Raw genomic sequence first — 144179 nt, 5'->3', positions numbered from 1 at the left:
ATTTAATATTTTAAATCAATCTTACTTAATACTATGGGTATTACCACCTACCATCTAGGTATCCTTGAATAATACTCCTAATCTCTTTGCATTTCAGTGTGTTTATCTGTAAAGTGGGAAGAAGGGCAATAACAAAACAATAATCCACCTCAAATGAGAGGACCAAGAAAGTGAATGGATATAAAATGGTTCTTTCAGCTCTATGATGATAGTACAAATGTGAACTAATTCTACTATCTGCTGTGTCTATTTCAGCTCAGACTGCAATCCTGGAGGTAAATCTACCACCATGCAGCTGAAGTTGATAGTGGCAGAGATTCTCTCCCCCAAATTCTGTGGCACGCTACTTCTGGCCCTTAGAAATGGAAACGAAAACAGAAATATGGTAAGTGAAGCTGCAAGTGCTGGCATCCTACCTGAGATAATGTGCCTGTGACCACAGACACCATCAAAGGAGCACATGGGCCACACCAGCTTTCCATATCTGCACTGACCCTAAAGATCATCAAGGGTCACAAAACCCTCATGAGTTGAGATAAAACCCTGGTTCTGAGTTTCAAAAACTTCAGATGAATTCTAAAGCAATGTGGACTGATCAGAAAGGTATGAAACCCTTACAAATACAGTATGGATAAGCAATTGTTTACCTTCAGTTGAATGACTTAATGGGAGGGGGAACATTGTGTACTCACTGTTTCCCTAAGACACACATCTGAAGGTTAAGAGGAGGGTCCAGCATCTGTAAGCAGTTGCCTTTTCCCTGTGGTCACGGCTTCGCTCAAACCTAGACAGCCACACTCTAAGCTGGTTCCCTTCACAGCAGGAATGTTGAGACCACCGTTCCCCAAATTCACTCCTCTTTTATTCCTGGTAATAACAGATGCCTAGTTAACAAGTTTTAGCAGAATCCATAGCCACAGAGGTAGAAGGAAAATCTCCCAAGCACCCTTGCAGCGAGGTTTGGCCATATGACTGCATTGGTGCTAAAGGAACTGGAGTGCTGTTTTCCTAAAAGAAGTGGACTCGCCATGGACTTCCTCTCCCTCCTCCTTCTTTCTCACCCAAATGTGAATAGAGTGGTGTTGCTCTAGCTTTGATCATGTGAACAAAAGCACCACAACAGAAACTCAGAGCAAAAAGAGAGAAGGGACCTGGATGCCCTCCTAGCTCAGCACTTCTAACCTAGACCCTCCATCTATTTCTAGATTATGACATAAGAAAGACACAAGCTCCTATGCTATTGAAGCTACAGTATTTGCAGATATTTTTGTTAGGGCAGCTGAGCCTGACTGACACACCCATACTTTTGTGGAAAGAGCGGCCAAAACATAATGTGACTCCAACAACAACAACAGAAAGCACTAATTGATCAGCTCTTACAGATATTAGACCTGTGACCAGGACATTGAACATCCAAGGGCAAAATGAATAATGAAGAATTCAAAGATCATGTGCTGCATTTTCAAGTCCTCACAGCTTACAAGAAATATTGGACCACTAGGTATATGGAAAAGACCTTTCATGGTGGGGGATGTGGAAGAAGGCTGAGGAAGGAAGGGCTGAATATAAATAATCATTTACCAAAGACCACACCCCACACTTTTCATCTGCCAACAGTAGGAGGTAGATATTACCCCTCATCCTCACTCCCCCTCTCCAGCCCATCTTAGATGAGGAAACAGGCCCAGAAAGGCTTAATTTGCCCAATATCAGCAAATGCCAGAGCCAGAATTTGACCCCCCAGCCTACAAGCATCAAAGCTGCTTCTCAAGAATGAAGAATCAATAAAAACAAAAATAGATTGCCACCTTATGAAAATGATGACTCTTAAAATTACGAGCACTTCATACTCCTCTTAAAGCTCTGCTAAGATCAAGGGAGGGGCCAAAATCTGGAAGCAGACTCACTTATGACACAAGGACTAGGAGGCTAAACCACACACAGGTGCTGGGGTTCTAGACAGTCCTGACTCCCCCCAAGCTGTTATTCTAGCAGGGAGAGACTGATAACAAACATCCATAAATGCACTGAAAACATTCAGGCAAGTAAGAGTGTTGGGGGACAGGAGGTGCTCCATTCCATCGGGAGGTGAGGAAAGTCTTCTCTGAGGAGGACGGCCTTTGAGACTCATCTGAGAGAAACAGGAAGTGAGTCACACAGGTGGGGGGGTGGTGGATTGAGGATGAGAAATTCCAAGTCCAAGAGCATCTGAGGTAAAAGTGTGCCATTTGAGTATCACCCGGAAGCCCAGCATAGCAGGAGGGTTCAAAGATGAGTCGCTCGACTCCCTGCCCCAGGCTGTCCTCCTCCGGAGCCCACAGTCCCCGTGGGGACTGAACTGGCTGCGCCTTCCAGCACAGACTGGAAAATTCAGGCTCCGTTCCCTGAACTGAGAGAGACCGGGTCCCTGCGCTGGTCACCAAGACAGGCCTGAGGCCGTGACGCCAACAGCAGATGTGAGCGCAGGGCAGGGACAGTCTCAGAGCCAGGCGTCACCAGCTGATAGGAATGGGGCATGAGCTGGACAGACAGCTGAGGTCTGGGTGCGGAATCCTGAGGAAGGAGGGGGAGGGCGCGCCTGTCCCCTGCTCCCGCAGCCCCACGCGGGCTGCCGCTCACTCCTCAGTCTTCTTTCCTACACCCCCTCTTGTTTCCTCCATTCTAGGCACACCTGCCACCTGGCCCAGCATACACCTGCTTCCAATTCTTTGAACTGTTCCTTCCATCCTTCTGATACCCTCAGGACTACATTCCCTCACCAACTTCAAGCTTTGCACAAATATCACCTTCCAGGGAGGCCCACCCTGCCTACCCTCTTGCAAATTGTAAACCCAAGGCCAAGGACAGAAACCAAATGTCACAGCCCTTTAGGTGTCAGTCTGGCTACTATGGGTTCTAGATGTCAGCTGATCCTGGCACCTAATACTCTCTTTTTGGTGCCTCGAGAGATTTGGGGGCTCAAAATTAAAACTCTGGCACTCATGGATACACTGCTAATCCTTGAGTCTGGGTGCAAGAATTTTTGAAAGTAAAAAAAGAGTGTTTGGGAGGAGAATATAGGCAATAAATTTACAAGATTCAAAATTCAAAACTTACAAAAGGGTATCCAGTGAAAAACTTCCCTGCCGCTCTTGCCATTCAACCCCCTGCTCCCTCCACTGAAAGCCACAGATGCGATCGGTGTCTGGTCTCTTTCCAGAGATATTTTATAGATATCCTATCAAGTATGTTGCTTCCCTGGTGGCTGAGTGGTAGAGAATATGCCTGCCAATGCAGGAGTTACAGGAGATGCAGGTTCAATCCCCTGGGTCAGGAAGATCCCTTGGAGTAGGAAATGGCAACCCACTCCAATATTCTTGCCTGGAATATGCCTGGACAGAGGAGCCTGGTGGGCTACAGTCCATGGGGTCACAAAGAGTTGGACACGACTAAGTGACTGAACATGCACAGTAAGTATGATTACAGTCCCATCTTTTACCCAAATGGTAACCTACCATACATATGCTCTTTGACTTTTTTTTCAGTTAAATGTCTTAAAGATATTTTCACTTTAGTTTCTTCAAGTTACAGCTGCTTAATAACCTCTTAGAATGCACTATCGTGTTCTATTAAAGCAATCCCTTTTGATGAGTGTGGGGCTATTTCTAACACTTTGTTGTTGAAAACAGTACTGCAGAGAATACCCTTGTGCCCAGGTCACCTCCCAATTCTAGTTGGGATTGCAGTACTCAGGGTACAAGCATCCTCAGGTTTGATAGACAATCCTGCCTGATGGAGACCCTCTGTCAGCACGTGTATATCACTTCATCTTAGCCCCCTCAGGCAGAGAAGGTAAGACTGCTAACATATGACTTCTTCATCACAAAAACCACCGCCCCAGTACCCAGGGCCTGTTACATAGTTGGAACTCAAAAAATGATTGTTAGGACTGTCCTGGTGGTCCCGTGGTAAAGACTCTGCCTGTCAATGGGAAGATTTCACATGGTACAGGGCAGCTAAGCCCATGCACCACAACTACTGAAGCCCACGCTCTAGAGTCCATGCTCTGCAACAAGAGAAGCCACTGCAAAGAGAAGTCCATGCACCACAGCTAGAGAGTAGCTCCCATTTTCTGCAGCCAGAGAAAGCCCGTGCACAGCAACAGAGACCCAGTGCAGCCGAAAATTAACTAACTCATTAAAAAATGATTGCTTGAAGCCTACAGCAAACATTATTCTCAATACTGAAAAACTGAAAGCATTCCCCCTAAGATCAGGATCAAGACAAGGGTGTCCACTTTTACCACTATTATTCAAACAGATTTCTGGAAGTCCTAGCTACAGCAATCAGAGAAGAAAAAGAAATAAAAGGAAGCCAGATTGGAAAAGGAGAAGTAAACCTCTCCCTGTTTGCAGATGACATGATACTGTACATAGAAAACCCTAAGGACAGTATCAGAAAATTACTAGAGCTAACCAGTGAATTTAGCAAGGTTTCAGGGTACAAAATCAATACACAGAAATCACTTGCATTTCTATATACTAACTGAAAAATCAGAAAGAAAAATTAAGGAATCAATCCCATTCACCACTGCAATGAAAAGAATTAAATATCTAGAAATAAACTTACCTAAGGAGACAAAGTGTGTGTGATTACTGGAGTGGGTAGCCTTTCCCTTCTCCAGGGGTGCTTCCCAACCCAGGGACTGAACCCAGGTCTCCCACATTGCAGGCAGATTCTTTACCAGCTGGGCCACAAGAGAAGCCCAAAACACAAGTGTGTGTATGAATACTGGAGTGGGAAGTGTTGGAGAAGACGCTTGAGAATCCCTTGGACTGCGAGGAGATCCAACCAGTCCATCCTAAAGGAAATCAATCCTGAATATTCACTGGAAGGACTGATGCTGAAGCTGAAATTCCAATACTTTGGCCACCTAATGTGAAGAACCAACTCATCTGAAAAGACCCTGATACTGGGAAAGATTGAAGGTGGGAGGAGAAGGGGACGACAGAGGATGAGATGATTGGATGGCATCACCAACACGATGGACGTGAGTTTGAGTAGGCTCTGGGAGTTGGTAATGGACAGGGAAGCCTGGTGTGCTGAAGTTCATGGGGTCACAGAGAGTTGGACATGACTGAACTGAACTGAAGGAGACAAAAGAACTGTACACAGAAAATTATAAGACACTGAAAAAAGAAATAAAAGATAATGTAAACAGATGAAGAGATATTCCATGTTCCTGGGTAGGGAGATCAATATTGTGAAAATGACTATACTACCAAATGCAATCTACAGATTCAATATGATCCCTATCAAATTACCAATGGCATTTTTCACAGAACTAGAACAAAAAATTTCACAGTTCATACAGAAACACAAAAGACCCTGAATAGCCAAAGCAGTCTTGAGGAAGAAGAATGGAACTGCACGAATCAACCTTCCTGACTTCAGACTATACTACAAAGCTACAGTCATCAAAACAGTATGGTACTGACACAAAAACAGAAATATAGACCAATGGAACAAGACAGAAAGCCTAGAAATAAACCCATGCACCTATGGGTGCCTTATTTTTGACAAAGGAGGCAAGAATATACAATGAGGCAAAGACAGCCTCTTCAATATATGGTGCTAGGAAAACTGGACAGCTACATGTAAAAGAATGAAATTAAAACACTTCCTAACACCATACACAAAGATAAACTCAAAATGGATTAAAGACCTAAATGTGAGACCAGAAACTATAAAACTCTTAGAGGAACACATAGGCAGAACTCTCGATGACGTAAATCAAAGCAAGATCCTCTATGACCCACCTCCTAGAGAAATAAAAACAAAAGTAAACAAGTGGGACCTGATTAAACTTGAAAGCTTTTGCACAGCAAAGGAAACTGTAAGCAAGGTGAAAAGACAGCCCTCAGAATGAGAGAAAATAATAGCAAATGAAACAACTGACAAAGGATTAATTTCCAAAATATACGAGCAGCTCATTCAACTTAATGCTAGAAAAACAAGCCTAACCAAAAAGTGAGAAAAATACCTAAACAGACATTTCTCCAAAGAAGACATACAGATGGCTAACAAACACATGAAAAGATGCTCAACGTCACTCATTATTAGAGAAATACAAATCAAAACCACAATGAGATATCACCTCACACCCGTCAGAGTGGCCATCACCAACAAGTCTACAAACAATAAATGCTGGAGAGGGTATGGAGAAAAGGGAACACTCTTGCGCAGTTGGTGGGAAGGTAAATTGATACAGCCACTGTGGAAGGTGGTATGGAGATTCCTAAAAAAACTAGGAATAAAATCACCATATGACCCAGCAGTCCCACTCCTAGACATATACCCTGAGGAAACCAAATTTGAAAAAGACACATGTATCCCATTGTTCATTGCAGCACTGTTTACAATAGCTAGAACATGGAAGCAACCTAGATGTCCATCGACAGATGAATGGATAAAGAAGCTGTGGTACGTATACAGAATGGAATATTACTCAGCCATTAAAAGGAAAGCATTTGAGTCAGTTCTGATGAGGCATATTAACCTAGAACCTATTATACAGAGTGAAGTGAGTCAGAAAGAGAAGGATAAATATTGTATTCTAATGTACATATACGGAACATAGAAAATGGTACTGAAGAATTTATTTTCAGGGCAGCAATGGAGAAACAGACATAGAGCATAGACTTATGGACATGAGGAGAGGGGAGAAGAGGGTGAGAGGTATGGAAAGAGTAACCTGGAAACTTACATTACCATATGTAAAACAGATAGCCGACGGGAATTTGCTGTGTGGCTCAGGAAACTCAAACAGGGGCCCTGTATCAACCTAGAGGGGTGGGATGGGAGGGAGATGGAAGGGAGGTTCAAAAGGGAGGGGATATATGTATACCTATGGCTGATTCATGTTGAGGTTTGATAGAAAACAACAAAAGTCTGTAAAGCAATTATCCTTCAATTAAAAAATATATTTTAAAAAAGATTGTTCAATAAGTGTATGGGAGGATAAGTGTATGGGAGGATGGAGAGATGGGTATATAAACAAACCAATGATGAAATTCAAAAGAGATTTAGTACAGCCTCCTTCCAGAAGTTCTCTTTGAAAACTCCGGTCTATACTTAACTCCTTCCTCTCCCTTTTGCTGCCAGGACCACAGAGTTTAAGATTTCATTGTTCTCTGCTTCATATGTGTTCCTTTTGAGTCCTCAAATGAAGGGTAAATTCCTAACGGGCTGAGAACACAAAGAACAGCAGTAAAGGTCAAGACGTAAAGTGAAAGTCACTCAGTCAAGTCTGACTCTTGGCGACCCCATGGACTCTAGAGTCCATGGAATTCTCCCCCTGGAGTGGGTAGCTGTTCCCTTCTCCAGGGGATCTTCCCCACCCAGGGACTGAACTCAGGTCTCCCACATTGCAGGCCGATTCTTTACCAGCTGTGCCAACAGGGAAGCCCAAGAATACTGGAGTGGGTAGCCTACCCCTTCTCCAAGGGATCTTCCTGACCCAGGAATCGAACTGGGGTCTCCTGCATTGCAGGTGGATTTTTTACGAGCTGAGCTACCAGGGAATTTCAAAGAGCATAGCAGAGGGAATCCCAACTCCACGTTTAACAGTCTAGGACTCTGGCAAGTTACTAAATAGACCTGGTACCAGTTGCCTTGTACATCAAACGGAGATGATCACATTTGTACTTTACCCACCTTCCTCGAAGGCGGTATTTAGAGAATTGAACATGCTAATGCCTGTAATGAACTTAGAACATGCTTGGCCAATAGCAAATCTTCAGGAATGAACTTACAGCTTGCCTGGCCAATCACAATCATCCTTACAACTGTGCTTTTGTTGTATCTCCTCCCTTGCCTTGAATAAGGGTGGGCACACAAGAAGCATTCCACTAATATATCACCACTGATTCCATATACTCTAAAAATAGTTAGAAGTTACCATTCCTACTGAACGTGTCAGACTTCATCTGCCTAGCTCAGGTCAAGTAACCTTTGAGCAAGTCTGCATTAACTTATTCCATGAATATTTAATTTTCATGTGCTATGAGCCCAGATTACAGCAGTGAACAGGATAGCAAATCTTTGCCTTCATAAAGGCTTTATTTTAGCTCACAGAGCTAAGTAAAAGAGGCAGCCACTCTGGGGAGTTCACGGCATAACATCCCTCTGATTTGGAAGGTGCAGAGGCAAAATTTTGCAAATTGTCTGTCGACATCTCCCCATCTTACCTGGCTATTTGTTCATTTATTTTAGCCATGAAGGTTTACCTAAATGCTCTGAATTTCTTCTTCCTTGAATATCCCTTTAATGAGATCCCTTCTTCTGCTCACCTCCTTGATCCTGCTTCTCAAATAGAGTTGCTAATGATGTGTGCATGTGCCAGACTTGCACAAATGTTGAGCTGCAAAACTGCTCTGTGTCTGTTAATTTCACCCTCCACTTGGGCGGGGATCCTTGAGTTAGAGCAGATGCTGCTTCCCCGGGGCTTTCGCGCCCATGGATCAGCTTTGTTGATGAAGGAGGGAAGGAAAGTTTCCTCCATGACTGCCGTTTGAATATAATTTACTGTGTTCTGAAAGAAAAGAGGCAAGATGAAAAGGTCCTGATGGGCGATAGCACAAATGAATGGTGATGGATGACACTCAGATTTCTGTTGCAGAGGAACATGCTTGGAAGCCAAGAAATGATTGCAATGGCGAGGTGAAATTCCCCACAGCTCTGCTAGATGGGCTTCTTCTAAATGGCTACGGTGTCTGTGGAAGTCCCATGGGGAATCCAGACTGATTAATAAAGAAAATGATAAAATTATCACATAGCATTTAAGAGCAAGGACACTATAAACAGATGGCATGGATTTGAAACCCAGCTCCACCCTTGGGGCAAGTTACTTAACATTTCCTCCTGTGTAAACAAGAATAATAGTAATTCCTTACTCAAGGGTGGGGAAGAGAACTAAATGAGCTACCATATAGAAAGTGATTAGAATAATGCCTGGTACTTATGAAGCTCCAAATCGATATCTGCTCTGCTTGCTGTCATTTATGGTGAATTTTGCTCTCTGCCAGGTCCCAACCTAAGCTTACCTGTCCACAGCTTCACTCTTGTTCTCACCACCACCACCCTCAGACACCGTGATTGCCCTCAGTCTTTAAAGGAGGGAATGGCCACATACTTGCCTTCCAAATCCACTAGAATTTCTGACTCTGCCCTTCCCACTACTTAGGTTTTATATGAGTGTCTCCTGTTTGTTTATTCATTTGCATTTCCAGTTATGTCTAGAAAAATATGTATAAGAATGGAAATAAATTCTCCAAAAGTATTCATAGGATTATAAGGGTCTACTTTTCTTCCTTCTATTTTTCAGTATTTTACAACTTAAAAAAAAAAACCAACAACTACAAAGGTCCTATTGTATAGCACAGGGAATTATATTCAATGTCCTATGATAAACCATAATGGAAAAGTAATCTATATAAAAGAGAATATGTATATATATGCATAACTGAATAAGCCTGCTGTACAGGGGAAATTAACACAACACTCTAAGTCAACACTGTGTAAATAATTAAAAAAAAATTTTTTTTAAATAATTGTGGAGTGCTGCCCCTGCTGTGACCAACATGGAGATTTTGTACCAAGTCCAGACCTTAGTGTCTGAGTGGCCCAACCTGAAGCTGAAGAAGCACAACCCTGGGTATACATGCCATTGACCATGATGGTGTGCGTTTTGGCGATGGTGTCTCACTTCCTCACCACCAGAGAAGCAGCTTACGATGTAACTGTCAAAGTTCAAGTGCTGGCTTTGTGACTGGTGAGCCTGGGCAGCAGGCTCACAGCTTTCTTGGTCTATGAAATAAATGGACGATATATTGGGAAGGACACACATCCAGCTTCCTGTCTGCAATGGGAGGTTTGGGTTTCATAATCTTCGACTGATCCAAGGCACCAAACATTCCAAAACTCAATAGACTTCTTCTTGTATTCACTGGATTCATCTGTGTCCTATGGAGTGTTTTCATAGCTAGAGTATTCATGAGAATAAAACTGCTGGACTAGCTGATGGGTGAGAGTGCCTTTTGAGAAGAAATCAGTGGATACTGGATTTGCTCCTATTAAAAGAGCTTTAAAGGCCGTACCAACCCTCTGATTTAGAATATGGAAAAGGATGGATGAAAAGCAGCAGAAAAGAAGCTCTAGTAAAAACATAGGAGGCATATTAAAAGTCTGGGCTAGACTTCTTGGTGTCAAGGTGACAAGCTCACAACAGTATCTTTTCTGCTGCCATAAACACTATGTACCAATAATGTTACACGGCATTTTCTTCCTAGTTTTTTACTACGTAAAGAAAATGTACTCCATTTCTACAGCTATCATATTGAATGAAGTAAGTATTTTTTACAACCCCCTTATAGCATTTTTCTGGAGACGACATTTTTGACTTTCAGAAATTAACGTAAAATCAGGAAGGGAGATCCCATGAGATGAGAGCCCTGGGCAGCCGAGCAGCTTTCCCTGTGGTGCTTTGCCTTTAAACAGAGTGTGAGATGGTACATTGTCTCAGATATGTATGTAAGACTGTTTCCTGAAAAACATGATGTGTGAAAGGAGCAGAAATACTTTTTCTAATTAAAAATAATGATAATAATTTTATGCTATTTTTACAATGAAACATAGACAATGAATGTTTAAGAAACAGAAGAACAGCAGATTTAGTCCATTCACCCTTTTCCTCAAATAGGGTAAATCCTCCTCATCAGAGCAAATAAATAAGAAATCAAGAACTCAGTGCTATACAGAGGACAAGACTGGTGGATGCTCTTCTTGCTGTTTGCTGAAGGGTGGCTGCTGTCTGGGAACTTGCTTGACCTGTGAGATACCTGAGCCCATTGATGACATAATTCCACAGAAGGAATCTGTCATATACATACTGTGCTGAGAAATACTGCATCTGAATGAAGGTACCTAAACCAGTTAAAATTAGAATGAAAATAAATAACAGCAGCAGCACCTCCGCAACGAAAGGATGAATTTCTTAAATGTTAGGTGGTTTTGTTAGTTTCTTGTGAATTGGGCACTTCTATTTGCAGGGTCCTACCCTGATTCTGAGGTTAATTAGATGGCACTTGGAGCTGTAGAGACCATTTCTCTTTTAACAATACCACTCCAACTTTCATTTATCTTTTCCTGTTTCCTGCTCACTTGAAAGTCTGTTGAGAAGAGATTGTAGGCTTGATAGATTTGATAAAAAAGGAAAAAATTAAATAAAGGCAGTACTACCTCATACTCACCCCACTGAAGAAAGAAGCATGAAAACTCTAAGGTGGATTTTCCAACTGCAAGCACTCAATGGGGATTTGAAATACTTCTCAGTCAGTCTGCAGTCTCCACCAATCCTTGGCCTCCATGAAAGATGGGTGATAGCAATGGAAGCAAAGCATATGTCATCTCTATACCCTCCCATACCAATATTAGTTTATTGTGACAATAGAAACTCAGGAGGAAAAATTAAAATTATGCAAAGTGTCAAAAAGTGATAGAACTTTATATCAGTTATATATTACCAAAATAATGCTATTCAATAAATCACCCTACAGCTAGTGGCTTAAAATAGCAACCGTGGTGTAGGGAAAAAGCAACTGGCCAGGATGGCGGCGGTCAGACTCTCTTACCCCATGTCCTGCCGCTCTCACCCTACGTTTTGTAAATACTGATGTAACAGCTGAGATCATTTATAGCACTGCGCACACACCACCTGAAAAGCTCATGCAATTGCCTTGCGTTGTGTTGCCTTGCATTGCGTCAATGATTAGAGAATAAAGAATGTCTGCCTTGCTGCTGCGAATAAAGAATGTCTGCAGTTCCTACAGCTCTTCGCGTCTTCCAGCTTCTTCCTATCTGCTTCCAAGTTCATGCCTTTTCTACCTGGGTTCAGCGATCAGCCAAACACTTGGGGAATTCCTTGGTGGTCCAGTGGTTAGGACTCCACGCTTCCACTTCAGGGATTACAGATGCGATCCCTGGTTCAGAAACTAAGATCCTGCACGCCCTGTGGCCAAATAAAGCAACAGTAATAATAAATGAAGTCTACCATCTCGACTAATAAAAATAAATAAATAAAAACCTTAAATAACAACCATGTATGAGTTCTCAGCTGAGCAGTCCCATTCATCTTGACTGGGCTCAGCCCCACATCTGTGGTCATCTGGAGGCCGGCTGGGGGCTGGGCCTTTGCTGGGCTGACTTGGCCCTCATTCACACAGTCTCTCTCTGATCCTTGAGTAGGCTAGCACAGGCTACAGTAGATGTGCACACAATCTGAGTCCTAAACTCAGTACTGACACACCCTCACATCTGCTTCATCCCGTTAGCCAAAGCATAACATGAGTCCAGCCCAGATTCCAGGGCTGGGGACAGAGATCCTGTCTCTTAATGGGAACGGCTGCAAAGTTCCACTGCAAAGGTTGTGGATACAAGGAAGGGTAAAAAAATTGGGGGCGACATTTGCAATCAACCTACAAGCTTAAAATATGGTGGGGTGTGAAATAAGCGACAGCAATTGTGAAAAATATTTCACTGTTGAAATCGCTTTGAGACAGTATAAATCACAGGATTTTCATCATAAGAAACAAAAGTGTTCAAACTTTCAATCAAGGACCACCTGAGAAGACATCTACCACCACCACATCAGATCCTGCCCCTGAACAGATTTTCCAGAGGATTTTCCTCCCCACAAGGTCTCCTGATCTCAGGGCTTTTCTAACACAATCAAGTTCTGACATAACTTGAGCAATTATTCTTTTAAATACAACTCCAAAAATTCATATTTAAAATTGCATACATATTCTGGTTGCTGTCATGGAAAGCTGTGTATGTGAAAGGATAAAAATGGACTAAGAATACAAAAAACAGAAAATGATTATATTCAGATGAGGAGATAGTTATATTTTTCTCATTTTTCAAAAGTCTTTAATGCTGAGGTCACACTATCTAACAATAAAAAAGGAAGAGATGTAAATAAGTTGAAAGCAAAGATTAACGAGTATTTATTTTCAACAGTCTACACATTGTACAGCAGCAAAAACTCAGTGTTGTCTTTTCATGTTATCATCCTCGGGGCCGACAGTGAAATATTGAAATGCCAAGAAACACAAAAGCAGTTAAGAATTATACTTGAGGAAGAGCTATGTGACTCTACTATCATTACTTAATTCATACAAAGTGCCTTATGTAAGTGGTTTTATCTTCATCTTCTGATTTTTTTTTTTAGTAGACTTCTATGTTGGTGTCTAATGATGACAAGCCAGCAGGGCCCACATGCTGAAGCATATCTAACAGTGCAATCACAGTAGTTTGAAAAAAGATAACAAAAGAATAATCATGGTTATATATTCTCTTGGTGGTTTTGAATACAAATGCAAAAATGTGGGTAAATGTCACAATTAATGTATCTGAAGCCAAAAAGAAAGACCTGGCTCAGTAGGAAACATTTTAACTCAGAGCATCAAATAATCAAGTTAATATAATAGCAAAGGAAACATGTTCCATATTTTGTTTTCCAGAGTTTAGCATAAAGCTTTTAATCAGAAACTTGATAAAACAATGCAGCATTGTCTGAATCAGAAAAGTAGTTTTTGCTCTTAAAATTATTTTTGTATCTTGTGAGAGGTGAATTGATGATTCTGTCCTAGTCTTAGATCCCACCCTTGCCTAGTACTTCCCTACCAAGACCAAAAATAACCACATGAAGAACATTTTATATCCATGCCAGTGGATTAACTAGCACAGAAATTAACATCCCCATTTTACTAATGAAGACACCAAGACACATAGAAATGTAAATAACTCGTTCAAGGACATATAATGGGTAAGAGGCAGGGCTGGTTAGGATCACCTTTATGAGCAGCAAGAAAGAAGGGCTCTGGGAAATGATGTCTACTACTAAGAAAAATATATAATATTACACACTTGTTAGAAATCAAAACTTCAAAAGCAAAAAATCTTTCAAAATGCCTGTAATTACGTGGGAGAGTGAAAAGGCTGGCTTAAAACTCAGTATTCAAAAAACTAAGATCGCGGTATCCAGTCCCATCACTTCATGGCAAATAAATGGGGAAAAAATGGAAACAGTGACAGACTTTACTTTCCTGGGCTCCAAAATCACTGTAGATGCTGACTGCAGCCATGGAATAAAAAGACACTTGCCCCTTGGAAGGAAAGCTATGACAAGCCTAAACAGCATATTAAAAAGCAGAGACATCAGTTTGCCGACAAAGGTCCAGCTAGTCAAAGTTATGGTTTTTCCAGTAGTCATACACAGATGTGAGAGTTGGACTATAAAGAAGGCTGAGCACAGAATTGATAACTTTTGAACTGTGATGCTGGAGAAGACTCTTGAGAGTTCCTTGGACAACCACCAGTCAATCCTAAAGGAAATCAACCCTGAATATTGACTGGAAGGACTGATGCTGAAGCTGAAGCTCCAATACTCTGACCACCTGATGTGAAGAGCCGACTCATTGGAAAAGACCGTGATGCTGGGAAAGATTGAGGAGAAGGGGATGACAGAGGATGAGATGGTTGGATGGCATCACTGATTCAATGGACATGAGTTTGAACAAACTCCAGGAGATGATGAAGGACAGACGTGCTACTGCCCATGGGGTCACAAAGAATTGGACATGACTTAGCAACTGGACAACAATTCCACCTTTCAGAGAAAAACACGTGTAGCACGTTGAAGTAACTCCTTCCAGATGAAACAATCTTTGCTTCACATTTTACCAAGAAAGTAGAAGCAGTAAGAAGAAAACGTCTACATCCTTCCCCACATATGTGCCCACATGCTCTGCCCTGCCTGCTGCAAAGGAGGAACTGTCTGTTCCCAGCACTGCAGCCTGCACTCTGCACTCCACCAACTTCCTTTCGCCTGCTGGAAGATTCACTCTGCAACTTGCTTCCTCTCTATTGTCCCCCACACGGCAGGTCGCTTCTATCAGGGAAACAAACTACTGTAATCTCTCCCATCTGGAAAAAGCCAAATAAAGGACAAACCTGTGTCCCCTATATATCCTTCTCCCATTCTGGCCCCATTTCTCTGCTCCCCTTTATAGCACACCATCTTTAAAGAGTTGTTTAGACTCTGGCTCCTACTATCTCTTGAACACATTGTATATAAATTCATACTCCTCTACAACATTATTTTTAATGACTACCTAAGATTTCATTGTATAGGCTATTACTTATGTAACCAACCCAGCATTGTCTAATATTTAGATTTCCATTTTTTTCCACCCTTATAACTTCTAGGCTAGGTTTATTTGAAGGTTTAAGTCTGATTTCAGTATATAGCCACCAGCTACATGCAGCTATTGGGCATTTAACATGTGGTTAGTTAGACTGAGATATTCTGTAAAAGTAAGATACACATCAGATTGTTGAGGCTTAGAACCCAGAAAAGAAATGTAAATATCTTATTAATAATTTATTATATATTAAATGTTAATATTTGGGGTATATTGGGTTAAATAACATGTTAAAATTAATTTCACAGGTCTATTTTTTCCTACTAGTAGATTTAAAATTACATATGTGGCTCGTATTTGCATCTCATTATATTCCTGTTGGATAGCACTAGTCTAGACTTTTAAAAAATGTTTTCATAGGAGGATAATTGCTCTACAATAGAGTGGACACTGAAATTCTATTAATTATTCATTCTTTGAGCTAACCAGCCCTTCTTTCCGAAATCAACACAATCCAAGGCTCCCATCCTTTCATTTACAGTCTTAATTTGTTTGACTTGATGCTTCTTTTCAAATAACTTAGGGGAATAAGAATTTCTATGTTGTTATATATAAATTAACCTTTGCATTTTATGTGCCTATTCTGATATTGCTTGTTTTCTATTGGCGCTTCTAATCTACAGTCTCGTGGTCCTTTCTGAAAGAGGTAGGTCCTGATGTATTGATCATGCAAGAGGTAGGTGGGTAGGTGAAACTTAGAATGTGGGCCTAGGCAGGCAAATGGGGTAACCCTTACATTTCTCATTTGTGAAAACAGTCTGCTATCAGAGACTTTTATATGTGCCTCCTGCCCATGACCAAAGTTAAAGAAATAGGCTTTTCTTTAAAGGAGACAGAGCTGAGTGAGAATAAGTTAAAAATTTACAGGCTGGCTCATATTATGTATTTACCCACTTTCAGTTTCCATTTCCTTGTCTCCTTAGAGTATTAAAACAAAGTTGTAAAGATAAAATGATAGCTATAAATGTACTGATACATTTTCAAATATATATTGATGTATATCCAGATGTATATATAGTTATGTATCTGGCATATATAAAATGGTATTTATATTTATCTATAGATATAGATAGATAAATTGATATCTATTTATTAGATACAGATATCAATAAATATCTGTTCATATGTCTCATAGATATATAAAGTTCTCAGTCCACAGATTCTTCACAAATGCTAGCCAATCACACACACACGCACAGACTCCTAATCACTCGCCTTTTTTCACACTTAAAATAAGAACCAGCTGATTTAAATTATAATCCTCCGCCAGTGCTCACGTGTGAAGAATTGGTACTTTCAGACCCTGGGAAGCCTCCTCGCCGGCTGGGAGACAGACTCAGCAGTGTGAGGTTTTCCCAGGCACTCGGTTTGCATCAAGCAGATGCCCACAAACCTTTCATTCATAGAGCGCCCAAGCCTGGGCTGGGGCAGCAGCGCAGACGGGACATAACCGGGTCTTTCATGCACTTAGACACTGAATAGAATTTCTGGGGGTTTTCCCTCTCTTTGGGAAGGCTGCTCTTGACTTTGCAGCAATAAACAAATTTTGTAAATGTGGACATCAATTTAGAAAATATATGCATGGTACCCAGGTTTAATCAATGGATACCAAAATTGGCCTCACTAACTATAGTTTAGAAATGATGCTACTCATGAGGCATCCAGGCACAGCAGCTAGGACAGCTGATTTTCTCAGACTGGCACCCCCATTTCAAACACACTATCTCAGATCCGAGTAGCGGCTCCCAGAAAGGAAGTGGAGGTTGGAGTGGAGGGCCATCTGACTAAAGGGGTCAGTATATGGTAACACACGGAAACTACATTTTTGGTGGTGAGCATGCAGGGCATACAGAAATAGAAATACAATGTTGTACACATGAAACTCATATAAAGTTATAAACCAATGTTACAAACCAATGTTACCTCAATAAAAAAATAAATGTAAACACACACACACAAATACTTGGTCCTATCAGATCCCCTATTTCAAATATTCTGTGAGGCTGTGTGTGTTGTCAGGCTGTGTCCTGGTTTGGGTCTTTGAAAATACGGTCACCAGTTAGAGACAGAGGAAAAAGTAGGACATCCTTTTCTTCTCAAACTTAAAAGAAAATTATTTATTACAAAAACAACATCCTAGCAAGCAACATGGCCAGAAATTTTACTAAAAGAAAAATTCACCCCTAAACCAAACATACCGAGAAATCAAAATGTTTTATTTTTTGGATGTGCCCTTTGCCATCCCTAATTTGTGAAATATTTGTGATCAAGCATTAAAAAAAAAAACAAACCACCAGGCAATGCCAAGGCTATGTGAGCTCCCAGACCTGCCCTCTCCCACCCTTTCGCCTGGCTCTTCTACCAGACACATAGATGCAAACCATGGGACGCCATCCCCTCCTCCCCAGCCCACCTGCAGATGGTCCAAGTGAACACCCCCAATTCCCCATCAATCAATGTTTCAAAACATCACCTACTGCGTGTTCAGTGCTCTTCTAGACACAAAGGGGTTGGGGAGGAGGGGTGTAGGAAAGAAATAGAGGGCCTGGTCCTAACTCTCCAGGGGCATCTCCATGGCAACGGGAAGGGGGGTGGTGGAGGGGGTGGAAAAGGGCACAGTTTCAGTGAGAGGCCAGGGCCCAACTGGGGTTCGTGCCCTGCTTCGTGTGTTCAGGATGCAGCTGCCTTCTTTGTCCTTTGTGAATGAAGCCACCGATTGTAGTTTCTGGGGCAGTTTCCCAAAAGTGTGTCATGAGAAAGAGGCAAGATGTTAATGTGCTGAGCAGAAAAAAACAATTCCATGGCCAGATGAGTTGGGACACGAGGGTTAAGGAAAAACAAACAGGTCTCTTTCTGCAAGAGATCTTAGAGCACTTTCTCTCCTGAGGGGCAGCGTGCATTTCAACCAGGGCACTGATGCTTGCTGCATTTCTCAAGTGTGTGTGGGCCCAGAGGAGAACACCTCCAGAAAGCAGCATCAATGATTCACTTTGGGAAATGCAGCTGCAGAATATTCACTCGCATGCCTGCTGAAAACCATATACTAGATTCTCCCAGGTGTGTCTAGGCCAGAGGAAGCCATTCTCTTGCCTTCTTTCCCATGCCTGGGAAATAGAGGAATTGGAGGGAAATAGATGTTGGGCCAGAGGACATCTATGCAGAGAGGCCCAGAGAGGACTGAGAAGGAAAAGGATCCAATAAAAGATAACATTTACGGAGCACTTTCTCTTAGAAGTTACTTACCACTTTTTCAAAGGAGTTACTGGGTCCCAGCTACTGCTATAACCCAGACCAACTGTAGTCCCCAAACAGAAGGTTCCAAGGCCGCCTGTCTGAGGTGCCGTAGAAACCTCAGCCTTTCGCCCCATTGCCTTGTCTTTCTGAATATCCTTTTCACAGTGTCACTGGGGGCCTGGGGACTGAGGTCATGGAAGACTCTGTGGCTCACCCTTCTCAGATGACTTAGGCTGTTCCAGGTCCCTTCCCTTCCCTCCAAGATTCCTCCTGTCTCCCGAGGTCACTCCATTCTTCTTCTCTCTAGTCCAATGGTTCCCAACCTTGGCTGCACATTAGAAACAGCTGAAGTTTTTTAAAAGGTCCCAGTGGCCAAACCTCAGCCCAGACAAATGAAGTCAGAATCTCTGGGGGGTAAGACTCGGGCATCAGTAATTTTAACAGCTCCTCGGGTGATTCCAATTTGCAACCAATGTTAAGAATTGCTGACAAAGTCCAAGAACAGAATTCTTTAAGCAAGCCTGTCTCTCAGGAAGCAGATTCCTTTTCATCTGGAAGCCAGCCCATCCTTTATTTGGAGCCCCAAATGTTCCCTCCTGGGTACCCAAATCCTAATCTACTGGTGTCTCTCAGTTATGACTGAAGAATTTTCTGTAACCATCATGTTCTCTGCTCTGGGGCTCCAACTTTGCTTCTGTTCCTCTGACATCTCTATAGTTCAATCTGTAAGTTAGGGGGCATCATTAGGCAGGCAGAGTGCACTGTCTGCTTCTAAGAGCTTTGCTGCTCAATGATTCTTGCCAATTCCCAGGTTCTATTACTAATCCCAATGTCACCATCTTGGTGCCATTAAGCCACATTCTTGCTAGGGGTGACACCCCCAGGAACTCATCTCCACCGTTCCTCTTCTCAGAGCAGCCTAAGTGCAGAACATCAGCTCCCCTGTAAGATTTTAGTCTGTGGTTAGAAGGCTGCAGTAGGCTGTGCCCTGAAATTGGGGGAAATGAATAGAAAATGTCACCTGTCCTAAAATGGGAAGAAATGGAATCAATATAAAACAGATAAGACAACCTTTCTGATCTCATCTAAATAACCTACTTTAAAAGATGGATTTCTAAGGTCACTGCAAATGAGAGTCAACTAGAATTAAAAAAGCATATGATTGAAGTGTAACATGAGGTCTGGGGTGGGTTTAACGCAAAAACAAAAAAGTCTAAAGCAGTTCTCTTTAAATGGAGAAGTGGAGTGAAGTGATAGTCACTCGGTCGTGTCCAACTCTTTGCAACCCCTTAGACTATACAGTCCATGGAATTCTCCAGGCCAGGATACTGGAGTGGGTAGCCTATCCCTTCTCCAGCAGATCTTCCTGACCCAGGAATCGAACCAGGGTCTCCTCCATTGCAGGCAGATTCTTTACCACCTGAGCTACCAGGGAAGCCCTTAAATGGAGATGACAAGACAATATGGGGTATGCATGCCTGTGTGTTCAGTCACTTCAGTTGTGTCTGACTCTTAGAGAACCCGTGGACTGTAGCCCGCCAGGCTCCTCTATCCACGGGGATCCTCCAGGCAAGAATACTGGAGTGAGTTACCATTTCCTTCTCCAGGGGATCTTCCCAACCTAGAGATCAAACACGTGTCTATCATGTCTCTTGCATTGGTGGGCAGATTGTTTACCACTAGTGCAACCTAGGAAAAAATTAATATTTCAATTTAGATTCAATTTAATTTAGAGAAATAAAAAATCTCCATACATTTTAACATGCAAATTGATAGTAGTACACGTATATGTTTTATAAATAAATATATATAGGGTTTGCACTCAAAATATTTTAATCATAGGGGTGCACAATAAAAAAAAGTTTGGATATTACTGTTCTAAATAATTACATTATAAAATCTCAATATACATAGAAAGCCAGTGGTCAGCTTGGAATGAGAAGAAGACAGTGAAAATAGCAAAAGTTGGTCAGTATTTATCACACTGTTGAGAAACCATGCCCTAAATCTGACAGTTATCAAAGTTGTCCCGCTGGTATGGTTTACATGTCAGTTCTTTAGAGCTATCCAGTCTCCTGTTATACTCACAAGGCAACCTTCTGGCAGCAATCTGACTTCTCAGGTAGATTTTCTTACAGGAAGATCACGTATAAACCAGCCAACTTCTGATTCCAGATCTGTTTGGAGACATTGTAAATTCATAAAATAGCTTCCTGGCTTGTCAAGTGGTTTGGTGGTTTGAGTTAGGGTTTCTAGAAAGTTGGGTAAATGCAAGTCAAATCTCCTGAGCCTGATCACCTCTGAGAGAACATGAGACCCTGGGCATTTCTGAAGTTCTGTCCTAAGCATCACCTTGACACACTGCTGGACATCTATGGAGCTTGATTTGTCTCAATCCCAAACATACCAGGTTCTACTAGTCCACCTATGTTTTCAGGAAAGAGAAATAGGTCTTATTGCTAGTAGTAGAACCCCAGACACTCCAGGACACATGAATAGTATAGGTTGAAACAATCCAAATGTCCATCATTTGACAGATGGGTAAATAAGATGTGTCATATCAATACAAGAGATTATACACCACTACCTATAAAATAGGCTTCCCTGGTGGCTCATTGGTAAAGAACCTGCCCGCCAATACAGGAGACTCAGGCTCGACCCCTGGATTGGGAAGATCCCCTGAAGAAGGAAATAGCAACCCACTCCAGTGGTCCTGCCTGGGAAATCCCACGGACAGTGGAGCCTGGCGGTCTACAGTCCACGGGGTCACAAAAGAGTCAGACATGACTTAGCAACTAAAACACCACCACCACATATAAAATAGATAAACAATAAAGATTTGCTGTATAGCCTAGAGAGCTTATTTAATATCTTGTAATAACCTATAATGAAAAAGAATCGGAAATATATATATGTGTGTATATACAACAGAATCACTTTGTTGTACACCTGAAACTAATACAATATTGTAAATCAACTATATGCCATGTGCTTAGTCATTCAGTCATGTCTGACTCTTTGCAACACCTGGACTGTAGCCTACCAGGCTCCTCTGTCCATGGGGATTCTCCAGGCAAGAATACTGGAGTGGGTTGCCATGCCCTCCTCCAGGGGACCTTCCCAACCCAGGGATTGATCCCAGGCCTCCCACATTGCAGGGGGGTTCTTTACCATCTGAGCTACCGGGGATGCCCAAATCAACTCTACTTCAATTGAAAAATACAACATAGCATTTGGTCATCAAAGGGAATAAAGTTCTGATATATGCTATAACATGGATGAACCTTAAAAACATCATAGCGAAAGAAGCCAGTCACCAAAAATATATATATATATAATATAATTTACACAGTATGAAATATCCAGAATGGAAATCTACAGAGACAGAAACAGCATCAGTGGTTGCCAGGACTGAGAGAGGAAGACTCTGGTGAGAAAGGGGGATGATAGCTAAGGCATATGGGTCTTTGGGTTGGGGTGACAAAAATGTTATAAAATTGACTGTGATGGTGGCTGCATGTATCTGTAAATATACTAACAACCATTGAGTTGTACACTTTAAATGGGTGAATGTGTATGGTACCTACACTGTATCTCAACTCTTCAAAATAAAAGAAGAACATGTTGATTAACAGTTCTTGTGAGTCTCCTCACTGGGATTTTTTTCCCCCACTGGTCACCGTTTTGTTTCCTGAAATTACTCTTCTAGGTACTAGAAAGAAAATCCAAAGGAAGAGGTTCACAGATCTGACAGCTCACAACTCAGTTCATGATAGGAAAAGGAGTTGTGAACAGAGAAATTCTGATCCCTACCTCATACCTCTCTGCAGTTCCCATAACTCTGAGTGAGTGAGTGAAAGGTGCTCAGTCGTGTCTGACTCTTTGCAACCCCATGGACTATACGGTCCTTGGAATTCTCTAGGCCAGAATACTGAGTGGGTAGCCTTTCCCTTCTCCAGGGGATCTTCCCAACCCAGGGATCGAACCTAGGTCTCCTGCATTGCAGGCAGATTCTTTACCAGCTGAGCCACAGGGAAGCCCATAACCCTAATGACAGATAATTCACAATCAGAAGAGACTTAGAAAATTCCAGCAAAGCTGATAATCTGGGTTTTTGAAATACCACCCAATGTACATAAGAAGATTTAGAATCATAGAATTTCAGACCTGGAAGTTCTCATAGAATTCAAGGTTTAATTCAACCCTTTCATTGTATAGGCAATTCGATCAACTCCCTCCCCACAGGATATGGAGCAGAAACTTCCTCCGTCTTCTCATCCCTAAAGCTGCCCACAGAATGCCTGTTGTCCACCTTCTCCCAGAGTCCTTTTCTTTGTCTTACTCTCTGCTCTCCTCTCCCCCTAAATGCCTCCTCCTAGTTTAGAAAGTTTGAAATTGCCTTCCTATGTGGAAATTGAATTTGTCATAGCCTACATTCTCCTAGTTCTGTAGCTTATAGAAGAAAAAAAAAAAAAATGCTCAGTCCTCCAAGCTCTGGTACTGAATATTTAAAGAAAGGCCTGTGGAATTTGGGAAAATATGTTATTTTCTCTCTCAAGGGCCTGGCTCTTGCAATTCAGTGTATGATTTGCCCAAGTACGATTGTTGCAACAGGCATTAAGAGTCTATTTTGGCCATTAAATCCTCAACTTTGTCTCCTTATTTCTCTGTGCTTTCCAACCATAAAATCCTGACCCTCCCTGAGGGACTGTGCCTCTGGTTGAATACCTGGAAATGTACCAGATGTACCCAAAAAAAGTACTTAAAAATGTACCCCCCCCAAAGAAAGCATAGTATCATTTATACATCTAAAAACAACCCACAGAATATATATATATACATATATATATATGTATAACTGAATCACTTTGCTATATAGCAGAAATTAACACAGCATTGTAAATCAACTACACTTGAATAAGGTAAATATTTTAAAACAAGTGAAAAATAGCTCATAATTAATTTTTTGACTCAGATGTTTTATGAGTCTAGGACTTTAACCCAGGCCTTGGTCTTCAGGGCTCCTTCCATGGCAGTGGACTGACCTCACCACCATCAGTTCCTCAGTCTTTCCATAAATTCCCAGGGGGCACCTCCACCTCCTCCTCCTCCTCCCTCCCTCCCCTTTCTTTTTCTCCACGCGGAAGGGTGATGGTCTTCTAAAACCATCTCTCATTGGGTTGTCAGAGGATGGTCACGTGGCCCCAGAGCCCTGCATCATAGTCTAAAACAAGTCTATCTGAAAGTCACTCAGTTGTGTCTGACTCTTTGTGACCCCATGGCTAGTCCATGGAATTCTCCAGGCTAGAATACTGGAATGGGGAGCCTCTGCCTTCTCCAGGGGATCTTCCCAACCCAGGGATCCAACCCAGGCCTCCTGCATTGCTGGTAGATTCTTTACCAGCTGAGCCACCAGGAAAGCCCATAAACAAAAAACAAGTCTATAAATGCTTTGAAATGACTTGTTTTTGTCTCGAAGATTCATGCATATACTCCATTCTCCTCCAAAACTGATTACTACTTATTTTAACTATTAAAATAAATTTTAAATGACATATCAAAACACTTATCTTATCCTCTTAATCTTCAAATAACATTGACCCTCCAGTATAAAGCACTGCTTTGATTCTGTGACTTTCTGATACACCCTGATACATTGCTGAAGGCCCCCAGTGATGGACACAAATTTCGAAAATGGGGAGACAATTTATCAATACTAAATCTGTGGTGCCACCATGTATTTCAAGCCACAGTAGCACTGAGCATATCAGGGAGGTGAAACAACATCTGTGAAATGAATTAATTTAGAAGAGAAAATAAAGAACCAGCCACTCTGAGCAGGGCCAAAGACCTATTTGGAAAGTGGCAAGGAGTAAAAATTGTTTTGCTGGTTGTTCGGAATCAACACTAGCTTTTCAGCATTGACTGCAGACATATATAATATCTGCATCTTTGTAGCATATAATGGGACAATATTTGAGGGTTAGTAAAGTAAAGCTCAAAATTCTCCAAGCCAGGCTTCAGCAATATGTGAAGTGTGAACTTCTAGATGTTCAAGCTGGTTTTAGAAAAGGCAGAGGAACCAGAGATCAAATTGCCAACATCTGCTGGATCATCAAAAAAGCAAGAGAGTTCCAGAAAAACATCTATTTCTGCTTTAGTGACTATGCCAAAGCCTTCGACTGTGTGGATCACAATAAACTGTGGAAAATTCTGAAAGAGATGGGAATACCAGACCACCTGACCTGCCTCTTGAGAAACCTGTATGCAGGTCAGGAGCAACAGTTAGAACTGGACATGGAACAACAGACTGGTTCCAAATAGGAAAAGGAGTATGTCAAGGCTGTATATTGTCACCCTGCTTATTTAACTTATATGCAGAGTACATCATGAGAAATGCTGGGCTGGAAGAAGCACAAGCTGGAATCAAGATTGCCAGGAAAAATATTAATAACCTCAGATATGCAGATGACACCACCCTTCTGGCAGAAAGTGAGGAGGAACTAAAAAGCCTCTTGATGAAAGTGAAAGAGGAGAGTGAAAAAGTTGGCTTAAAGCTCAACATTCAGAAAACTAAGAGCATGGCATCTGGTCCCACCACCTCATGGGAAATAGATGGGGAGACAGTGGAAACAGTGTCAGACTTTATTTTTTGGAGCTCCAAAATCACTGCAGATGGTGACTGCAGCCATGAAATTAAAAGACGCCCCTTGGAAGGAAAGTTATGACCAACCTAGATAGCATATTAAAAAGCAGAGACATTACTTTGCCAACAAAGGTCCATCTGGTCAAGGCTATGGTTTTTCCAGTGGTCATGTATGGATGTGAGAGTTGGACTATGAAGAAAGCTGAGTGCCGAAAAATTGATGCTTTTGAACTGTGGTGTTGGAGAAGACTCTTGAGAGTCCCTTGGACTGCAAGGAGATCCAACCAGTCCATCCTAAAGGAGATCAGTCCTGGGTGTTCATTGGAAGGACTGATGCTGAAGCTGAAACTCCAGGACTTTGGCTACCTCATGCGAAGAGTTGACTCATTGGAAAAGACCCTGATGCTGGGAGGGATTGGGGGCAGGAGGAGAAGGGGACAACAGAGGATGAGATGGCTGGATGGCATCACTGACACGATGGACATGGGTTTGAGTAAACTCCGGGAGCTGGTGATGGACAGGGAGACCTGGTGTGCTGTGATTCATGGAGTCACAAAGAGTCGGACACAACTGAGTGACTGAACTGAACTGAAATGAAACCACCCTATTGGGCTTTCCAGCTGGCGTTAGTGGTATAGAACCTGTCTGCAAATGCAGGGGATTTAAGAGACATGGGTTCGATCCCTGGGTCAGGAAGATCCCCTGGAGGAGGGCATGGCAACCCATTACAGTATTCTTGCCTGGAGAATCCCCATGGATGGAGCAGGCTGGTATGCTACAATCCCTAGGGTTGCAAAGAGTTGGACAAGACTGATAAGCACACATGCACAAACCACCAGATCAACCTGTGATTGTCTTCAGTTCCACATCATTCTAGAAGATCCAGAGCAGAAGTCATTTCACATCTCGAGTTTTCAGATCATAGAGTTCCTTGGAATGGTACAGAAGAAAGTCCTTCCCATGTGGTGGTAGGGCCACAGGGCTCGCTGTTCTGGGAGAGGTGCAGCCTATCCCTTCCTATTGGAAGAACTTCAGGGAGAAAAGGGTTGAGAAGGAAGATAAAAGGATGCTTCCACTCCCCATCTCTGAGCCCTCTCCCTAAGAGGGGAATTGTATTTGTTTTCTGCGCTGGGTAACAAATTACCACACACATAGTGGTATAAAACAACACAACTAATGGTCTTAGTTTCCATGAGTCAAGAGTCCAGCCTTATCCTCAGCACAGCATCTCACAGGGTGGAAGTCAAGGTGTTGGCTGGCTGTATTTCTACCTGGAAAACCAGCTAGGGAACGATCTGCCTCAAAGCTCATTCTAGTGATTCACAGGACTCATTTCCTTGCAGTTGTAGGACTGAGGTCCTGTTGTCTTGCTAGCCATCACCCAGGGAAGATTCTCAGCAACTAAAGGCTGACCTTGGCTCCTTGCCATGTATATCACATTTCCAATCTCTCTGAGTCCTCTATCTCTGACCACCAGAGCTGGTTAAAGGACTCATGCAGTTAAAGGATCTGGTTCACCTGGGTGATCTCCCTCCTTTAAGATCAGCAGATCTGCAAAATCCCTCCTCAGCAGCACCTAGATTAGTGTTTTATTGAATACTAGCTGCAGATGTGACTACATCAAGGGCTGGGAACCCTGGGGTGATCTTAGAGTTCTGCCTACCCCAGGCAGTCATAAAGACCCAGATAGGAACTAGGAAAGAAAGCTGAGCACCAAAGAATTGATGCTTTTGAACTGTGGGGCTGGAGAAGACTTGAGAGTCCCTTGGACTGCAAGGAGATCCAACCAGTCCATCCTAAAGGAGATCAGTCCTGAATATTCATTGGAAGGACTGATGCTGAAGATGAAACCCTGATACTTTGGCCACCTGATGCGAAGAACTGACTCATTGGAAAAGATCCTGATGCTGGGAAAGATTAAAGGCAGGAGGAAAAGGGGACAACAGAGGATGAGATGGTTGGATGGCATCACCAACTCGACGAACATGAGTTTGAGCAAGCTCTGGGAGTTGGTGATGGACAGGGAAGCCTGGCGTGCTGCAGTCCATGGGGTCACAAGGAGTCAGACATGACTGAGCGACTGAACTGATTGACGACTGAGGAATCAGGAAGACTGAAAATATCTGGGCTGCTAAGCGATTCCCCTAGCACTCTGTCACTTCTAATGTGATAAAGACAGTGAAGGACATTGCGACAGAGGGCAACAATGGGATGAGCCTGAGGCAGCACTTCTGGTTCTCCAAGTCCTTCCCCACAGCAAGAAGGTGACCAGAAGCACCCGAGTCTAGAGCGATGCCTGCTGGGTCATGGAGAGCTGGGGAGCTGGGCTGAGGGCAAAGCTTGGGGAATGGAGTAGATGAAAAATCGAGAACCAAAGGGCCCAAAGAGAGCCATGGTGGGAACACAAACAGTCTCTGAAGCTGCCCAGTCCCTCAAAACAGGATCCAGAGAATTCCACAGGGATCCAAAGACCCAGGCTTCTCTTAGCTGCTCTGAGTCAGGTGAACCACTTCCCCATCATGCCAGAGCCTTCCTGGAGAAGAGAGGGGAGCAGGGAGATTGAAAAGCCTGAACAATAATCCCAAAGAGACTGAGTTCTGGTTTTCCTGAGACTGATGGGGAGTCCCATGCAGAGGACTTTGAGTTTTAAAACTGGCAAAATTCTGGTGAACCAGAATGATTGGCACTCAAGTCTGAAGATGGTCTCCAAGATTAAACTGAGCTGAAGATTTCAACTTTGTTGCTCCAACCTGTCACACACACACAAACATAAGCACCATTCACCTCATCAGCAGAGAGAAATAACCAGCTGCATTTTCTTTGCTTACCTAAAGTAAGCAAAGCAGTGCTCATAGATTTCCAATTCTGCTTTACCATTTTTCTAAGTACTTTCACCCATGCTTTCTTGCTCCATCCTCATATCGGCCCCATAATACAGACAAAAAGACAGACCATGTGAAAGATGAGGCTGAGAGATGTGCCTGAAAGCGCATGACCAGTGAGTGTACTACAGGACCAGATTGTCTGATTCTGTTTTCAACACATGATGAATCTTTGGAACCTATGAATTTGCCACCTATATTTATCTTTTTCAGTGATTTGCTTAATTTCATTAATAAATTAAATCCTGCATATTCATGAATGTGAATCCCTAGTCACTGAATGTCTATTCACTGGATGGCCCAGATAAGACCGCAGGCGGGCCTGGGCATGGCGGAACAGCGGCCGCCTGCAGCGGCGCTCACCTGCCTGCCTTAGCGGATGGCAGTAAGGAAGCCAGAACAAAGAACAGGTCCAGCCTGCGCGCTGCCTCTGTGTTATGCTTCCCCCTTGTGGCCAAGTCGCTGCTTTGGCCAGGAAGTAAAGAATTCTCTAAAGGTCTTCCACACCTGGGGATTGCTTACCACTCAGGTAAGAAGCCTGGGCTCTTTCTGAAGGTTGAGCACCATGGGCTCCCCCGGACCCATGCCCAAAGATTTCACATGAAATTCTTACCCTGTGAATAAGGGAGGTGGAGTCTTGCCCACGAGACATCTGGATGTCCATAGATTAACATGCACAAAGTGAAGTCTCTGACCTTCAAACTGACCTACAAATTCCATCCAGGAATTTTATCCTTGTTCCTGAGCTGACTTCTAAGACACAGCAGCACTTGGCTGCCAACAAAGGCACATCACATCTCAAGGCTGTCAGGAGATTATAAACAACAGCTGAAGTCAAAGGATGGCTTGTATAGAGGAGAATTATTGTTATTGTTCAGTCGCTAAGTCGTGTCCGACTCTTTATGACCCCATAAATGGCAACAGGCCAGGCTTCCCTATCCTTGACTATCTCCTGGAATTTACTCAAACTCATGTCCATTGAATCGGTGATGCCATCCAACCATCTCATCCTCTGCCACCCCCTTCTCCTCTTGCTCTCAATCTTCCCCAGCCTCGGGGTCTTTTCCAATGAGTTAGTTCTTCACATCAGGTGGTCAAAGTTTTGGAGTTTCAGTTTCAGCATCAGTCCTTCCAATGAATACTCAGGATTGGTTTCCTTTAGGATTGACTGGTTTGATCTCCTTGCTCACCAAGGGACTCTCAAGAGTCTTCTCCAGCATCACAATTCAAAAGCATCAATTCTTTGGCACTCAGTCTTCTTTATGATCCAACTCTTACATCCATACATGACCACTGGAACAACCATAGCTTTGACTATATGGACCTTTAGGTAAAGAATCTGCCTGCAATGCAGAGGGCCCAGGTTCGATCCCTGGGTCAGGAAAATCCTTGGATAAGGAAATGGCAATCTATTCCAGTGTTCTTGCCTAGAAAATTCATGGACAGAAGAGTCTGGCGGGCTATAGTCCATAGGGTCACAAAGAATCAGACATGACTGAGCGACTACACTTTTACTTTCACAGGGAACTTTTTGGCAAAGTGATGTCTCTGCTTTTTAATATGCTGTCTAGGTTTATCATAGCCTTTCTTCCAAGGAGCAAGTGTCTTTTAATTTCATGGCTGCAGTCACCATCTGCAGTGATTCTGAAGCCCAAGAAAAGAAAATCTGTCACTGTTTCCACTTTTTCTCCATCTATTTGCCATGAATTGATGGGACCAGATACCATGATCTTTGTTTTTTGAATGTTGTTTTAAGCCAGCTTTTTCACTTTCCTCTTTCACCCTCATCAAAAGGCTCTTTAGTTCCTCTTTGCTTTCGGCATTAGAGTAGTATTATTCACATATCTGAGATTGTTGATATTTCTCCCGGCAACCTTGATTCCAGCTTATGAGTCATCCAGCCTGGCATTTCGCATAATATACTCTGCATATAAATTAAATAAGAAAAATGACAATATATAGCCTTGAGGAGAACTAGTTGGCAATTAACTATTCTATAACCTTCATCAGAGCTGCCCTCAAACCCTCCTGGATGTTCTTATTCTTTCATTATGTATATATTCCTCCAATTTTATATAAACTTCAATAAAAGCATCTTGGGAAACTCCTATTTTTATTTCTATAAAGACATCTCTAAGGTCAGTTCCTTAAGACTCCCTGCCATCTCCTTTGCCATCTTTAAGACCCTCTCGCTCATCACTGATTCAATGGACATGAGTTTGAGTAAACTCTGGGAGTTGGTGATGGACAGGGAGGCCTGGCGTGCTGCAATCCATGGGGTTGCAAAGAGTTGAACATGACTGAGCAACTGAACTGACTGCCTGACTGTTCATTATCTGGGGGCCATGACAGACTGAAAACTCATAAGGGCTACCACAATCTCACTTATCCATGGTGACCCAGTCCAGGAACCTAGGGGATGGTGAATACAGGGGCATGTTCAGCTTGGCATATAGAGCCTGTCTCTACATAGTCTCCAACAAGAGTGGGACCAGCCTAAGACGGCAGAGAGAGTCTGAGCATAGAAACCTGGGCAGGAAAATGGTGGAGGGAGAGGCAGAGAGATTAGCATCAAATCCCTGTGTTGCTGTTCTGAAATCAGAAGCTTTGAGAAGACAGCATGATGGTAACAACTGAACTTACCTCACTCTAGGTTTTCATCTGTTGGTCCAATGTAAGGCTAGGGATAGGAATGCAGAGAAGAGTTAAAGCTGAGATGGCAAAAACATTCCCATTTATGTGCTTGACAGAAAATTCATTGTTCCTCCTTCTCCTTGTCCCTCTAAGGCCAGAGGCCCCTTTTATGTACCTTCATAATGCCCTATCTTTCTACTTACAGCACTGATCAAAACTCTTATGAAGTAACTATTTGACTACTTATTTTACTAAGTGTTTCCCCACCACCGAAAACTGTAAATGAGGACAGGAAAGAACATTCCAGGCAGTGAGAACGTGTATGCCCAGGCCTGAGGCAGGGACCAACGAGGCTGGGCCAGAGTGAAAGGGAGAATGATGCAGTGATGTGACCACTAAGTGCCTTCCAGTCCTTGTTATTGACCTAGAGTTCTCCCTAAGAGCAACAAGAAGCCGCTGGTTGGCAGGAAGCTGAGGAGTGACGTGATTGGGTTTGTGGGTTTTTTTTAAATAGTAATTTATCTGGCTGCTGTGTGGAGTGTGGATTGAATGGAGGAAGAGTGCACAAAGCTAGACCAGTCAAGAGGCTGTGGAGGTTATGCAGGTGACAAGAGATGCAGGCCTGACCTTGGAGATGGAGATGGAGTAGGCAGAGGATTCAGGAGTGACTTTGGAGGAGAACTAGGAGATTCAGGAGTCCAGGTGACTTTCAGGTCTGGGACTTGAGCAGTCAGTACTTGGAGGAGGAGCAGGGCTCCAGGCTCATTTGGGGACCTTTGAACTTGAAGGTCCTGTCTCCCAGGGTAATTGTCTGTGTGCATCTGGAGCCCAGAGGAGATGGCAGCACTGGAAATAGAGAATATGCTGATGGTCAAGGAAACTACATAAGTTCAAGATAAGAAAGGTGGAGGGACTGACTCCACCCAGTAGCCACTGAGAAGAGGGACATTTGACAACTTTCCCTTGTGTGGCTTCCTGGTAGCTCAGATGGTAAAAAAAAAAAAAAAAAAAAAAAAACAACACCTGCCTGCAATGCAGGAGACCCAAGTTCAAGTCCTGGGCCAGGAAGATCCCCTGGAGTCGGGAATGGCTACCCATCTTGGTATTTTTGCCTGGAGAATTCCATGGACAGAGGAGCCTAGTGGGCTACAGTTTGTGGGATCACAAAGAGTCAGACACGACTGAGCTACTAACACTTTCACTTTGGGGCTTCCCTCGTGGCTCAGAGGGTGAAGAGTTGGCCCGCAATGCAGGAGGCCTGGGCTCAATCCCTGGGTGGGGAAGATCCCCTAGAGAAGGAAATGGCTACCCACTCCAGTAGAAAATTCCATGGACAGAGGAGCCTGGTGGGCTACAGTCCATGGAATCTCAGGAGTCAGACACGACTGAGCAACTAACTCCGCTTGCATTCTGTTTTCTAATCTCTGTATTCTCCTGGGCTACACGGTAGAGGCTGCCTACCCCATACCCATTTTCTCTGTATAACAGACTCCTATTATTGTCAAGAATCTCAGTTTGCCCAGCTAGAAAACTACATTTCCCAGCATCCTTTGCAGATAGGAATGCCGTTGGTGTTCTAAGTCCTGTCTGTCTCTTTGAGACCCCATGGACTGCAGCATACCTGGCTTCGCTGTCCTTCCCTATCTCCTGGGGTTTGCTTCAATTCATGTCTGTTGTGTTGGTGATGCTAATCTAACCAACCCATCCTCTGTCACCCACGTCTTCTCCTACCTTCAGTCTTTCCCAGCATCAGGGTCTTTTCCAATGAGTTGGCTCTTTGCATCAGGTAGCCAAATATTGGAGCTTCAGCCTCAGGATCAGTCCTTCCAATGAATAGTCAAGGTTGATTTCATTTAAGATTGACTTGTTTGATCTCCTTGCAGCAATGACTAATGTGTTACAAATGAAAGTTGTGGAATAAGACTCCTAAGAGGGCTGACTCAACAAAGAGGCTTATACCTTTTGCTCTTCAAACTTCTTTTATTTTCTCCCTGGAACTTGGGCCTGATGGCTGAGGCTCCAGGGGCCATCTTAGACCATGAGTAATTTTAAAGATAAAAGTCACACACAAAAGGTGAAAGAAAGGACAGAAAAATTGTTTCTGGGTCTCTGATGACTGTGGAGCTACTACACCAGCCTGGGTGACTTCCAGTTTGCTCTGAATTGAAATTAAAAACGAACCCTTGATGCTTGGAAAGACTGAGGGCAGGAGGAGAAGGGGACGACAGAGGATGAGACAGTTGGATGGCATCACCAACTCAATGGACAAGAGTTTGAACAAACTCCATGAGACAGTGAAGGACAGGGAAGCCCGGTGTTCTGCACTCTATGAGGTCACAGAGTCAGACACAACTGGATGACATAAAAAACAAAAATGAATCTCTATACTGTATAAACTACTGGTATTTGGATTTTGTGATTTATGCAGTCAAACGTAATTTAACTGACAGATCATTCTTGTGATAATCAGACAAGAGAGTAAATTCAAGAAGGAGACTGTGTAGGAAAGCACAGGAAAGAATAAATCAGGTTAGGCTGGTGCATGAAGGAATAAAATGGTCTTTCATATATCATCAGAGAAAATTTCCATATTTCCTACAACATCTTGAACTGGCAGTGGAACAGTCAGAGTAGCTCATCCTAAATTTCTCCCCTTGGGACTTTATTAGTTATTGAGCAACTTTGAATCATAAGGGAATGTTAATTCCATGTACAGGAAAGAAATACAGAAATAGTGCTCACTGTGATTAAGACCTAACTGAACAATTGCAATGTTTAGAATATTTCAGACAATTTGGAGAGTGCAGGGGGTATACATTCATTCTGCACAAAATTTTTTAAAATACCTATATAAATCTTATGTTATTCTTGGTTCCCTCTGGTCCACTAATTCTTCTAGACTTCTGTCTCCAGATTGCCTGGCCAAAGGAGTAAGTGAGGGTTGAAATTCAGCCTGAACTTAACTCCCCAAAATTTATCATGGCATCACGCCTGGCCACCCTGGAATCAGTCACGCTCTTCATAATTTGTTCATCCAGAGGAGGTATCTTTTAGTAATTGATACAAAGATGTTTGTTGTGCTAGTTGGTTCCCTGGTAGATGCACGGGCCAACCTCATTCCTTTCCTTTCTTCTGAAAAGCAAGTCGATTTAGATTGCATTCAAGAGGTTGAGGACTAGCAAAGCCTATTAGGAGTCACTCCACACAGCAGAGAAGACAGAAAAAATTCTTTGAGGGATTGGTACAAAGAAACTCATTGCATGCAGAAAAATATGGGTAATCCACAGAAGAGCTGTATCCACTGAATGTGGCCAAAAGGAGAAAATTTGAAGTTTCTTTAGAACTTCTGTTGCTCTCTAGCGACCCCTTGTGGTACTCGAAACAATCCGCAGCCCACTGCCTCTATGCCACCTCAGCTGCAAGATATTTGAACTATAAGAAACTGAGACCATTATACCGCTAACCTAGGCACAAGGATCTTAAAAAGCTCGTGAGAAAAAGTTAACAGTAACCAAAATAAAATTAGCAATGCGTGCATTCCTGTTGGTGTGCTGTTATTTAGTCACTAAATCCTGTCCTACTCTTCCGTGACCCCACGGACTGCAGCCCAGCAGGCTCCTGTGGGGTTTCCTCATGGGATTTCCCAGGCAAGCATACTGGAGTGGGTTGCCATTTCTCTCTCCAGGAAATCTTCCTGAACCAGGGATCGAACCTGCGTCTCTTGAATTGGCACGCAGATTCTTTACCCCTGAGCCATCTGTGAAGCCTGAGTCCATTCCTGCACACTAATAAAACTCAATTCTTTAAGAAAACCAGTTTGGTTAAGAATTTCAACCTCTCTCTTTCTCTGTCTCCCTCTCTCTCTCTCTATCATCTATCTTCATTCTTCAAACATTTAAGATGGTCCCATTATACATCAGCCCTAGGATTGTGGCTCAGGTCAATAGATGGGCACAATATCATACTTTTGATGAGTGAGGGTCAAATCATCACCCTTTATATTCTGCTGAGAAATTTGAAGGAGATAGGAATATATGTAGAATGTAAGCAAGGAAGTGATGCAATCAAATGTGTCATCTGCAAAAGGTCATTCTGGAAACAGGATGAAAGCTGAGTTGAGTGTGGGCATAGGATGGTGAGATTGAGAAGTCAAGGCAGATGGACCCAAAGCAAGGGAAGTAGGCAGAAGGAAAGAAGAGGACCAACTGAAGAGCTACTGGGGAGTAGAATGGAAGGATGTAGCAGAGGGGTCAGGTTTCTAACTAAAGCAACCAAGTGGCTGATGAACTAGTATTGCAAACTGGGAGGTGTGAAGTGGAGCAGCCTGATGCTAGGAAAGATTGAAGGCAGGAGGAGAAGGGGACAATAGAGGACAAGATGGTTGGATGGCATCACTGGCTCCATGGATATGAGTTTGAGCAAATTCCAGGAGATGGTGAAGGACAGGGAAGCCTGAAGTGCTGCAGTCCATGGGGTTGCAAAGAGTCAGACACGACTGAGCAACTGAACATCAACAACAAGGGATGCAGAGACTGGAAGAGGGAGGATCTGATGGGTTTAGATGGATTTATGGGAAGAACTTTACATCTGGAGTCAAGCTCCTGCTCTAATGCATTTTGTTCTGATTGTATTTTCTTGGACTGTATTTGTCACTCATTCATCACAGGGCCAAACTAATGACCAAATTTGTTTACAACTCCCCTGCAATCCAGCTTTCTCAGATGCACAAAAATTACATTACAAATTCTCCAACCAATCTCAAGCCCAGACTCCCACCACCTCCTTTATCTCATTCACACACATCAAGTTGGTACTTCCCCTGTCATAAATCAACCCAGGGTCAGACATCTCGAGACAGCCCCTAAGCCCCACAACTTGCTGGAATTATTTAAACTAGCCAATCCCAGGGCTTCCCTGATGGCTCAGTGGTGAAGAATCTGCCTACCAATGAAGGAGATCAGGTTCGATTCCTGGTCTGGGAAGATCCCACATGCCGAGGAGCAACTAAGCATGTGGGTCACAGCTACTGAGCCTGTGCTCTAGAGCCCGGGGCCTGCAACTGCTGAGTCCTGAGCCTGTGGCCTGCAACAAGAGAAGCCATCACAGCGAAAAGCCTGTGCCCCACAGCTAGTGAATAACTTCCACCCACCGCAACTGCAGAAAAGGCTGTGCAACAACAAAGACCCAGCCAACCAAAAATTAAATAAATAAACTAGCCAATCCCGAAGTATTTAACCTGCTTGTCTTGCCTTTCTGGCAGAAACCTCAATGAGATTGTACCCATGCCTTTTCCTCTTGCCTATGGATCAACTCTGGTACTTCCCCATATGGTCCTACACGGCATGAAATTTCTCTCCTCTCGGGAAATGTAAGTAATAAAAATCTTTTTTCAGTGCATTAACTTCTCTGTCCCTTTTATAAAGTAAGGTGGTGGTTTAGTAGCGAAGTCATGTCCGACTCTTTGTGACCCCATGGACTGTATCCCACCAGGCTCCTCTGTCTGTGGGATTTCCCAGCAAGAAAACTGGAGTGGATTGCCATTTCCTTCTCCAGGGGAGCTTCCCCTTCCAGTGGTCTCACCTGGCCACCTCTTCCTTTGTAATTCTAGACATTACTATATTTTTGGAATTTTCTTTTACTCAAATAAAATAATGTTGACCCTGGAACAACATGGGTTTGAACTTCAGGTGTCCACTTATATGCAGACCTTTCCCAGTAGTAAATACTACAACACAGCACAATCCAAAGTTGGTTGAGTCTGTGCATGTGGAACTGTGAATTTAGAGGAACCTCAGGTATAAATGATCAACTAGTGTCCAACTCTTTGCGGCTCCATGGACTGTAGACTGCCAGGCTCCTCTGTCCATGGAATTCTCCAGGCAAGAATCCTGGAATGGGTTGCCATTGCCTTCTCCAGGGACCGTCCTTCTCCAGGGATCAAACCCAGGTCTCCAGCATTGTAGGCAGATTTTCTACTATCTGAGCAACCAGGGAAGCCCCTATACATACATACACACACACACACACACACACATACACACACACATATAAGTTATGTGCCGATTTTCAGCTGGGTGAAGGGTCCACACCCCAACCCTTGCATTGTTTGAAGGTCCAACTGTATAAGAATAATGCTAATGAGTTAGTTCATGGGATTATCGTGAAGTTTATTTAAGATATGTGATAGCAGCCTTTCCACATGACAAGCAAATAACTGTTATCATTAGCCTTCAAGACTCTGATCTGCTTCCAACTTTCCCCAACAAAACTGACTTCTGAGTTTTTTCTGACAATAGAGTAGATCAATGAATCGTATTTGAGGAGCATCATCCTTGGGCAGGTACAGAGTTTCTTATCATAACCTGAGTAATTTCATGTGGTCTGACCAAAGCAACAGATATAGAGCTTCATGGGGCTGAACTGACTGGTCTTTCTTAATGCCATATCATATCAGAAGTGTGCATTTAAAAAGACAAAATCAGGAAAAGACTCCCTTAATGTATATATTTTTAAAAACTGGATTTATCATCATTCTAGTTAGAACTTTTTCAGGAGTCCATCTTAACAGAACTTGACACTTAAGCCTTTGTCTAAACCCAATTGCTAGTTTATTTTTTAAAAAAAACACAACTTTCCATCAGATTCTTAATTAGTGTTGTTGCAAACACAATTATTTGGCAACAGAAATGGAATAAATGTTGTTTGGGGGGGAAGGAAAGACAATCTGTTTGGGGGAAAAGAGGGAAATAGGAGTAAAATGCCCTTTTCCAGCAGAAAATAGTATTACTATTATTCCAAGAAACAGCAGTTTCCACAGAGAACTCTCCACAGTTTCAAGATGCTAACAAGGAAACGCTTGTCCCAGACCAGAGACAATCAGAATCGAGAATGGTGACACTATTTAAAGGAAATTTCCTCAGCTTGAGGAAATTCTAGATTTCCTGGAGCATTTGATTCTGATTTCAGCAGCTTCAGAATAAGAATTGACTACAGTAGGATTCTGACGACAAGGACAAGCAAGTGAGATGCTTAGGGTACACGCTTCACCCAGGAGGCACTTGGAATTCTCGGCTCTGTGAGGGCCCCCTGGCCCTCACCCTTCAGGAAAAAGCATTTCCATCATAGTGTCATTCACAGAGAGGCGTTTCATCAAGTGGCTAGCCCTCATGTAGCATAATCATAATGTAGGCTATTGTGCGTCATACTCCACGCTGAAGCCTGCCTCTATGGATCGTCTGGGTTCTTTGCCAAGTAGCTCCCATTGAAACCTAACCAGAGCCTTGAACTTGAAGAGGAGTTGAGTGCAAACAGTGTTTGCTTATTCATACCAGAAGTGGAACAAATTCTCATCCTCGTGAGGTGAAAGTCAGTGTTTCTGAGAAACGCACCTCAAGTTCTGCAAATGCATGAGTGTATTTCTTATGAAAATAGCCACCACCCAAGACCACCCACATACTTAATTCCTATAGTGCTTGGGATCAGAAATTCTTCTGTCTCTGGCTCTTCTTGCTTTTGCTTCACTCCAAGCTTGAACAGGTTGTCAGCAAAACTCTGGGTTTTATTTAAAATACAAACATAATTCTTCCTATTAGTCTAAATAGGATATCATGGTGGTAAATGGCTCTCAATGGAGGGTTTAAGTTCTCCAGACTCAAGAGAAGCTCTGTTGAAACACTTGTCCAGGACTTTTCAGATACGTCCCTGCTAAAAACCTCCCATATTTTCACTATTATCTTTGTTGTCCCTTTTTCATTAGAGAAGAACACAGTCCTTATGTCACAGGCATTTTGGATTGATGCACATGGGCAGGTCAGCCAAAGGCCATAACAAGGGTATATCATTGTTGTGTTCTTGAAACAACAATGAGGCCAGTGAGGTTGGAAGGGAGTAAGCAAATGAGAGAATGGGAGAAGTTGGAGGGACAGCAGAAGCTAGATATTAAAAGGCTTTGACAGTTATTTTAAACACTATGATTTTTCCAGTAGTCATGTATGTATGTCAGAGTTGGACTATAACGAAAGCTGAGCACCGAAGAACTGATGCTTTTGAACTGTGGTGTTGGAGAAGACTCTTGAGAGTCCCTTGGACTGCAAGGAGATCCAACCAGTCCATCCTAAAGGACATCAATCCTGAATATTCATTAGAAGGACTGATGCTGAAGTTGAAACTCCAATAGTTTGGCCACCTGATGTGAAGAACTGACTCATTGGAAAAGACCCTGATGCTGGGAAAGATTGAAGGGGACAACAGATGAGAGATTGGATGGCATCATTGACTCAATGGACATGAGTTTGAGTAAGCTCCAGGAGTAGTGATGGACATGGAAGTTCCAGGAGTTGGTGATGGACAGGGAAGTCTGGCATGCTGCAGTCCATGGGGTCGAAAAGAGTCAGACTCGACTGAGTGACTGAACTGAACTAAATTTAAACACTTTATGTTTTACTTCAAGTAAAACAGGAAGTCACTGCAGGATTCTGAGCAAAGGGGTGACCATAATCCTATTTCATTTCAAAGGTTCACTCTGGATGCCATATTGAACAGTCTGGGACTTTCCAGTGGTTAAGAATCTGCCTGCCAGTCTGGATGGGAGGGGAGTATGGGGGAGAAGGGGTACATGTGTATGTATGGCTGAATCCCTTGGCTGTCCACCTGAAATTACCATAGCACTATTAATCAGCTACAAAGTAAAGTAAAAAGTGAAGTCATTCAGTTGTGTCCAACTCTTTGTGACCTCATGGGCTGTAGCCTTCCAGGCTCCTCCATCCATGGGACTCTCCAGGCAAGAGTACTGGAGTGGGTTGCCATTTCCTTCTCCAGGGGATCTTCCCAACCCAGGGATCGAACCCAGATCTCCTGCACTGCAGGCAGACTCTTTACTGTCTGAGCCACCAGGGGAGCCCCATTAATCAGCTATACTCCAATATAAAATAAAAAGTTCAAAAAATAAAATAAAAGAATCCTCCTGTCAATGCAAGGGGACACAGTTTCGATCCTTGGTCCAGGAAGAGTCCACATGCCCTGGGGCAACTAAGCCTGTACATCAGAACTGCTAAGCCCAGGAAGAGCCCGTGCTCCACAAGAAGAGAGGCCACCACAATGAGAAGCCTGCCCACTGCAAATACAGCCACCCCGGCCACACCCCGCCTCCTGCTCCCCGCAACTAGAGAAAGTCCATACACAGCCACAAAGACCCAAAACAGCCAAAAATAAATAAGCAATTTTTTTAGAAGACTTAAAAAAAAATGTCTGTCATAGAGGGGAGAGAGCAAAGAAAGGTACATGTTTTAGGAGTTACTGCAGTAGTCTGGGTGAAAAGTGATGGTGGCTTGGCCCAGGGTGGTAACTGTGAAAGTAGGAAGAAGTGGTCAGACCTTAAATATATCTTGAATATGCTTCAGGTAGAACCAAAGTCTTGACAGATTAGAGGCAGAGTGTGAGAAAGAAAAAGAATTATCAAGGATGACTCTGAGATTTAAGGGTATAAGCCGCTGGAAGATTATCGAGTTGCCACTAGCAGAAGTGAGGGAGCTTGCAGGTGGATCAGCTGGAGGGAAGAAGTAGGAGTCCAGTTCTGAAGTTCAGAGGTCAACATACAAGTGAAGATGTTGAGCAGGTAGTTGGATAAATGAATCTGTAGTTCGGAAGAGAGGACTCGGTTGGAAACATACATTTAGGAGTTACTAGCATATAGATCCTATGTGAAGCCATGAGGATAGATGAGACCAAAAAAATGAACTCAAGGATTGAGCCTTAGGCCACTCCAACAGACTTAGGCCACTCCAACATAAATAGAGGCCAGGAGAAGAGAAGAATCAGCAAAGAGACTGACAAAAAGCCACCAGCGGTGCAGGAGGGAAACCAAGAGACACTGAAGCCTTAGAAGCTCAGTGAAGAAAGTGTATCAAAGATTGGAGTTACAAACATGTCCATGCTATATTTTCATTTGTTGCAAAAGGGTTGCATGACTTAAGAAAGCATTTGTTGCAAGTGATGGAAAACATGAAATTGGTCATTTAAACATGTGTTTTTCTCATGCACAAAAGGAATCTGGAAGTAAGTAGGTCAGAGTTAATGTACCCGAACAAAAGTGTTATGGAGGAGCCTGGCTTTGTCTCCTGGACTGCCATTTTTTACTGTGTGGCTTTTAATTTCATGGTCCAAAAAATGGCTGCTGCAACTCCAGTCAGTGTCCTCAAGTTCCAGGCAGGAAGATATGGGAAGGACTAAGTGAGAAAGATAAAGTTTTTTTTCTGAAGTCTTTCCTTTTTTAGTGCAAAATGACACCTACATCTTATGGACCAGAATCATGTCACGTGGCCAAATCCTAGCTGCAAAAAGAATTTGACTATTTTTCCTTTCCAATTTTGTATTAGAAAAAAGCAATAAAAACAATGTATAGAAAAAAGATTGAGTGTGAACCAGTTTATACCTGCTGCAACAGAGGAAGAAATTGTACAGAGATGAAGATCTCATAGCTGTAGAAGTTGGAGCTTCCAAAATAATGTCTCTCTGATAAATAAATGCATCTTAATGACTCTGTATTCATATCTAAAGTGTTGCAAACAGGCTGCTCTATTGCTTCCATTTGTATCTTTTTTTACCTTTATTCTCAGCACTGCCCAAGAATTTCACACATGACAGCCCTTTTCTTGACCCTGTATTGGACCAATACCATTCTCATTTAAAATGGTATCAACTAAGATGACTTCAAGAGCCAAACATTCAGTCCCTTGATCACTTTTGGTTTATGGAAATGCCAGAATCTGTCCCTCCCTCAAAGATATGTTCTATATGTAGGCTACAGTTATTAAATATTCATGAGCACACTTTATAAAGGAAAGGTTAGGACTTCCCTGGCAGTCCAGTGGTTAAGACTCCATGCTTCCAATGTAGGGGGCATAGTCTTGATCCCTGATCAGGGAACTAAGATCCCTTATGCCAGTGAGGCCAAAAAAACAAAAAAAGGAAAGATCAATTCATGAATCCTGGTGAACTGTTATTTTGGCTTAGAATGCTCCTACCTTCTCTGCCTGGTTGGAAAAAAAAAAAAAAACCCAGCTCAAATGCTTCTTTCTCTGCAGCATTCCCTAGCTTGATTGAAGGCTCTTTTCTCTGTACTCTGATAAAACTTTGAATTATATATCATACTGCATTTTATCAAAATTTGCAGAATGCATCTAAAATAATGAAATCTACAAGGAAATCTATAGCATTAAATTCCTTATGTTAGTAAATATTAAGATCTCAAATAAATTATATAAGCTTCTACCTTAAGAAATGAGAAAAGAACAAATTAAACCTAAAGTAAGCAGAAGGAAACAGCAATAAAGATGAGTGAAAATAAGATCAATGAAACAGAAATGTAGAAATAGGACAAACAGTAGAGAATAGACAAACAATGAAAACAAAAGTGAATTCTTTGAAAAAGTATGTTAGTCGCTCAGTCATGTCCGACCCTCGCAACCCCCGGGACTGAACCCCGCCAGGCTCCTCTGTCCATGGGATTCTCCAGGCAAGAATACTGGAGTGGGTAGCCATTCCCTTCTTCAGGGGACCTTCCTGACCCAGAGATTAAACCTATGTCTCCTGCATTGTAGGCAGAGTCTTTGCAATCTAAGCCACCAGGGAAGCTGTGAAACTATCACTAAAATTGATAGACCTCTAGTCAACATCATCAATAAAAAGAGAACACAGAGATCATCATTATCATGAACAAATGAGGAGACTTTTAACCCAGAGATGCAACATTGTTTGGCTTTTGGTAATCAGTCAATATAATTCACTATGTCAATAAATGAAAAAAGAATGATAATAAAAATATGATAATCTCAACAAATGCAGAAAAATGATCAGCTTTCACCATTTCCATTCAACTTTGTACTAAGTCTCTTAATTATGAATACTTGTTAGTTATCCAAACTGGAAAGGAAGAGGTAAAATCATCTTTACTTACAGATAACATCACTGTCTATGTTAAAAAAAAAATCCTTAGGACTCTACAGGGTTGCAGAATATGAAGTCAATTACATTTCTACATAATAGCTATAAATAGCAATAGAAAAAGTGCCATTTATAATAGCATCAAAAATGAAATATTTAGAAATAGCTTAATAAAATATATATATAAGTACACAAAAACTATAAAATATAACTGAGATAAAAGAAAGAAAGCCTAAGTAAATGCAGAGATAGAGCATGATAACAGATTGGAAGACTGATAGTGTTGAGATATCAAGAGCAAAGTCCCTCAACACAAGCAACCTTCAGATATCCTCTGTATGATGTCTGTTAACATCCTGTTAGTCTAAGATGGTCTCAAGTCCAACATCAATGAAGTAAGAATATTACTCCTATGAGGATGATGGGGAGGAATATGGTTCCCAAGTACAATTTGATTTACCACAGTGTTCACTGAACATTAGTGATATTAGTATCCCTAGGACTTAATATAATACATGGAAAATGGCTTTTGAATGATCACTAAATAATGTCCTTTTAGAAAAAGCATGCCAAAATATTGCTTTATGTTTCAACTTGAAAGGCTCTGCTTTTCCAGAATCATAACTAGAGAGTCACAGCCTCGCCAGACAGGGGTGACACTACTTCATCCACACCTCTTAAACTCTACCCTCACTATAGTCTCACTCTGGCTGCAAAAGGAGTTACAGTCTCGGCTGGATGACAGCACCAGAATACAATTATTCTTGCCAGGAGTGGGGCCGTGCCATTAGTTTCTCTCTGTTTTCTAGAGAGCTGAGGTATGATGGTTGGGTTGAACATGTATAAGAATAGAAAATAACCTTAATTTACTAACGTCCCATAATGCCCCCTAAATACCTATTCTGTAGAGTTCCTTCTTTCCGCCCCTTTAGTCAATTCACTGATACTCCTTGTCATGTTTAGATAATAAAATATTCTCTACTTCTACCAGTACAGTAACCACAAACTCTGAACTTCATGTGTCGCTTTAATTTCTACTTCTCCACATTCAACCTCCTGAAGAAGCAAAGGCTGTAGTAGTAAAGAGATGAATATGATCAATTTCTTCTCTATTTTCCCCAACTAGAGCTTTTTTATTCCTTCTCTACTCACTTTATTGCCTCTGGACTCACCAGGGTTGGATGAAGGGTATCATCTGGGGAAGAAATAAAGAAGAGGAGAGAGATCTTAACATGACTGGTACTATGTTGAGTTAGTGTCAACACTATAAAGGGCCTGACAGTTTATCCTATTTGCAAGCTAACAAGTCAGCCCCCCACAGTTTCAAGGATGCTGCCAGAAGACACAAGACTCTTGTGTCAGAAACAAAGGACTTTGTGGAAGTTTCCTGGTGATCCGGTGGTTAGGATTCTGGGTTTTTATTGCCATGGCCTGAGTTTAATACCTGGCCAGGGAACTGAGATCCTGCAAGCTTCATGGTGCAGCCAAAAAAAAAAGAAGGCTTTCCTAGTCACAGTACAGTAAACAGCATGAACCTTATATTTACGCCAGCTCTCCCTGCCCCCCAAGCCCTATGCAGGCAATGCAAAGTGGCCTGGATGGGTGTCACAGCTGAAGAAACCTAAGTTTTGGCAATACCAGTCTCTTATAATGGACTGCAAGCAAATCTGACCAACCTTTGTCCCAGAAAGAGACATAGTACTGGCCATCCAAAAATCTGCCCTTTTCTCTAGTGGAGTTATGGGATATAAATAAATTAGGGTTATTTTCTATTCTTATACATGTTCAACCCAACCATTACACTTTAACTCTATTTAACTACACTCTTAACTTTATTACTGTTTTCTACAGTAAGAAAATAATGGCAATTTCCTACTCCTAGCAAGAATGATTGTATTTTTACTAACACAGCATTGTAAATCAACTATACTCTGTCTTCCATGATACAGAGATCTCATCACTTGTATCAATTTTTGGATCTCAGGGCTTAAAACAGAGTCTAGCTCAGACCCATCAAAGAATAGAAGGATGGAGTTTGGAAGGATGAGTGCGAAGGTGGCCATGGTGTCTGGAATCAAGAAAGACAAGAATTGCAGGAAGCAAGGCCACCAGGTCTGGCTAACCCTGCCCCAGCTCCCATTTTTAAATGTTCCAAAAACATCTGTGTCCTCTGGCTGCAGAAAAGCTTTTGTTTTGTCGGAAGGCTCCATCTGTATCCTATCCCTCTGGCTCTTGCTACTCCCAGGTAAGGACTGTGGCCCCCACCTACCAGTTTTCTGCTCTGTGCTGCTCGGCCATCACACAACGTCCCCCTCGGGTAAATTAGCTGGTTGGATGGAATCAAGTCTGCCAGCTGCCTCATTTAGGTGTAAGCATGCTAGAGATCTCTTGGACGGCAAGAAGATCAAACCAGTCAATCCTAAAGGAGATTAGTCCTGAAAATTCATTGAAAGGATTGATGCTGAAGCTGAAGCTGAAGCTCCAATACTTTGGCCACCTGATGTGAAGAACTGATTCACTGAAAAAGACCCTAATGCTGGGAAAGACTGAAGGCAGGAGGAGAAGGGGACAACAGAGGATGAGATGGTTGGATGGCATCACCAACTCGATGGACATGAGTTTGAGCAAGCTCTGGGAGTTGGTGATGGACAGGGAAGCCTGGTGTGCTATACTCCACGGGGTCACAAATAGTCAGACATAACTGAGTGAATTAAATAAACTGAACTGATTCTAGAGATCAACAAAACACAGAAAGGGCTGTCCTCTAATATATATTTGTTGAAGGAATTAATCAAAAAGTGAATTTTTGGAACCGGATCATTTGCGTCATGTTCTCATGCATTTTCTCCACCTAGGAAACCAAATCCCGACCTTCCTGCGAAGAAAGAATGTCTAATTATCTCAGGCTAGTGAAAGACGCAGCCACTCTGGCACTGTCTTCATATACACCAGATATCACACACCATCCAATAGGCGAGCAAGCTCAACAAAATAAGAAATGTGATGCAATGTTCAGGACAGAGAAGGAAAAGGTTTTGCTTCATTTCAAAGAGTTACTTAATTCCTAATCAAGTCTAAAACTTTGACCATCCGAACAATTGGCAGCTTAAGCACCGCACAGAAAATACTGGCTCTGTTTGGAGCAGTCAGCATGAAATGTAATGATATTCAAAATAGACAGGATACACGTGCTCCAGAGGGAAGTCATTAATACCCATGAATAATGATAAAGCAAAATACCATCTGCCAGGATAATGTGGCAAATCTTTTTAAAATTCCAATTAGCCTATAAACCAGAAGCAGGGTACAAATACACTCCCCTGGCCATGTGAGATCATGTGTCCTTGACGTCTCCATCGCTTTATATGTAGACAAGAATGTGAGTGATGGAAATATTACCATATATGAATACATTTGAAGGATATGTGCATTATTCTTTAGGGCACGGATGCTATTTATGTAACTGGGTGGAACAGAATGTTGTAATCTGCTAATTAAAGCCACATACATATTTTCACGTATATTTTAATGATGAGGGCAAAAAATTGTTATAACACAGTACATTGATTTTGCTATAACGGTGGCTGGATTTAATCCTTATATGTATTTGGAGTCAGAGATAATGAAGCATTTCTATTGCCTTGTTATCCCAGGGAAAATTGCCTAGTTTATGATGGCTTCAGATATTCTAAGCCATTTTCCTGAGCTGTATTTTATGAAGCACATAGCTATTAAAATCATAATGTCCATTATTAGAAGTGTAGTACAGCCTGAAAGAAACTTTTATATAAATGCATAGAAGAGTTCTATAGACCAGCTTAGTTCACCACTTGACTTTTAAAACATTTCAAGAAGCAAAGCAACCTACTTCTGAATACTGACATTTCTTGGTAACTGTTTCTTTTCCACGGTTCATTGCAAACAACACTAGAATTAGTATATTTGGAATTCCTAATCCCAGTGTTCTCATTACTGAGTTGTATGATTTTTAGAAATCATGTGGTTTCCTCGGCTATAAGCCTTCGCTGTCTCAAAGCACTACTGTAAGATTCAATATAAGTAAATGTGACAAGGATCTCTGAAAAGTTTTAAAATCTTCCAACAGTAAAAGTCATTTTTATTATCATGACTGTATAAAGTAGGCAGAATTGCCTGCAGTAAAGTAAGAGGTAGAATTATACATTGAAAAGGAGAACAAAAAGATCTCTGGGCAGGCTTGGAGCACTGATTTGATGCTAGATTAGTCAGCTATTGTTTAATCAGCGGAATTATTGTTCCCGGAGATCTGTTTCCCTCCTGGGGCTCAAACCAGAGGCTGAGCCAACACCTAACCTGCAGCCAAGCTCCACTCAGCTTTAACTCCAAGGAGGTGGGCTTTAGTCTGCAGGCTACCTGAATGTGGGCAACAAGGACTTATGTTGGAATAAGAAGTATATTCCAATTATTAACAACATAATTTCCATTATCCATGAGTTGAAAATATGGTGAGTTGTACCTTTTTTTAATCCCTAAAGTCTTTTGTTTCCATGTGCTTCAGAAAACAAAACCCACATCTTCCCACATGTATCACATCACAGCAAGCCATGTGAGGCAGAGGAAACCCGAGCAAACTGCAGGTAATCAGTAAAGCAGGTGATTCACACGCAGATGTTTAAGAATTTACTGTGACAATCATTTCTGAAGGTTTGGGCTCAACATCAATTTATTTCTGCACTCTTTAGCATAGCCATTTGTTTTTAGCAATCTATGAAACACTACTATATGTCCACAAGGATGTATGTGCAAGGGTGTCTGTGAAGTCATTTAAATAGCAAAGAATTAGAAACTATAAATCTATCTACAGAAAATGATTGCATAAATTATGGTACATGTACACCATGGGATACTATGCAGTTGATAAAGAATGAGGGAGGCCAATCTATATATACTTCTGACAGAGCTCTCTAGAAGATGGCACTTACAGAAAAAACACTGGGACTCCCCTGGTGGTCCAGTGAGTAAGACTCTGAGCTCCCAATGCAGGGGGCCCAGGTTTGATACCTGGTCAGGGAACTAGATCCCGTACATTGCAACTAAGAAGTTCACATGCCACAGCTAAGATCCACTGTAGCCAAAATAAATAAATATTAAAAAAATTTTAAAACACCATGGACTCCTGTGATAAAGACGTGTCAGTGTAGGTACATCAATCGTAACAAAGGTGCCATTACCACAAAGCTAATGATGGGGGAAGCTAAGTTAAGCATGTGTCGGGGGAGGGGGTATGAAGGAAATCTGTACTCCTGCTCAATTTTGCTGTGAATTTTAAAATGCTCTTTTAAAAAATGAAATGTATTTTAAAAAAAGAAGAAAGAAAAAGAATAAGGCACATTACAAAGCATTATGTAAGGTACAATCCCACTTAGGTAAAATATAAAGCAGATGGGTACATGTGTATGTATATAAGCAGATGCACAAAAAGGGAACTGAAAGGATAAAAGAAGACACACAAAAATATAATTCTGCCTCTGAGAAATGGGGAAGGGACAGGGAATTAGGTATGGTCAAAAAAGACTTTAATCTTTTATTTTCTGCACGTCTACAGTGTTTGAATGGTGTCCAGAGTCAATGCAGCCCTATATCCCACGTACAGGCAAAAATCACAAAATAATACTGTACCAAACAAAAGACAAGGTCAAAGATGAGCCAAGTGCCCGTCAGCTTTAAGTTAAACGCTGGGTCTGAGAGCTAACTCAAATAATGTTTAAATCCACAATTTTCCACTAATTTCACTAAAACCATAATAGAGTCCTACCGGATGTCACTGAGAAAGTAAACTAAACAGGATTGCTTTCATTTATACTGGTAAACTAAAGACAAAAATGCTAAAACCTTAGCATAACTTTAAATTATATATATCTCATTTATTGAAATATAAAGATCTTCATTTACATGCTTTAAAACAAAAACAATGAACAGGGGCATTTGTAAAACAATTGTATTGGTAGACCCTTCCTACCGAGTTAGTTCTTGAACATTCACCACACAACTGTTTTGGGAACGTTTAGGTATTTTTCTCTTTATTATTTCTAAAATATAAATTTTGGACATTCAAAAGTGCAACAGTTAATGTGCCTGTGGGGAATATCACAGTTAAAAAAATATAAACAAAGGCAGTGATACAGCTTGTCATAAATGTTTTGGCAGTATTCTCCAAGTCTATATAGAAATACATATATACATATTGATGTATAACATCACTTTATCTCACGTCCCTCTTCACAAAAATAGGACCATTTTGTACAGATTGGCAGACCACATTTTAAGGACATCATCAATCATGTTTTTTAAAAAATCACAAATTGTGTTTCTCAGGCCAACTTTGATTGTCTTCATAAAAATAGAAAGCAGGAAGGATTGACAAATTTTCAGCTGGGGTCTTTGCAGGAGGCCAAAAAGGAAACAAATCTGTGATACACTGAAAACATTTCTTAAGGAAAAAAAAAATGCTGCCATACAGAAACTAAGGTGAGAGCATTCATTAGGACTAGAACCTGCTGGTCTGAGAAGTTTCATCCAGCCCCATGATATCATGCAAGATTCAAAGGACATCAAAATGTAAAGCACCAATAAAAGGAGGCTGCATGAGGAAGAGGGAGTGATCAGCAGAGTGCTTGAGCTGTGATTCTAGAAACACAAATGTATTTCAAGTCTAAGTGGCTCTACAGAACCTCATCAGGTTTTCTTCTTTAATCGGCCAATCTGGCTCAGTCTTCACACTTACCATGAAAAAGGTGGGGCTTGCATTGAGATTACACCAGTAGGTAGTCAAGTACCTTGTTATTGCTTCTACATCTCCCAAAGCATCGCCTGCCAGGGGCACACAGTGATTGCAGTAAGCACAGCCCATGTTTCATTCATAGGGTGTCAGCAATTAAGCGGTATCGCTAAGAATGCTGATGAACCCACCACGATGAGTTTGACAGATTGGATGGATGTGACAGTTTGTCCTCCCATCTAACCCCGAAAAATCAGTAAAAACTTAAAAAAAGATTTTCACCAAAATATTGACTTGATCACACAGAGACTTGGTACACTGAACTGCATCATTTTCGTACATGCCTTTTGAGGGGAAGTTGGTGGGGAGAGAGCTCAGATCCCCCTAAGCAGGGAAAAGATCTGCCAAACCAAGATCTGGCTTGCTCAGTATCAGCAAGGATTGGAAAGTAAAATTAAGGGTGGCAATTACTAGATACATGGCATTAAACATCACTGACCCAAAGCCAAAGATCTAAATAGTAGGCTTCTTGCGTGGCTGGTCACTAGTCCAGTTCCTGATTTCAAATTATTTCTTCCCATGGCAACTTCCTGTCATCTGTGCCGGTGTTCCCCAAATCTGGCTGATCAGAAGGGCCAGGATGTTTATAAAAACACAGGTCTCTGCTCCCCTACAACTGATCATTCAGAATCTCTGGGATGGGGATGTAGAATCTGGTCATTCTGGTTGCCAGTTACACATGGTGACCAAGGGTCCGGGCTAAGGCACACAGCACCTTCACTGAACAATGCCTGTGTTGTCTCAGACTTTCAAACTGTTTCTCCTGAGGGTAAGAGACAAAGGACGGGAGCCCCAGTTCAGGGCATCCTTCTGAATTTCTCAGGGTTCACAGAATTAAAAATATATACATGTGTTGAGATGCACCAGAGTTAACGCAAGGCATGAACAAACCTCTGCAAATCCAGTCTTTTTGCTGATAAATACCTTTTCCACTGGGCAGTAACATGAGAAGTCATGTTAGGCACAGACTCCTGTCTTAATATTGAGGACCTTTAGGATCTAGGGGTTTTGTTTATTTATTTCAAATCTCATTACTTTAAAGGGCAGTTAACTGTTTTTAGTACAATGGATTAGGCAACCTACTCAGTACAGTTAAAACTCTTTCTGGAAGACACTACTTTTGTTTTCTATGCTCAACTAAATTTCATCCACTAAAGCTATAACCATATTTTATAGAGAAACATGTTATTTGCTAGAATGTCAAAAACTGTCAAGACCTGTCACCTATTTAGTAAGGATTTTTTTTAAATTGTGCTTTTTCTGTAGGGAAAACGTGTTACATATTACACATTTAGAATTACTGATAACAGTAGTAGTATTATAAACATAGATTACAATATGAGTTGTTGGGCTTATAAATGACCCAAATCTAATAAACAAAGTTGGTTAATTATCCTTTATCTCCTCAACACTATAAAAAAAAAAAGGAGCAAAATGCTATAGTACCAGTACCTTTTAAGGTTCAAAAGTGGTTTTGCATGTACTTCATAAGGAAGCTCAACAGCAGCTGATACCAGGTTTCAGGCAGGAAGTACATGGATGGACTGAGTGGTCTCTCCAGAAATCCAGAGAAGTTAATACAAATCAAAACACATCCTTGGTTAGAGTTATTTACATAATTACAATGCTGGAGTTTTGTTGCAGCAAAAGCTGTGTCCGTTGGAATCTCACCAATGCCCTTGAAACACAAAGTCCAACTTCCATGGCCCATGATTTCCTTGTCCATCTATCTACCTCCAAACTTCACACGCCAATGAGATGCTACTGAAACATTGCCAGAGGCAATGCCGAAAAAGTTCATTTCAAAATATCCCAATCATTCATCTTTAGAAGGCTCCCAGAGGCCATTGGCTGGGAACTTCTCTTTACACACCATCCAAGTCCTCCTCTCAAACTTTGCATTGCAATAAAGTGGTTTTCTTAAAAGGATCCAAGGTGGGTCCAGGAGTGGAAGTCCTGCCCTCTCCCCGAATCTGCCAGTTACAGGAAGCTGTCCTCCACCAGATCCGAGGAGTCTATGCCAATGTCATCCATCATGTCGATGTCCTCGATGGTCTCGTCCTCTCTCTTGATGAAGGTAGAACTGCTAGAACCTGTCTCAATGGCACTCTCTTCAGAGGTCTGTGAGCTGGAAGAGGGACAGAATAGGAAAAATCAGGATCAGACCAACTAGAATACGGTGGTGTTTTCAAGGTGGCCTCCCAAAGGCAAAGGAGCTCTTCCTGTGACATCCTTTGGCTTTCAAATCCAGGCTGCTCAGCCAGGCATGATTCTTCCACCAAGCCAGAAGCAGCCCCCACCACTGCAGTGGGCCACATGGTCATCTCCACATTTCAACATCCCTTCTCTTCTGCCAAATCTTCCAGAGTTGCTACCAAGCTGTGACCATTTCTACTCTCCCTACTCAACTCCAGTGGAAGAGAAAACAAGCTGTGCCTGATCAAAAGGCCTGGGGAAGAAAAAGCAGAGGGATGAAAGCAGGGGCAAAGTTCAGCCAAGTCAGTCACTTACTAGCCCTGCAACCTCCTGAATGTCCGAACTGTGATCTCAGGATCTCACCCCATGACCCAGGAATGCCCTCCTCATATATCCAATCCCCTTGAGTCCTGGAAGTCCAGGTGAAGGCTCTTTACTTACTAGAGGAGCATCTGGGAGGGGAGTTTTAGAATCAGAAAGGATGAGTCAGACACAACTTAGCGACTGAATGCACACACACACACACACACACACACACACACACACACACACAACCCATGGACTGCGGCCCACCAGGTTCCTCTGTCCATGGGATCTCCCAGGCAAGAACACTGGAGCAGACTGCCATTTCCTTCTCCAGGAGATCTTCCCAACTCAAGAACTGAACCCGGGGGCTTCCCTGGTGGTCCAGTGGTTGAAAACCTGCCCTGCGAAGCAGGAGACACTGGTCCGATCCCTGGTCCAGGAGGATCCCATATGCCGTGGGGCAGCTGAGCCCGTGTGCCCCAACTACCAAAGCCTGAGCACCCTAGAGCCTGTGCTCCACTACAAGGAGAGGCCACGGCAGTGAGAACCTATGCACCGCAACTAGAGAGCGGCCCCCTCTCCCTGCAACTGGAGAAATTCTGTGCGTGCGCAGCAGTGAAGACTCAGCACAGCATAAACAAATAAATAAATATTTAAAAAAAAATTGAACCCACATTTCTTGTGTCTCCTGCATTGCAGGTGGATTCTTTACCACTGAGCCACTGAGGAAGCCCACGTGTATGTATACATATCATATATATGTATGTGTGATAAAATGTTAACAATAGCTAAATCTAAGTGGTAGATGTAATCTTTCAATTTTTATGGATGTTTAAAATTTTTCACAAACACTTTTAGAAAATATTCTTTAGGGCCTCCAGACTGTTGGTGTCACCTGGAGCCTTGCGTTCTCTGAACTCTTACTATCTTGTCGGTGTCCTGCCTTGTATTGATAAATTTTTATGTATCTCTTTTAGCTTAAAGTGGGCTTTCCTGGTGGTCAGGAGGTAACGAATCTGCCTGCAATTCAGGAGATCTGGGTTCAATCCCTGGGTCAGGAAGATACCCTAGAGAAGGGAATGGCAACTCACTCCAGTATTCTTGCCTGGAAAATCCCATGAACAGAGGAACCTGGCAGGCTGCAGTCCATGGGGTCACAAAAAGTCAAAAACAACGGAGCAACTTAGCTCAGTTCACTTAGCTCTAGCAGATTTTCATCTGCTGACAGGCAGGACTGGGGCTTCCCCGCCTCATGGTGGGGCTATATAGCACTGCACTCCACACGGTGGTACAAAAGCCCTACGGCTGGCTGGGCAGCCACACCACAGGATGGAGTCTCCCACACACACCCAGCAGGGGCTCTCAGCCCTTTCCACTGTTTCCTGCCCGACAGGCCAGGCTGGACCCTCATTCTCTCTCCCCTCTTTCCACATCAGTTTCCAAGCAGAGAACTAAGGCTGGCCAACAGGAGCCTCCAGGAAACGGTCTGCTGCCCTCCACCCCCAGGCCCCTGGGCCCAGAGAGTTCTTAGAGCCGATGGCGCTACTGGACTGAGGTTCCCCTGCACAAACCCCCACGTGGGCCCTTCCCTCAAGACCGAGCTTTTGCTCAGTTCCTAGTCTGTACTTCATCCTTCCCACCCCCACTTCCACCTTGGTTCTAGAACCTCACTGTGAACCCCAGTCCACTTGGCTGGTCTTAATAACTATCCAGTCTGGCAGCCTGTCTCCCCAGGAAGCCAGACCCAGTTCCTGAGACCTCAGCCAGCGGCAACTGTGGGCACAGAAGAAGCTAGCTTCTATTGAGACTGAGCACCACATCATCCTTGCTGCTCACTGGGCTTCAGGGTGGTCCTGAGGCTGATGACTGCGTTTATTTCTGATTCCTGAGTCACAGTATCCACCCTGGTAGGGCCTGGCTCCTGATAGGCTCTGACCTAGCACCCCCAAGTCCTCTGAAGCAAGCCCCTGTCTTCCTCAGGCTCACTCGCCATCCAAGACCAAGCCTCCTGTGCCTGGGGAAGGACCTCCACAAGACCACCATCCTCACTCCTGCCTGCCTACACAGAGAGCATCCCAGCTTTTATGGGTTGAATTGTATCCTGCCAAATTCCTATGTTGAAGTCCCAACCCTCAAATGTGACTATATGTGGAAACAAAGCCTTTATGGAGATACTTAAAGTTAAATGAAGTCATAAGGATGGGACCCTAGCCCGGTCGGACTGGTGTTTTGGTTTTTTTTTCCATTATTTATTTATTTTTTTTTCCATTTATTTTTATTAGGACTGGTGTCTTAAAAAGAGGAACAGACACCAGACATGCACACACAGGAAAAGCCCGTGTGAAGACAGTGATAAGGTGGCTATGTGCAAGCCGAGGAGAGAGGCTTTAGGAGAAACCAAACCTGCCAACACCTTGCCTTTGAAATTCTAGCCTCCTGGAGTGGGAGAAATAAATTCCTGTTGTTCAAGCCCCTTAATCTGTGGTACTGTGTTATGGCAGCCTAAGCTAAGACATTCACCATCTCAGCCCACCTGTCAGGACTGGTCTCACTGACCTAGTACAGTCATTTGGGACATACTTTGTGTGATTCAAAGAAGACCAAAGATATCACCCTTACAGAAGTTCCAGCTACCGACCAACCAGAATTGTTCTCTCTGGCGAATAGGTGCTAAATTCTTAAGTCCAGCTTTGTGCATCCCCCCAGGACAGCTCCTGGCATCTTTCTAATGTTATTTATCCCAATGTAATTTTCTAACTTTACTTAGAAGCAGAACCCTTTTTTAATAGTTGAACTATTCAGATCCCTCAAACTCAGTGTAACTAAATAGATGACAGATCTGGGGTAAAGTGCTCCAAGACCCTCCTTTCTATCCCCATGAAATTCTACAAAAACTACCCAAAACTTGGAGAAGCACTGCTTGCTAAAGGAATATAAACACATTTTAAAATTGTTCTAAACAGAGGATAAATAGAAAGGTAAGTCCGACAGGCCACTTTTCCCTCATCTCCAAATCTCATGTGGCAAAAACAACTTTATATTTTAAAAATTACCTGGTGTATACAAATAAACAAGGTTGTCTATATCTTACATCTAAATTGGCTAAGAAATCACAATTATAAGCTTCCAAAATAATAATGCTATATGCTTCTGCCTAAATATTTATGTGCAGTCAACTGAATGTGAAAGAGACAGAAATATCCTGAATGAAGAAGGGAATAGAGAGAAAGAGAGAAACTCATAAGCAACTTGGACCTTGATCCAAGGGCCACTATCACCACTTCTCCTGCCTCTGTCCAAAGGTTAAGGAAAGAGAGAAAGGATTTAGAGCATGGCCCCTCCATCTGGACCACATGCACCAATGGTTCTGGTCCTGGCTGTGCATTAGTATCACTTTGGTAATGAATTAACAGGTCCAGGTACAATCACCAACAGCTGCTATTGTCACAAAAAGAGAGAACCATACACTATGCACCCCCTGTACACAGCATCACCTTTGCAGTACACTTGGCAAAAATTTACTGAGTCAGATCAAGCCTCTAGACTACCACAACTTTACAACAAATATAGGAGACAGAAGCATATGATAAAGCACACAACAGTAAAGCAAGCAGAAAAATTCTGAACGTGGGAATGGGAACTCTACAGGCAAATGCTCTGGTTTTTACACAAACAACATTCAAGGGGGCAAAAAGAAGCAGGATGAATGTATATAGCTCTATCAACCAATGGCAATGTGTTGTGTGACTTTTATTTGGGTCTTGAATAGGACAAACCAAATGTAAACCAATATCTGTGAGAGAATCAAGGGAATTTGAACACAGACTGAATATCTGATGCTCTTCATTATTTACTGTCAATTTAGGGGGTGAAATAATGGTACTGGAGCTGTTTCTATTAGTTATAGTTATTTTAAAAAACAGAGCTCTTATTTTTTTGTGACATATGCTGAAATATCATAGATGGAATGATACGATGTCTAGGATCTGCTTTAAAACAATCTAGAGGGAAGTGATGGAGTAGATACGGCTATGCAAGTTGTACAAGCAGACTGGTGATGAGTTCAAAAACATTGAAGTTGAGTGATGGGCACCTGACAGCCCACAATTTTATTTGAATCATGCATGTTAGAAATCTTCCAGAATACAAAGTTAGACAGGACAAAAACACAAATCAGCCAGAGAGTACTTAGGCCTCACTGAGATTACAATATGTTGGTCCGGGCGAGGCCTGTAGAGCCGTAGATTTCAGATCCCCCCAGCTGGTCCCAGCGTGCAACCAGGATTAAGAACCGCTGACATAGCATCAGATAGCCCAGTACAACCAGTCTCTCAACTCGATCCTCAGCTCCAGTGACTAATTAAAAAACCAGCAAGAGAGGCTCATATTACTTCAATAATCACAACTGCTGTGTCAGTTTGATCAAATTACCTGAGGATTTAGGTCAACGGTTCTCCATCAGGGAAGCATGTTCCCCTCTGTCCTACACCTCCACCAGCTTAAGGGGGCAAATATAGGCAGACATTGGTCTTAACAATATGTTTTTGGACCTGTCTCCTCAGTCAAGACCAACAAAAACAAAAATGAAAAAATGGGACTTGATCAAACTAAAAACTTTTTGCATAGCAAAGGAAACCATCAATAAAATAAAAAGGCAATCTACTGAATGAAAGAAGATATTTGCAAAAAATATGTCTGATGAGGGATTAATAACCAAAACAAATAAGGAACTCACACAACTCAACATCAAAAAAACAGTACAATTAAAAAATAGACACAGGACCTGAAAAGGCATCTTTTCAAAGGCATACAGATGGCCAACAAGCACATGAAAAGATGGTCCACATCACTAATCATCAGAGAAATGCACATCAAAACCACGAGCTCTCACCTCATGCCTGTCAGAATGGCTATCATCAAAAAGACAGAAAATGATAACCGTGGCAAGGATATGGGAAAAAGAGAACCCTAGCACATTGTTGGTGGGAATGTAAATTCATGCAGCCACTATGGAAAACATTATGGAGGTTCCTCAAAAAATTAAAAATATAACTATCATGTGTGTGCTAAGTCACTCCAGACTATGGACTGTAGCCCACTAGGCTCCTCTGTCCATGGGATTCTCCAGGCAAGAATACTGGAGTGGGTTGCCATGCCCTTCTCCAGGGGATCTTCCTGACCCAGGGATCGAACTCATGTCTCTTATATCTCCTGCATTGGCAGGTGGATTCTTTACCACTAGTGCCACCAGGGAAGCCCCCCAAAACTACCATACAGTCCAGCAATTCCACTTCTGGGCATTTATCCAAAGAAAACGAAAACACTAATTCAAAAAGACAAGCACCTCAATGTTCATAACAGCATTATTTACGATAGTCATGATATGAAAGTAAGCTAAATGCCCATCAACGGATGAATGGATAAAGAGGATACAGTACATATAATAAACACAATGAAACATGACTTAGCCATAAGAGTGAAATCTTGCCATATGCAGCAAAACAAATGGACCTGGAAGGTATTTTGCTTAGTGAAATAAATCAGACAAATACCATATATTTTCACTTGTATACAGGATCTAAAAAACAGAACAAATAGAGATACAGAGAACAAACTAGAGGCTACCAGAGGGGAGGGGGTGGAGAGAGGGGCAAAGTAGGTGACTAGGATTAGGAGGTACAAACTACCGGTTATATAACAAGTAAGTCACGGGGATACAATGTACAGCACAGGAATATAGTCAGTATTTATAATAACTTCATATAGCACGTAATCTGTAAAAATACTGAATCACTATGTTGTACACTTGACACTAATAGATATTGCAAGTCAACTACACTTGAGTAAATTTAAAAGAAAAAATTTTTAAAGAATCATCTGGGAAGTATTTTTAAAACTAGACAGAACCCTTGGGGTTCTGCCACTGGCTCCCCTGAACGGCCTGACCAGACCACTGGGCGGGCCTCTCGCGGACAATGGCGCCTCCCGTCAGGCGTCGGCGGAAGCTGGCGTCAGCGGAAGCCGGCGCCGGAAGCCCGTACCTGTGTCTGTTCCTCTTGCCCAGGTCTTCCTCCTCAGGAGCAGGGTCGATGTCGGGCAGAGGGATGATGTAGCCGCTGTCTGCACTCAGCCTCTGCTCGTCGAGGCCACCCTCCCAGTCCTTCAGCTTATCGTCCTCATTTTTGTAGGTGACGCCGATGTAGGCGTTGTCGGAGTCCACGCGCATGCGCGCCACAGCGGGATGGTCACTCTTCAGAAAGTCCAGGTGGATCTTTTCATAACTCTGCAAACATTGATTTCACACAGTTACTCAAGGGTTATTGACAGAACTGCAGAAAAGAATGCAGATGCTCAGAACTTACTATTGTTTAACTGTCTGTGTTTCCAAACTACCTCGCAGATGTGGGGTGTTTGGACCCCTGAAGGAGAATCAGATGTCAACTGTCCCCAGAGATGTGGAACAAGAAGAAAGGGCCACCATTGGCAGAGATCTCCTGCTGGTAGGTCTTGAGATACCAAGAACCCATTCTGCAAGTCAGTAGCTATACTGTGTCCCCATACACTCCCTTCTCTGGAATTAGCATCGACCCTCTGGTCCCCATCAGATAGTCTCTCTGGGGCTTTGATGGGTTCCCATAAGAGGTGACTAGGGCTTCCCCTGGGAGCACCATGCCTGAAACTTTCTTGATTCCTATACATCGGAGAAATCTAATTAAAAACTTAGGGACCATTGATCTAAAAAGGCTCCGTAAACAAGAGCTCCAGTCTGTTCCCATCAATACATCTTCATCAACCAGAATGTCTTTGACTTTCCTATGGTTAATCTCCTTCCCTCCTTCTGCCTTCCAGCTGCCTCGCTTATGGCATTTGTAATAGGCAGTGAAATAATCAATAAACAAAAGTATTTAACTTCCAGTTCAGCTAACACTGCTCTTCCTTGAGAAGAAGGAAGAGAAGCAATAAGTATGGAAAGTCTACATGGCAACTAATCTGAATCTAAGAAATTGTGCCTAAGTTTCCTTCTCAGCATCTCAGCAGAAAGTTGCTTCATTCATTACCATATCCTGCTTGGTTCCATGAAATTACATTTGTTCCTTTGAACAATGCTTCCTATTCCACAAAAAAACCAGCTGGAACCACAGATAACAGCTGAGGTTGTTCCTTCCAGTCAGCTGGCAAAAGCCAATTTTGCATGGATTTCAGTGCATTCAAATTAGCGATTTAATGGCTGTGGATGCCCTGAAACTTCTAACTTCACAGTAGCTTCAGATACTCAAACATCTGGAGAGTAAAGTGCTTACAGGTGTTGCACCCTTAGGATGAATGGGAGCCGTGCAGGAAGGGGAGGGTTTTCATTCATCACTGCTACCAAGGGCCTGGGGAGCACTGCATGAAGCCCCAGCCACTGGATCACACAATCTTTTGCCTCCTTTGAAAATGTTCCATTAAAATAGTGTTGAACAATACTGCTCGCTCACATAACCAGCTGTTGTCTCCTGCCCTTGACCATCCCTTGCCACCCACCCATCTTAAGAGGCCCAGTCAAACCTTTTTATATTGTCCAGGCAGCAGATTCTCCACAATCTCACTCAGGTGGTAAAAGGAGGGTCTCTTCTCCGGCTCACTGTTCCAGCACTTCACCATGATCTCGTACCTGGAGAAGCACAAGACTCAGAGTGGGCACGGAGAAGATGATCAGGGCATCCCCATCCCACAGACCCATCAGGCATGAACACAGGCCCACAGGATGGGGAGAGGCTCACACTTCACTGGTGGCATGGTCAGGCTTGGCCATCCGGTATCCACTCTTGATCTTATTGTAGAATGTAGAATCCACCATCATGCCAGGGTAGGGTGTACCACCTGAGAGGCCAAGAAGAAAACAACCAGGGTTGACAAGTGTGTGGTACACTGTTGAAACACCTGGGGTGATACAGCACCTTTAGAAAATGTTTGGGGATCCCCACTTTGAAGTATCAGTTCTTTCAAAGAAATTAAGTGTTACCATCTGCTTGATTTCACAGCCCTGCCCAAATCTTAAATTTAACCAGAAGGGAAAGTCCAAACAAACACAGAGGGACACACCAAAGCTTGCTTGCATCACACCACTTAGTAGTCCACCCTGCAAAACAAACCACAAGCTTGAGCTACTTGAAGGAAATGTTGTAAGCAATTCAGGTCTATCTAGTGGAGCCAAAATGAACTGCTATTACTCAAAGTAATTCTATGCAAAATGTTTTTTAAAGTTAGCAGGAACAGGAAGAGAATGCCTACTTTCTTCTTTGCTGTGATTAGAGACATGCATTCATGTATTCATGGATTCATTTAACAACTCTTAAGTTATTGCTTATGTATTTCCTTCGTAATCCTATTTCTAAATTAAATGTAACCTATAAATCATTAAAAAAAATTTAACTAAGACTTCTAGGTTGATCAAGTCCAGAAACCCTAGCAAAAATTCTACACATCTAGAAAAAGCACAGAAGTGTTCTTCAATGGTTCTGAGTAATGGATCTATGAATACAAAGAAAAATAGAAAATCCAGAGAAATTCTGAATCACTAAGGCCAAAAAAGTTATTTTCATCAGAAACGTTCAAATAATTAAGGCAGAAATCTTGGAATGTTTAGCTAATTCTCTGCTTTTAACAGAATACGAGACTCTCAGTTAAGCTACACACTGGGGTGATCCACAGTGTGGCTCCACATCCATGGAGGGATGAACCAAAATAGAAAAAGGCAACAAGCAGGAAAAGTCCTTTACTATCACATCAGGACAATTGTGGGTTCATGAAACATTCACACTTTACCAGGTCAAGCTTAATCTCCTTCTAAAACCACTCGAGGATTCCTTTCTTTGTTCCCTAGGCTTCTATTTCAACTTGAAATCAGGACCACACAGATTATGACTAAATGTGTAAGTGTTATCTCCCCAGCTGACCTGTCCACGGTCAGGGTCATCAGCCATCCCCTTAGAAGGCCCGTAACTGGTCGCACGGGACACCTGTCTTGCTCAGTGCCTGGTGCTGACTGACTGACTGCCTGGAAGGTTTCTCCCCTCCAGGATGACGACCAGGAAGTGAGTCCCCATCCCCTTCCCTCACGGGACTACTTTTCACTGCACATCCATCACCAAGAGGGATGGGAGTCAGGGGAGGGGACTCTCCCCTGGTGAACCCACTTAACCCAAAGTCCAAGGTGAAGCAGCGGCTGGTGAGTGGATGTCATCAGGTGCATCTCCAGTAGGAGAAAGTCCCTCTGATGGAGCCCAAAGGAAAGAGGGAGGCAAAGGCCAGGGGCAAGGGCTCGGCCCCCTAAGATCCCTTCTCAGACCGCTTGGACACACACTAGCCATCGTTTAAGCGCACAACGTGTTAATCAGCTACATTCCACTTGACTAACACCAGGTATCTTAACATTATTTACATCCCCAAGCTTGAAAAACACAGCGTCTCCCTTCCAGTGTTATTCCAGAACAACCCAAACAAGTGGAGCTTTTAGGCCCATACCAAGGGAAAAGATCTCCCAGAGCAGGATGCCATAGGACCAGACGTCACTCAGTGTGGTGTAGAGGTTGTCAAAGATGCTCTCAGGAGCCATCCACTTCACGGGGAGAAAGGTCTGCGGGGAAGGGGAAGGACATTAAACCCAGCATGTGCAGCAATAACCTATAGCAGCAAAAATAGAAAGGGCTTCTCTTGGAACTAATAATAACTCCTGTCAGGAACTTGACTCTGCATGAGCGTCTGTACTCCCAGCACTAGAAGAGTACCTGGCACCTCCTGGGTGCTCTATATACATATCTTATGAACGATGGGTGTTCACTCTTGTCTCCTATGCCCTCCCTAGGAGTAACATCCAAAGATTTTTAATCCTGAATTTTTATCCCAAAGGTATGAGCCTTAAATGGACCTGTCCCCTATTTTCAGGTGTTCGTAGGAACAAAATTAAGAACAGACCCAGTGAACTGAGAGCCAATTACATTTTTGAACTGTAAGAAACAATGGGAAGAAGGTTCGAATGTAGAAGAGAATGACTATCTTTAAGGAAATTGTGCCTCTAAGATGTAAAGCTAAAGTCAAATGGCTTTAACATTTCCGGGTCACAGACACCATCTGAAAATTTGATACTCTCCAAGGGTGCGCTCCTTGGAAATGAATGCACAATTTACATATTAATAGCTAACACTTGGCTGCTTTGTAAGTGCCAGGCACTGTCCTCAGCACTTTACACAAATCCACTGATCTAATGCCCCATGGCAACTCAGAAGACAGGTACTGATAACATTTCCCCGATACAGTCAGGGAAACCATGGTACAGAATGGACTTGCCCCGAGTCCCCACACTAGTAGGTGCTGAGCCGGCGCTCACACCCAGGCAGTCTGTAGAGCTTGTGGTTTGCCTACTGACCCCTGGAGCCCATTCATGAATGTCATGGACTCCATGTTAAGAGTCCGGGCTGTGAATGGCGAGAAGCAACGTCTGCTTTCAGAGATTCAAGAAAGGGAAGGCAAGCATGCCAAACGAGGCAGGGGCACGTACGCTGCCTTTGGACACGTAGTTCGAATCATGCATGATGTCTCTGGCCAGGCCAAAGTCACAGATCTTCACGATTTTCCCTTGCGCCAGGAGGACGTTGCGAGCCGCCAGGTCCCGGTGGACACACTGCGCAGACAGGGGAGACGGGATGGGGGTCAATCCAGCGGCCACTGATAGCACGCCCACGGCACGGGCACCTCCGCGGTGCCCCAGGAAGACTGTCCTGGCCCACGGAGCACCCCTCGCCCAGGCTTTCAACCCAGCGCCTCCCAGGAGGGAGAAAGCTCTGGAGAAAAGCGGACACCTCATCTTGCTGGAGGGCCCCTCACCTTCCAGGAAGGGCTACTGAGAAGCCACATGGCAACTGGCCCTCCACAACTCTCCTTCCACACTCACCTCACTCAGAGCAAGGCCTGGGTCTAAGGAGGTCTCAGTTGTCTGAACACACTTACATTTTTTGAAGCCAAAAACTCCATTCCTCGGGCAACTTGATAGGTAAAGCTCAACAAATCCAACAAAGTCAGGCCTTCTGAGTTATCATCTGAAAGGAGGTTTTTGACTTCTGAGTCTGCAGGAAAAGAATTAAGTGTGTTGGCAGTAGTGGACAGCATGAAATGTCAGCCACCTTGACACTCTCAGAAGGCTGGGCTGCTCATCAGGCTGCAGAGGCTTGTCCAGGGAACATACCTATGATCATGTTCTCACAGTGTCAAGACCTCACAGGTGAGTGTAAACTGCAGAAATGTCCTCTTTAAAAAGAAATACGGACTTCCCTGGTGGCTCAGTGGCAAAGAATCCACCTGCCAATGTAGGAGACACAGGTTCCATCTCTGGTCCAGAAAGGTTCCACGTGCCGTGGAACAGCTAAGCCTGTGTGCCACAGCTACTGCGTTCTTGCTCTAGAGCCCTAGATCTACAGCTACTGAAACCCACGTGCCCCACAGCCCATGCTCCACAACAAGACAGAAGCTACCACAATGAGAAGCCCGGGCGCCACGAAGAAGAGGAGCCCCCGCTCACCGCAACTCGAGAAAGCCAGCACAGCCATAGATAAGTAATTTTTTTAATTTCAAAAATAAATAAAAAGAAATAGATCTGTAAATACATACACTTGGTTTAAATATATATCTCCATAATGACTATAGTCTAACAGGTTCTCACACATATTTTTGTTGTTTGGCTCCCAAATTTTCCTTTAGCAAATCACCTAAGCCACCTTGAAAACACACACCCACACCCACCACCACACCCATGCATCTTCTATGATGAATGCACATGAGGCCTCTATGAAAAAGCAGCTTCTAGGAATCGCTGTTTCTTTCTTTTTAAAGCCACCTCCATAGCACTTGGCTCACTCTGTGAATGGAATTAGCCACCAATCAGGCAGGAGTAGCAATCTTCAAGCTCAGTGCCAAGGACTTTGCATGTAGTTCCTTTCTCTGTAACTTGCCTACTTTCCCCAGTTGGTCCCGCCTGGAAGGGTCCCAGGGTTTTCGAGGAAGGAGGCAATCTAGGCCAGCAGCTCTCAGCACTTTTTGAAAAAGCTCAGGCAAGTACAGAGTAGCTGCAGCCATTCACATTTTTCCAGCCAGAAAGCAATGGTCTGCCTGCCAACCGGGCCCGGGCTAAGCATGAATCAGGTTCTCCTGACATCTGGAGCCAGGTCCGGCCTGGGAAGCAATGTAAACTATTTTTAACAATACAGGAGGGGAGCGGAAGTGTTGGTTCCGACAAGTCTCGTTGGCCAACCTTTTTAAAGGGCTTGGAAGTTTACCCAGTTGGCACTGGGAGGGGAATGGAACTTGGAGCTGCAGCGGTGGAAAATATTATTATGTACTGCGCTTTGCAAAACAAGCACATTCTTTTTTTTTTTTTCAATGATTGTACCTTTCATTCAAGAACCCTGAAAGCATCCAGAGTACATCAGTGATTTTCAAAACAATTTCCATGGCAGCACAACACCTTTTGGCAGGATCTAGGGGAGGTCTCAGACCCAGTAACATAAAATTACCCAACAAAGCATGGTCAGATCTCTCCTGAAACCTCCCAGCTCCAAGCCTGTGACTACACTAGAACCCTGCAGGGGCCACCCCCGACCAGATGTGGGCTGGTCCATATGGTATGAGCATCAGCTAGGCTCCCTGGAGTTTATAAATCAATCAACCCTGCCACATGCTCATCTGCTTTGAAAACAAACGGATCTTCCTTCAAACAACATTCAATAGAAACACCCAACACCCTTGTCAGATATAACCTCAAATTGTCCACTTTTCATTTTCTATCACAAATTGGGCATTAGCAAAGCTAACAGCTAGGGCTATCAAACACAGATATAGAGATTTATATAACTGAATTTTTAAAAATAGTATTAGGAATCAATAAAAGATTGCCAGATTTTAATGTTACCAAGTAAGGGCACTGAGAAAAAATAATTACCACCATACCTTCATTTAAAACAAAAAAGGTATGTTAAACCAAAAAATGAATACTATTATGTCAGATTAAATAATTCTTTAAAATGGTTATGTTTTAAAATGTACAATTCAGGGATGCAATGTACATATTAATATATTAATACTGCTACATTTTACATATGAAATTTAAGGGGCAAAATCCTAAAAGTTCTCATCACAAGGGAAAAAATTTTCTTTTATTTTGTATCTATGTGAGAAAATGGATGTTCACTAAATTTATTGTGGTAATCATTCACAATGTTTGTAAGTTGAATCATTACACCGTATACCTTAAATGTACACAGCCCTGTATGTCACTCATATCTTAATATCTCAATAAAGTCAGACAAAATAAAATTAATAAAATGACTACACTTAAAATCTGAAAAATTCATTATGTTGGTTCTGTCTTTATTCTCTTTCCTTTTTTCAATTCACAAGCCAGGGCTTCCCTGGTGTTACAATGATTAAGAATCTGCCTGCCAGTGCAGAGAACATAGGTCTGGAAAATTGCACACTGTGGAGCAACTAAGCCCGTGTGCCCCAACTACAGAACCCCGTACATCAAGAGACTACTCTGTAACAGGAGAGGCCGCCACAACGAGAAACCTGCCCACCGCAACAGAGGTGCCCTCAGTCGCCATAACTAGAGAAAGCCCACACACAGCAATGAAGACCCAGCACAGCCAAACACAGATAAATAAATAAACAAAAAGAGTGCAACTAGTATGAGTTCTAGTTTAAAAAAAAAAAATTACAGGCCAGACCTGCAAAAACATGTCACAAACCCAGCTGTGCACATCTGCAGTTAGGGACCACGTGGCCTGACAGTCCTGCCTACCAGGCCTGCTCACCACCTTCTGAGTCGTCTACGTATCATATTAAACCACTGGAAGACCTCAGCACCCCAAGCACAAGCAAAGACATCTTTACCTAACATGGATTTCTTCTTATAGGAGGCTGGGCGATCATACAGCGCTCTCTGGATGTCTGAGTATTTAGAAACCTCTTTCCTTTCCAGCATGGGGACATATTGTGTGGTGTCAGCTTGCTTCATGTCCATGTAGTCACCATTGTTTTCAAAAGATAAGATAACGTAACTGTAAAAACAGAAAAAGAAACCTTAGCCAGGGTGTCCCTCTGGAGTGATCATCCAGCACTCAGCAGATGAGGACCAGGTACCCACCATGTGTGAGACAGTGGTGGGCACAGGGGCATCAGGGGAAACAAAAGCACAGTCACCCGCATCCTTCATGTGGTTGGTCTAGTCGGGCAGATGAGCATTAATCACGGATCACACAAACACACAGACCACCTCAGCTCAACTCTGTCTTTATTCTGTTTTTCAGTTCACAGGCCACAAAGCTTCACCATGTGACCAAGTGGCTTGGACAGACGATTTCTTCTACTCAATAAATTTAACACCAATTTGGTGTCCATCGAGTAATTTAATATGAAGTGAATTCACATACATTCTGATCTTGGAGAACGTCATGTCTACAGAGATCTTTTCAGTCACTTTAGATATCTACAGTGGCAATCATCACTTCATTGACCTGACTGATACGCCTGGGTTCAGCAAGGACCAGTGTCTCAAACTTGTAAATCCTCAGATAGTTTCTCACAAGATATGAGCACTGAGGCTTCCCTGGCCAGAGATACATCTGGAAGTCTGAAGTGGACCACACATAAACAGCAACTGGCTCCCAGGATGATTTTGACTCTTCCTCTCATTCAAACCTATCAGCAAAGCTTTCCCCAACATGATATCCTGTCTAAAACGCCTTACAGACATGGGGTATCTCTCAGCAACATGTCAAGGGGTGATGAAGCAGGGTAGTTGACTTTAAGTCTTGCTACCTCCTGGCCCTGAATCTGTAGACATGATCTCCATCAGGACATGGGTTGTCCCCACTGGTGAGGCTCATACGACATTTCCTCCCTGGAGGAGGAAATGGCAACCCACTCCAGTATCTTTGCCTGGAAAATCCCATGGACAGAGGAGCCTAGGGGACTACAGTCCATGGGGTCCACAAGAGTCGGACACGACTGAAGCGACTGAGCATGCACACATGCATAAGACAGTGATTCACAGCAGCGTCTGTCTCTGCACCTACCTTCTCGTGCTTTCGTCAGCCGGGTTCAATCCAAAAATGTCCAGCTCTTTCTTTGGCTTCTCTGGATGGTGGCTCAGGAAGCTGTCCCTATTCTTATGCAAATAGTTGACCAAATCCCCATAGAAGCAGTACTCAGTGATGATGTAAATGGGGCCTGTGGGGTCCAAAACCAGTTGGGAGATGAGCATGAACATGAAGAACAGAGAAGCCATGAACCTACCGTATCTACAGTGGTAAAAGACACGGCTCAGTAACAGGGAGCTTCCCTCAGCCGAACTCAGTCCACAACCCCATTCAACAGACACATTTGCTGGCACGTCTGGAGGTACATCGTGGGGGACTAAAAAGCCTGGACAGTCTTCGCAATGGTAGGTGTGCTAGGAAAACCCTCACTCTCAGGTGAGCAAGCCTACCTGACTTGGTGCAGGCGCCCAGCAAGTTCACGATGTTTAAATGCGGCCCCAGGTGGGTCATAATCTTCAGTTCAGACATGAGAGCTTGTTTTTCACTGGATCTGGCTGTGGCTGTTGAAGAAATAAATCATACATCAGTTCAACTGAATTATTTATTTCCCAGAAAAAGCCAAAAGCATGGCTAACCCTACAACTAGGTATCATTTTATTCACCAACAGTCTCAAAGGGAAATGGCTAGTAACTCAGTACCCACTAATTACTTATCCCAAGTCTGCAGAGTAAAAAGAAGCTACTAAAAATAACTCTTGATTTTTCCAACATATAAGTGACAAGAATACTCTAAATAAACCTCACTGACAAGAGTCTAAATACACAAAAAACCTAGAGTTGAAAGAACCAAGATCTAGTCCTAAATTTGACATTTACTGGCTGTGTGATTTTTGAGTTTAATATCTCCATGTTCAAGAAAGCTCCAGAAAAGGGGCACTTACGTTTTAGCATCTTCACTGCTACTTTCATGACAGGTTGAGACCGACTTAATCCATAGGCAGTTCCTTCAACCACTTTCCCAAATGCACCAGACCCCAGGATCCGACCTGCGGGCAACCAGAACCATCAACACACACAGAATCAGGCATCTCCTCCGATTCATTTACCAGGGCCAGCAATCATGGGTGCACAGCTGGGTGGTGTTTTTCCCATATGGAGAAAGCATAATAACTCCTCCAAGTCATCATGTCAAAACCAGAATTGAGCCCACAGGGAAGGAAATTAGTGTAATTGCTTTTGTCATATAACATTTGCAAAGAAAAGGAAAAACAGACGGGAAGAAAGGAGCTGCAGCCCTCCCTAGTGTGAGCACTCGCCTACCGGCTGGAGAACTGAGCCAAAGCCTGGGCTCTATGGAAACTGTTCTCTGTGGCTCTGGCCCAAACCTCCTGGCTCTCCACCCTTCTGTTTACCCCACGCAAACAAGGGCACCTTTTGCATCAAAAGCCTTTCTCCACTGGAAGTGAAAGTGAAAGTGAACATGAAGTTGCTCAGTCTTGTCTGACCCTTTGAGGCCCCATGGACTGTAGCCTACCAGGCTCCTCCATCCATGGGATTTTCCAGGCAAGGGTACTGGAGTGGCTTGCCATTTCCTTCTCCAGGGGATCTTCCCGACCCAGGGATTGAACCCGGGTGTCCCCCACTGCAGGCAGACGCTTTACCCTCTGAGCCACCAGGGAAGCTTCTCTGCTGGAAATACTTCCCTATTCAGGACATTACTGATTCCAACAGCGATGAAGCAAACTTCAGGCTGGCCCTCCTGCTGTCTGTCTGTTAGGAAGACCAGGAAGAGAGAAGGCTAAACATGCCCAGGAGCACAACACTTTGCCACGTGTTGGGAGATACGGAGGGAAATGGAGGCTCTCGTGCCCACAATTTTTTTTTTTTTACCTTTTTATTTTGTATTGGGGTATAGCCAATTAACAATGTTGTGAAAGTTTCAGGAGAACAGAGAAGGGACTCAGGCATGCCTACGCATGTATCCGTTTTCCCCCAAACTCCCCTCCCGCCCAGGCAGCCACGTGACATGGAGCAGAGTTCCCTGTGCTGTGCAGCAGGTCCTCGCTGGTTATCCATTTTAAAAATCACTGTGCACATGTCCATCCCAAACTCCCTGTCTTCCTTCCCGTGTCGTGCCCACTCTTAAAGAGTCTGCAGTCTAGAACAGACGTTTCCTCAAACCAGGGGATGATGTGGCCCCTAACGGGCACAGAGAGCCTACAGTCCGCTGACTACACGTCTGCCCGGCTGAGACTTGTTCCTGCAAATGCACCACTTCCCCAGCAGCTCGGCAACACACAGCAGCAGAGAGACACAGCAACGCCTCTTAGTGACGAATGTTGCCCCTTTTTCTCCGTATTTTATTACTTTTTAACTTCCCTAAGCTCCTCACCTTTTGTAAAACAAGGGAGAAAATATAATAAAGCAAGCTTAGTTCTCAGACATAGGTATTTGAATGAGAAAGGCTAGGGTGTCTTGTCTGATCTCAGTTTAAGTAACTTTCTAGGAAGACCTAATTTGGCTGCTTTCTGGAATGAGACAAGTAGATAATTTAAAAATGCCTTCGGCATCCTCCAAAGGACATACTGTTAGAATATTCATGATGACACAACCTCTAGCTCTCACCTTCATTTGTCTTTGTCCTGTTTTCATTCATTTAGAATGTAATTAAAAAAAAAAAAAATCTCTTGACTAAAGTTTACTGTACTTGGTCTCAACCCAAGACTGAAATATTTGAGAAGTTTTTCATGTTTTGCTTTAAAATGCAAAAACTTATATTTTTACATTCTATTTTTAAAGAAGTATCTACTACATCCTCAGAAGGTACTGGGTCAAAACATATTTCTGGACTGTCCTCATTCATTTTTCATCTGTTCCTTTTTCATCACAGAAATTCATCTCGTTTCCAATGGGTATCATTTCCAAAACAAAGCCACTCTGATGGGTGTCTCCCTATAGTCGCTTCTTCCTTTGTAAAATTTCCTTAACCTGTAATTTGCTATGGAAGGAGGTTTAAAAAAAAAAAAACCATCGCAGTTATCTGATTGGCTCATTTTCAAAGGCAGAAAAATATTTCCAAAAAAGCCAATTTCTAACGCCTCACTCTTACTAAGTACAAGTTCAGATCCTTTGTTCCTCCACAGGCCTGTGAAGAGTAACGCTGTGGACAAAGCAAAAGGAGTCCTGGGCGATCACCCAGCAGGGCCGGAGCTTACCAAGCACGAGTCCATCTCTTGGAAACTCCCATCTCGAGTCGTAAGGCAGCTGCATCGGGTCCACATAAATGTACTCATGTCCATCGGGGCTGATTGATTCAATGACCCGCCAACGGATTTCATACCTTGGTTTCTATAAACGACAAGGACAGGTAACTAGTAAATTACCAACGTCCGAAGATACCAAAGCTTAACCACAGCAGCAAAGTGACTGACGCGGAAGGATTCAACAACATTCACTCATCATCTAGTTACTGAGCTCCTTCTCTGCGCCAAGCACTGAGCTAGGTTGCTCTTCTTGTTCTTATCAGCAATGATTTTTAGTTCTTTAAAAAACATCTACCTGTTTCCAAATGACGACCAGGACAATGAGTGAGATGATCACAATCACCAAGAGCACCAGGACTGCAGCCGCCACAGTGAGCTCAGAACGCAGAGCTGGAGGACGAGAGAGGGGCACGGGGGAGAATTTGCACAGATTCGCAGGAGGGCAGGAAGGCGGGGTGGCCACTTCTGGGCTGGAAATCCCTCTCTACTGGTGGAGAAGCATAAGGGCTGCCTGGCTCATTTGGGGAATGGACAAGATCATCTCTCAATTATCTACACGCATGAAACTACTCCAACTCTTCCCCTGGACGGGCAAGGGACAAAATTCGGTTGGGAACACAATTCTTTTCTCCAAAGGTGCTCCGGAATGTGAACTGGAATATAAAGACTGATAAATGAGGCTGAGTGATGCCATTAGTTCAGAAACTTAAGTGCAGTGTATTTTGAAAGGTTGCTGTATACTTATATTGCTTTGGGCTTCACTAATTTTTTTTCTTTTTTAAGAAGTCAACCTGTCTCAACTGTCACAAGGAGCAACAAGGTAGAAGATCCTCCTTCCCCATCCTCCATCACCACGCCAGACCAAAGAGACTAGGTAGCTACATACTTATAGACAAACAAAATACCAAGGGGCCTCAGAAAAGATGTAGTTTGAGATCTGAAACAAAAGGGTCCCACACAGATGCCCAGGGAAAGCCCTTTAAGATCTGGGATTCAAAGTTCCACCGAAGGGAGGAAGGGATCAGCTGAAGACTTAGCTGTCCCGACCCATGAGCTACTCACTGGGAGCCACCAGCTTCAGCTCTCGGCTTTCCAGCCCGAGGAGGTTCTTGGCCAGGCACCGGACTGCAATGGTCTCTTCCACTTTGGCGAACGTCACCTGGCCTTCCACCGTGCTCCTGTCTCGGGGGTGAAACTCTGTGATGATGTTTGAAATGTTGTTGGCCAAAACTGTCCATGAAGTTTCATTGTTACATCTGGAGAGAGTAAAAGGCATAGATATAGAGCCCATTGTGGGGAGTCTGGGGGTGGAGCACTGAGAATCATTTAAGACAGCAAGCAGCGCTGACCCTGTCTGCATTTGCAAGGCTAGAGATTGATGTTTTAGATGCAGATTAACCTTAAAACTTGTTCTCCGAGAGAGAATAACCTACATGTGGGTAATTAAAAGTTAACTGTTGGGACTTGCCTGCAGGTCCAGTGGCTAAGATTCTGAGCTCCCAATGCAGGAGGCCCGGGTTTGATCCCTGGTTAGGGAACTAGATCCCACATGCCCCAACAAGAGCTGGCATCTAAAGATTCTGCATGCTACATGCACATGACTCAGCATAGCCAAATAAATTTTAAAAATTTTAAGTTAACTGTTTATGAAGGCAAGGCAGAGATAAACAAGTTCAATACAACAGAACTACCTGTCACAAGCCTTGAACCCCTGAGCAAACTGGACTTCCAAGAACGTTTAAGTCGCCCAACATCCCACCCCTCCAAAAAAGGCCTGGTGCCCTCCCTTTCCTCCACCCACACTGTGGGGACCCCCTCAGGCATAACCAGGACTGGACCTAGAATCCAGCCCCAGTCTAGATCCAAGTCCAGTGCCTGTTGGCCTCGGGTACCAGGGGAGGAATCTCAGCCTCCAAGAGAAGCTCAGAGGCTTCGGAGCACAGCGGGCACCCCGGGAAGGAGTGCAAGCACACTGTTCAGGGGCCCGCTAGAGAAGGTCGAGGGACGCGGGGTGGAGGAGGGACTGGCGAGTTACCTCCCACCACCCAGCAGGTAGAGAGGAGCCCCCTGGGCAGTATCATCATGCATGTTCACACGCCAGTCTAGCCACCAAATGAAGTTCACCAAAGACAAATGTGAGACGAAAACATGGGCCTACCAAAACATAGGAGGAGAGATCCTCTTAGAGCGGGTCTTTAAATTCGTGCTCTTTTCAGATTAGAGACCCTTTGAGAATCCGTTGAAGGCTGTAGACCTTCTTCATACAGCTACTCATGAACACAAAAGCACATGCACACACCTACGCATGCACACACACAAGCGCACGCACGCACACGTGTGCACACACATGTGCGCACGTACACACACATACACACGCACAGTCCATGTTTGGAACCCTATCTTGTAGTTTGACCTAGGCCAAATAAGAATCATAAATTCCAAAAACAGAGCCAGCCAGAGAAATAAAATGCATTTGAGGTTCTTTGTGCCAAGGAAGAAACAGCCTGACCACAAAAGAGAAAGGAATGTGTTCCATACTTCTTAATATCCTTGCAAACCATCCACTCGATATCAGGAAGAGGGGTCCCTTCGGCTGTGCATCTCACAGTCTGGCCCCCGTTAGAGCCATGGTGATCGTCAACCAAGTCCAGTATGGAGGATGGAACTGCAGGAGGTAAAAAGAAATCAGAACTGGATGGTTGGCACACCAGAACTTTGGGGAACTACCAAGTGGAATATGAGTTCAAAACTTGCCCACATAACATTTGAACCTCTAAATCAACCAACCACCCAGCAGGGAGCTGAGACCAGTCATGTGCATAATAACACTCCAGTTTGCACAGACCCAATCGGTTAAGGGCATGCTTAAGGCATCTGTGCCCTGTGGTGTTTTAAATCTGGTGTAAAGAAAGCAAAAGCCCCATGTTTATTTGACTTGAAAGACAAAGAGGCTCTTAGAGTTATATTATAGCTTGGGAATAAGCTTACAGATTCATCTGAAAGGTAGGATCTAAAGGAGCATTTACCAAAGTGCAATATTATTACATTTTAAAGATTCTTGTTTGTAACCAGTGATCAAATAAGTTAGAAATATGCTAATACCTGTATCACAGATTGACTATGAGGGTCAAATGAGCCTACCTAGACAGTACATGGCCCATGGTAGGTGCTCGGTGAATAGGTGCTAAACTGGCATATAAACAGACTTGGGCACTCTGTTCTGGGAGGGGCTTCTATAGAGGTCTATAAGGAACGCTAGGCACAAAAAGCCAAAACACTCTGGAACAACTTAACGTCATCGGGACCAAAACATATCATTTCACTCTTTCCAGAACTGGAGGTACCTAATTGAGAAACAGGTGGTAAGGAAGCGATTGGAGCCTAGGAATTCCAAGTCAGACAGTCCAGACTAGCTTGGAACCTCCCAGAATTATGTGAATTCATAAGTCCAACAGAGCTACACCTGACACCCAAAGCCCCTGCTTCTCCCCTGAAAGGGTTGCTTTTCCTTCCAAGACCTGTGGGGACAAGGCCAGGCTCTTCTCGGGAGACTCTCAGTCACCCACCCACCGAGCTAGAGTTATCTTTAACTGGCTCTTATATACCTTGAGTCAAGAGTTCAAAAGTATAGCTCTTCACATCATCTTCATTTTGAACTACAATAGTATAATGGCCGCTGTCTTCTTCCTTTGCTCGAATCAGCTTTAATTTGCTTCGATAACTTAAAAAGAAAAGGACTGTGTTTCAGCAAGGAGTAGCCCAATAAATTCCAATTGTTAAGCAATTACCATATTCAATTCTAATGTTGTTAAAAAACATCTTGTCCATATGATCTCTTTCCTGGGATTTTCCTTATATTATCTATGCACTGAAGGTCTGAGCTGTAGACATTTCATTCTTAAACAGAAGACCAGAGATGAGCAATGGCTTATGCGGCCACAAGAGCTGTCAGTTCTGCTAAGGCCTGACTTCTAGATGGGAAAAAACAAATCTTACCATCTTTCCTTTTATTTTAATCCTGGATTTTTATGTTTAAGAAAAAAATACTTGCCAACACTGTTAAGCAAGTATACTCCAATACAAAATAAAAATAAATACTTGAGTCCCCTTAACATCCATCATATGAGTGATTCAGCCAAATACTGGAACATCCTTGGAAGAAACAATAGAGACACTGTCTCTGTATTGATATGGAGAGGTCACTGGGGTATAAAACTCCTGCTTGCTTGTATTTGCTTAAGAAACTCTGGAAGGTTTCATAAGAAACCTTCCTAACAAAACTAATAATAGTATTCCTTGTGGGTGGGGAGGAGGAGGTACCAATGCATACGAGGACAGGAGTGAGGCTTCTTACAATGCACTGTCTTTAGGTGTGAATGTTTTTAAAGTGCAAGATGCATCTTAAAAAAAAAAAGAGAAACATATGCTTTCACACCTCACTAAAGAGAAGTTTCTCCAAAAGATTGCTTACACGTGTAATAAATGACATTTCGTTGTGTGTGTGTATGTGTGTGCGCAATAAAGTATCTGCCCATCTGACTGTCCATTACAACAGCGTGGAAGAGCAAGCGGAGTGAGAGGAAGGGCGCTGGTCATGGAAGGAGGAGACCTGGGGCGTTACTGAAACTCTCCAAGCCTCAGGTCCCCTATGGGTACCATAAGGGATAACTATATGCAAGGCGTAAAGTCATTGTGAGAATTAATTACATGAACCAATCTATAGGAAAGCATTTCAGAGGCTCCAAAATAGCATGCAAATGTCAAGTCTTCCAGCTAAGACACTGGATGCTGGAGACGTGACGGGCACACCGGGCTGGCTCTCCCTCTGCCGCACCAAACAGCACCTCTGCAATGGGTTTCTTTTTTTTTTTTTGCAATGGGTTTCTTTAGAGCCCCCTAAGCACCCCTGGCTGCCGGTGACCAGACAGTCTGCCGTCACTCATTTTTTGCACTTGTCCAGCCAAGGAAGCTGTGAATCCACTAGTTTTAGGGAAACCAGACACCCCTCCCTCGTGCGCATCCTTACATTCCCTGGCCTGTCATGGGGACCAGAAGATGATGTGCTGGAGGAAATCAAAAAACACCTTAAGAGACAGCTCTCCTGGATTGCTCCGCAGACAACCACCGTCTGGCCATCGCGACTGAAGGTAGCTTGCAGACAGCCCTGGGTGTCTCAAGTGTTGGCTACGCTGGGATCACCCTATTTCTCTCTGGCCTCACAGCCTAGTAGAAAGTTAGACACTGTCCACTTCTCTGTGTTCCTACATTTCGTGTCTTAGCAAGCCTTCCGGATCAAGTATCCCACTTCTATCTCTATCACTGTTCCACAGAGGTTGTCACATTCCATTCTCCCAGATGTTGCTTCTCAGTTACACATTCAGTTCAGAAAGAAGGAAGCAAATCCTGAAATTAAGTGAACTAATGGCAGAGGTGCTATCTTCTCCTCTTTCCTGAAGGCTTGAAATAGAGGATTTTGTTTCCTTGGAAAGGTTTCTGACAAAGATGTAGGGCTGGATTAGCTGATCCCTTCAAGAGGGATCTTCTGCTCTCAGATTCTAATCAGAGCTTAAAGCTTCAAGAGACCTCAAAATATCATCCAGTTCCTCATCTTGAAGGACATAAGGTATTATTAACCCTACATTATAGATGAAGAAGCTGAGGCTGAATGGTGACTTGCACAAAACTCCACCACTAGTTAAGAGATGACAACAGTCTACAGCTCCTCAGAGAGCAAGGATCTGAACTATCCATTGTACGTTCTCTCCTAACCAAATTTACTCAGACACTACTCTTATTTCCCATGAAAGCCTCACTGGGGAAAATGTATTTCAAATTAAGCCAATGGTGTTGTGTTTCATGTAGGCATATGTGATAACTGCCCTGGAAATGGAATCACCATACATGTCTACTTGCAATATGGGTGATGGATATCAAGGAATATATATGAAATCCAAGTGGGTCCAATTTTACTTTCTTTCCTCCATCCCTTGCTGAATCCAGGAACATGTCTTTCATTGGGAGCAGAGATTTTTCAGTTCTTTCTTCTCATTTCATTGTTACATACTTACCAACATACTATTACTGCATTGCAACATTGTCATGAAATGTACCTGATTTCCAGTATCTCCTATTTCTGATTGCTAAATTTTCTATATTGACTCTTGTTTGGGGTCATAAGACACACACAAACCTCAGTCTATCTAAGAAATACAATACAAAGAAAAGGCAAACTTGAGAAGGGTGTTTTTTTACCTTATTTCCTGAATCTTTTCTATGTCAGTGGTGATCTCTGTGAGATTCTCAATCAGAGTCAGGTTGTCCTTCAGCCAGGTTATCTTGGGAGGGGGATAGGCCTGCACATCCACCACAAAATGCTTGACTTCATGCAGGTTGACAGCTTCCAACAGGTTAAAGTTGGGTTTGATTTCAATAAATCCTTTCTCTGTACAGGGAAGAGTTTCCATTACACAATGATCACCTCATGGTGGATCCCGAGCACCATGGCCGATGGCCATTTTAGGAAGCAGAGCATACCGTGAACAGAAATGGTGACGTTCCTCATCTTTTTGACTTCCTTGGTGGCCTGGTGAGCAGCACATTCGTAATCTCCACTGTCTTTCACTGTGGCCTCCGGAACCCTCAGAGTGTATACCAGCTTGATGGACGGGAACTTGGTTTCCTCCAGCCTCGTGATGCCTTTGCCTTTCTACAGTAGAAGGGGAGGAAAGCTGGCTTTAACAAGCTGTCTCCTAAGAGTGAACCCCTGTGTAAGTCATGGACTCGGTGATAATGATGCACCAATGCGGGTTCCTGGATTGTAACAAGTGTACCGCTCTGCGGGGATATAGATGGGGGCGGGGGGAGGGGGGCTGTTCCTGTGTTGAGCCCAGAAGACAATACAGAAAATCTCTGTACTTTTTACTCAGTTTTGCTGTGAATTTAAAGCTGCTCTAAAGGGACTTCCCGGTGGTCCAGTGGCTAAGACTCCGTGATTCCAATGCAGGGGCCTGGGCTCAATCCTTGGTCAGGGACCCAGATTCCGCATGCTGCAACTAAAAATTCCACATGCCACAACAAAGATCAAAAACCCCGTGTGCCACAACTAAGACCCACTGCAACCAAATGAATATTTTTTTAAACCAGTCTAAAAAATAAAGTCTAATAAAAAATATTTTTAGCCATATTCCTTTGAAAATCCGGTTTTGAAAGGATATTTAATGACACAGTAAGGTATTTGTGCTATACTGCCACAAGAAAAAAAATATATAACAAAGCACTATTCAAAGTATATCTATTAATTATTACATTTATAAAGTATTTAAAGGACTTATCTCCTTTAAATTATAATGGGGGTGGTTCTGGGAAGTGGCTTTTCATCTGTTTCTCTAAATTTTAAAGTTATAAGCCTGCATTTTTATCTAGGGTGAAACAGATAACCAGCCCAGGTTGGGTACATGAGACAAGTGCTCGGGCCGGGTGCACTGGGAAGACCCAGAGGGATCGGGTGGAGGGGGAGATGGGAGGGGGGACTGGGATGGGGAATACATGTAAATCCATGGCTAATTCATTTCAATGTATGACAAAAACCACTGTAACGATGTAAAGTAATTAGCCTCCAACTAATAAAAATAAATGGAAAAAAAAAAAAGTTCAGAGAAAAAGAAAAACAAAACAAAAAAAAAAAGATAAACAAGGTTCTACCGTAGAGCACAAGGAACTATATTCATTATCCTGTAATAAACCATAACAGAAAAGAATATGAAAAAGAAAAAAAAAAAATATCAAACAAAAACTATGATTTATAAACCAATACTTAGAGTATATATTTGGGGGCCAAACAGCACATAGTTTTGTTTTGAGGAGAAAAAATTATCTCCAATAAATGAAAAGAAGCATTTATGTTTTAAGGATTAAAGGCATCAAATATGGGCTTCCTTGGTGGCCCAGTGGTTAGGAATCCACCTGCCAGACCTGCCTGGTGATACCGTGGATGAGAATCTGCAGGCCAAATCAGGGACACAGGTCTGATCCCTGGTCCAGGAAGATCCCACGTGCCACGGAGCAACGAAGCCCATGTGCCACACTGCTGAGCCCAGGCCCTGCAGGCCATGCGCTGCGACTGCTGAAGCCCTCCAGCCTCAGAGCCTGTGCTCGGAAACAAAAGACACCACAATGAAAAGCCCGTACGCTGCAACAAAGAGTAGCCCCTACTTGCAGCAACTAGAGAAAGCCTGTGCAAAGTAACAAAGACCCAGCACGGCCATAAATATAAAAATAATTTAAAAAAAAAAAGAATCCACCTGCAATGCAGGAGACATGGGTTTGATCCCTGGTCAGGGAAGACTCCACATGCCACAGGGCAACTAAGACCACAAGCTGCAGCTACTGCAGCCCTTGGGCCTAGAGCCCATGCTCCAAACAGGAGAAGCCGCTGCAATGAGAAGCCCTCACAATGCAACCAAGAGAAGCCCCTGCTCTCCCCAGTTAGAGGAAGCTTGAGGGCACCAAGAAAGACAAAGCAGCCATGAATAAACAAATAAATGAAACTTTAAAAAGTTTCTACAAAAAATTAAGGCAATCAAGTATGAACAGAAAAATAAGATAGTTTTACATTTGGGGGAAGATGTATACCGATTGGTCTACGAATGTCTCTTCAGTACATGAGGTTATAGGGCAGTATGTGAAAATGTCCAAGTTTCAATCAGACACCCCAGGGAGAAAGGGAAGGGGCAGCCAAAACACGGGGAAGAGAAATGGAAAAAAGGAGAGATACTATCAGACGCCAAAGAGAGAGCATGGAGCAGAAATCTGCGAACTAGGAGTGAAGGGGGAAAGACCACATATATATACAGATATGTGGTTGTTGCTCTCCATAAGGGCACTGCATCAAACACTGTTACAAGGTTTCTGCGTGGGACCATCATAGCCTTTTACACACAGTTCATACACACTTACCATGATGGGTTAGAATGAATGAGAACTGGACTTAACACACACACACCAATACATATAAAATAGGAAAACAACAAGGACCTACTATATTAGCACAGGGAACTATACTCAATATTTTGTGATAATCTATAATACAAAGAATCTGAAAAAGAATATATATATTTTATATATATTTATATAACTGAATTACTTTGTTGTACATCTGAAACTAACACAACTTTGTAAATTAACTATACTTCAATAAAATAAAAAAATAATGACTGATACCCTATGTGTAAATTCCCAAGGACCAGAGATGATGCAGTGGCTCCCCTTCCCCATCTCCACTCCTCCCTTCTTCTTTCTGTGGATGGGCCAGCTTCCACCAGAGTGCTTGGGATTCAGCAAACATCACTAAATCTCTATTTTTTTTTAATTTTTTATTGTAGTGGTTTTTGCCCTACATTGACATGAACCAGCCATGGATTTACATGTGTTCCCCATCCCTATCCCCCCTCCCACCTCCCTCCCCACCCGATCCCTCTGGGTCTTCCCAGTGCACCAGGCCCGAGCACTTGTCTCATGCATCCAACCTGGGCTGGAGATCTGTTTCACCCTTGATAGTATACTTGTTTCAATGCTGTTCTCTCTGAACATCCCACCCTCACCTTCTATCACAGAGTCTAAAAGTCTGTTCTGTACATCTGTGTCTCTTTTCCTGTTTTGCATATAGGGTTATCATTACCATCTTTTTATATATACACATCCATATATATGAGTTAGTATAATGTAATGGTCTTTATCTTTCTGGCTTACTTCACTCTGTATAATGGGCTCCAGTTTCATCCATCTCATTAGAACTGATTCAAATGAATTCTTTCTGATGGCTGAGTAATATTCCATTGTGTATATGTACCATAGCTTCCTTATCCATTTGTCTGCTGATGGGCATCTAGGTTGCTTCCATGTCCTGGTTATTATAAACAGTGCTGTGATGAACATTGGGGTGCACATGTCTCTTTCAGATCTGGTTTCCTCGGTGTGTATGCCCAGGAGTGGGATTGCTGGGTCATATGTCAGGTCTATTTACACTAAATCTCTATTGAATGATTCAAATTATGCCTGTTCACTGAAGGAAAGTTATGCATAGAGAGACCAGGCAGGGAATTCCCAGGCGGTCCAGTGGTTAGGACTCTGTGCTTCCATTTCGAGGGGTGATCCCCTAGTGCGGCTGCAAGGTACAGCCAAAATAAAAAAACAAATGAATAAAGTAATTTCCCTGCTGGTCCAGTGGCTAAGACTCTGTGCTCCCAATGCAGGGGGCCCAGGTTGGATCCTGGTCAGGGAACTAGATCCCACATACTGCAACTAAGAATTTGCATGCCACAACTAAAAGATTAAGACCTGGCTCATACTAAAACAAAGGCAAGACCAGGCAGGCAAGAAGCAGAGTATCATGGGTGTCCACATGGTAGGGAAGCAGGCAAGCAGCATTATCCAATGCCTCAAAACTCAAAGGTATGGAAGCCAAGAAAAGAAGTCATGACTTTAAGCAATCAGGAAGTTTTAAAATTCATTTGTGTTTTGCTTTGTTAATTTTTTGGTTATTATCTTGTAGCCATATAACCTGTCTATCTGATGAAAAAGAGCACTCAGTGTGAAACCTCTAGGCATTCTGAGGGGCCTGGTTCAGCTATCATCATCTCAGACTCTCCCACTGCTCTAAGAGCCACGGCATCCTCTCATCAGAGTCTGTATCAGAGACGGAAAGCTAAGGTCAAGAGGAGGCCAGTGTCATGCCCCATGAGCGATAGGTCTTTGAGGCCCTACTGTGATCCACTCCCTGCCACCAGGGGCCTTGAGGGTACTTACCAGTTGTCCAGGGTAAGTCCACTGAAAGTCAACCACCTCGTTGTTAAAGACGGTACAGGTGACCACAATCGATTCGCCTGCCTTATATACAGTCTTAGGAGATTCCATTTCCAGATCAAGTTTTGATGTTGCTATTTAAAAAAAGAACAAACACAGGACCTAAATGTCCAGAGTATAGTCAGGATCTTACAAGGTTTTAATTTTTAAAGAAGATTCTGAAAAATAATTTGCAAACAACTTTGATCAAGACAAAATTTTGAAAATCTCAGAAGCCTTGATCTGCATTGACATACATAATTTGGTATAAAGTAAATACATACACATATATACATATACACACATGCAAAACAATAACAATAGTAATAATAAATTCCAATTCGCCAGAAGACCACATTCGCATCCCCAAGCATTTGGGTGCATTATGACTACAATCACTTTTATTGACAGAGCAAGCCTTTACTGACTTCACTTTCCTAGCCACTAGCTCCTATCCCATCATTTATTTATTCTCCTCTTCTCTCCCATTCTGCTCCCCAGTTATTCTCAGCATTTCTAGAACCTAGCATGGAGTCTGGCATAAAATAAGCCCTTCACAAGAGTTAAATGGCATACTCTCGCTAATACCATACCTGCATGTAAGTGCTCTATAAATGTGTTGGCCCAAGCGCGGTTTATACATTCCCGTTTGCATTAACCACTCACATCAAAGGGATGAAGTCGACAGCTACCAGCTTTTCTCAAAATCACTTTTCCGAAGTTATTAAAATTAACCTAGAAGTCCAACCCCCACAGGTGTGTGTTTGTAGTTAAGGCCTTTGTAGTCAGGAATGTGACTAAAGCAATAAGAGGCTTATGCAAGAAAAAAAAATTCCTTACAGTATACTGAAGTTAACTGATGAAACCTGAGATAGTACAGGGTAGGAAAGACTTTGCCTTTGGTAATGCCAAGCTTCACAGCATTACAGCCACGGAGATCAGCTTAACACTGTAGGTTCAAGGTGGGGTTAACCTACCTTTCGGAGGCTAATGCCAAGTCCCCACATCAGAATTTGGGGGCTCCATCACTAGGGACTAGGATTTTAAAAAGAAAATTCTACATGCATCTGATGACTTTGCCTGTTCCTCTTATTCAGAGAAGGTAAGAGAGGGCACAGTACCTGTATAAGCATAAACATTGAATGGAATGGTCTGGAACTTCTTCCCTCTGACCGTGGCCTCACAGATATAGAGCCCGACAGCGAAGGTTCCTTTAAAGCCTTGTCTGCTGTCATAGGAGGCGTGCACTACCCCCTCACTGCTGAGTAAGGTCACCGGAGTCTCAGGATCTGTCGTGCGGCATGGGATGATGACGGAATCTTCGTCCTCCACGATGACCAAGGAATCTGTCATTCCTAGAGGTACGAAGGCTACATCTGGGTCTGACATTTGGGGAAAAAAATGGAAAACACATTAAGGACTAATTTCACCTTCACACATATATGGAGGAAGATTACTTCTTTGGCATTAGTCATATCAGGTATGAATTTTACCTTTACTCATAAATCCAGAAGTGTCACCCCACTGACATTTGTCATCCTAACAGCTAGAAGGTGATTTTTTTAAAGTATGAACAATACCAAATTGCCCGTGCCTTCTTAAAAAATACTGAAAACAAATATAAATATTGTCAGAAATGGAGGTCAAAATTTAAACTACAAAACACAAAACAAAATGGACATTAAAATAATCAAGCCTGAAAAAAAAAATCAGGTCTGCTCAAAACATGAGAAGAGACTCATAATTTCTGAATTATGCTTTTTACAATGCCTATGACCTATAGCTCTATTACTTGAAAAGTAGTAGAGAAATCTACCAAAAAAAAAAAGCCTCTCAAATAATAAATAAAATGTATAATTCCACAGCCTGAGAATTTTCTTTTCAAAAGAAAACCAGCTATTTAAACTACTTGGTAATAAATGCTGAGAGTTTCCAGTTTCACAAAGGATACACAACTCTAGATAACTGCAAAGAAGAGCTCTAGCAATGCAGAGCCTGGCCAGAGGACGTTTGCGCTGGGGCAAGGGAGGAATAGGAAAAATCTCTGGACAGTCTCAGGCAGATCAAGACTCAGTACTTTTAACAAACCCACCTTCCTACCACTGTCTTCAAAGCACGGAAGCACTTATGTGAGAATGACAATGGGCGACATACGAAATATCTACCCCTTTTGAAACAATTTTTTTTTTCAATTGTTAGGAAAGAAAGTTGATACAGATGAGAATGTCAGAACAGAAGTGAAGAGGGTTTAGATCCATAGTTACAGAAGACAGAGAAAGGTGCCAATTTTAAACTTTTTTTTTTTTAACTGTTCCATGCAGATAAGGGATTTAGTTCCCTGACCAAGGATCAAACCCAGGCCCCCAGAAGTGGAAGCTCGCAGTATTAACCAATAGACCTCCAGGAAAGTCCCAAGGAGCCAATTTTAAAAACTTGAAAGAGCAGAAAGGTAGGAAGAGATACTTCTGAAACTCCCTCACTCAATGTCTGCTAAAACAACACAGATGGCAAGAGCTATAAATGGTTTATATGCTTGTTGATTGAAGCCAAGTACTCTAGTTGTGGGGATGGATTGATTCCCAGGTGACTCAGAGGTAGAGTCCGCCTGCCAATGCAGGAGGTGTGGATTCGATCCTTGGGTCAGGAAGATCCCCTGGAGAAGGAAATGGCAACACACCCCAATATTCTTTCCTGGAAAATCCCATGGATAGAGCCTGGTGGGCTACCGTCCGTAAGGGTGCAAAAGAGACAGAACTTAGCGATTAAATAAGATAAGACCAAAATTCTAATTGTATTCCCCTTTAATCCAACCATCTATATACTAAAATTGCCATGACTTGAATTTGCTTTTAGAGTTCCAAATTCCTGAACTCTATTAGCAAAGATTCCAAGAAACAAAGCCACAAAATAACTTCAGGTTAAAATATGCAGTTTGATCTATAACACATCAGCCAGAGTTTCCTTTAAAGTTCAAGTCTTCCCTACCATCAAGTACTACTTACACAATGCAAGATCCAGGTTCTATCCCTGGGTTGGGAAGATCCTGTGGAGAAGGGAATGGCAACCCCCTCCAGTATTCTTGCCTGGAGAATTCCAAGGACAGAGGAGCCTGGCGGGCTACAGTCCATGGGGTTGCAAAGAGTCGGACTGAGCGACTTTCACTTTTCACAGATATAGACACAGGTACAGAGATAAACATATATCATTACCAAGGAATGCCCAGAGACTGCTAGGTGTGTGGTAAACCAAAGGCGTCTCAAGCTCATGGCTAAGTCTAGTTGATTAGGGTGGCCGCTGCCAGAAAGCACCACACATTCTGCCTGACTCTGGAATTATCCCAACCTTAAGCCGTGCCCTCCAGAGATGTTTCCAGACAAAGACTGTGTGGAACTGGGTCTCCTTAGACTGGAGGACTCCCAGACCTTCTTTACACAGAGGTCTAGCACTCCTCTACCCCACCTTCCTTCCCTCTCTCCTTCTTTCAGGGTCACACTTGCACCGCCAGCAGACAACTCTCCCAGCCTCTGCGGGATCCCTCATTTTCTCTCATGACCAGTGAAGCAGTGAAGTTGCTCAGTCGTGTCCAACTCTTTGCAACCCCATGGACTGTAGCCTACTAGGCTCCTCCCTCAGTGGAATTTTCCAGGCAAGAGTACCAGAGTGGGTTGCCATTTCCTTCTCCAGGGGATCTTCCCGACTCAGGGATCGAACTCAGGTCTCCCACATTTTACCATCTGTGCCACCAGGGACGCCCTTCTCTCACAAGCCTCTTCTTTAATATAACCCTTGCATATTTAACTCCACCTTACTCCTATGCTGGCATTCGCTTCTTAGAGGACAAAACACAACATTGACCAAAATTTTTATTAGAAAGAAAAAAACCCATTCCAACTTATCAAGGTTGAATACAGGCACACTTAATTTACTGCACTTTGCTATACTGGGCTTCACAGATACTGGATTTTTCACAAATTGAAATTTTGTGAACACTGCATCAAGAAAATCTATTGGTGCCATTTTTCCAACAGCATTTGCTCACTCTGTGTCAAATATGGGTAAATCTTGTAATACCACAAATGTTTTCACTATCATTACATTTGTTACAGTGATCTGTGATTGGTGATTTCTGATGCTACTACTGTAAAAAGATTATAACTCACTGAAGGCTCAGATGACGGTTAGTATTTTTAGCAATAAAATATTTTAAAATTAAGGTATGTACAGTGCTTTTTAAGACATAATGCTATTGCACATTAACAGGCTACAATGTGGAACTTCTCTGGTGGCCCAGTGGTTAAGTTTCTATGCTCCCAATCCAGAAGGCACAGGTTTGATCCCTTGGCCAGGGAACTAAGATCTGGCATGCCATAAGGCATGGCCAAAAAAAAAAAAAAGCTACAGAAGTATAAACATCCAATGCACTAGAAAACCAAAAATAAAAATATAAATTTGTATGACTCAATTTATTGCAATATTCACTTTATGTTGGGAGTGCGGACCAAACCCACAATCTCTCCAAGGCATGCCTGTATATGTTTTCTTGAATTTGAAAAATATCAGTTATTTGGAAGCCATTATAATGAACTATAAGCCACTCCAAGATAAGGCCTATCTAACTAATTTTTGTGTCCCCAACACTTAGCAGTGCCTGATACCCAGTCCATGCAAGTAAGTATTTGCTAACTTGATCAAACTGAATAGAAATGAGTACATTTCAGATTTTCCTCACAATGCCAATAAAAGATGCCACAATGAAATGGTTTTCAAAACACTACAGTTCTAAAATGTTAACAATGAATATTTCTGGGTGATGACATGACAAATGATATTGATTTAAGCTTGTGTGTTTGTAGTTTTTAATTCTCTGATAAATATTTATAATTTTTATACTTCTAAAAACTTTCATACAATTAACAGGCAAGCCAGGACAAGCCTGTCCGGGGGGACCCAGGCAGCTCACCGGGCACGTAGATGTAAATGTGTCTGCCCTCGATCTCGTTCTCGTCCATCTGCGTGTGGTTGTAATAGCAAGTGTACGGCCCAGTGTGGGCCGCCGAGGCGCTGACCACTTCCAGTACCGTCACAAAAAGGCCACTGTTGTTCTCCTCGTTTCTGATTTCCACATCGGGGTACTCTTCTTCAGACATGGGGTACTGCCAGCTCACTTCACTCTCCCCAAAGCATCTCAGAGAAAAGGATGAATTCAGCTGCACAACCCTCTCATTTTCATTGGGCAGGATGGAGGGTAATGAAAGCTGGCAGAGGATTAGGCTCGGCCCTGTAAAAGGAAACACGCTCTGAATAGGATGCGGCCCGAAAGGACGGTCTCACCCAGAGCAGCTTCTATGAACAATGACCATTTCTACGCAAAAATTCGTTAGCCTGGATGCCCATGAAAGGCCCCCCATTATGAACAGCACCGCATCTGCTGAGAGCAGCAAATGCTCCAAAGGCCTCAGTAGCCCTGTCCAGCCCCTGCTGGGCTCACCCCTCCAAACACTCCAGTGGACAGAGGACTTCTCACTCCTGTTCCACATCTTAGACTCTTATGTGTGACCATGAAATAGCACAAGATGGCATAAGCTCAAGCTCATATGGGCTCTTTACTGTCTGCGTTCCCTATGGACAGAGAAACGGGCTGAACGAAGCACAAGGCAGATTTGTGCTCAAGAAGTGCACATCTTCCGTTTCTCACAATACTCTGGCGTGCCTCCTCTCTAATGACTTCCAGAAACCAAAGTAGGAGGATATGGATTTCAATTCAAAAAGAATAAGTCAAGCCCAAGAGTGAAAACTCTTGAGTTCATCTTAGAACCTAAAATGTCAGTTCAGCTTCCCCTGTCTATAAAACTGGTAGAAGATATTATGACTAAATTATGCACTCAAGATATCTAATCTCCCTCTAAGCCTGGTGCGGGAATTCACCCAACTTCAGTATGTGTCCACTCTGACTGGTCAGCTTGTTAAGCGGGACGTGTAAAGTGCACCTGAGTCCCTATTGTACTGAAGGTGAGGAATACAGAGTGGACTTCAGAACTCCTAAATCACTGATCATGCTCAAGTTGCCATATCCATCCAGGTGAGACCTAAAGACACTCATAGCCTTAAGTTAACTCCTCGGACTAGAAAAACACTGGTGTCATGGTGAACATCTGCAATTCATGATTATCTGGATGAAAACTAAGAAAGTCCAATAAATATTTCAACACATGGCCCCGCTGGCATCCTCCTGGTGGAAAAGTTAGTAAGCTTCCCCAAGCGTGAGACAGTGAGTAATTCAGTTTCAAGGCCAAAGGTGACTCTAAGATTTTGCAGCAATTAAAGCATCTTCCATTTAAGACAGGTATAATTTCCTGGATGAAAATTTCCTCTATTTGTTTCCTTTGGGCATTCTTGAATTTATTTCTCTGACCCACCTCTCCTGGAAACCCATGACCCAGGAAATGGAAGACAGTGGCAGACAAATTTAAACTGTTATTCCTAACAGCATGTCAACACCATGATGACGTACATACTAAAATTGCCACCGGAGAACATTCTTTGTGGCATTAGAGCAATCCAGCAAGGGGAACTGAACGTGTGCAGGCATTCTAGAGAGCATCTTGCTCCTCTTTACTCTTCTGGACTGTTTGCAGGAATATAGGCAATACACCCCCAGAGCACAGAACTTAGGGGGAAAAGAAAGATTTCCCCAACGACAACAAACTCAGAGAGGCTTGAGATCCATACCTGTGAAGAGACAGCCTAAGGCCAGGAGTGCCCAATGGGAAGTCCCCATAGTTCTGGAAAACTGAAAAAGTCAAAAGTCAAACAGAAACAATGTTAGTCAATAAAACAACTAGTCATGAGCCTACTTCTCTGTGTGCTTTGTGCTATGGAAAATGTTAACGACATCATTTCAGTCAACAACATCCTGGTTTAAGTAAGATTCACAGTTAAAACAGTAAAATGCCTAAGAAGAAGGAATTAGATAGCCTTGTGTGGGCCCAAGACCATGACAGGAGCCAGCTGAAGCCGAAACCCTTTTTGATTGCCTGCAGCTTTCAAATTCCAAAATGTCTCGCTTTATTGTCTTGGAATATGTCCAAAAGTACAGAAGAACGGTTCCTCTTAAACCATTTAAATTGATTGCGAAAAACAAATAAACATGTGTATTTACTCAACTCCTAAACTTGAGCTGTTTTCACTCAAAATGGGTTGTCATTTGCTTCGGGCTTTGCTAACAAAGTACGCGGTCACATCCTCAGCAACCTTTGAAAAAGATGCTTGGACTGCCAACGGATGTCTTAATACTTGAGAGCCATTCTGGGTAGCAGGTTCCAGAAGCTGCATCGCCCAGTGTCCCTCAGAGGGTATCATGCGCAGATCTGCAGGCTCAGGCCTGGGGCCCCAGCCCAAGCCCTCCCAGGACCTGCTACACTTACAGGCAGGCTAAACAGGGCACAGAAAGCCCGGGGCACAGGCGTGGAAGGCGAAGAGTAAAGGAAGGGAAGAAGTGAGAGGAAGTGAGAGAAAAGTATGGCTAAACTCCTGTTTCAGGGATACAGTGAAGCCCAGTATAAAATTCGATGGACGATTCATTTTCACACAGGTCCCTGTACCTTCAGAAAGCAAGTTCTCCACTCCGATCTCCTGCCGCGAATTCTGGGGAACAGAAGGGCAGTGCAGAGAGAGACTGAAACCCAATGTCGCTGAGACACAATCAGGGAAAAGCAGCCGGCGAGCAAGAGACGGAAAGGGAACGTAAGGAGGGAAACGAAGAGGGACCCGAGCTGCCCAGAGGTGAAACCATGGAAGAGTCTATTCCGCTCCACCTTCTGAAATGGCCCCTTTATCCTTTTCTTTCTACGTATGCCTCACACATTTTATCATCTCCCCCTTCACTTCCCACACGAAGGAACTGAGAAAATGATCTTCCTGAGGTCTACCCGAAGGAGCTTGCAGGGGTTGGGGCCATTAAGCACCCAAGTTTCAAATAAAGAAGCTCCACTGAGAGTCGTGGGCAGGGGCACAAGCTGCAAGATGATCCTTAAAAAATCACCCAAGCCAGGGCTTGGGATACACTGGGTCCCTGAGTTGCTCAAAACCCCAATTCACACAATGGAACGAGCTCATGGCACTTAATTTGTTCTATAATTGACTTTGGAAACTAAGATGTGTGTGCATGATTCCTGAGTAAACTGTCTAAAAAAACAGAAGAAAACAGTCAATGTTGCCTGTGTTTAGCCCTTGTTTCCTCCTTCATTTTTTTGTTTTTTGGTTGCAGAGGATCCAGTAGATAACAACCTAGTAGTTTTTGGTAGAGCCTGATCTTTTATTTTCGCTTGAAACTGGCAACTGGTCTACCCGCAGACATCAGCTTTCTGCCTCATTAAAGTCTACCAGTTAAATGGAAGAGGAAGAAAAGGAAAAGATGGAATGCTGATAATGGGGAGGGAGGCGTTAGGAAAAAATGATGATAATTCTGATTTCTCCAAAGCAGAACAAGAAACCAGTATTTGCTCAAAGTGGTCATGTGTATGCCATGCTTGTTAATAATAATCCTTTGAAATATCTGATGTTTTAAGTGCCACTTGAGGCTCAGAGAGGCTCAGCAAATGACCCAATATCACACAGCTGGTAGTAAAGCCAGGATTCTAACACCAAGTCTGTGTAATGCAAAAACCACGCTCTCTCCAAGCCACCATATGGTCTCTCTCAACGGAAGGTTAGTGTTTCAGCCTTGTGGACTCCCCGCATCCTCAACTATTTCCTCACGCAAATTGGGGCCCTGCTTTCCTCCTCTGCTCACTGCCACAGCGAGAGCAATCTGCACAATGCTGGCTGGATGACGGCCTCCGAGGATCCTGGCATGTGCCAGGGATTCAGGGTTTCCTCACTGCTGCAATGACGGGCACAGGGTCCCCAGAGCCAGGCTGGCCAACCTGATTTCCCACATGGCCTGCGTGTTTGTACATATAAATATCAGCCTCCCACTGATAATCCACTTAGCGAACTTCAAAGGAGCCCTCCACAGCCAGCTTGATGCCTTGGGTTTTATCACATTTACATCCTGCAATGCTCTAGTGGGCCTTGCCAATGATGCACTCTTAAAGCATTCCCAAGCTTGACAGAGGGGCTCGCTGCTTTTACAGGCCAGGCTCTGAAGGGCATTTTGCTCTGGCCAGGCCCACCAGACTTCCTTCTGTGCATCCAGATATGGGGGACCCGATGCCAGAGAGGATTACTTACTGACATACAAGTGGGCAATGAAAACAGGACCTCCGAGCAAGCGATAATGGTGCAAACACTGAAAATCAACATGGGTTTGCTCACCATTTCAAACTCCCATCTCTGATAAGAGTGGTTCCCTGGCTAGAAACCCAGGCGTAGTTGTGAAGTTTCATGTCATTACTCATCTGTGACTCAGACAACTTACTGGTGAATAATTGCAGACTGAGTCCTACAGGGAGGTGATGGAAAACACCTGGGAAGAACGCAGCTTTCCCGCCTCTTGGCCCTGGAGTGAGAATCTCTAGGAGTGGTGTTGCTATTTCCACTGCTTTTTTACTCTGGGAATAAATGCTCCTCCTGAATCAATAACCCCTATCCCAATGCTCATCCAAAAGTCAGACGTGCAAATATAATTGGTTTGCAGATTCAGAGAAACATGGCATGTTATGAATCAGCAAGAATAAATCACTTTGCAAGGTGGAATGATGGATTTCACTCCAAAAAATTTAATCATAATCATTTCTCTCATGCCAAGTGTATGTTGGACTTCAGTCACAATCCTCTATAATCACAGCTCATCGCCACTGGTTAGAGAAACAATCAGAGAAAAAAGATCTCTGCTGTATTCACACTCAGGCAAGTAAGTGTGGCCTCCCCTCCCACCCTTCATTCTCATTCGTTTCTCCTCTCAATAGATGCTGTGATAGAAATGGCACTGGACTAGGCTTTGATCCCACATCTGACACCTAGTCTATGCCTCTGAAGCTCAGACTCTCCCGTAAATCAGCACGAAGAATACCTGACTTGCTGGCTTGCCTTTATGCATTATTATAAAGACTAAATTCCACACAGTTTAATTCAAAGGGCTTCAGAAACTGCAGCTGTTGGTTTTCATGCAGCCGCTTTTTCTATAGGTTCCAAAGATGTCTTAGACAAGAGGGACATCCGAGTGGCTACTTCAACGTCTATTTACTGAGAGTCAGCAGCTGCACCACCTGTGTTAGTGGAGAACTGGGTCTGAACTCCGCTACAGGGAAGCCTGATAAAGCTATCAAGACTGTTCCTAGCTGAACCAATGTATATACAGTCATGTAAACAGAGAAAAAAATCTGTTTGCAGCCACTATTCTTTCTCTTTAACACACTGCCATGCCCGTCCCTGCAAACAGAAGCGAAGAGCCATTAACTATGACTCTACAATCAAAACCAACACGCTAAGCTAGAGAGCAAACAGACGGCAAGCAACCCAGGGGCACCATTCCCAGAAGAGAGAGCAGGGCACGCTCCTCACAAAGCCAGAGCGGGCTTCCGGATCACCAACTGCTCAGAGCTGCCGCATATTGAATTTCACCCCACCCTGGCATGATTAGAGGCCACTGAAGACTCTCTCACAGTCGCAGAAGCCACTGATGCCTTCAAGATTCAGCTTTCTGAGGTTCAGTTAATTTCAGCTCTCCTTAGTTAATTCTAACTGTGAAAATGACATGTGCTGTTTTTCTTCCCTGTGACAAACATCCCTGTGACTTCAGTCCAGGCGGTCCAAATGCTGGTCCACCCTGGCGGCAACTTGAGTGAGGGAGTGTTTACTGGGATCTGCACCTCACCAGAACCTGTTCTGTTGTTTTTATCTTCTTGAGTTCCATTAGACATTCCAGTGCTGGGTGGGAGCGGCACTATTTTTACATGGGAACATTTTATGGGACAGTCTGAGCTCATAAACTTTTCTGCTCCCCTGTACCAGGGGAGACTAAAATGTCACTTCCTGTTGATTGTCACCAAACTGGTGTGACACCCAATGGGACAACCTTAGGTGCAGGAGCTTGTAGTACACTTGAGGCTCACCAAATCCCCAACACTATGGCTTCACTGTAAAAGAAAACTGCAAAAACTGGCCAATCTTCGCGGGTCTGCTCTGATAACCCGATGTGGTGGGCCAACACTTTGCTCATTAGGTAAATACATAGGATTAACAACTGTGGCGAAAGACTACCCCCAAAGTCCATAAAATCAGGGTTGTCAGTCCAGTGATTCTTCTAGCTTCACAGAAAACGAAAACTTGGTCCTACCGGACCGAAAAATGCATCTTGCTGATGCCACGACTTGCTTAAAATCTCCGCGAAGCCGATGCCAGCAAAGGATAGTTGCAGTTCTCACATAAAACCAGCAGGTGGCAGTATTGGTCCAAGAGACAGGCAGGCCTCGGGGTTCGCGGGGACGCAGATGCTGCTACAAGTTCTGTGTTAACATGTCCCAAATCTTCCAATCTCCTACTTTATTGGGTTGCACGTTTAGGTTTCGTGGTGCCCTCTATTCAAAGCCGGTAGAATAGAAGCTGGGCAATTGCCCGTGAAAAGGCTTAACGTTCCTCTGGGCCCCAAGAGAATTCGCATCATCACCAGCACCGTCAGCATCATCCCTGCCCGCGGGGTCGGCCGGGGCGACTGAGCTTCGGGAGCCAGGAAAATGGCGCTGCCATTCCAGGTCGCAAAGGTTTGGAAGGTTCAGCAGGAAAAGCCACTCACGAGTAGCTCGAGTGGTCAGGGTTTTGTTTAGCCAATGTTCTCCCCATCTCGCAGTCTCCACCCGTTGGGGGGAGACAGACCACCGGGGCCGCGCTAGGTGGGTCCCCGACGCCGCGGCCGGGCGCGAGCTGCCGGGTCTGTTCGCAAGTCACTATCACCGCCTCGTAAACCCCGAGGCGAGGGGCGCGACGGCCACGCAGTCTGGGAATTGCGGGCTGATTGGGAACGACTCTTCCCGTGGCACAATAACGCGGGGTCGTAAAACAGACAAACAGCAACAGGCCGCCAGCGCGGCAGGGGGACTTTCGAAGGGCCAGAAAACAAAAGTCGCCCCCTCCCCCCAAAGTAGTGCCCGGGACCCTATATCCTCCGCTTGGCCCACATTTCACTATTATGACACCCCCTCCCTTAGCCCCAAACCCAGGAACCTCCGCCCCTCTCGCACACCCAGAGCCTCCAAGGCAGACAACGTGACTGCAAGGCGTTACTTTGGGGCTCCAGGAGAGGGCAAGGTGACCGCGGTTAGTTGTGTCCTGGGTCCCAGCGCAGCGCTCCGACCCCCCGAGGCTGGCGGAGAGCCGGACGGCGCGCCGGACACCCGCTAGAGGGCGCGGCAGCCGCGCGAATCTTACCCCGCTCGCTCCTCGCTCCCGCCGGTCGCTCCGGCTCCGGGTCCCAGACAGCGCAGCGGGGACCGCGGCTCGCCCACCTCCGCAGGGGAGGATCTGCGCTGGCACGGTCCGGCCCCGCCACGCCCCCACAAGCCCCGAGCGGGCTGCGGTCCACGCCCTCGGCCGCTCAGTCACCCTGAAGTTGGGGACAACGACCGCCCGCTCCCGGTTTTAGCGTCCGCAGCCGCCGCACTCCCAGCTTAGAGCTGCGGCGGTCGCTGCGCCCTAGACTCGACGCTCGGCCTTCGCATTGTTTTCGGCTGAGACCTGAGCCGGGGGCCGGACGGGGTGGAGGGAGAAGGACCGAGGGGTTTAGGGTTACAGTCGCACGCCAGCGCCTCCTATGGGCCTGAAAGCGCCACGGCCGCGGACAGCTGCGCGGAGAAGGCTGCTTGGAGTTGAGGCTGCGCTCCGTCCGCTTTAGAGAACCCAGCCTCCCCCACTGCGTCCCCCTCGCCGGACGCCCGCTTTGCCCGGGTTGCCCTGTGCACACACGCTCCGCCTGCGCCTCTCTCTCCTCTTTCGCGGGGAAGGGGTAGACTGCAATAGGTGGGGAATTCCGAGGTCCTCTATCCCTTGCAATCTATATTTCCAACGGATCCCTGGCTCACTGTTCAGCTGAAAACAAAAGGGAAATGCCATCGATCCATTTCAGCAAAATACAAGCACCAGCAGAGCCCTAGAGCACTTTGGGAAAAGCAATCTGCCCGAGCTCTGCATCCCGCGCGGAAAGATAGCAAAACCTTCCCCCTCTCCACTCGGACCCCGACGGCTGAGGCTGCGCGCGGACCCCATTAGACTAGAAGCCAGGGAGATTGAGAGTCGCACCTTTCGGCCACTAAGCAGGCTTTTAGCTTTCCTCCCAGAATTGCCACTTCTCCACCAACATGAAACAGTCGCAGCTCCCTCGAGGCCAGAGGGAGTCCCACCCACCGGGGTCTGCAGGAAGGCGCCGGCCACCACGTCCCCAGGACGCGTCCCGGCACTGCGCGCCGCCCACGGCCGGTCCCCAGGAGGCACAGAACCGGCCCGCCTCGGCGCCAGACGCGTTTGCAGCTGGAAAGCCTGGCCCCGGTGCCCCTCCCCCTACACCCCTCCCCAGTCCGCGCCCCGGAGGAAAGCGGACCGGGGGCCGGCAGCCGGGGCTCCGCTTCGAGCCCCTCTCTAAAGACTAGCGCTTCCCGCTGCCTTCTCCCACCTCGTCTTTCTGTCTCCCCCCGCCACCACCCGTCGGTTTGGAGTCCGGCTACACTCGGGTCAAACCCAAAACAAGACTGTCCAAGAACCCGAAATAGGGACTCAGGGTGTCACTGAGGCTGTCGGGGAGTGGAGCAAGGGCCCCCTTTACCGAGAGGATTGTGGAGAGGAGAAAACCCAGAGGGAAGGAGAAAAGACGAGAGAAGGACAGGAGCAAAGCAGCAGCACCAGGGCCGCGGGGGGGGCAGATGGAGGTGGGGCTTGGGGGTGGGAGGGGATGTTAGAACCGGAGCCAGCGCGTCACCGATGAGGTGCGCACGTCCGGGGAGCCCCTTCCTCCCCTCCAGGGGTCCCCAGGCTCGCCGGTCTCTGGGCTGTTAGTCCGGTGAGCTGGGCGGCTGATCGTCGCTCCCCGTTTACCCTGGATGTCTCTCCCCGCTCTAAAAAGCTGCCTAGTTCTGTTCGAGAGCGACAGTGCGGAGGCGAGTCGGTCCAAAATGTTGAGCAATTCGGCTGAGGAGCCAAAAAGCCATTTCCCACACAGCGCAGCCCTGGGCTTTTCTAGGCGGCCGGGCTGGGCGCGGGGCAGTCCGGACCTGATGAGGGTCGTTCACGCTCCCTCTCCAGCCTCCGTTTGTCTCTCCCCTTGGAGATGGAGTAAGTGGCAAGTTCTTCCAAGCACTCTTTCTGCACGGCCCGGGGTCCTAGCAGGGCTGGGGGAAGCAGTGTGGAGGGGGCGCTCTGGCTGCGGGAGACAAGGCGGAGACGCTTGGCCCGGCTACTTCACACCTGGCCAGGAGGCCGAGGTTCCTGGTCCCTTTAGGCAGCAGTCGAGCCACACTCCCTCTCGCTCTGAGCCGACAGAGACCCTTTCCGAACTGAACCGCGGGTCCCAGTTGTTTCCAAGCCAAGGGGAAGCTGCCCGCTCCCTTGGCGCCTTCTGGAGAAGTTAATCTCATGTATAAAAGCCTATTTCCATGGGGATAGACGATGGAAGAAGGCGGGGCGCGAGGAGACCGCTCCGGGGCGAACAGAGGGAGTGAAATACATACAGGGACCCTGGAGAGGGTGAAGCAGCGCTGGGCAGGCGGCGAGCGCCCCGCACCCCTGTGCGGAAAGGGGCACGGGTGCCCCGAGGCAAGTGTGAGGGCGGCTCGCCTCCCACGTCTCCGTCTTACCTGGGAACCAAGTTTCTCCGTTCCGAGTTGTCCCTAACTTCCCCCACAAGCTCTCCACTTTTTTTTTTGGCGACCTTCCTTCTTTCCTTCCTGCGGCCGGGACTGGCTAGCAGCAGAGCTCCGGGCTTGGCAAAAAACGGTTCCACCGAGGAAGGGGGTGCGCAGAGATTGCTGGGGGTGGAGACCACCGCGCACAATGAGGGCCCCTTGGAGCGCAGTTCGAAATTCCTCAAATCCCAGTTGCTGGAATGCGAGGCGACGACGACTTCTTCACTCGGGGCCAAATGTGTTTGTCATTACTCCCCAGACCGCCTGCCTGCCCGCCAGCCCGCGCCGCCGGCGCCCCCGCGCTAAGCGCGCAACCCGAGCGCGCGGCGGGGCTGGCGCCCTCTCTCCCTCGCACTTCACTGATCCCGCAAACCACGGATCCCCAGAACCCTCGCCCAGATCGGCGCCCCCTCCGCTCGCCTCGCAGCCGCCACGGTTGTATTGAGTCTGGCCCTTACCGGGCGCGGCACGGTTCAGTCATTACGCGCCCCGGGTCGGCGCCGTGTGCGCCGGGTGGGCACCCCAGGGCCGGCCCTCTCCAGCCGAGCCCTTCACGCCTCCCCTCCCCGCAACCCCTTCCGCTCCCCACTCCGCGCTCGTCTCTCCCCACCTCCCTCCGTCCACCAGCCGCGCTCCACACCGCCGGCTACAGTGCTGTCCCGCCAAACCGCGGACGAGGAATGAAAATACTCATTAAAAACCTGTAGCCTTCCAGGACTCCATGCCAAGAAGAGGACGAACACCTCTGCCCCCACTCCCAGCACTGCTTGGTGCTCGTCCCAGTATTCAGGAATATCACCCCCAACCCCCAAAAGAAACCTCAAAAATGTAAGCCTCAACAATTTCTTTGGGAGGCCATAGAGTTGTTAGAAAAATACTGCTTTTAAAAATAGGTCTGGAAAATGTGTTTTTTTAAACCCCTAGACTTTCGAACTCTATGGTTATCTTCCCTCCAAGTGAAGTTTATTCAAAATAAATTACTCTCTGGACATACAACTAGAATTCGACTCCAATTTTTTTTTTTTCCATCGCCCAAAGTTTGAAGTTACTTCACTTCTAGCCCAAAGAGCCTGATTAGGGATTTCTTTTAGAAACAAAAATCCTTTTTCTCCTCCCTTACCTTCTCCTCCAATGTCAATTCGCAATGAAAATCCTACATGAGGAGGTAAAATTGTGTCCACGGCCTGCAGCCCTCTCCTGCAATCCCTCCTCTGTTTCTCTCCCTCTAGCTCCAACTGTAATGGGCTCAAAAACCGCGTTTTGTAATTGATTCAATGTTATAGTCCATCCTTCTAAAACTAATCATTTGCTCTAAGTAAATAGCTGTCAGGAAATGAAGCCCCCCCTCCCCTTGGCCTCTTCAAAATAAGAGTTTCCCTCGAACTCCGTGCGCTCCGAGTCTTCCAGCCTCCAGATTGCGCCTTCGCTTTTCGCTCTTACGCAATCAGGGGGTCTAGCCCCAACCCCCAGACTTCGACAACAACTGGGGGGCGGAGAGAAGCCGACCAGATGGGGTGGGGGGGAGGGGGAGGTGTTGATGCTCTGCCGGGAAAGAGGTTCGTGAAAATACAAACTGCCCATCATTTCCAAAATGAGTTTGCCTCTTGATTTGGGGGACAGTTTCCTACACTGCTATGCTGCTTTTTTTTTTTCTTTGAAAGGATGAAAAGAAACACGTATAATTGCAGTTAATGCCCAGAGAGAATATAAATCTGGAGTCGAGAAATGCCCCTTCTTTAGAAACTCCTAGCCCACCTAGAATCCGGGCCGTCGGGAGAGGTCTCCCAGCCGTTTTGAACCTGGGGTCTTTTAGGGAAAGTGCCGTATAGTTGCTAATCCTTTAATGGGATTAGGCAAGCTGTTGAGTCTAATATGAAGATGATGGGTGGTTTTTTCTTGGGCGGGGAGGGGGTTTGCTTTGCTTTGGTTTGATTTTGTCTAAAGACAGATTTGAAGTAGGGTACAAAGATTCGAGGGTCTGTCGTGGGTTTGGAACTTTCTCCGACAGAACGACCTTTACTCTCAAAGCACTTATCTTGTCTTGCCTTTGTTTTCATGGTTATCTGGGCGAGGTTGTCCTGGCTTCTATCACGCACACAAAAAGGCTCAGGCTTGATCGTCTGGGGAATCTTCTACAACCAGCCTGCCACCTCCGCGTTCAGGGGGAGGGTGCAATTTGACTCTCCCCGCACCCTCTCCCGCCGCGTGGGTCTGGCCGTACGGGTACACTAGGGATAAGAGGGGAGCCCCCAACCTAGCCCTGGGGCGCCAGGCAGGAGACTAAACCGGGAGAGGGCGATCCTACTCGCGAAGGAAAGGGGGCGCTGACGCTCCAGGAACCAGACCTGGGCAGAGTGGGGCTTCCCGGCGAGGGCGGGGGAGGGGAGCGCATTTGCTCTCCCCACCTTCTCTAATTTCGAATTCTCTAGCTGGGTGGAGGGTTCATCCTTTACCACCACCCCACTCTCCCCCCACCCCCCACCCCCTGCACACACCCTTGACAGTGGCCAGGGCGGCCTGGTTTAGGCCGGAATGTGGGACTGCCATCACCTTCTCCCTTACTTAGAGAGCGGACACGGAGCAGCCTGCAGGGGATGGTGTTCAGAGAAGGACTCGAAGGGGTGCTGTGTGAACTGCGACCGGCTCCTGGGGTGTCCGGTTCGCGAGGACGCCTGAGGCTGGGCTAGGGGCCTCATTCCCCCAGTCCTTCTGCGCAGCCGCCTCCCGTGCATCTTCAGTTCGGGTGACTGCACTGCTCACTATTACTTCCACATGTTCCTTCAGGAAATCATTGAAGGCAAATATATGAACAGCCCCTTGTTCGGAATGCTAACAGGATACCGTAATGTTTGTAGATAACGAACGGGGACTAAAGAACCCCCCAAAATCGGAGTGCGGAATAATAGGGGGAAAGCGGGTGCTGGCTTTCATGCTAATAATAAAATCCAGCTAAGATACAAATTTCTATATCAAGAACGCAAGAGGGTAGGAGGCGAGGCAGGGCGCAGGGCCTACCCAGTAAGGCCTGCTTTGCTCCTACGATATTGCCAGCCCGGTCAAGCCGGGATCTCCAGGACGCAGGCCTCTGCTCTCCCCGCCCACAAATGGTAACTTCACAGTTCCTTTTAGATGCTTAAAGGGACCCGAAAAGCGGGCTGGGCGGGGGTGTCTTCGGGCCTTAACTCCTCGCGAGTTTAAAACAGAGAGAACGGAGGAGCAAGTAAGCACTCAGTTGTCCTTCTGGTAGTAATTACCTGCCTAATTTGAATGATGCCTTTGTTATGATCATTAACAAACATTTGCTAAAGGTTTCCATGTGTGACATTCCAGAAGGTTTAAAGGCCTTGGGGAGCTGACTCCGGGGATGGAACACCGGTGGGGGGTGGCGCAAGGGAAGCAAATGGTGGGGAGATTTCCCCGAGCCTGGGCCGAGCAGATAGAGGGAGGTCAACATCTGCCTCCCCAGCAAAAGCAAAATAAACCCACTGGTCGGGAGCAACCTCGGGGCTGGAGGCCCACGGAAAGAGGCGGTTCGTTCCTTAAAACGAGTTCTGCCCACCCGCCCCTCCCACTGCTCATAGGCGGGTTTGAATCTTGCCGTCCTCCCTGCGCCGCGGTTCCGCGGATTGACTGCGCGCGTCTATCAGCAGGGGAGTCACGGGGAGGTGGGCGAGGCGAGTTTCCCTCTCCCTCTGTTGTTCTAAGATCCTTCCAGATTGCTCCCCCGATGCCCGGGGTCCTGGGTGGTCCAGGAGCCGCAGCCGGCAAGAAATGCCTCCTGGCCGAGGCGAACTGAGGAGTCTCTTCTCCGTCTGCTTATGCCCAGGGCGTTGCGGGGGTTCCATCACCCCGAGCGGAGGCGTGACCATCACCGGCTTGGGTAGTTGAGCGAATGTCCCAGCTCAACTGGGACTGATTTTAACCTCTTGTGTTTTTCCCTTGAGAGCTCTTCATGGAATTACGAATGAGGGTTTTTTTCCCCAACCCCGTAGTCGGGGCGGCTGCGACCTTCTGGGAAGCAGGCCCAACTCGAGAGATGGGGAAGTTAGGGGAAGTTAGGGGAGCTCGGTGTTCCGGCGTGGCCTTGCGCATCTAGGCCCTCAAGGGACGATGAAATTGGAAGCAAGAGATGGAGCAGAGCCAGCCATCAAAAAGAGCCCCCCACTCAAGGTTTTTAAAACCAAATCCAAATGATCCTTGAAAACAACCAGAATCTCTCCCTGCTCTGCCTCCCCGGCCGCAGCCCCGGGTCACACCTTTGGGTTTCGTGGGCGTTTCCCCGCTGAGTTGGCTTTCTGTTTCTCTCTTCCTTCCCGGCGCTCCAGCTCCACCCCCCAATTCTGCTTTCCTCGGAGAATTCAGAAGGTACTTGGGCTTTGGAAGATCTCTGATTACAGCAGTTATCAAAGCCGATAGTAGCGAAAATCACCTTTAAACCAAGTCGCAGTTGGTTTTTCAAACGAAGTTGGGGGTGAGGGGGAACGCATTTCTAGCTTTTTTTTTTTTTCTCTAGCTTTCTGAATTGAAAATAAAGGGCCATTTGGTGTTTAGGGGGGGCTGAGGGAGGCGCTAACTGTCCCTTTTCCCACCTTCTTTCAATTCTTGCCTGAGCCTGGAAGAGACACCTCTCTGGGTCGGCGAAGGGACCTTAGTGAGGAAGGCTCCGAGAAGGATTGCGGATGGGGGGGGGGGTGGTCCCCGCCTTTGCCTCGGGTCTGCCCCAGCTGAGGTTTGGAAGCTTGCTCTAGTCTCTGCAGCTCAGAATACAGAGGCCCAAATCTTATTAAAAGAGGACAAAGAGGGTCCAGACAGGCTCGTGTATCTTGGGGCGACAGTTCTCTCCGGGACCCCATACACACCTCCTCCTCTTGCCGGGGGGCTGACTAAGGGTGCAGCGTATCTTCTGGGTTCCCAGAGGCTTTCTCTTCAAAGATTTGTCTCCAAAGAGAAATCCAAAGCCGTTCCCCCTGGCTGGAGACCTGACGCGCCTCTGCTCAGGCTAGGGTTCCCACCACCTCGGCCTGCTTGGGGACCCGAGGACCACAGACTGTGAGCTCTGGTTCCCACCCTGACAAGCCCAGGGAGGGGCTAAACTCCTCAGAGCTGAGAAAGACGTGGTGGGCCTAGACCCCTCCGGGTCCGATTCTTGGTTACCCTTTTCCTAGGGAGAGAGCTGGGCTTTCTCAATATGGAGAAGTTTTTGCGCCACCTACTCCCCTCTCCTTCTGTTAGACCTTAGCTTTTAGTTACTTTTAATTTGAAAACCGTGTGAGGGGAGGCGGAGGGATCGAGGAGATTGGGAGGTCTGCTCTTTATTAGGGGCCTCAGCATCCAGCTTTCCAACTCACAGCTGTGGCTTGGGAGGGGCAGGAGGGCTGGCTCTGTTGAGGTCAGCTTGACTGAAGAAAGGGCCTTGTCCTTAGGAGGTCCCAGGAGTAAAGCGAAAAGCTTCCAGCAGAAACTGCTGTGCAAAGCCAGTGGAACCTGGGATCCGCAGCTACATTAATTATAGTACAGAAGTTTGAGTGCGAGCCAAATTATTTAATCAGGGTATTATTTAATCCCCCAAACAACCCTGTGGGTTGTGCGTGATTACCCCCAATTAACAGATGAGCAAACAAAGGCAGAGGGGTTAAGCAGCCAGTGCGCCGCAGCACCAGTTTCTGCCTAACCGTGTCCTGGGTTCCAGTTCCAGTGTGGTCTAGTCAAGACAGGTCACGCCTCTGAGCCTCAGTCTCCTCATCTGTATGAATGGGCATGTCTGCACTTGTCCCCAGATTGTTGAGAAGGTTAAACAATATGAGGCAGAAGCAGCCCAGGAAGGCGCTGGATAAAGTTTCTCTTCCTCTCCTTTCTTCAGGCACCATCACTGACGTACTCCCCTCCAGGTCCCTGCTTCCCCTGGATTGGCCTCAAGAGCTGCGTAAATGCCAGTCTAGTTTTCTAGTTCATGGTCTCAGTTAAAGGTGGAGCAGGGGCATCTTGGTTCCTAGCTATTACCCATCAATGTCTCAGGCCCTCTCAAAAACTGGGTCCTAGGTCAGAAGGCAGCAGGGAGCCAGGAAGGACCAGAAAAAGCAGACAGGATGAAAAGACAGGCCTGACACCTCCAAGAAAGGATCTGTAGGAAAGTCAGGAAGAAGGGATGCTGAGGCCTCAGTCTCAGGGAACGCGCAGTGAGGATCAGTGGAGGAGCCTCTGGGGCATCTTGTAAGGTTGTGTACCAGGCACCCAGACTTTGAGAGGATGCACTTGGTAGGTCAAGGTGTGCCATGCCTGCATCTAACACACAGTCACCTTCCTCCACCAGACATCCTCCAACCTTGATTTTGGAAGTTTCTCTTCCAGTTTTCCAATTCATTAAAGCTTATAGCACATCTAAAACTAACACAACATTGTAAATAAGCTATAATATATTTTTTAAAAATTTAGGTAAGTTAAAAAACAATGGCATGTGCCAGTCAGAGTTTGCTCTCCACTTTAGAGAGTTGATTCAGGGAATTCCCTGGTTTGCCTTCCTGGGTAGCACTCGTCGTAAAGAACTGGCCTGCCATTGCAGGAGACAAAGAGACACGGGTTTGATCCCTGGGTAGGGACAATCCCCTGGAGAAGGATAGGGGAACCCACTTAAGTATTCTTGCCTGGAGAATCCCCACGGACAGATAAGCCTGGCTGGCTGCAGTCCACACGGTCACAAAGAGTTGGAAACGACTGAGCTACTTAACACGCCTGCTGGTGGTCCAGTGGTTAGGACTTAGCACTTCCACTGCTGTGGGACCAGTTTCAATGCTTGGTCAGGGAACTAAGATCCAAGCCATGTGACACCCCTCGCCTGCCTCCGCCCAAAATAAAGTGAGAGAGAGAGCTGATTCATTGATTGAAGAAACATTTAATGATCATATGCCGTGTGTCTGGCTCTTTATTAGGCATCAGGGTTACAGTAGTAAACAGAATGGATATGGTCTTTGCCATGAGGGAATTTGCTACAGTACTCTTGTCTAGCTACCAGTGATCCTCACCCCAGTCGCTGCAGCCTCACTGCTGGGTATTGAGAGGGGCCCCATTAGAATAACACTCATTATTTTCATGAGACTGTTAAGAAGAAGAAGGTTAAAGAAGGCAGACCTATTGAGTCATGAGTCACAGAACCCCACCCCACCCCCAAACTCTCCAGAATGTGTACAACTGGGATCTCCAGCCTGGCCTGAGAGGAGCTTGTGTGTGTGTGTGTGTGTGTGTGTGTGTGTGTGTGATAGTCACTTAGTTGTCGTGTCTGACCCTTTGAGACCCCATGGACTGTAGCCCACCAGGCTCCTCTGTCCATGGGATTCTCCAGGCAAGAATACTTAAGTGCGATTGTTGTTTATTTCTCCAGGGGATCTTCCTGACCCAGGGCTGGAACACAGGTCTCCTGCATTGCAGGCAGATTCTTTACCATTTCAGCTACCAGGTAAGAGGGGAACTTATCTTTATCCAATTCAAGACAATAAATATGTACTGAGCCAAAAATTCCCAAGACTCTATATCAAGGGCTGAGGATACAGCCCTGCCTACATAGTTTGTAGACTAGTTAACAATCCATTAAACAGGAAGTTGGAATATAGTGCTGTCAGTGAATGTGAGGGTGCACAGTGATGTCAAAACACATAGGAGGAGCCTAACCCCAGCTCAGAGTTTGGAGAAGAAGTCTTAGGGGGAAGAAACATCTCCTTTGTGAACCTAAGAATAATCTAGTTCTGGAAGACTCTCATGGACGTGAGCTTAGAGATGAGCGACAGCATGAGGTCATCAGCTGTAAAAAAGTTTGGAATGACTAGAACTTGTAAGGGTCCAGAGGGCTAGGAGTGAAAAGGAGCCAGATCCAGAGGCCTTCCAGGCTGTGGTGGTGGTGTTCAGTCGCTCAGTCGTGTCTGACTCTTTGTGACCCTGTGGACCGCAGCACGCCAGTCTTCCCTGTCCTTCACGAACTCCCGGAGCTTGTTCAGACTCGTGTCCATTGAGTCAGTGACGCCATCCAACCATCTCATCCTCTGTCATCCCCTTCTCTTCCTGCCTTCAATCTTTCCCTGCACCTGCATCTTTTCCAATGAGTCAGTTCTTCACATCAGGTGGCCAAAGTATTGGAGCTTCAGCATCAGTCCTTCCAATGAATATTCAGGATTGATTTCCTTTAGGATGGACTGGTTGGATCTCCTTGCAGTCCAAGGGACTCTCAAGGGTCTTCTCCAACACCACAGTTCAAAAGCATCAATTCTTCAGCGCTCAGCCTTCTTTATGGTCCAACTCTCACATTCATACATGACTACTAGAAAAACCATAGCTTTGACTATAGAGGCCTTTGTCAGCAAACTGATGTCTCTACTTTTTAATACGCTATGTTTGTCATACCTTTCCTTCCAAGAAGCAACTGTCTTTGAATTTCATGAAATTAAATGAAATTAAAAGGCCTTGCTGAGTCTGAACTTAATGCTATGGAGGTTTTAGAATTGATTTAAGGACAAGTGGGACGGGAATGGAGTTGAATTTTAAGCAAGATTAGTCTACAGGATGCCTGGAGGCAGGGAGGCTACAGTTAATCTAGCAAGGGTGGGATGCTTCCTTGGCCTGAGGGCAGGGAGTTTGGGGAAGTGAATCAGAGAGAAGCAGAATGTGAGCTGTGAGGGAGAGTGGAGTCCTTGGCTTGGGCTGTTGCTATTGATTCAGTTGGGTGACAAAAGGAACACAAATTTGGGAAGGAGAATTATGAGTTCACTCCTCAATGTGACACATTTGAAAAAAATCAGGCAGGGAAGTATTAAAATGAGAAAATCCAGAATGGAACCTTGATAACTCTGGTGTGCAGAGAAGATGCTGAGAAACAGTTAGGAATCTTAAAGAGCTATCTATGCTTACCATCTAAGTTCAACATTATAAATTGTGGTCAGACATATCAGGTTATTTTATATTTATGAGTGATTATAAATATTCTCCTATTTCAAATCCTAAAGGATGATGCTGTGGAAGTGCTGCATTCAATATGCCAGCAAATTTGGAAAACTCAGCAGTGGCCACAGGATTGGAAAAGGTCAGTTTTCATTCCAATCCTAAAGAAGGGCAATGCCAAAGAATGTTCAAACTACCACACAATTGCACTCATTTCATGTGCTAGCAAAGTAATGCTCAAAATTCTCCAAGTTAGTTGGGGGAGCCTAAATTCTCCAAGTTAGGCTTTAGCAGTATAAGAACCTAGAACTTCCAGATGTACAAGCTGGATTTAGAAAAGGCAGAAAAACAAGAGATCAAATTGTGAACATCTGTTGGATCATAGAAAAAGAGCAAGCGAATTCCACAAAAACATCTACTTCTGCTTTATTGAATACGCTAAAGCCTTTGACTGTATGGATCACAACACACTGTGGGAAACTGTTAGAGAGATGGGAATACGAGACCACCTGACCTGTCTCCTGAGAAACCTGTATGCAGGTCAGGAAGCAACAGTTAGAACCCGACGTGGAACAATGGACTGGTTCCAAATTGGGAAAGGAGTATGTCAAGGCTGTATATTGTCACCTTGTTTATTTAACCTATATGCAGAGTACATCATGCAAAATGCTGGGCTGGATGAAGCACAAGCTGGAATTGAGATTGCCAGGAGAAATATCAATAACCTCAGATATGCAGATGACACCACCCTTATGGCAGAAAGCAAAGAGGAACTAAAGAGCCTCTTGATGAAGGTAAAAGAGAAGAATGAAAAAGCTGGCTTAAAACTCAACATTCAGAAAACTAAGGTCATGGCATTCAGTCTTATCACTTCATGGCAAATAGATGAGGAAACAATGGAAACAGTGACAGACTTTATTTTCTTGGGCTCCAAAATCACTTCAGATGATGAGTGCAGCCATGAAATTAAAAGACACTTACTCCTTGGAAGAAAAGCTATGACAAACAGACAGTGTATTAAAAAACAGACATTACTTTGTCGACAAAGGTCCATATAGTAAAAGCTATGGCTTTTCCAGTAGTTATGTATGGATGTGAGAGTTGGACCATAAAGAAGGCTAAGCACTGAAGAACTGATGCTTTTGAACTGCACTGTTGAAGAAGACTCTTGAGAGTCCCTTGGACTGCAAGGAGATCCAACCAGTCCATTCTAAAGGAAATTAGTCCTGAATATTCACTGCAAGGACTGATGCTGAGGCTGAAGCGCCAATAAACTTTAACCACCTCATATGAAGAGCCTACTCATTAGAAAAGACCCTGATGCTGGGAAAGATTGAAGGCAGGAGAAGGGGATGACAGAAGATGAGATGGTTGGATAGCATCACCAACTCAATGGACATGAGTTTGAGCAAGCTCTGGGAGATGGTGAAGGACAGGGAAGCCTGGCGTGCTGCAGTTCATGGGGTCACAAAGAGTTGGACAAAACTGAATGACTGAACAATGACAACATAAATATTCTCCAGTACTTTGGCCACATGATGCAAAGAGCCAACACATTGCAAAAGACCCTGCTTCTGAGAAAGATTGAGGGCAGGGGAAGGGAGCAACAGAGGGTGAGATAGTTGAATGACATCAGTGATTTAATTGCTATAAATCTGAGCCAACTCCAGGAGATAGTGAGGACAGGGAAGCCTGGCATGCTGCAGTCCATGGGGTCATAAAGAGTCTGACACAACTTAGCAACTGGACAACAATACCATAAAGATTCTGGGCTTCCCAGGTGGTGCAGAGGCAAAGAATCTGCCTGCCGGTGCGGAAGACTCCAGAGACATGGGTTTGTTCTCTGTGTTGGGAAGATACCCTGGAGCAGGAAATGGCAACCCACTCCAGTATTCTTGCCTAGAAAATTCCATGGACAGAGGAGCCTGGCAGGCTGTAGTCCATGGGGTTGTAAAGAGTTGGCCATAACTGAGCAACTGAACACACACACATAAACATTCTGTGAAAGCAGGAGAGCTTAACGCTAGGTAAAATGTTCCCTCATTCATACTCTTAAATGTCCATTTGTATCCAGATTTGGCTTTCAGATCACCCAAAGACCTGAGGAAGGTTGAAGCCAGGTCCTTTTCCTGAGGATCTCCTAGCCCCAACTTGTAGTCCTTGGCAGGCACTGGAGAAATTAAGGCAGAGTTCACTCTCAGAGACAAAAGAGTGTGTGTGATGCCCGTGTTCCCTAGTGACCATTCTTTCCGACTCAGTGACTGAGCTTTGGGGTTGCTGTTGTTCTGTCTTTTGTTTTGTTTTACTTCCTGAGACAAAATCTGCTTTTCATAGTCTTTCTTGCAGTTAGATGTGGTCATGAAGAAAAGTTCTGGCCAATAGGATGTAAGCAGAATTGTGGGTGCAACTGCCATGAAGTGTCTTTAATAATAAAGGGCATATCCTTCTCAATCTGATCTTTTTGCTGGATGGAAAGCAGGTGATGACCGGAGCTTCAGCGGCTATCTTAGATTATAAGGCAGCCTTGAACATGCAGTACGCACTGTAATGCAATAATACAGCAGGCCCCTGACCCATGAAGCTCCAAACAGCCCCTTGTAAACTCCCAAGTGTCTTCTGGAAAATGTAGGAGGAATAAAATTCTATCTTGTTGAGTCTCTTATTTTGAATTTTTCTGTGACTTGCAGCCAAACTTGCTTCTAACTAATGAAGTCAGAAACAGTTTGCTCATTCTAACTACAAATACAACTACCCTCGCTCAAAAATGAAAGCTGTCTGGAACGAGACAGGCTGAAAAGACATACACAGCTGTGTGACATCACATTAAGCCTCCCGAGACTGGGTGTCTCCCTGCAGGCATGCTCACATTTACGATGTTCCTGTGAGGTTCTAAGCGCGTGTGTTTTATAACACTCATTCAGACACGCTGCTTGTGCAGCTTAAATTTGTCTTTGGATAGTTGGTGACACAAAAGGAAATGTGAAGAGACAAAAGGAAGGACATGTTAGCTCTTTTTTCATCTCCTTTCTTCTGGTTTCATACTTCATTTTCACTATTCCTACTTCTTACCCTGCATTATATTCTTACAGATTGCACACTTTTGGCCTTCTCTTCTTACTGCTTTCAGATTCTAAACATATTTACATCCTCATTTGATTTTTAGTGTTTTAAAAACACACTTTCAGAAAGGTAAACTTCATGCCCACAATTTGGGGTCATACAACAATCCTGTAGGTAAACAATCCACAGAGTTTAGGCCAGCTTCCACCAGACTCTTGGCAGAGAAATCCAGTCTCACCAGGCAAGGAAATGTTGAGCCTGATTGATTCAGGAGCTGAATGAGACAACTGGATTTCTCCTCTCTCCCTAATGTAGCTACATATCAGCCTTTGGGTGCTCACTCAAGCCTCCAACCCAATTATTACTGTCTTGAATCACACACTTTTTTGTTCATAATTTGAGTGAAGGGGCCCTTCAGCACCTTAGAGTAAGAAAAGCAGCCTTCCTTCATGGCCTGTCTCCTCCACGCTCACCCCATGGCTGGTATCAGTTAGCTGATGAATGTTTATTCAGTCCTGCTTGTGCCAGGCACTGTCCTAGGCTGGGGGGGCCACAGGCAAGACTTCTGCATTGCAAGGCTTAGCTTCTGGTGGGGGGCAGACAGACCGAGAAGAACCCAGGCCCTGATTAAAGTGTTCTGCAGCCATCTGGGGCTGTGAGAAAGGACACTCCCTGAGAAGCTGCCATTTAAAGCTGCGTGCAGTGCTTTTTTTTTTTTCTTTTTCAAGCTTTTCATTTTGCGTTGGGGTGTAGCTGATGAACAAAGCTGTGATAGTTCCAGGTGAACAGAAAAGGGACTCAGAAAGCTGTGTGCACTTCTAGGGAAAGTAGCTATATTCTGCTATTATTTTAAAGTCAGCCAGAAAATCAGTTCCCGCAAGAAGTATACGTTTTGGGCAGTTAAGAAGACAGCAAAGCACTCTCTCTTGTTTCTAGAAATGACAGTTTTTAGTGCCCCCAAAGGAGCTGTAATTTTCTGAGATTGAATCACAGTATCACTGAACACACTCAACTAAAGAACTGTCCTTGTTCAAAAGAGACAATCTGGGGACTTCCCTAGCAGTCCAGTGGTTAGGGGGCCACGCTTCCACTACATGGGGCACAGGTTTCATTCATGTTCAAGAACTAAGATCCCACATTCTGTGTTCAGTTCAGTTCAGTTCAGTCACTCAGTCGTGTCCAACTCTTTGCAACCCCATGGACTGCAGCACACCAGGCTTCTCTGTCCATCACCAATGCCTGGAGCTTACTCAAACTCGTGTCCATCAAGTCGGTGATGCCACTCTGCCATCCCCTCCTCCTCCCACCTCAATCTTTCCCCGCATCAGCATCCAATGAGTCAGTTCTTTACATCAGGAGGCCAAAGTAGTGGGGTTTCAGCTTCAGCATCAGTCCTTCCAATGAATATTTAGGACTGATTTCCTTTAGGATTGACTGGTTGGATATCCTTGCTGTCTAAGGGACTCTCAAGAGTCTTCTCCAACACTTCAGTTCAAAAGCATCAATTCTTCAGTGCTCAGCTTTCTTTATAGTCCAACTCTTGCATCCATACATAACTACTGGAAAAACCATAGCTTTGACTAGACGGATCTTTGTTGGCAAAGTAACGTCTCTGCTTTTTTAACATGCTGTGTGGTGTGGCCATAAAAAGAGAGAGAAAGACAATTTGGTCCCCTTGGAATTGGTTATCTTGGTTATCATGACATTTGAATGTAATTGAAACCCTCATGACAGTCCCAAAGCTGGTTCTGCAGTCATCCTTTGGGTGGAGTTGTCTTAGGGAGATAGAGACACATATACTGTCACCCACCCCCCTGAGCTAATGTTTCACAGACTGACAATGAAAGAACAATTGCCTTTGATTAGGCACATTTTCGATTATCCATTGGGTACATACAGCCTGTTAAGACTTTGTGTTACAAAATAAAAAACCTATGGCCCTTCAAGGATCCTACAAGAGGTGCCAAGTTCCGATTGTATGTGCATTTGGTTAATTATTTTATTGCTCCCTAAGTGTATTTATGAAAAGATTTCACTTGAATGGTAGACGTCTCCATGGTTAATGTTGATTACTCGTTGGAGAAAATCCAATCAGGCTGTTGAATTCTGGCTCTGCTCATCTATGATTTGAAACCACCAGAGGGCGCAAGAGGCCAGCTCAGAATCTCAGTCCATTCTGGGTAAATTCTTAATTAGTGCCTGAAACTCAGCCAAGTGTTCTCAAATGTTCTGGAAAGAAACCTGTCAGGACGTCTTTCTTCCCCAAGACTCCCCAGTCACCTCTAGAAAGTGGTTCAGTTTCAGTCCAGCCGTCATCGAGCTGAGGTTCTGCTGGAAGGTCTGACCCTGTCTGAGCCATCCTGGGAACACTATGGTTTGGGGGTCAGTAAAGGGGGGAGGGGTTGTTGTTGGCTGCTCAGTCCTGCCTGACTCTTTGTGACCCCATGGACTGTAGCCTGCCAGGCCCCTCTGTCCATGGAATTCTCCAGGCAAGAATACTGGACTGGTGAGCCATTCCTTTCTCCAGGGATCTTTCCAACCCAGGAATCGAACCCAAGTCTCCCACACTGCAGATTGTTTACTGTCTAAGCCACCAGGAAAGGGGGAGAGGAGGAGGATACAATTTAAACTTCAGCCAGTTTCCATCCCCAACCAGGTATCAGGCTCCATGCTAGGTAGACAGGGAATTTCTATAAAAAGGTCATGATAGCATAGAGGTACAAATATAAAGCCTTGAAATCACGAAATTGGGGCACTTTATCAAACCTTAGAGGATGCAGAAGGCTTCCTGGGGTTGAGCTAAGACTTGCAGAGTGAGTAGAAATAGCCAGGGAAGAAAGGTGACAGAAGTATTCCTTGCAGAGGGCACGGCTGAAGCCCAGGCAGAGAGGTGGGTGAGGGGCAGGCCATGCCCCATCAGAGGCCAGGCTGAAGCCCAGGCAGAGAGGTGGGTGAGGGGCAGGCCGAGCCCCATCAGAGGCCAGGCTGAAGCCCAGGCAGAGAGGTGGGTGAGGGGGAGGCTGTGCCCCATCAGAGGCCAGGCTGAAGCCCAGGCAGAGAGGTGGGTGAGGGGGAGGCCGTGCCCCATCAGAGGCCAGGCTGAAGCCCAGGCAGAGAGGTGGGTGAGGGGGAGGCCGCGCCCCATCAGAGGCCAGGCTGAAGCCCAGGCAGAGAGGTGGGTGAGGGGCAGGCCATGCCCCATCAGAGGCCAGGACTAGCAGCCCTTCCTTTATGACCAACTGCAGCAGATCTGAACTCCCACAGGCCCCAGAGACTTCAGAGAGCCAACTCAGGACCTGAACTTCAGTTCACCTCGAATGAAAATGTCCCAAATGGGCTCCTTTAACAAATATCACAGCCTCAGTAAGGTTGAGTCTACATGGATTGCTGGAGCTCTCAAAACACTGAAATAAACCCTTAGCTGCTGGCAAGGAAAGTTGTAATAAGTTCTGCATTTATCACCACAAAAACAGTATTTGGACAGAATTTTCTGCATCGTGGAGCTAAAAGATGACTTTCTGAGACTCTCCCATGGAGATAGTATTCTAAAATCAGCCAGCATCATAGGAAATATTTATCAAATAATTTTCCATGGCAGCCCTGTTAAAAACCTGATATTATTACTGTGGGCTAGCTGAATTTTGTAACTTGGGAGCATGAAGGTCAACTGAACCACAGTGATATATCCAGCTAAGAGATTCATGTTTTTATAGTAAGTCATGTTGCCACAGACACAACCCTTGACTGACACATGCACACATCTTTAAGAAGAATCTTAATGATTCAGATCCAATACCTATTTCCATTCTGGTTGAATTCAAACATGATTGTGATGACTTCTAATCTTCAAATTTAATTCTCTGCCACTAACCCATCCTTGGGCTTCCCTGGAGGGTCAGATGGTAAAGAATCTGCCTGCAATGCAGGAGACCAGGGTTCGATTCCCTGGGTTGGAAAGATCCCTGGAGAAGGACATGGCAACTCACTCCAGTATTCTTGCTTGGAGAATTCCATGGACGGAGGAGTCCATGGAGTCACAAAGAGTCAGATATGACTGAGACACTAACACTTTACACTTTACTTAACCCATCTTCTGCTGAGTAGGAGTGTAGGCATGATTTTATTTATTAAAAACACATGAAAGTAAATTTGTTTTAAGATATATTTCAACACTCCTTGAGACAGACATACCAGACTATCTCACATACCACACAGACACACACATACACACAAACACACACACACACAAATAAGGAATGGCTAATATAAATGTCATCAAACTTTCTTGTAGGTCACCTAAATTTGCCAGTGACAGAATCTGAATTAGATTTGACAGCTCTAGCATTTGTAACTGCTGTTTCTATAGGTCCAAACATGGTTGAACATCAGCAATTAATATGCTTTAGCCTAACACCTAGTTAGGCTACACTAGTCTATTATTAGTCTATAAACTATTATTAGTCTATAGACTAAAGTAGTCTATTATTGCAGGTTGAAATGCACATCAAACTTTTAATTACTCTGCACAAAACGAAGGTTGTCTGTAGCTAGGTGCTTGAATGTTAAAGTTTTATCCTGGCCTTTAAATGAGATTTAAATGTATTTCCAAAGCTATGGTTTTTCCAGTAGTCATGTATTGATGTGAGAGTTGGACTATAAAGAAAGCTGAGCACCAAAGAATTGATGATTTGAACTGTGGTGTTGGAGAAGACTCTTCAGAGTCCCTTGGACTGCAAGGAGATCCAACCAGTCCATCCTAAAGGAAATCAGTCCTGACTATTCATTGGAAGGACTGATGCTGAAGCTGAAACTCCAATACTTTGGCCACCTGATGCAAAGAACTGACTCATTTGAAAAGACCTCGATGCTGGGAAAGATTGAAGGCGGGAGGAGAAGGGCATGACAGAGGATGAGATGGTTGGATGGCATCACAGACTCAATGGACATGAGTTTGAGTAAACTCCAGGAGTTGATGATGGACAGGGAGGCCTGGCATGCTGCAGTCCATGGGGTCGCAAAGAGTTGGACACAACTGAGTGACTGAACTGAACTGAAATGTATCTCCAAATAAAAGACAATTTAAAACTATAGGCTTACACTTCAAATACTGGTTATCTTATCTGCCTGAGTGCTGTTTGCTTTCCCTTGAGCCAACAATAAAACTTGAGAAAGTAGAATCTTTCTCAAGGTAGGCCCCCACCCTACCTGGAAGACAGAAAGAGCTTGTCTGAAGGTGCTGCTTAATCCTTGGTCTTTGAGCACAGTGACCTGCCAAGATTATTGGTTAAAAAGCACAGCCCTTTCCATGACCGTTACAGGTTTCATTTTAAAGCTGTGAGCCAAGTAGCACAAACTTATAATCACACACACCATTCAGAGGGTGAATGCTCCAAGTCTACTTAATAGCTGAAGTTTGGAATAAAAATAGATTCAATTAGGGACTTCCCTGGTGGTCTAGTCATTAAGAATCTGCCTACCAATGCAGCAGACACAGATTCTATCTATGGTAGAATCTGTAATTTACAGGGAACTAAGATTCCAAATGCCTCGGGACAAATCAGCCCATGGGCCACTGCTTCTGAGCCCTCATGCCACAACTACCGAAGCCCAAGCACCCTAAAGCCTGTGCTCCGCAACAAGTCACGGCAAGAAGAAACCTTCACACCCAAATTAGAGTGCAGCCCCCACTGGCCGAGACTACAGAAAGCCCACTTGTAGCAAGGAAGGGCCCATCTGCCCCAGTGAAGACCCAGCACAGCCAACAATAAATGATTTTTTTGAATAAATAAATTCAATTATCCTGAGCTTTCAAAATCCTAACAAACTACTGGAAATATAGGTCACTTTTCTTTAATTTTAGTTCTTCTACTCCATTTTAAATGATTCCATGCTCCCATGCCATTTTGTACCTTCCCAATGTGTTTTTGAATACACTAGCTTATCTGATGCCCTTCATAGTCATATAAAATGCAAGTCTGACTGTGCCACTTAAAGCTCTTCAATAATCCTCTGATATTAGAAGATCAAGTTCCAGCATTCTTGGCACTGCCTACAAAGCCCACCACAGAGTCCCTAATCAACTTCCCAGCCTTGCCCTGGACACCCTGCTTGTGGCCAGCTGTGGTCAAACCTGGACAACTCAGAAAACACTCACTTTTTCTTCCCTCTTGTGTCGTCTGGTTGGTTATTGGGTTCCTTTCCTTTTTTTTCCCCAAGTAAAAGTTTTTCCTTTAATTGCAACCATCTATAACCCAAGGATGTCTTCTCAGGTGGTGCAGCAATAAAGAATCTGCCTGCCAATGCAGGAAATGCAAAGGGACACAGGTTCAATCCCTGGGTTGGGAAGATGCCCTGGAATAGGAAATGGTGACCCACTCCAGTATTCTTGCCTGCAAAGTTCCATGGACAGAGGAGTCTGGTGAGATATAGTCCATGGAGTTGCAAGGACTCAGACACGGCTGAGCAACTGCGCACAGCCTGCGTGAGACCTGAGGGAAGAGCTGGAATTTTCTACTTTCCGACCAAGAGAAATAATGTTAAGGACACCCTCGCTGCCCTCCTGGTGGTGGGAGTTTGCTTGTTGATCCATAGCTATGGAGGTGGGAAGAAACTGGAGAGACTGTGGCCTCCTGAGAAGAGGGGATCTTGTTCTGAATGGGAATGTTCCAGCTTTATTTTTCCTGAGAGTTCAGGACTGGAAAAGCTCTAGGTGTTCTGAGTTATTTGGACCTTCTCCATTCAAGCAGGAGACAGCAAGAGTGAACATTGACATTTTAAGAATCAGTGAAGATGCTGAAGCTGAAGCTCTAATATGTCAGCCACCTGATTCAAAGATTGATTGGAAAAGACCCCGATGCTGGGATAGATTGAAGGCAGTAGGAAAAGCAGGTGACAGAGAATGAGATGGGTGGATGGCATCACTGACTTGGTGGACATCCGTTTGGGCAAACTCTGGGAGATAGTAAAGGACAGGGAAGCCTGGTGTGCTGCAGTCCATGTGGTTACAGAGTCGGACATGACTTAGTGACTGAGCAACAAGTTCCCTGAGGATCAGCCTTGCACCAGTGGAGGTAGTGGGAGATCTTGGTCCACAAACTATAGATTTCTACCCAGACTTGATTCTCCCCTGGTCTTTCCCATCTCAGGTAATGATACCACCAGCCATTCAGTTGTCCAAATCCAAAATCTAGAACTTGACTTTGTTTTTTCTTTTCCCTTACCCTCCTTGTTCAGGCCATTAGCAGGTTTTACTGATTTTTCCTTCCAAGAGTATCTCAAATATGTTCGTTCTTCTCTGTCTCCCCTCTATCCACCTGATGCATTGAAATTCCTCTCATTAGGAATCACCTTTCAATTGCTTCTCTATACCTTTTTTTTTTTTTGGCCATGCCATGCAACATGTGGGATCTTAGTTCCCCAACCAGGGATCATACCCACAGCCCCTTCAGTGGAAGCTTGGAGTCTTAACCTCTGGACCACCAGGGAAAGCCCCCTCTTAACCTACTCTTACCTATTGTAAATTGATTCCCCACACTCTAATCAGGATGCTCCTTTTGAAATATAAATGCTTTTTAAATGTAAATGAAAAACATATTGTTGAAATGTAACATAGAAAAACATCTATTTCTGCTTTATTGACTACGCCAAAGCCTTCGACTGTGTGGATCACAATAAACTGTGGAAAATTCTGAAAGAGATGGGAATACCAGACCACCTGATCTGCCTCTTGAGAAACCTGTATGCAGGTCAGGAAGCAACAGTTAGAACTGGACATGGAACAACAGACTGGTTCCAAATTGGGAAAGGAATACATCAGGGCTGTATATTGTCACCCTGCTTATTTAACTTATATGCAGAGTACATCATGAGAAACGCTGGGCTGGAAGAAGGACAAGCTGGAATCAAGATTGCCGGGAGAAATATCAATAACCTCAGATACGCAGATGACACCACCTTTATGGCACAGAGTGAAGAGGCTAAAAAGCCTCTTGATGAAAGTGAAGGAGGAGAGTGAAAAAGTTGGCTTCAAGCTTAACATCTTAACAAAAACTAAGATCATGTCATCTGGTCCCATCACCTCATGGGAAATAGATGGGGAGACAGTGGAAACAGTGTCAGACTTTATTTTGGGGGGCTCCAAAATCACTGCAGATGATGACTGCAGCCATGAAATTAAAAGACGCTTATTCCCTGGAAGGAAAGTTATGACCAACCTAGATAGCATATTAAAAAGCAGGGACATTACTTTGCCAACAAAGGTCCGTCTGGTCAAGGCTATGGTTTTTCCAGTGGTCATGGATGGATGTGAGAGTTGGACTGTGAAGAAAGCTGAGCGCCGAAAAATTGATGCTTTTGAACTGTGCTGTTGGAGAAGACTCTCCAGAGTCCATTGGACTGCAAGGAGATCCAACCAGTCCATCCTAAAGGAGATCAGTCCTGGATGTTCATTGGAAGGACTGATGCTGAAGCTGAAACTCCAGTACTCTGGCCACCTCATGTGAAGAGTTGGCTCATAGAAAAAGACTCTGATGCTGGGGGGGATTGGGAGCAGGAGGAGAAAGGGACAACAGAGGATGAGATGGCTGGATGGCATCACCGGCTCGATGGGCATGAGTTTGAGTAAACTCCGGGAGCTGGTGATGGACAGGGAGGCCTGGCATGCTGCGATTCATGGGGTCGCAAAGAGTCGGACATGACTGAGCGACTGAACTGAACTGAACGTACACACAGAAAGAAGACAAACCATACGGTACAGCTCAGTGATTTTACATAAAATGTATGACAATGTTTTACGTGGAACAAATATATTCATGACCGGTATCTCAGAAATCCCTTCCATACCACCCTCTTTCCCAGCGTACCCATGTCCTAACTGCCAGCATCACAGGTTGGTTTTGCCTCTGCTTTAAAGTTTTAAATAAACAGAATCATACGGTGTATTTTCTTCTGGTTCCTTTCACTCAACATTTTGTTAATGACATTCATCTATGTTGTGGCTTGTAGTTGTAGTTTGTTTATTCTCATTTCTGGGAAGTATTCCATTTTATGAATTTGCCACAATTTATTTACCCATTCTACTGTTGATAGATACTTGACTGGTTTCCAGCTTTTAGCTATCAAGAGGAAAGCTGCTGCAAACATTCTCATGCCTGACTCTGGTGAGCCTATGGAAGCATTTCTGTCTGGAATATACCTAGGAATGGAATTTCTGGTTGGTGGGGTGTGCATACTTTAGTGGATACTGACAATTTTCCAAGTAGTTGTACCAGTTTTGTGCTCCCACTGACAAGAGTAAGCACTCCACTTGCCTTGTAGCCTTGCCAACTCTTGCTGTTTATCTCTCTTTTTAATTTTAGCCATTGTCACGGGCAGTGTGCTTTTTCATAAATCTGACCAGTGTCACTTTCTCCTTAATGGCCTTCAGTGACTTCTCATTGAATTTGTGTTTTTTTTTTTTTGGCCGTGTCACACGTCAGTGGGATCTTAGTTCGCCGACCATGGATGGAACTTATTCCCTCTGCAGTGGAAGCTCAGACTCCTAAACACTGGAAGGCCAGGGAAGTCCCTGGCTTCTCACTGAATCTAAAACAAAACCCAGACTGCTAAATGTGGCTCAGGTACAACTCCAGTATCTCTGCATATCACTCCCTTTCTCTCTTTCTATACTATTCTTTTCCTTCTTAAAAGCAATTCAAGCTTTTTCCCACTCTAGACCTGCACACTGCCCTCTCAGCCTGCAAACACTCACTCCATCCTGCCCTCTTCAGGAGCTTTCCTTCCCACCCTTCTTATCTCGGATTTAAAGTCTGCCCTTAGGAGGTCCTCAGCCCCTCCCTCCGGTTCTTCCCAGGTCACAGAACTAATCACATTGTGCTTAAAGCAGTTTGTAGTTACATATTTATCTCTCCCTCACCCCTTTTTGTTGTTTTTCCCATTAGACTGTAAAGTCCTTAAAGACTATGAGCCTGTCTGCTCCATAAACCACTCTAGCCTCTGTGCCTGGATGACCAGGCACTCATCAAACGTTTACTTAAAAAAAAAAAGAGTGAATGACTCCAGTGTGTTTCAGACTGTGAGTAAAATACCGTGTGTGTTTTTAAGTATAATTGCTTTACAGTGCCGTGTTAGTTTCAGCTGTACAGTGAAGTGAATCTGCGCTGTGTGTGCATGCATCGCCTCCCTTGGGCCTTCCTCCAGCCCCAGCTCCCCGATCCCCCTACTAGATGTGACAGAGTGCTGAGTTGAGGTCTCTGTGCTTTACAAAGCTTCCCAAGAGCTGTCTCTTGCACACATGACCCTATTTTGTTCCTTTCAGTGGCTGAGCAATATTCCATTGTATACATGTACCACATCTTCTTTATCCACTCATCTGTCACTGGGCCTTTAGGTTATTTCTGTGTCCTGACTGTTATAAGTAGTGCTGCAATGAACAATGGGGGTACTTCTGTCCTTTTGAATTATGGTTTTCTCAGTAGTGGGACTGCTGGCTCAGTGCAAGAATGGAGATCCAGATGTAGAGAATGGACATCCTCATCTGCATCTCTATTCTGTAAATAGTTTCATCTGTACCATTTTTGGCAATTGATACAGCCACTGTGGAGAGCAGTATGGAGGTTCCTTAAAAACTCAAAGTGAAACTACCATACGACCTAGCACTCCTGGAGAAGGGAAAGGCTGACCAGTCCAGGATTCTGGCCTGGAGAATCCCATGGAGTCAGACAAAACTGAACTACTTTCCCTTCACTCTGAGGGAAGGTGTGGGTATTCCAGTAAATGGGTCTTCCCTGGTGGTTCGTAAATAGCCCTCCATATATCGAGGAAGCACCCTAATGTCTTCCAAGAGGGAATACCCTTTTCTTAAGGGCTTAGATTATTGCCAAGGAGTGGAGCAGGCATTAGGAATCAGCTGGCTCAGAGCCTAAAGCCGATAGCTTTATTGTAAGAAAGAATATGCTTCAGAGATTCAAATATTTTAATAACAATGGGGACAGAATTTGGTAATGTGAAAAATAGTGTTCCTGGCAAGAATTTTGAAAACATATTAACTCTTAGAAGTTGGTAATTTTGTGCAAGTGTGTTCAATGTCTCTTGTGCTAATGCAATTTCCCTCTGCTGTCTTTTCCATCAAATATCACCCATTTGACAACCACTGCTCTAGATTTCCTACTGGACAGGCTAAGCCAGACATCCTGTGGGTTGTGAGCAGAATAGAAAGTACAGAAGATTCAAATGAGAACAAGAGCAGGATTTATTGTCATTTTCACTTAAAATTAATTTGCCAGATAATTCAAAGGCATTCATCCTCCATAGTGTGTACATTTAAAAGGTTTACTTTGGCTCCAATAATCCTACTGATTTAGCCACAAAAGTATGTTTCAGATAATGAACTGTGTGTTCAGCATATCTTAGAACTATATAAACATGCATTTCTGTAGGGCATATGGTATTTTAAATTAAATGTAGTCATTTTATTGTGTAAAATATCTAATTTCAGGGGGAAAAAAATGTGGTGGGAGATCATATCAGTAAGCCCTTGAAGGTATCCAAGGTGCTCAGGATAAAAAGATGTCCAGAAAAGAGCTTATATTTAACAAGGGACAAAACAGCTAAACAGACAATTGCAATGAAAGGTACTAAGGGTCACAGCAGTTTACCCCAGAATGGGGTCACCATCAAATTCTCTAGGATACTGTTCTTTCCTATGACATTCCTTTGCCCCAGTCATCCAAAATTCAGCTCAAATGCCAGTCCCCAGAGAAGGCTTCCCAATATCTTGGCTGGAATATTCCCACAGTGGGTTTTCTGGCCCTCCCCTGAAGGCTATACTTGTATTACTGCTATTTGCATGCTTTTAGAGAGGAGTGGACTCGGAATGTAATGTTGGGAGTGGATGCTGGGGTCAGACAGCTTAGACTGGAATTGCCTGCTGCTTGCTATCTGTGACACCTTGCTTAACTTTCCTGTGCCTCGGTTTCCTCATCTGTGTGAAGATTGATTGGAGCTGTGTGTGCAGAGCGTGTAGAACAGTTCCTGGCACATAGGAAGTGCTCAGCAAGAGTTCTGTTGTTGTTCTGTGAGTGTCTTGTCTCTTTCATTTATTTCACTGCAAGTTTCTCAGAAGCCCACACTATGCTGTTCATCTTTGTGTTCTATCCATGGGCGTCAACCATTCTCCACGTCAGCCCATGTCTAAGATGGTCCTTTGTGCATTTCAAGTGTAGAAAATAATGTTGCTGTAATTGATAAAGTTCTCCCAGGTGCCACGTGGATGAAACTGGAGTTCTTAGTGGAGGTAATTTTTAAAAATGCATACGGGATTTCCCTGCGGTCCAGTGGTCAGGACTCAACTTCCACTGCAAGGGAGCATGACTTTGATCCCTGGTCAGAGAACTTAGATCCCTCATGCCACATGGTGAACATCCCACCACCACCCCCCCTGCAAAATAAAAAAAAGCATACAGGTCATCATTTATATTGAATGCTTACTTACATATATGTTTTTGTCAAATGAATATCAAATACTTACTGAGCACTTACTACATCCCAGACACTTGACTAAGCATCATACATAAATCATGTTACTTAAATCTGCCAGGCCCTTTCGTACTCTTATAGGGAACTTGAAAATCACCATTACTAATTTTTACTAGCATCAAAAATAAAATATTGTCAATAAAATTAAACTTTATATTATCTAAATACAACACAGATTATATACTATTTCAAAGCCATTTCTTTCTGCAAACTTGGTCTAATTACAGTGGTATTGTACTTCTCTATGTTATAATTCTAAAATTACCATGTGTATAGAGGGGAGATTCCTTTGTACTTTCATAATAGGAGATTTTTTTCCATCACTCTCAAGAGTGCACACACACAAATGCACAGTCAGCTACGTTGTTAGAATATGTTGTACAGGTCAAACCATAATTAAAATAATTATTATTTACATAGCACCATAAATGTATCTACTACTTGAGTCATAATCACAGTAGTTAGAGACAGAAAACAGCAATTATATCATCCAGTCAACCCCTGCAAATGTATGTCAGCCAGGATCCCAGCAGAGAAGATCTGATATGAGAATTAATTTCAAGCAAAAATAACAGGCACGTGGAATCACATCCCATTCTCAGATTTCCATTCTCTTCACTTTACTGTGGTCTTCATTCATTCTTTCACTCACTCATTCAGTCTGTCATTCATTCTTTCAGCAAACATTGTTGCTCCGTAGTTTACCATGTGCCATGCCCTTTGCTAAGGAACAAATATCTACAAGGATATGAAAAGGTTCCTGCCTTCAAGGCGTGGTTCTAAGAAACCACATTTCTAAGGAAAGACAAGGATGCATACATTCAGAGACTGCCCCCAAAGGACTTATAATCAAATGGGAGTGACTGGTGTACATGCAAACTGCTCTAATAGAAGTATCATGTGAAACAATGGAAACCTGGCAATTATGAAACTCTTGTATGTGTTGGTCACTATGCTATATGCTTTACACATGTTATTTTATTTAAGCCCCCCAGATTATTAGGTAGAAATTATTATTCATTTTTCACAAATAATGAAAATGAGGCTGGAAAGATGAAGTAACCTAGTCTCCAACAGCCCCCACTTTCCCCAATGCCTGCCCCTCCCCACTAAAAATGTCTCCTGAGGCTGTAAATGCCCAGAGGTACATCTGGGCTGCCTTGAAGGAACTAACCAAAGGCTCAAAAATGGATTGGTGTGGGAGAAATTTGCTGGTCCAGCGGTAAGACTCCATGCTTCCAATGCAGGGAACTAGATCCCAGATGCCACAACCAAAGATCCTGCATGCCCCAATGAAAACTGAAGATCCCACATGCAGCAACTAAACAAGCAAACCAAACAAACATACCTGATGCAGCCAAATAAATGAATACTAAAGAGCTTGGTGTCAGTGTGGGTCAGGCAGTTGCAAACGTAGAGAAACACATCCTTCCCCAAACATGTTTTCTTCTCACCTCCTAGTCTCCCGCCTCCCACATCTCACTTTGCGTCTGCGCCCTCAGACAATTACACTGTCTGCCAGACTGTCACACAAGGGTCAACCCGTCTCCCAAACTGCAAAGGGGTTTTCTGAAGCCTCTTTCCTTAGTCTAGGAACACACACACACGCACCCCAGCCCCAACCTGGGATTTGCTCTGCAGTACTTCATGACAGTCAGTATATTTAAACATCAGAATGGCTCCTAAGTTTGAGGCTTCCTCCTCCTTGCTGGAGAGGCAGAGGGAAGGGACTGGCCAAGTGTCCCTCGAACCAGCCTGTTCTCAGCAGCCCATGTGCTGGCGGATCTTGTCGATGGCACTCTGCCAAGGCTGTTCTGCTTCCTATTCCCTGGGGATGGAAAAAAGGAATGATGATGGTTGGATAAGTGGATGAGCCCTCTGCCCACGGCCTTCGTTCCTTCAGATAAGCGCCAAGCAGTATCTGTGGGAGGTGATGGAGGAGGAGATCCAAGGGGGCTCAATCTTTTCTTCAACCATTCCCACACCTCCTAATTTAGCCTGCATGTAGCTCTCAAAGCCTTCCATCCTATGCTGATTTCTGGTTCCAAAGGTAAGGGCAGTCAGAATGCCATCCCAGAGAATCTTTAGAGTTGCTTTCAGACTCCTTGGAAAAAACTTCTGGGAAACCTGACAATTGTTTCTGCCACCTACCTATGACTGTAAAGTGCTCTCATGGCTTCAATAAATATGAAATGGAATGTGGGTGACTGATCAACCCTGGTTTGCTGTTGGTCTTTACTTGGTCACTGACCAACTGGTAGTTCAGTCCTTGTTTAAATATTTTCCCCTAGTAGGAAACATCCTATTAAAATTATGACTATTAGGGAATTCCCTGGTGGTCTAGTGACTGGGACTCTCTGCTCCCAATGCAGGGGACCCGTGTTCGATCCCTGTTAGGGAACTAGATCCCATATGCCCCAACTAAGACCTGGTGCAGCCAAATAAACAAATATTTTTTAAAAAAAATTATGACTATTAGCAAACATACACTGGACTTCGCTGGCAGTCCAGTGGTAAAAACTCCAAACTCCCACTTAAGGTGGCAAGGTTAGATCCCTGGTCAGGGAACTAAGATCCCCCATACCACACCTCCAAAAAAAAGAAAGAAAAAAGTAACAGACATACAGAGAGTTCTCAGTACAATGGTACAATTGCACAATGTTGGGACAATGGTGGATATTTCAGTCCCATTAGAGGATAATTTATTAAGAGAGAAAAAAGGGTATTTACTTGGTATCCTTCAGCTTGACCCAGATGATTCAAACCCTCTTTGGAAGTTCTTACATGAGCACAAAAATAACATGTTTTTTATGCTGCCCTGCTTCAAACAACAAGTCTCTGATGCAGACCATAATAAAATGAATTACAAATTACAAAATATTTCATCATTATCCTTTCCCACCACCTTCTCTCTTTTAAGTTGTATAGAATCCTGCTCTTTCATTCACAAAAGCCTCAGTTGAAACAAACACCCTGAGAAGGAGGCAAGTAGGCAGTGTAGGTAGCATTAGCTTCACGCAGTGGATGGAAAACAGGCTCAGAGAAGTTCAGTGGTCTGCCCCAGTCACACAGTCTGTGATAGTATCAAGCTAACACACTCACAACTCCAGTTCCCCAAAGGTTGACTCCTTTCCTTAGGTCTGGTGATTTCTGACCCTTGACCTCTGAACATGAAGATCTAAAGGTGAATTCCTTTCTATCTGTATGTTAATGGTTTACTCAAGCATTTGCCCTCTAACGGGCTATCAAAAATATGGCTAATATCACGCACCATGACTGTCACAGTTAATGAACTATAAATGAAGTGGAAATTTGCCACCAAAAGTCCTCAGAACCAAGCAAACACACACACAATCACTTTTGAGCTCTCTCTCTCTTTTTTCTTTTTTTGGCCACACCATGAGGTACGCGAAATCTTAGCTCCCAAACCAGGGGTCGAACCCATACCCGCTACAATGGAAGTGCAGATTCTTAACCACTGGACCACCAAGGAAATCCCTTCGGTTCTATTTTCACTGAAGCTTTGACTTAAAATTTCTTCCCTCATTGAGCATTCTCCCAACACTTAATCAATCTGAAAGTACTTATTAATCACCTCCCTTGCAGGTAGAGAGCCAAGTTTAAGTTTTTATGGGCTTCCCTTGTGGCTCAGCTGGTAAAGAATCTGCCTGCAATTCGGGTGACCTGGGTTGGGAAGATCCGTGGAGAAGGGAAAGGCTACCCACTTCGAAGTTATCCTGAACTCAAGAAATTTGAGTCTAACTGAGGAGAGACAGGCACAGAGGAAACGTAAGTAACGTCAATAGCTCGGCAGTATTCACTATAATGATATGTAATAAAAAACTGCGCCCAGGACATGGATCAAGAAACCATCAGTTGATGTGCCAGTAGGGATGGGCCTGAGTGAGCATTCCAAAGGCAAAAGGTCAGTCCTCTGTTATTGTCGGCAGGCTTCATGCCTTGCTGTCCTAATGGGTTGAAATCTTCTTAAGGAGGAGACCATTTGCTACTACATTTGCTGCCCCAGCCTCTACTTTAGCAGTTGTCAAAAGCATCTGGCCCCCAAAGCTACTCTCTGGGATCAAATCCTTATTCTATCACTTACTGGTACTCTGTGTGTGTGTGTGTGTGTGTGTGTGTGTGTGAAGTCACTCAGTCATGTCCGATTCTTTGTGACCCCAGGGACTGTAGCCCTGTAGGCACCCCTGTCCATGGGATTCTCCAGGCAAGAATAGAGTGGGTTGCCATTCCTTTCTCCAGGGGATTTTCCTGACCCAGGGATCGAACCCGGGTCTCCTGCATTGCAGGCAGATTCTTTACTCTCTGAGCCACCAGGGAAGCCCATTGTTCCCGTAATGCTGCAAATTATTTAAGTCTCTGTGGTTCAGTCTCCTCTTCTGTGAAACAAGTACCCATTTCATAGGGTTGCTATGAGGAATAAATTAATTCCTACATGTTATGGGTGTGGAAAAATGCCTGGCACACATGGAAATGGCAACCCACTCCATTGTTTTTGCCTAGAAAATTCCATGGACAGAGGAGCCTGGTGGGCTACAGTCCCTGAAATCACAAAGAGTCAGACATGCCTGAGCACACACACACGCACAGTTATTAGTAAAGGCCATAGTTTATGTTACAGTTCAGTATCTGTTATACAGTTCTAGGGGTTTGGACAGATGCACACTGTCGTGCGCTCACCATTACAAAATCATTTGGAATAATTTTGCCAGTCTAAAAATCCTCTGTGCCTCACCTATTCATCCCTCCCTTCCCCTGCCTCCAATCCATGGCAACCCTTGATCTTTTTTATTGTCTCTATAGTTTTGTCTCTTCCAGAATATCACATAGTTGAAATCATACAGTAGCCTTTATAGACTGGCTACTTTCACTTAGAAATAAACATTTAAGTTACCTCCATGTCTTTTTAGGATTTGATCATTCATTTCTTTTTATCACTGAAAAATTCTTCACTGTGTAATATACCACAGTTTGTTTATTCATTCTCCTATCAAAGGATTACCTTGGTTGTTTCTAAGCACTTATGAATAAAGCTGCTATAAACATTTGTGTGCAGGTTTTTGTGTGGACATAAGTTCTCAATTGAGCAAATAACTAGAAGCGTGAGTACTGGATCTTATGGTAAGACCATGTTTAGCTTTGTAGGAGGCTGCCAAGCTGGCTTGTAAATTGACTGTACCATTTTACATTCCTGCTAACAAGAAATGAGAGTTCCTGCTGCTCCACGCCATTGCTTGTATTTGCTGTTGTCAATGTTTTGCACTTTCACCATTCTAAGAAGTATTTAGTGATATCTCAATGTTGTTTCAATTTGCAGTTTCCTAATGACATAGATGTTAAGCGCCTTTTCATATGCTTATTCCACCTGCTTATCTTCTTTGGTGGGTATCCAGATCTTTTGCCAATATTTTAGGGTTTTTTTTTTTTTTTTTTTTTTTTTTTGCTGAGTTTGGATAGAAGTCCTTTATCAAATATCTGTTTTGCAAAGCATTTCTCCCAATCTGTGACTTGTCTTTTCACTCTCTTAGGAGTTATATTGTTATTTTTTAATTATTTATTTACTTATATTTTTGGCTGCTCTGGGTCTTCACTGCCGCATAAGGGTTTTTTTCCTGTTGCGGCGCACAGGCTTCTCATTGCAGAGGCTCTTCTTGTTCAGAGCACTGGCTCCAGGTGCCCAGGCTTCCACAGTTGTGGCTCGTGGGCTCAGCTGCTCCGCAGCATGTGGGGTCTTCCTGGACCCGGGCTCGACCCCGTGTCCCCTACATTGGCAGGTGGATTCTTCACCACTGGGCCGCTGGGGAAGCTCAGGAGTCATATTATTTTGAGTGCAAGTTAATAGTCTTTGATCTCCAAGGGTCAGTATTTCACTGTGGCATTATTTTAGTACCCGTGCTAGCTTCTTTCACAACATAAATATAGAAGAGACAAAGATAGATGAAAACATCCTAAGGAACTCAGAGCAGTTCCAAAGTCCTCAATTAAGGGTGTTCTTAGCCATGTTGGCTACAGATGCAGAAGGACATTAGACATTTTCTGCTGTAATTAGAAATTAATATGAGTAGGCTCAAACAGCATCAGAAAAATTACATTTGAATGGAATTTTATTAGGAAAAATCTTGCCCTGAATAAATGTTTGTAAATAAAGGCTAAGTTGCCCCTTCTCCCAAAAATCTAGTATCTTCCATGGGTACTTTTATACCCACCGAGTTCTTTGCTTTAGAATAAGCCTTTATATATAATAAGTTTAATAGGGAGCATGTCTGCAAAGGGGTATTAAGTCTTTGAGGAGTTGTTATAAATCTTATTTCTTGGCCACATTAATAGAAACCCAGCCCAGGACAGCCCCCACCCCCACCCCCCTACCCCTACCTGAAGAACTTTGCAATGTCAGCTAGTCATCCACATTAATGACTTCATCCATTACCTGGCTAAAACACTGCAATTATTCTGAATCAAAAATAGCTCCATGCCACATCTTGGGAGGGGAGGGGTAGACAAATTGCAGAGAAGACATAGGCACGGTCAAGAACCAGCTGAAAGTTTTCCAGGAACATTTGAAACATTCTTTTTATACTTGTGACAAGTGACATGGGTTTTCTTAATGAGCACATACAGCCAGAAAATCCCAGTTCATGCACTGAAAAGAAAACAGTTTCTTATAACAAGATGCAATACTCTGAGAAACCATTCCAGACCCACATGCTTAGAGTTGGCTTCCGAACACCCTGTTCTCAGACCACCTGGGAGTGGTGTCCAGGCCTTACCCTGGCCTTTAGAAAATTCTCAAGGCCACCACACAGGGTGGCTTCTCAGCCACTAATGGCTAGCAACACTATTAACCTGAAGGAAAATGCAATCTAAAACCTTCCAGCAGAGGAAATATAAAGAATATTTTCCACATGGCACTAAAAGTTTCATTAAAAAAAAAAGAAATGCAACTATTGTGGAAAAGTCAAAGTTAAATGTATTTTTTTTTTAATCTGGTAAATATTTTGCTGGAAAATTCATCCTTTCAGAAACTTTGAGGCTCCTGGACAGAGTGTGTTAACCTGACACATTTTCAGATCAAAACAACTGTTTTGAAAACATACACCTTCAGAGGAAGCACCGGAAAGAACCTGGGTCCCTTGTACTTAGGACGCTCGCTGCGCACTGATGCCTGTGTGCCAGGAAATCAAGCGCACAGAAAGCTGGCCTGAGCCCTCCTCGTATTGGCTGGTACAGAGAGCTGTTGGTTTTGTTTTGTTTTGTTTTTCAGCCTGCCCTGACCACATCTGTTCCTTATCTTTCCTCTTGCACCGTGATTTTATTTACCAGGGCTCCAGAAACAACAGGGACTGTGGAATCTCCACACAGATGACAGAAGACAAGACTCCCAGGAGCTGGCGGGGTCTGCACCCTGAGGAACCAAAGGTAGGGTTTTCAGAGCGGCCACCAGTCCCACCAGGGACTCAGACTCAGGAACTGTGGCCAGCACTGGGAAGGAGCCAGCCTGGTCTAAGGAAGCTCTGGAAACAGAGTTTCTCTAGTGGAAGCCAAGCGCTTGCACTGTTCCTCCCTGCACAGTTCTCCTGATTTGTGTTAGTTACTCAGTCGTGTCCAACTCTTTGAGATCCAATGGACTGTAGCCCACCAGTCTCCTCTGCCCGTGGGATTCTCCAGGCAAGAATACTGGAGTGGGTTGCCATTCCTTTCTCCAGGGGATCTTCCTGATCCAGGGATCGAACCCATGTCTCCTGCATTGCAGGGAAATTCTTTACCGTCTGAACCACTAATAGATCCATTTGCCACCATTCTGCCATTTCATTCTGGCCTTCTCTTTCATTTCCTCTTTTCTTCCCTAGATTTCAGGACCTCCAGGTCAGAGCAGCCTTACCAGTCCCTGAACATCATTATTTTTTGGCAAGATGTTTTGATCGTGGAATGAATACCTGCAAAAGGCAATCTGGAGCCCTCAGCTAGACACCCACAAGTTCAAGAGCACACCTGTGACTTCAAAGTAGAAGTCAGGCTCCTCAGCTTTATTATGTTTTTTAAATTTTATTGTGAAATGTTTCATGTCAAGCGTGAAAAGAGTCTGGTCTGAGGTGCTACTCAAACTATGGGCGGTAATGCTACAGAGAAGAACCAGTTCTGACTCCATGTTGGAACTGTTTCTTCAACTTGATTTTAGTTGCTATTGTTTTTATAATCATACCTAATGGCCTGCTTCAGAAAACCCAGCCCCTCTGCCTGACTATTAAACTAAAGTGCCTTTGTTCAGCTCACAAAGAGGTAATCTGACCCTGCCCACCTGTGAAAGAAAGAAAGAAGACAAGAAAAGAGAGATTAACACATCCATTCCCTGCTGCTGGCCATTCCGGGAGATGTTTTACAAGACTGATGGCCCTTTTTACTTTACTTCCTCATTGCCTCTCCCTCTCTATCCTAGGCACTTCTATCTCTGGGTCTGTAAAAGGATCTGGCATCCAAACCCTGATAAGATGGCCCTTTTGAGACATTATTCTGCCATTTTCTCAGTTTGCAGACTTTCCAAATAAAGAAGTATTCCTTATGTCAACATCTCGTCTCTGATTTAGTCTCTGATTCATTGGCCTGTTGTGTGACCAGCAGAATGAGCTTGGACTTGGTAAAAATAACAACTGCTGGTTCACACAAGTATTGTCTGGTCAACTGTAAGAAACATGCAGAAATTGAGAGCATTGACTCAATGGACATGAATTTGAGCAAATTCCGGGATAGTCTGGCATGCTACAGTCCATGAGGTCACAAAGAGTTGGACACGACTGAGCAATGGAACAATTTAGAAACTTTAGCAGCAGTTTCACAATCACTTTATGTCCATTGAATCTATTATTAAAAATTAGGGGGCCTACATTTTATATGTCTTTTTTTTGGTTTAATTTTTTACTTATTAATTTTTATTATATTTACAAAGACATTGGGCTGTAATGGATTTCAAACTTAGAAAGAAAAAAAAAAAACCTTACCACATAAAGTTAACCACAGGGAACACTGTAGAAAATGCTCATGTATCCATTAATTAACCAGGGTTTGTCAAATTTGAACATTTCACCACATTTGCCTTTGAGTTTTCAAAGAGATAAGACATATCACTCTTCCTTTATCCTTCTCTTTCCTTGTCATCTCTCCCCTCCCCTCCACCTTTCCTCCCCTCTTTATCTCTCCCTCCTCCCTCCCCTTCCCCCCCTTCCCCCCCTTCCCCCCCCTCCCCCCCCCCCCCCTTCTCCTTTTCAGTTCACAGACCGCGACTGGGAGAAAGGGAGCCGCAGTGACCTAGCATGGAGAAGCAAAGCCCAAGCCCAATGCACAGGATGCGCACAAGAAGGGAAGGGAATGGAATGTCAGGGCCCAGGAGGGGTGAGGAGGGTGTTCATGTAGAAGGGCAGCCTCTGGCATGGGAAATCAGAGCCCAAACCAGAGAGGAAGACTTCCACATGGGGGAAGGGTGATGAAGAGATGGGAGATGAGGTATATTTGAAGGAATATGGTAAGCATAAGAGGAGCCAGGTTTCTATGGAAAAGGGGGAAACTAGAATAAATTCTGTGGCTTTGGCCTGGAATTAGATGTGTTGATGAGAACATATGGTTTTTCATATGCATAGATCAACAACAACAAAAGTAAATATAGATATAATTGTGTGTATATACATGTATATATGTATATTCCTTAACTCTTTCCACTGGGAGCAGTGACAGCCCCATAACCATGAACACATCTTGTGCCCAGATCTTCTCCACTAAAAGGAATGAAGGCTCTTGGAGAACTAGCTGATTTTAGAGTTAGGACTAAGCAAGAAAGTACAAGATGAGCCTGGAATACCTTGTGCCAGAAACTAAGAAAGCATTTAAACAGGATGAGACTATGTTAAAGGACCAGATGTGATCCTGGATGGGTTCCCAGTGGTCAATGTGAACATGGTTTTGAACATAAAATTAAATACTATATATTCATGTATCCGTTAATTTTATGTGTGTGTGTGTGTGTGTGTGTGTGTGTGTGTGTGTGGCATCTGAAGTAGCACTGGTGGTGAAGAACCTGCCTGCCAATGCAAGAGACGTAAGACATGTGGGTTCGATACCTGGGTCAGGAAGATCCCCTGAGAGAGGGCTTGGCAACCCACTCCAGCGTTCTTGCCTAGAGAATCCCGTGGACAGAGGAGTCTGGTGGGCTAAGGCCCATAGGGTCACAAAGAGTTGGACACAGCTGAACCAATTTAGTATGCAAGCACATACAATAAATTATAATCTATTTACTAAAAGAAGAATCGTGAGCCCATATAAATGTGAATAAATAAATGAATAACTTAAGGGTTTGAAGAGAAGTGAGATATTTATATAGTTATTAACTACAAAGAAACAAGTACCTTTATGGAGGAGAAACCACGGCAGACCCTACTGTAACCACGTGATCATAATGAACATCACTAGTAATGGGACAAACTGAAATTGTCACCATCTGATATACGATGAAAAGAACACAGCACACTTTTGTGTTCTTCCTGCCAAAGACATGCAGTCTAATCACAAGGAAATAACAGAGTTTTGTTGTTGTTTTGTCACGTGGCGTGTGGGATCTTAGTTCCCTGACCAGGGACTAAACTCTTGCTCCTTGCAGTGGAAGCAGTCTTAACCACTAGACTGCGAAGGAAGTCCTGGAAATATCAGAAAAATTTAAAGGATATTTTATTACAATATAATTAATGCAATGTAATTGATCTGAAATCTTCAAAAGCAACATGGTAATTTATAAAACTTAACAAAAGACTGAGAAATTTGAAGTAAAGAGGCACAACAACTAAATGCACCGCTAGATTCTGAATCGAGTCCTTTTGATACAAGTGGCAAAACCTGAAAGGGGTCTGAAGATGAGATATTAGCAATGTCAGTATCAATTTCTTCATTTTAATGATTATATTGTGGTTATGTGGGAAATGTTCTTGTTTATAGAAAGTACACTCTGAAATGTATGAGTCTGATGTGTTATAAGTCATCAGCCACATTTTTTAAAAGAAATTTTCAAATGAATTTTTATTAGTTTACCAAATCTTAAAGAGTTTAGTAAATTACAATTAGGGATAAATTTTTTTTACTAATACGGAGATTTTATTAGTTCAAAAGCTAGTAATCTTAATAATCCTAGTTCCAATGAAGCTTATTTATCCCTCTCCTTAATTTTTACACTAAATGTGATAATGTGATCTGAAACTCAGTATCCCATGAACTCTCATTTTATGAAATTATTACAAAAACATGCATAGAAATCTAAGCACGTCAGTTACAGTTAAATGTTAGTAACATGCACATACACATATGATTAATTTGTGTAAGCTGAATGTTCAAAGATATTCTTGGACATAAACCTACATGAAACACAGTCAGAAAAACAAGTTATTAAAAGTCTCTTCAACAAAAGTCAACCTTAGAACCATGTTGGAAAGTCTTTTCAGCTATGTAGATTTTAAACAATTTTCTTGAGGTTTATAATATGCCTGCCACAAAAGTCATCCATATAAATGAACAGTCCAATAATTTTTAGCAAATTTATACAGTTGTGCAACCACCACCACAACTGAGCCTTGGAACTTTTCCATCACCCCACAATATTCCCCTGTGCCTGTTTGCAGACAGCCCCTGCTCCCTCATTTGGGATCATAGAAAGTAGAGTCAAGATCAACCACTTATTCTTAAATGAGTCCAATTAAAAAATGCTTGTATTATGTTCCAATATTTTTCTGTAACATTCTGATTGTTTTGAAACAGCTATAATTAACTACAGATTCCTCTTCTCTCTCATTTTTTAATTGCCCCCACAACACTGAGATTTAATATTTTAAATCAGGCATGTATATGTTTTTATCTATATATAGTCTGAATTTATATTCATAAACAGGGTGTACTGTTCTACAAACTTTAGAACTGTATTATCTGAAATCATGGTGCTTGTTTTTGTTTTCAGTTTTGTTTTTTTACTCAAAACTATGTTTTTTTTAAATATATCCCTATTGATGCAGGCAACTCATAGTCATTCATTTTAACTGTTGAATGCTATTCCATGGTGTGAACATCTCACAGTGTATTTTATTTATTTACTTTCCTATTAGTGGATACTTCACTTGTCTTTGTTTCTTCACAGTCACAAACAGTACTGAAATAAAGATTGTTGGTCCTCCTGAGCCCACATGCAAAATTCACTAGGGTGTGTACCTGGAAGTAAAATTACTGGGTGGGAAGGTAGGAACATTTTAAGTCTTAATATATATTGCCAAATTGCTTTCCAAAATAGTCATATTTATTTGCATTCTCCCCAGCCTTTCATGGGCTTCCCTGGTGGCTCAGCTGGTAAAGAATCCGCCTGCAATGCAGGAGACCCCGGTTTGATTCCTGGGTTGGGAAGTTCTCCTGGAGAAGGGATAGGTTACCCACTCCAGTATTTGCCTGGAGAATTCCCATAGACAGAGAAGCCTGGTGGGCTATAGACCTGGGGTCACAAACAGCCAGACACGACTGAGCAACCAAGCAGAGCACAGAACAGCATTTCATAGCAAGCCTACTGGTACACCACCGGCTAACGCATGGTATTGTCAGACTTGTGATTTTTGTTCATCTTCTGTGCATTAAATAATATTTTGTGATTGTATAATTTGAATTTATCTTACAATAAATTATGTTGAGAATCTCTTCACATTTATTGACTTTTCTATACCTTTTTTAATTTTTTTTTTTTTTTTTGGTGCATCTGGAATTTTAGTCCCCAAAACTGAGCTATCCTCTGCCCCCCTTGCAGTGGAAGCAGAGTAATAATCACTGGAGTGCCAGGGAAATCCCTCTTTTTTGATATCTTTTATTCTTTTTTCTATTGGGTTGTCTGTCTTTTTCCTCTTGATTAGGAAGGGTCCCTATATATTCCAGATACTAATCCTTTTTGGTTATATGTATTCCAAGTATCTTCTCCCAGCCTATGGCCTGCATTGTCATTTTGTTGGTGACATATTTTGGCCTTTAGAAGCATTTTCATTTTCATGTAATTAAATGTATTGTTCTTTGCCTCTATGGTCCCACTAGACCCTCCATTCTCTGTAATGAGGAATTCTATCTATCATATCCTCTTCTTGTTCCCAGTGCCTAGATCAGTGACTGGCATCTGGTTCAGTTCAGTTTAGTTGCTCAGTCGTATCTGACTCTTTCCGACCCCATGGACTGCAGCACACCAGGCCACCCTGTCCATCACCAACTCCTGGAGCTTATTCAGATTCATGTCCATCGAGTCGGTGATGCCATCCAACCATCTCAACCTCTATCGTCCCCTTCTCCTCCTGCCTTCAATCTTTCCCAGCATCAGCATCCAAAGAGTCAGCTCTTCGTATCAGGTGGCCAAAGTATTGGAGTTTCAGCTTCAGCATCAGTCCTCCCAATGAATATTCAGGACTGATTTCCTTTAGGATGGACTGGCTGGATCTCCTTGTAGTCCAAGGAACTCTCAAGAGTCTTCTCCAACACCACAGTTCAAAAGCATCAATTCTTCAGTGCTCAGCTTTCTTAATAGTCCTACTCTCACATCCATACAGTTCAGTTCAGTTCAGTTCAGTCGCTCAGTCGTGTCCGACTCTTTGCAACCCCATGAATCGCAGCACACCAGGCCTCCCTGTCCATCACCAACTCCCGGAGTTTACTAAACTCATGCCCATCGAGAAGGTGATGCCATCCAGCCATCTCATCCTCTGTCGTCCCCTTCTCCTCCTGACCCCAATCCCTCCCAGCATCAGGGTCTTTTCAAATGAGTCAACTCTTCGCATGAGGTGGCCAAGGTACTGGAGTTTCAGCTTCAGTGTCAGTCCTTCCAATGAACACCCAGGATTGATTTCCTTTAGGATGGATTGGTTGGATCTCCTTTCAGTTCAAGGGACTCTTAAGAGTCTTCTCCAACAACACAGTTCAAAAGCATCAATTTTTCGGCACTCAGCTTTCTTCACAGTCCAACTCTCACATCCATCCATGACCACTGGAAAAACCATAGCCTTGACCAGACGGACCTTTGTTGGCAAAGTAATGTCTCTGCTTTTTAAAATGCTATCTAGGTTGGTCATAACTTTCCTTCCAAGGAGTAAGCGTCTTTTAATTTCATGGCTGCTGTCACCACCCGCAGTGATTTTGGAGCCACAAAAAATAAAGTCTGACACTGTTTCCACTGTCTCCCCATCTATTTCCCATGAGGTGATGGGACCAGATGCCATTACCTTAGTTTTCTGAATGTTAAGCTTTAAGCCAACTTTTTCACTCTCCTCTTTCATTCTCATCAAGAGGCTTTTTAGTTCCTCTTCACTCTCTGCCATAAGTGTGGTGTCATCTGCTTATCTGAGGTTATTGATATTTCTCCCGGCAATCTTGATTCTAGCTTGTGCTTCCTCCAGCCCAGTGTTTCTCATGATGTACTCCGCATATAAGTTAAATAAGCAGGGTGACAATATACAGCCTTGACACACTCCTTTCCTATTTGGAACCAGTCTGTTGTTCCATGTCCAGTTCTAACTGTTGCTTCCTGACCTGCATACAGGTTTCTCAAGAGGCAGGTCAGGGGGGCTGGTATTCCATCTCTTTCAGAATTTTCCACAGTTCTTGTGATCCACACAGTCAAAGGTTTTGGTGTAGTCAATAAAGCAGAAATAGATGTTTTTCTGGAACTCTCTTGCTTTTTCGATGATCCAGCGGATATTGGCAATTTGATCTCTGATTCTTCTGCCTTTTCTAAAACCAGCTTGAACATCTGGAAGTTCTTGGTTCACATATTGCTGAAGCCTGGCTTGGAGATTTTTGAGCATTACTTTATTAGCGTGTGTGATCAGTGCAATTGTGTGGTAGTTTGAGCATTCTTTGGGATTGCCTTTCTTAGGGATTGGAATGAAAACTGACCTTTTCCAGTCCTGTGGCCACTGCTGAGTTCTCCAAATTTGCTGGCATATTGAGTGTAGCACTTTCACAGCATCATCTTTCAGGATTTGAAATAGCTCAACTGGAATTCCATCACATCCACTAGCTTTGTTTGTAGTGATGCTTTCTAAGGCCCACTTGACTTCACATTCCATACATGACCACTCAAAAAACCATAGTCTTGACTAGAAAGATGTTTGTTGGCAAAGTAATGTCTCTGCTTTTTAATATGCTGTCTAGGTTGGTCATAACTTTTCTTCCAAGAAGCAAGTGTTTTTTAATTTCATGGCTGCAGTCACCATCTGCAGTGATTTTGGAGTCCCCAAAAATAAAGTCTGCCACTGTTTCCACTGTTTTCCCACCTACTTGCCATGAAGTGATGGGACCAGATGCCATGATCTTAGTTCTCTGAATGTTGAGTTTTAAGCCAACTTTTTTACTCTCCTCTTTCACTTTCATCAAGAAGCTCTTTAGTTCTTCTTCGCATTCTGCTGTAAGGGTTGTGTCATCTGCATATCTGAGGTTATTGATATTTCTCCCGGCAATCTTGATTCCAACTTGTGCTTCATCCAGCCCAGCATTTCTCATGATGTACTCTGCATATAAGTTAAATAACCAGGGTGACAATATACAGCCTTGACGTACTCTTTTTTCCTCCTTGGAAATCTAGTAGAGTCTCAATAATATTTGTTAAATGAGTAAATAAGTTAATTAGTGGATAAATGGTTTGTGTATTTTGTGTCTTAATACATCCTTCCAAACCCTGGACTCATAAAGATTTTTTTTTTAATATTTCCTCCTAAAAGTTTAGAGTTTTGCTTTTGTCTTTAATCTAGCCACAACTGACATTTGCATATGGGGAGATGTAGGAATCTATTTCTCCTCCCCCACCCATCTGAATAATAAATTATCCCAGTATTATTTATTGAAAAGTTGCTGACCCTAGTTTTCCAATATGTGAGTTTTAAGGATCAGGTATGGGAAAGAAAGGTACTTTGCCTTCTGTTTTGGATTCCATTGCCTCCTAGTACTGCATCTTTAAAGGAAATCTATCTCAAAATGTTTGATCCTAGTGGAACACCAGTGAATATTCTGGCAATATGACACAAGCTTTTCACATTTCCTTCAAACTCATGATGGGTGTTTAGTCAAATGACCTCCTGCTCCACTTCCGAATTCATAAATACTGAAACATCTGTGCCTGGCTATAGAATAGTCACTTGTTACACGATGATTATTTCTCAGTTCTTGGCATTTGGGGAAGTCTACATGTTGCCAACTTGTAGACAGTTGCCAGTGTCTATCACAGACATTACAGCTAATCACACGAGTTCTAAGTCTTTAAGCACAAGATAAGGTTTCACTTTCCTAAAAGAATTATGGTCTATCTCTTACACATGTGAAGAATCATAGAGCTGGAAATGCCCCCCATTATTAAAGGTTTTGAATATTTTTGTTATTGTACTGTATACAAATAAAAAATAAAATTACAAAAAGATCTTAAACAAACAAAAAAAAGATCCTACTTTCCTGCCATCCTTAAAGTTACAAGTGGTCATGTGATTTACTTGGGCCAATGAAATGTGAGTAAAGGCAACATTATACCTCCAAACAGGTAAGTTTAAAATCAAGCTCCTTTCCTACCCCGGGTCCTTAAATCTTGTGTCAAGATGTAACCTCCATGAGCCTGATTCATTGGATGACTGACATCACTAGACATTGTGCTTAAATTCTTGGTTAAGTTGTTTTTTTAATATACCATGCTGGCTTATGTTAAGCTACTGGGGCTGCTTGTTACCATAGCATGACATAGCCTACCTTAACTGATACTCCACTGAAACCATCTCAACTTTGCTATAAATAAATAATATCTTACTACCAAAAAAGAACAGGATTCAGAGGCTGAAAGCAAATGGTTCAATACAAATTTAGTAAAGGTATCTCTAGTTTCCACTTAGCTTGAGATTTTAGGTAAGCTAGGAAAAAATCCAGATATGCATTGTCCAATATAGTAGCCACTAGTCATGTGTAACTATTGAGCACTTGAAACATGCCTTATGTGAAGAGATGTGCTACAGATACATGAGATTTACAGGATTCAATCTGAAAACAAGAATGTAAAATAATTCAAGCCTTTTGAATGTTCATTAATTGCAGAAATAATGATATTTGGATATATTGTACTAGATAAAACAACTGACATGAGTTTGAGCAAACTCCAGGAGATAGTGAAGGGCAGGGAAGCCTGGTGTGCTGCAATCCATGGGGTTGCTGAGTCAGACACGACTTAAACATGAAAAGCAACAAAAATTGATTCTTAAAATTTCAGTGTAGCTTACAGAAAATTACATATGTGGTTTGCATTTGTGGCTTGAATTATACTGTGATTGGGCAGCACTGTTCTAGACCAGGGGCCAGGAAAATATGGCCTGTGGACAAAATTCAGCCTTCCACTTTTTTTTTTTTTTTTTGAGTGAGAGAGTGAGACATCACCTTTATTTCTTAATTTCATCACTTTAATGTCTTTATATCTTCTTTATTTTCCATTTCTTTCTGTCTTACTTCCTAAGAAATTGGAGTGGTGAGTCAAGGACTGGAAGTGCCTTTCTGCTCAGGAGGCACTCTGCATTGGAAGGACAAATAGGAATCAGAAACACGAGTCACACGATTGTTTTAAAATTTTTCTAGTAGCACCCTTCAATGAGAAGAATCCTTGTCAAGAAGGGATTGGTTCAAGATGACAGAGTAGAGGGACATGAACTCATCTCCTCTTGCTAGCTGTGCGTGGGCAGTGACTCACCGCAGGGACAGAGGAATTGGCGGTAGCAGTCCTGGGAGCTGCCCCAGCCTCCATTTGTTTTTATAAATAAAGTTTTATTGGAAATTAGCCACGCTCATTCATTTCTGCATTGTCTGCAGCTGTTTCTTGCTGCAGGGGCAGAGTTGAGCAGTTACAACAGAAAGTGCATGAACCAAAAGGCTGAGCTATTTACAACCCAGTCCTTTACATCAGAAGTTTGCTGACCTCTGATCTCGCCAATACAGCTTGGGAAAACACTCCAGGGGTGACGTTCTAATCTAAACATTTCTTTCAGGGTGTTTCTTCAAAATGCTCCCTCCCCAATTCAATTGATTATACACGTATTGAGAGTTTCACGTGGCAGTGGCAGTTTGGTTTCAATATCTACAATATCCTGACCTCTCCTTTTCTTAGTCTCTTCATCTGTAATGATTTTGAATCCATCCTGCTACAGTCACTCATTCCCATGGCCATCTGTAGATTTTTGTCATTTCATACTCTTTGTTACACATCCATCCATAGCTTCAGTGAAGCATCCCAGTCTCCAGTCACCATCTTATATTTCCAGCTCACTCCTTTACATATTCAGAACTCCATTCTTCTGGGTCCTCAGGCCAAAAACCTTGGAATCATCCTTGTCACCAAGGAGAGGAAGAGAGGAAGTGTGTAAAGAAGATGCAGGGAAAAGGACTTCCTCATGTGGGGTCATCAGTGACCTTGTAAAGAGCAATGATTTTGGAGGGTGGGGACAAAATCCTGATTATAGAACCTTGAGGACAATGTTGTGTTTCTCCTGCACTTTGCTGGAGTGTGAATAGTCAAATTCAGCAAATGATGTGGGTTAATCACAGGCTAATAAATAACAAGGGGAGAAATATCAACAACCTCAGATATGCAGATGACACCACCATTATGGCAGAAAGCAGAGAGAAACTAAAGAGCCTCTTGATGAAAGTGAAAGAGGAGAGTGAAAAAACTGGCTTAAAACTCAACATTCAAAAAGCTAATATCACAACATCTGGTCCCATCACTTCAAAGCAAATAGATGGGGAAACAGCGGAAACAGTGACAGACTTTATTTTCTTGGGCTCCAAAATCACTGTAGATGGTGACTGCTGCCATGAAATTAAAAGACGCTTGCTCCTTAGAAGAAAAGTTATGACCAACCTAGACAGCATATTAAAAAGCAGAGACATTACTTTGTCAACAAAGGCCTGTATAGTCAAAGCTATGGTTTTTCCAGGAGTCATCTGTGGATGTGAGAGCTGGACAATAAAGAAAGCTGAACACCAAAGAATTGATGCTTTTGAACTGTGGTGTTGGAGAAGACTCTTGAGAGTTCCTTGGACTGCAAGGAGATCCAGCCAGTACATCCTAAAGGAAATCAGTCCTGAATATTCACTGGAAGGACCAATGTTGAAGCTGAAGCTCCAATACTTTGGCCACCTGATGAGAAGAGTGAACTCATTGGAGAAGACCTGGATGCTAGGAAAGATGGAGGGCAGAAGGAGGAGGGGATGACAGAGGATGAGATGGTTGGATGGCATCACCAACTCAATGGACATGAGTTTGAGCAAACTTCAGGAGATAGTGAAGGACAGGGAAGCCTGGCGTGCTGCAGTCCAAGGGGTCACAAAGAGTTGGACATGACTTAGTGACTGAACAACAACAATCAGTTTATGAAGCCTTTCAGAAAGGCTTGAAACTTTAGCTTTGACTTTGTACTTTCTTTTTTTCTGAAGGTCTTTCAGAGTTTTGCATTAGGAAAATTACTCAGAAAGAAACTGGCACAAAATATCTTGATGAGTTGAGAGTGAGTTGAAGAGTCTGCTGAAATATTCCAGCTACAAGCTAATGATGTACTAAGATGGCAGGTAGGGGGACCAACAGCGACACCAGGAATCAAAAGGAGAGATACTTGGGATTTCCCTGCTGGAGCAGTGGTTAAGAATTGCTTTGCGGTACGGGGGACATGGGTTCCATCCTGCTTGGGGAACTAAGATCCCACATGCCTTGCAGCAGCTAAGCCCACCCCTGACAAATACTGAGCCAGCATACCACAACTAGAGAGTCCATATGCCACAACTAAGATGCGACGCAGCCAAACAAGTGATTTTTTTTTTTTTCTAAATGAGAGATACTTGTCAGATGTTCTCAGAATTGATCAGATTTGGAACTCACTAAGCATGGGTGAAGAGAGAAAAGATTGAGTCAAAGAGCCGGGAGTGTTTGAACCTGGATCCCTGGGAATCTTAAAAGCAGGAAGAGATGGTACCTCAGAGTCGATTTGAGGGGAAGATGATGGCTTTGGTCTTAAATATCTTGAACTGATACAGCTGAGAGACAGACAGGTGAAGGTGGCAACTGGAATATGGTCATGGAACTAGAAAAGGTAACTTAATCTGTGGTTTAGAGATCTGTGTAGAAATAAAAGTCGAAGTTCTAAATGACTACGAATAACAATACTCTCTTTCATTGGGGGTTACTTTCTGCTAAGAACTACCTTAAATATCCTACATATTTCTTTCCCCGTCTGTACTTCACACTGCAAGTAATCAGTAGGCAGGTCTGTTCTGTGTTAAAGGCCAGAAAGCTGAGATTCAGGAGGATTAATCACCTTGTATTCATAGAGCTCACAGTAAAGGACAAGAACCTGAACACAGACCTGCATGACTTCATGTAGTCTGACACTTGAATTTGATTATAGAAGAAAAAGTCAGTGAAGGACACAGAGAAGAACATTTAAAAGAAAGAAAATTGTAAGCTATAGGATACTGAGGATAAAGAAAAAAGGAATTTCAAGGAGAAATTGACCAGTCAAATGCCAGTAGAACTTAAAAAAAAAAAAAAAAAAGACCACTGGATTTAGCTGTTAGTGTCCATTTCAGTGGATGGAGAAGGAAAAGGGAAAGTACCCAAGGTTAAATCTGAACAAAGCCTAGAGTGAGGAATGAATGAGGGTATTTTCCAGAGAGTTTTACTTTCGTTTCAGGTTTCAAGTATTCGTTAACAAAAGAAACCATCCATTACACACAAATAAACAATTTTAATATTTAATAGAAGATTATTTAACTTAATTTCAACATACAATCATTAAAATAAAAAAAGAAATAGAAACAACAGAGAAGAGTAACTGCACACACGTCCCCGAATTGGACCAACCAACATCAGGGTTTAAACAGCCTGCTGGGAAGTCCCTCGTCAACAGCAATCTGGAGCCCAGCTGGGCGAAGGTCCCTGACGGGGCAGGGCATCCACTCTATGAGTGAGACTTCCAATTGTAGTTTCTGGGGTTCCCACTTATAATCCCATCAAACTGATATCATTAGTCTGTCCGTAAAAACGCAAGTTTGGTTTTACTTTGACCTTTTTACAGTACTGTTTGTTTTATCTTATGAGTCGTATGTTTCTTTAAACCCTTAGCAGTTGACCAGTCGCTCAAGAATTCCAAGATCCAGTCCTTTTCTTATCTAAGGCACCATCTGACTAGCTGTGCTTGTAGGCAGGCAAAGAATCCAGAAGTGTCCAGCTAGGTCAAAACACAACAGGGGCCGCTCTGCTGCCTCTGAAGCCTGAATAAGACTTCCTTCATTTTAATTTCTTTAACAGAGGATGGTGCCACCGCAGGGTCACTAACTCTCCTGGTTGCCTAGGACTCTCCCGGTTTTAGCCCCGGAAGTCCTATATGCCAGGAACCCCCAGCTGTTTATCCTAGAGGTGGCAGGTGGTACAGACTACTTTTCTCCCTGTGTGTGTGTGTGTGTGTTAAAATACACATCACATAAAATGTATCATCTTAACCATTGTTAAGTGCACAATTCAGTGATATTGAATACATTAAAAGGGTCAGTCATCACCATCATTCACCTTTATAACGCTTTTCATCTTCTAAAACGGAAACTCTATGCCCAATAAAAAATAACCCCCTCTCCCCCCTTCTCTGCTGTAGACCACTTTGAAGAGGTTGGGCAACAAAGAACAGAAAGATAAGGTGTGTTCTTGAGAGAGAAGCAAGTTCAAGGAAAGAGTCTTTTTAATTTTACTTTTTTATTTTTGGCTAAGCTGGAGCTTCATAGCTGGGGCTTCATAGGTGGGTCTTCATAGTTGCATCAGCGTTTCTCTAGTTGCGGCAAACGGGGCTCTAACTTTAGTTGAATGCTCAGGCTTATCGCGGCGGCTTCTCTTGCCGGGAGCACAGGCTGCAGGCAGGCGGCTTCCGTAACTGTGGCTCCGGGCTCTGGAGCCCAGGCTCGGTAGTTGGGGCACACGGGCGTAGTTGCTCTGAGAAGTGCGGGACCTTCCCGGATCAGGAACCCGATCCCGTCTCCTGCATTGGCTGGTGGATTCTTTACCACTGAGCCACCACGGAAGCCCGAGTTGTTTTTTTAATTTCAAGATAAACAAACCTGTGAATAAGTGAATAAGTGAAGCGATTTTAAAATGTGGAGAGGAAAAAAAGCAACCAAGAGCAGGAAAAATTGTCCCAGATTGTCCCAGAGTAAATGAGACTATATTGTCTTGAAAGGTGGAGAACCCTGTGCCGTGTTTACTCCAGCCTTCAGGCTGGGCTTGCAGCTAGCTACGTAATCCTGAGTCTCTAACAAGCAAGAAGCTCCTAGATCCCAGCCTTCACGCACCTTCACAGATCTGCAGTGCAGCATGGGACCCAAGCCAGATGCTTAAGGTCTTAAATCCCAGTTTTGCAGTACTTGTGAGACCATGGATATGGCGACCCATCCGAGTCTCAGCTTCCTTCTCTGTGAAATGCAGTAATATTACCTTGCTCGGTCGGGTGGTTGTAAAGGTAGAGTATGGCAGGTCGCAAATTCCCAAGCACTGACTACTTTTACTGTTTCTCCTAGCCGCTGCTTAGGAATTTTCTCACTGGATGTCTGTAGCCTGTGAATACCTCTCCCATCACTCACCCCATCACCATCTGTCCTGAGGTGTAATCCGGGGCGATAACAGGGCTGGGGCAAGGTGTAGAGGTGAAGTAGGGTAATGAAAACTCATTTCAAGGCTCTGCTGTTGAGAGCTGGGCTTAGAAACCAGCCTGCCTGCTTCCCTTTCCACTGCCAGTAGGAGCCCAGTGATGTGTTTTTGGATACAGGCAGAGGAAAAGTGAGATTCATGTATGTTTCAGTAGAACCCCAGACCCTATCTAGCACAGGAGGCCTGGGGCAGGGAGAAAGGGCAGCAAGATGGTGAAAACCAGACAAAAAGCAGGCAGCATAGCAGCTGGCACATGATGGACACTGAACTATTGTTGCAGTGAGTTGGACTCTTGGCTTCCCAATTCTATGCTTAAATTGTTTAGTTGATTTTCCCCAGGGTAGATCTCTGCTGCCCTGTGGAGGTTTTCCCATCAGACTGACACTCTGACTTCCAGGACATCTGGATGGAATATCTGATGGGGAGATAACTGGTAGGGACATAGGGCAGGGCTTATCTACATGAAAGAAAATGAAAGTCGCTCAGTCATGTCCCACTCATTTTGACCCCATATACACCATACAGTCCATGGAATTCTCCAGGTAAGAATACTGGAGTAGGTAGCCTTTCCCTTCTCCAGGGGATCTTTCCAACCCAGGGGTTGAACCCAGGTCTCCCGCATTGCAGGTGGATTCTTTACTGGCAGAGCCACAAGGCCACAAGTTCAAATTATTTTAAAACAGAAGTGTTTGGAAATCAAACTGATAGGCATCAACTATCTTGAGATAAGAGAAATCCTTTGCCTTTCCTGGAAGAAACATTTTTGATTGCTAAAACTCTTGATGGGAAAAAGTTATACCCTGTGGGAAACTAAAACAATTAAACTATGGTAACAAATTAAACATTTCATTACTCATTATTGCATAATCAGAAACTGCTATTATCATTGCCATGCCTTACCAGAATGCGTGCTCAGTCGCTTCAGTCTTGTCCAACTGAAAGG

The 144179-nt window shown here is 43.9% G+C and overlaps 1 protein-coding gene, 1 long non-coding RNA gene and 1 pseudogene across 4 annotated transcripts in view; 1 reads left to right on the top strand and 2 right to left on the bottom strand.

Moving 5' to 3' along the window:
• The first annotated feature begins 9620 nt into the window (after positions 1 to 9620).
• Positions 9621 to 10056, top strand: LOC139031986 (oligosaccharyltransferase complex subunit OSTC-like; annotated as a pseudogene).
• A 38460-nt stretch (positions 10057 to 48516) lies between these two features.
• PDGFRA (platelet derived growth factor receptor alpha) lies at positions 48517 to 97264 on the bottom strand. Of its 3 annotated transcripts, none has more exons than XM_020911308.2 (23): positions 97079 to 97264; positions 87860 to 87920; positions 86091 to 86408; positions 82252 to 82512; positions 81095 to 81225; positions 76826 to 76997; positions 76544 to 76733; positions 73897 to 74012; positions 72830 to 72956; positions 71354 to 71547; positions 70587 to 70681; positions 70244 to 70376; positions 67970 to 68074; positions 67478 to 67588; positions 67065 to 67218; positions 65881 to 66047; positions 62947 to 63062; positions 62498 to 62620; positions 61465 to 61576; positions 59721 to 59820; positions 59506 to 59611; positions 57999 to 58240; positions 48517 to 51583 (listed from the first exon to the last, which is right to left on the bottom strand). In XM_020911308.2, exons 2-23 carry the CDS (start codon positions 87906 to 87908, stop codon positions 51436 to 51438), a joined length of 3270 nt encoding a protein of 1089 aa, XP_020766967.2. In that variant the 5' UTR covers positions 87909 to 87920; positions 97079 to 97264; the 3' UTR covers positions 48517 to 51435. The 3 variants fall into 3 exon arrangements, with proteins under 3 accessions (XP_020766967.2, XP_020766970.2, XP_020766968.2); XM_020911311.2 differs by lacking the exon at positions 97079 to 97264 and adding an exon at positions 95911 to 96252; XM_020911309.2 differs by lacking the exon at positions 97079 to 97264 and adding an exon at positions 93497 to 94283.
• A 45010-nt stretch (positions 97265 to 142274) lies between these two features.
• The window catches only part of LOC139031989 (uncharacterized), a 3353-nt gene continuing 1448 nt past the window's right edge, over positions 142275 to 144179 (bottom strand). Inside the window, exons 1-2 of the long non-coding RNA XR_011484520.1 lie at positions 144137 to 144179; positions 142275 to 142650 (exon numbers count right to left, since the gene is read on the bottom strand). The exon at positions 144137 to 144179 is cut by the window's right edge and continues 1448 nt beyond it. This is a non-coding gene — a long non-coding RNA (uncharacterized lncRNA). The remainder of the gene's footprint in view (positions 142651 to 144136) is intronic.

This window comes from Odocoileus virginianus, chromosome 29 (assembly GCF_023699985.2).
Source record: "Odocoileus virginianus isolate 20LAN1187 ecotype Illinois chromosome 29, Ovbor_1.2, whole genome shotgun sequence".
In the NCBI taxonomy this organism is placed as follows: Eukaryota; Metazoa; Chordata; class Mammalia; order Artiodactyla; family Cervidae; genus Odocoileus; species Odocoileus virginianus.
This window is presented reverse-complemented; position numbering and strand designations above follow the sequence as displayed.

What these genes read in the sequence shown, in the direction of transcription:
- PDGFRA (XM_020911308.2), bottom strand. Translation starts at nt 87,908, where the DNA reads ATGGGGACTTCCCATTGGGCACTCCTGGCCTTAGGCTGTCTCTTCACA. An exon ending in AGTTTTTGGCTTCAAAAAAT is followed by an intron (nt 62,621 to 62,946) that starts GTAAGTGTGTTC and finishes CTGTCTGCGCAG; the next exon opens with TGTGTCCACCGGGACCTGGC. An exon ending in GACCATGCCACCAGTGAAGT is followed by an intron (nt 59,612 to 59,720) that starts GTGAGCCTCTCC and finishes GTGCTTCTCCAG; the next exon opens with GTACGAGATCATGGTGAAGT.